We start from the raw sequence: 144,179 nt of genomic DNA, 5'->3' as shown, positions 1-144,179 counted from the left end.
GCTTATTTTTTATTTTTTTTAAACATTGGTAAGTTTTACTTCATCAAGAACTTTTGCTTATCAAAAGACACAATTAAGGGGCGCCTGGGTGGCTCAGTTGGTTAAGCGACTGCCTTCGGCTCAGGTCATGATCCTGGAGTCCCTGGATCGAGTCCCGCATTGGGCTCCCTACTCGGCAGGGAGTCTGCTTCTCCCTCTGACCCTCCCCCCTCTCATGTGCTCTCTCTCTCTCTCATTCTCTCTCTCAAATAAATAAATTTTAAAAATCTTTAAAAAAAAAAGACACAATTAAGAAAATGCATAGGTAGACCACATAATGGGAGAAAATATTTGCAAAATATATTTCAGACAAAGGACAGGTATCCAGAAGATATAAGAACTCAGAATATATGAAAATTTTCTGCAAGTCAATAATAAAAGGATAAACAGTCCAATTTAAAAACTGGCAAAAAGATATGAGCAGACAAAATAAGATCTACAAGTGGTCTTAATATGCACATAAAAAAGTATTATCAGTCATCCAGGTAATGAGAATTAAACTATAATGAGATTCCACTATATAACCACCAGAATGGTTGAAATGAATAGGCAGACAAACCCAGTGTTGGAAGGATATGGAACAACCAGAACTCTTACATTTTGGGTGGGAGTGCAAAATATTATTGTTACTTTGGGGAAGGTGTGACATGTTCTCATAGAAGTTTTTTTGTGGATATACTTTTTTATTTCTCTTGGGTAGATACTAAGGGGTAGAACTGCAGGGTGTATAATAAGCATTTCTACTCCTAGATATTTACTCAACAGAAAGAATGATTATATCCATGAAAAATGTTACACAAGAATGTTCTTGGATAGCAGCTTTATTCATAGAAGCCAAAACACAGGAACAGGCCAGGTGTTCATCAACAGAAAAATGAATAAACTGAAATATAAACTCCCACACAGTTATACAGTGGTACTCAGCAATAAAAGGAACAAACTACTGGATGAATTTCAGAAACATTATGCTGAGCGAAAGCTTGACACAACAGAATTCTCAGTTAATGCATTATAAAGTTCAATGGTGGAAAAAAAATGAGAACACTGGTTGCCTCTGTGGGAGTAGGGGAAGGTATTGATTAGAAAAGGTCATGAGAACTTTCTCTGGTCATAATAATGTTTTGTACCTTGATAGGGGTTGGGTCACACAGGTGTGTGCATTAGAACCCACTGGATGTTACACTTAAGATTTGTGCATTTTACTATATGTAAGTTTTCCTGCAAGAGTCAAAAGCAGTTTTAAAAGTTGTGATTTTGATGCAAATAATCTCAAAACCACACTTCGAGAACCATTGGATTTGACTAATTTCAGAAATAATTATTAGTTTCTTTTTTGTGTGTTTAATTAATTATTTATTTTTATTATTAACATAATGTATTATTTGTTTCAGGGGTACAGGTCTGTGATTCATCAGTCTTACACAATACACAGCGCTCACCACAACATATACTCTCCTCAGTGTCCATCACCCAGCTACCCCATCCCCCCCACCCCCCTCCACTCCAGCAACCCTCAGTTTGTTTCCTGAGATTAAGATCTCTTATGGTTTGTCTCCCTCTCTGGTTTCTTCTTGTTTCATTTTTTCCTCTCTTCCCCTATGATCCTCTGCCTTGTTTCTTAAATTCCACATATTAATGAGATATGATAATTGTCTTTCTCTGATTGACTTATTTCGCTTAGCATAATACCCTCCAGTTCCATCCACATCCTTGCAAATGGCAAGATTTCATTTTTTGATGGCTGCATAATAGTCCATTGTGTGTGTGTATATATATATATGTATATACCATGTCTTCTTTATCCATTCATCTGTCAATGGACATCTGAGCTCTTTCCAAAGTTTGGCTATTGTGGACATTGCTGCTATAATCATTGGGGTGCAGGTGCCCCTTCGGATTACTACATTTGTATCTTTGGGGTAAATACCCAGTAGACAAGCTTATTTTTTAATTAGAAGTAACTAAAACTAACATCTCCATGATTTCTACAACTGTGAAACCTATTATTAGTTTCAGTTCTCATGAAGATAAGAATATAGAGGGGCACCTGGCTGGCTCAGAGAGTAGAGCATCTGGCTCTTGATCTCAGGGTCCTGAGTTTGAGCCCCATGTTGGGTCATAGAGATTACTTAAAAATTTTTTTTAATAAGATAAAAATGTAGGATGCTTTTGTTAAGGTTAGTATTTTATTTATTGGTCATTCTCCCTTTAAATTACTATCATCTAGTTCAGTTCTTATAAAGTTGAATTAAGTATTTGTGCTTAGCATCTTTGTTTCTGACTTAGGTATTTGGAAGTCTGTGTTCAGGTCTCAATGGTACAATTTATTTTTTTTTAAGACTTTATTTATTTATTTGTCAGAGAGAGACAGAGAGCACGATCGGGGGGAGCAGCAGGCAGAGGGAGAAGCAGGCTCCCCGCGGAGCAGGGAGCCCAATGTGGGACTTGATCCCAGGACCCTGAGATCATGACCTGAGCCAAAGGCAGACGCTTAACTGATTGAGCCACCCAGGCGTCCCGGTACAATTTATTTATTTATTTATTTAAGATTTTATTTATTTATTTGACAGAGAGAGAGCGAGAGAGGAAACACAAGCAGGGGGAGTGGGAGAGGGTGAAGCAGGCTCCCCGCTGAGCAGAGAGCCAGATGTGGGGCTCGATCCCAGGACCCTGAGATCATGACCTGAGCCGAAGGCAGATGCTTAACAACTGAGTCACCCAGGCACCCCCGGTACAATTTATTTTAAGGACATTAATATGCCAAGGGTTTTGTGTTTCTTTAGTTGTTAAACAAGGTCACCACTAGTAGAAATCTATAAGGATATTAACCACAGTTTGTGGGCTGTTTCTGGGATTTCCAAACATTTAACAAGCATTGGAATATAGATGAAAAAGCACAGAGCTGGGGCGCCTGGGTGACTCAGTCATTAAGCGTCTGCCTTCGGCTCAGGTCATGATCCCAGGGTCCTGGGATCGAGCCCCATGTCAGGCTCCCTGCTTGGCAGGAAGCCTGCTTCTCCCTCTCCCGCGCCCCCCTGCTTGTGTTCCCTCTCTCGCTGTGCCTCTCTCTGTCAAATAAATAAATAAAATCTAAAAAAAAAAGAAAAAGAAAAAGCATAGAGCTTGACATTGATAGACATGGGTACAAATCCTAATTCTTTCAACTAGTTTCAGAAAAGCAAGCAAGTTAAACTGTCTTGGCTTCTATTTTCTTATTTTTAAAATGGGGATAGTAATATTAACTCGGAGGGGTCTGGGGATACCTGAATTAGAGTATGTCTGTGTAAAGAGACTGTTACATGAAAGGTGCTCAAATAAACACCTGTGTTCTCACTCCACTTACCAACGGAAGCCACATGTACCTGTAGGAAGGGTTCACAGGATAACCCAAATTTCATTTCTTTGACTTTGGTTGCAATGTATCAGTTCACTATGGGGCCATTTCTGTTAGAATTCTAGGGAAATTTCCAGTTTCTCAGTTACCACCTCATTACTGTCAAAAGTTGTACTTTTGGCTGTCAACATTTCCCCAAATCTGGGATCCAGTAACAAAACAGTATTAGGGTCCTTACTTAGAGGAAGGAAGTAGTCTGTTGAGAGATTTATAGTTTTTTCAAGTGAACACTAGATGGCAGCATTCAGGCAGGATTTTCTGTATCAGAGCCAATGGGCTTCTCCCCCTCCACCCCTCCACACCCATACTCTCTCACCCCCCAATAAAACAAAAGCCCAGTGATCTTACTGCTTATCTCAGTTTGAACAGTAATTGAGGGACAGTATTTGACAGTATTTCCCAGGGATTAAACTAAAAGAAGTACACTTGGGAGTGGAGGGGAGTAATAATAAAAGCTTATATAGTATTTACTTGTGCCAGGCACTATTCTGGTCACTTTTACATATGAGAAAATAAAAGGTAAATAAACTTAGAAATTTCTTTTTTTATAAAAATGATTTTATTAGGTGCCCTAAACTTAGAAATTTCTTAGAAATTAAATTTCTTAAAAGAGGTAGGGATGCCTGGCTGGCTCAATTGGTGGAGCATGCAACTCTTGATCTTGGAATTGTGAGTTTGAGAGTATGAGCCCCACATTGGGGGTAGAGTTTACTTTGAAAAAAATCATAATAGGGATGCCTGGGTGACTCAGACAGTTAAGTGTCTGCCTTCAGCTCAGGTCATGATCCTGGGGTCCTGGGATAGAGTGCCACATCAGGCTCCTTGCTCACCAGGGAGCCTGCTTCTCCTTCTGCTTGCCACTCCCCCTGCTTATGCTCTCTCTCTCCGACAAATAAATAAATAAAACCTTGAAAAAGAAAAAAATCATAATAAAAAAAAAACCAAAGTTATTTCATTTTTGTCATAGATTTTTTTTCCAACTTTTTCCTTCTTTCCCTTCCTTTATTATTCATGCTTTCAACAAAACAAGTATTTTTAAAGCACTCACTGTGTTTGAGATACTAAATGTGTCACTTTGGGCCCATGGATGGGAAGGTAAGATAATTCATACAAGGTTAAGCCTCTAACTCTCTTTAAACTGAAGAGGAAAGAGGACATGTAAGTTAATAATAGGACAAGGTGAAGTGTGCAAGGTGTGCATTGGGTTCTCACAAAAGAAGTTTTATTGAATGGTAAAGGAGGTATGAATTATAATGGGGTAAGCAGAACAATAGAGAAAGGGAATTACCATGTATTGAAAGTTTACTATATGCCAGGGTCCTCATAGGCACTTTACATACACCATTTCATGTATTTTCATTATTGAAAATTTATTTTCATTTATTTGGTTGGTAATACTCCCATTTTCAGGTGAGGAAATTGAACTTTAAGAAGGGTAAGTAACCTGCCCACAGGTACAAAGATAGGAAGGGGTAGAATAAGGTATCATGTATGAGTAACAATTGCTGCTCTTTGTTGCAACTTGAAAAGAGAATACAGATATATTTTCAGGATATAAAGCGATAGAGGTGCATTACAGAATGGTAGTTTTGATAGGACAGATGGAGGTAGAGGAGTGATCTGGGCACAGCATGGACAAAGACACAGAGACCAGACAAATGTATATAGTTTGATAGGAATGTGTGTGTGTAAAAAGTGCCCTTTTTAAAGTGGAAAAGAAGAGAGAGTTTAAAAATCTGCTCAGAGGTAGAAAATACCAGTGAAGCAGATCACTGAGGATGGGTCTCCATCTTGACCCAGCACTGCTCTGTAGTTCATTCCCTGTTTGTTTTCTCTTCTGCCTTCCACATTCCGATCTTATCCACAGAACTCAGACAGGTGAAGGACATCAAGTTCTGATCTCCCACATATGAATAGTTTTGACTTTTTCCCTTCAACACACACTTTTTGACCCACTGTATGCTAAGCAGTGGGCTGTAAGGTGAATGTGCATATGCCAATTATATTAGGTCCTGCCTTGGTCCTTCCCTCCAAATCCCTGTTAAATTGGCCATTACTAGAGGATAGTAGGGGACATGTGGGCCAGTCCCTTTATATTTTCTTACACATGCAGAGTGGTTAAAGCACAGATTTTAGAATCAGACCCACATATGATGAAATGGGGTAAGAGAAAAGTGAAAATCCCAGCAGTAGAACCCATATTCTAAAGAAGCTAGTGCTCAGGTTGACAGCAACTCTATGCTGGTGGCTTTCTCAGTCTCTGTGCTTTTGCATGTAGTTCCTTAAGTATGTTGAGCACAGCCTTTGGCTGCTGAAGTCCCTGAAAGCACATGGTCTCTGCCCCGGTGTCTGGGAAGTCTTCAGCCTTTGAGGGCTACCTGATGCCTCCTGACCTTGAGTTTCTCTGACCCTCAGTCAGCTTTCATACTGGGTTGATTAACCTAGAGGAGATAGGAGAGTTGATGGTTAAAAGGAAGACTGTATGCCCCAAATAAGGGAGTCATAAAGTAATTGGCAATGAAAATGTTAGAGGAGCAGGACCCCTCAGGGAGTGAATGAAATCAAGATGCACTGAACTGGAAATTTTAATTAAAAAGGGAAGATATGATCTATAGTGTGCAGGTTTCTCGTTGTCCTTGTCCTCAGGTCAGAGGCTAACATTCATGACATTTCTGTAGAGAGAAGACTTGGGGGAGGAGAGTCACCTTTGGGGTCATGAGTGAGTTCCTCTTTTTTTTTTTTTAAGTTTATTTATTCATTTAATTAAGTAATCTCTACATCCAACATGGGGTTTGAAATCACAACCCTGAGATTAAGAGTCACATGCTTTTCGACTGAGCCCCTCAGGCACCACATGAGTGAGTTCCTTTTAGGACCTGCTTATTGCTCCTCAGAGCTAAGGGAGAGAACCCAGGCCAGGCCCAGTACTCCTCCAACCCTACATCTGCCCTTCTGACCCATTGCCTAGACTGGAAGAGAATGCTAGCCCTGATGTAAGGTCAGAGATGATGGAACCCCAAGGATTCCCAACTGGATGTTGATGAGCCGGAATGCCACAGTGGCATGGGCCATTCTGATTGCGTGTAGGAACTTGTGGTTAATAAGAAATGTATTTGGTCTTTGTCCCTGGTTCCTGGCACAAAGCTCCCAAAACCCTTGGAATTTCCTAAGTGAGAGTAGGCGTTTTGTTGTTGTTGCTGTTTGCCTAAGTGAGAGTAGTTTTTAAAACTCTTTTAAAAGTTATTCAAGGCTGAACTGGACACATAGCTTTGGCAATGACTGACCTCATTCTGGCCCCAAATTCCTCCCCCATTATCCCCTGCTGCAGGCCTTCACCTACTCCAGAATCAGAGAGTAATCCATTAATCTAGTCTCTACACAGGGAAATACTTAGGAGCTTAGTTTTCCTATTTAGTCTAGGGTGAGGGTGGGTGGTGATCTACTTGTATCTTATTCCCTGGTTCCAATAAGTGGGGTTCTGCCTGGATTTTTAGTAATGGGCACTCTGTATCATTCAGTGACCCTGCCATGGAAATTATCTTAAATTCTAAGTGGATTTTCTGATCACCCAGTGTCTCTAGGGCCTCATGGATTCCTTACTGTATTACTGGAGTTTTATCTCATCAAATTCAAGGGGCTAGATCTTGCTTTGGAGTTATGCTTGTTAGAACCTCTGCCTACTACCGCTTTAAAAAAAAAAAAACAAACCCAGAAAACAGTTGCCTGAGGCCAAGTTCTGGCTGCTGATGGTAAAAGACTCCCTCCCCACTCCACCACAGCAGTGGCTATTGCTAACAGCTGAAGCCCCAGATTCCAACCTCCTGAAAGATCCCTACTCCCACTCTTATGCCACCCCCTCAACTATGACCTGGCCCCATGACCTTTCTTTCATCTTGCAGACTCTCCAAGCCCCTCCTGGGGAGGCACCACCCCACCACTACCAGCCAGTCTCTGCCTGACAAAGTTAGGAGTTTTCATCTTGTTTGTTATCTTCTCCACTATATTCAGCCTTCTTCCACTCCACTTTTTAATGAGAACTGTGTTTGTCTAGGCTCCAGCTTCTCCAAATATGTGGATGAGCTGTTCATCTTCTGATGCAGTATCTGTTTGGTGCACTTCCTTTCCAAAAGGGGTAGAGGTTCTATCTGCTATTCCAGAGGTCATTTATGTGTAGATAATGGGATTTGAAGAAAAACCACTCATGGTTTGTTTGCTCTTTTCACAAGCTGGCCACCGAGTGAACTTTGGAATTGACTCTATGATACCTGTTGGTGTAAAACTCTGACCAAAGAGTGCTGGGTTACACCACCTTGGCCAGCGCTAGCCAGGAAACCCCATGTGAATGTGTCACCTAGTGCCACAAGGGTCAGGGTCTGCCTGCTTTGAAAACTTGCTCTGTCGTTGTTCCCTTAAACCACTGTGGGATTTTCCTCCCTTCTTTCATCACCAGACATCTAAAGACTGAAATGTGTTGTATCCTTTCCCTCATCACTCTCAATTCCAGCTCTGCAGGGCCAGGCTCTAGACCTTGGGCAGTTGCTCTCTCAAAGGCCACAGGGGTCTCCTCAGTGCAAACTTCACTGAATCTTTTCCTGTTTCCCTTTCCCCTGACCTCTCTGAGGAATATGGGTACAATATCCCTACCCACCCAATCCTGACATTTCTCCTTTCTGGTCTCCAGGACTCTAGGCCATCCTGTGTCTCCTTTTTACTTCTCAAGACTTTTCCTTGCTTCCTTCAGAGGCTTTGCTCTCTCTCCTCAAATATGGATGATCCCCAAGGTTTGATCTTATCTGTTTGCTCACACCCCTTCCCAGAGACCTTACTTGGACACGATATACTAACTCCCCCCTTCCCCACTGGAAGTAGATGGCTCTTAGGCCCAGATCCCTAGACCTGACCTCTGACCTTAACCCCACATTCTGTTCTGTGCCTTCCCTTGAGGACCCTTCCCCCCTACTTCAAAGTCACATTTCTGGAAGCAAAGTCAACTTCCTACACCCTAAACTCACTCTCCTCCTGGATAGCCCTAATTCCATTATGTGTATGTGTGCCAATACCCTCCCATTTTCTAGACTCAGAATTTGGAAGTGACCTTTGATTATTCCTTTCCTCTTGTCTTTTACCTATATTATAGTAAGAGTGTTCATTATATCTTATAATATCAAGTACTACTTTTGTTTTTAAAAAAGTTTAAAAATATTTTCAGGAGTGTATTTCCCCACCATGATTACCCTTCACTAATAGTAGGCTTAATTATATACATTTAATTTATTACTGGGTCAGTGTCTCCTTTTTAAATTATTGAATTATTAACATTTAAATATAACCATATATATTTCTTATTCTGACTGGGAAGGTGTCCACCTGTCTTCTCCTTGGCTTGCTACAAATACAGAGGCTATTTTCCAGCATGTCGTAGTGGCTGTGAGACTAGGTCTGACCAATGAGTTACAAAAAGTCCACTGATCCATCTATGAGGTAAGGCTTTAAATATATGATGACTTGATTTCTTAATCCAATTCCTATATTTTCTTATTAAAGGAACAGAATAATTTCTTCCCAGGAGGTCTACAGTTTAACCATATTTTCAGAGTGATCTACACCATAGTTTCTCTGAGGTCAGAGAGACAATATTACAGCCTACACATCTCTGTGGATTTCTAGGGAGGAAGTGACCACGCATGGTCTCAGAAGCACAGAAAGCAGATTAGGGGTTACTAAGGTATAGGGGTAGGAGTAAGGAGAAATAACTGCTTAATGGGTATGGATTTTCCTTTTGGAGTGATGAAAAGATTTTGAAATTGGATGGTGGTAGGGTTTGCACATTGTGAATTTACTAAATGCCACTGATTGTTCACTTTTAAATGGTTAATTTTATGTTATATGAACTTCACCTCAATTTTTTTTCTTTTTTTTTAAAAGATTTTATTTATTTATTTGAGAGAGAGAATGAGAGACAGAGAGCACGACAGGGAAGAGAGTCAGAGGAAGAAGCAGACCCCCCGCTGAGCATGGAGCCCGATATGGGACTCGATCCCGGGACTCCAGGATCATAACCTGAGCTGAAGGCAGTCGCTTAACCAACTGAGCCACCCAGGCACCCGGAACTTCACCTCAAAAAAAAGTCCCACCAGCAGAAACATTATCCTGCCTCACTTGTTCTTCCCAGGAAGAGGGATGGAGAATGGTATGGTAGCAGGGGCATATATATACAGGAATCACAAACTGATGAAGACCAAGAATTCTCCACCCTCTTTCCTCCTCCTCTTCCATGTTTTACTGAGGAGTATTGATTGTGAAAGGGACTGGACTCATGTCAGACCCTAGAGAAAAGGAAAGAAGTCTGTAGTAACTTAAGAAAAGCATGTCGTAAAAATATTTTGGTTATTATGAAGGCAGACAAAATACATATGAATAAAGAGTTACTAGATACAAACAATAATTCATTGGTATATAGCTTTTTTTTTTAAGATTTTATTTATTTGTCAGAGAGAGAGAATACAAGCAGGGGGAGCTGCAGGCAGAGGGAGAAGCAGGCTCCCCGCTGAGCAAGGAGCCCAATGTGGGACTCTATCCCAGGACCCTGGGATCATGACCCAAGCCGAAGGCAGCCACTCAATGACCGAGCCACCCAGGGGTCCTGGTATATAGCTTTTTAAAAAAATTATTGCAGTACAATTGACATACAATGTTACATTAGTTTCAGGTGTACAACATAGTGATTGGACAACTCGATATGTTCTGCTCTGCTCACCACAAGTGTAGCTACCGTCTATCACCATACAACACTATTACAATACCATTGATTATATTCCCTATGCTGTACCTTTTATCCCTGTGACTTATTCTAGCTTTAAAATTATTATTAAAAATAAAGTTCCCAAATAATGTCCTAGCTTGTATAATTCTGAGAAAAGGAGATTCAGCAATTCACCCAGAAAAATCACGGCTGTGATTGCCTTCGTTGTTTGTTTGTTTTTTATTTTATTTTATTTTATTATGTTGTTAGTCACTATAAAATACATCATTAGTTTTTGATGTAGTGATCCACGATTCATTGCCTTCTTTGTATTCACACCATCAAGACTCTCTGAACCCTCACCTTGAATCACTGTAAAGACTCTCAACTGTTCCCCAGCCACCCAGCTCATTTCCTTTCACCAAGAGACTGCAAAATGTGTGTCCATGCTAAAAGGAAGGTCCTGACTGACCTTAAACTTTTGGGCCTCTTCTCCCTACAGCTGGGATCAGCCACCCTGTACCTCCAGGCTCAGCCTGGATTCTCAGTCGCTAGGACAATTTCAAACTTTGGGCAGGTGTCAGGGCTCGCCTGAGATGTGGTGGCACCCCATTTATGTTAATAATTTGGAGTTTCTTTTGATATTTTTTCAACATTTATTTCATAGGAGTTGCACTGGTGCTTTTAGGCAATGTTGGCTCTTCTTTTAATTTTCCCTCAAGGAGGTAGAACCAGTGGGTTTGGGCAGGCATGTAAGTGGCTCTTTATGGAAACCTGTGAGAAAGGGTACCTTGGTGCTGGCACATTCCTGATGCTTTATTCCCCCAGATTTGGTGCTCAGGTCAGAGCTGGAGTGGCCTGCCTTGATCTGGATCTTGCGTAAGAAATTCGGGGGAGCTTTACATCTTGTTCAATGTTTAAGTGACTTGGCATCAGATTAGCTCTGAGGCTCCCCATCCATGGTATTTAATAATGAAGATATGTATTAAGACTTGGGGTGGTGACTAAACTAGCCAAATATCCTACTGATGTCTTCCTGACATTTAGTATCCTGTACCTGACATTACTCTGAACTTATCATATTCTCAGGTTTTTTGAATGATATGGCTTTTGCCATTTGTAGACATGTCTGACAAGATTTTAGCCCAGTAAATGACCAAAAAGGTCTTGATCCTCTTGCATCATGTTGACTTAACTGAAGTTAGGAAATTGTAATGCAAGCAAAGAATAGAAATTTCTATAAATATTTGGAGTTGTGAACATGAATGCTTTGGCAGTACAAGAAGAGGAAGGGAAAGGAACATTTCATTTATTCATAACTCACAATGATTGCATTTTACTAATGAGGAATAGAGGTGGAGCAAGGTTAAGATCTGCTAAAACACACACTTCCAGTAAGTGGCAAGCCAGGACTCAGCCACAAGGATTGCGGTCACAGAGCTGAGTTTCTGCTCCCCCTCTCACAGCAAATGCTCATTTGATTGAGGTAGCTCCCTTAGAACACCAGTGTCTTCTGTGTGATATTTTTTCCTTTATAAAGCACATTGCATTTATTTATTTATTTATCTATCTATTTATTTATTTATTTATTATTTTTTAAAGATTTTATTTATTTATTTGACAGAGAGAGACCAGCGAGAGAGGGAACACAAGCAGGGGGAGAGGGAGAAGCAGGCTCCCTGCAGAGCAGGGAGCCCGATGCGGGGCTCGATCCCGGGACTCCGGGATCATGACCTGAGCCGAAGGCAGTCGCTTAACCAACTGAGCCACCCAGGCGCCCAATAAGTTTTGTTTTTTAAAAATTAACTTCAAGGAGAAGAGATAGAACTAGAAAAGTCTATTTCTACTGGATCTATAGGAAGAGCAGTACTTATTATTTATGCAATGAAATTTACAATTTGAGCAAGGATGTCAGAGTTAAAGCAGTTGTGTTGAGCTGGTGGCTAGCATTGGAATCCTGCTATGCATGAAGGAACAGTCCAGGTCTGGAAGCAACTGCTACTACCTCACATTGCCTGCCCTTAGCAGTGAATTAGTGGTCTTCTGGGCTTTGAATCAGTCTTTTGCTTTGTTGTCTTTCCTCACTGCTTTGTGCTGGTCAATGAAAAACACATGAAGGCTGACCCTCTTCCAGGACATTTTCTGTGCCACCCATTGCTACAGTCATCTTTCTGAATCTGCTTCCCTTATTTAATTGTAATAAATGGAGACATGTATTTACTTCATAAATTTGCTCTTTGGTAAATCCAGGGACTCTAGCTGGACACTTACAGGACCTCAGCTAAGAGCTGAGTGAATTGTCTGTTTAAAGGAATCCACGCTGCGTTGTTAATGAGGCTTGGCATAGCAGTAATTGCTTTTAAAGGAGAAACTGGTTAACACAAATGTATCTCTAATTGGTGTGTAGTGGGAAGGGATATTTTTGGACAAGGGCCACGGGTAATCCTTTGTTTCCTATCTTCCCTCACCCTCAGCCCCCCACCCTTAGTCAGCCAGGAAAGAAAATTCAGGAACTAAACTTGCATCTAAATCCCTCAATAATTCTGTTTCTTTCAGAAAACAAAGCATCACTTGGGAGCCATGCCCCCTTGTCTCTCTTTCAGGGAATTTAGAACCTGTGTAAGTCTTAACACTGTTTTAACTTAAAAAGCCCACGGCATTCACAGCCTAGCAGTAAACCCAGTACTATAACACTGGCATCACTTAGAATCTTCCTTGCTCCTGGTATCTGACCTTCAAAAAAGAGTAATGTGGCAGCCATTGTAGGGCTTGAGATCTAGAAGTTAAATCCTGGCTCCCTCCCTTCTTCCCTAGCTTTGTGACCTTGGGCAAGTCATTTTACTTCTCTGGGATTCATTAATGTGTATGAAAGTCCTGGGCACATAGTAGGTCCTCTATAAATGTTACTTTCTGCCTGTAATTGAGGTCTTCCAGGAAATGCATGTTTAATTCAGGGAAGGAACATTTGATGAATCTTTCCCTGTTGAATGCCCCATGTTCCCCTGTCCCCCTCACACCCTTCCTCCCATCTTTGCATTGTTGATGCACATGTTTACTGGCCAGAATGTTTCTGTGTGGAAGAGATCATTAATTGTCCATTTTAGTATATATTATCTGTCTCTTCATTTATAATGAAACCCAGATTTTTGCCTGAGCACATAGCCATCCCTATACATTTTCTAGCTTTCCTCCCTTGCAGCTGAGTGTGGCCACATGACTTATTTCTGGCCACCAAGATGCAATGGAAGTTGTGTGTACAACAATCCAGAAATGTCCCTAAATGAAGAGGCATTCCCTGTTTCTCTCATTCCTCCTTCCTGTGGATGTGATAGCTGGAACTTGGGCAGCTATCTTGGACCATGAGGTGGAAGGCACATATTGAGAATGGCAGAGCAAAAACAGAAAATTGATTGTCACCCTATCATATCTACCCTAGACTGTCAAATCTCTAGACCTCATTTAGATGAGAAGGAATAAGCCACTGTTATTTCAGGTTTCTTGTCACTTGTGACCAAACCTAATCCTAAATAATAAGGCCTGTATATTCCAAAGGGCAGGGATTTGGGGGTGGCGGTTCTTTAAAATAATACAATTAGTCTCTTCCAGTTTCCTTTGAAACAGATATTAGATGCTAAGTTGTGGTGTTATATAGTTCTGGTTGCAGAGCAAATCCTCAGCACGGATCCAAGCATATGTTTGCAGGTATAAGCATCCTTAGGACTTGAAGGATGTTTACTGAATGCTGATTATTTGCCCGACTCTGTGCTGGGCATGTCAAGGATGGTGTTTTGCATTACTTCTGCTTTGCAATTTCTGTGGCCTTAAGAACAAAAGCATAATGCAGAAGACAGGAAGGGAAGAAATAGGTCAAAGCATTTTCCCAAGTGCTTCCCTCTAAGCCCCTTAAACCCAAGCAGTGTACTCCTTTTCTATTTCTACACAGATGCTACCAAGTGACCACAGTCTGGGCCCCTACTCCTACTCCTCCCTGCTCAGACTGACAATGGCCTATTTTTGTGGGGCTCATACTTCTTTCAAGGTTTCTTCTCCCAATCACAAAGTGGCTATGGGCACAGAAGTGCTCAGAAGAAACAAGTTGCTCTTTGCCCCTAACTCTCCAGCCCTTTCCCTCTAGTTCAGTCATACAAAGCACTGCTAAATAAAATCATTTCTCAGAATATCTTACTCATTATAGAATTTAGTTTCATCAGCTGTTCTATCTACAATATCTCATTTACTTCTCACAGTAACTGTATGAGCTAGGTACTATTTTCATTTCTGCTTTATAGTTGAAAAATCTAGGGTTTAAATTCACCCAAAGTCACCAAGCTAGTAAGTAATAGAAGCAGGATTTGATTTTGAGCAACATGACACCAAAGCTTCTGTATTTGACCACTAAGCTATATTATCTTCCTGATGCTGAATTCCTGTTAATATATACCTTCATGTCTAAATCTTACTATATAATTTCATTTGGAAGAAACTAGAGGATCATGAAATACATGAGATTTGGGGTATGAAATACATTTGGTGAGAGATTGAGAGGGAAATTTCTAGTTCACAGTTTAAAGGTATCTTGTTTTTAGGTATGGCTGGGTCCAGGTTCTCAATTGATGTCATTAGAACTGGATATTTCTTTTTCTTTGTCCATTTTTGTCCCAGCATGGGGCATGAACTCACAATCCTGAGATCAAGACCTGAACTGAGATCAAGAGTCAGATGCTCAACCGACTGAGCCACCCAGGCCCCATTTCTGTGTGATTAAGCCACTCTGGGGGAGATTGTTACATGCATTGAATCCAATCCTATATGATATGCAACCCCAATTCTCTCAGGAGTTACAGTGAAAGTCTTGGGCTGGCCTGTGGCCTGGAGTGTGGTCAACCCATTCAGATACATGGCCTGATAATGTGGGAGAGATGCTTTCCCAAAGGAAATGATTGTGCTCTTAACAGAAGCAAGGAGAATGCTTCAGAGTAGGCGGGAGCTTCAGATATTCACAGCAATGCCCCTTGCTGTATGAAAGCTGTGGGTTAAGGTCTGAACTGGGCAGAGAGTAGCTGCCTAGCACCTGGATTGTTGCCTACCTGATCCCCCACATCAGTAAGTTACCCTGAATAAAACTCTGTTTAAACCCATACAGTATGGAGTGACCAGCTTCATTTTTCAGTCTCAAAGTGCCTTCTCAGTCTGGAGGATACTTTACTGCCCCTTCACCACCTTCTAACTATTGGCAAGTCAGCTGGGAAGCTGAAAACAAAACAAGCATGGTTAATGAGGCCATCCAGGAGAAAGCCTGTTGTCTGAGGGGGAAACCCCAGGTTGGCCAGCCACCTCCATCTGGGGAGATTTGGCCATGTTATTTGAGCATTTTGGACCAGTGCATGAGTACAGGGATGCCCCCCAAATGCCCCAGGGATTGTTAGATATCTTATCTGAAATGGTGGAGAAAAGGAAATGGAGAAGGGAAAGTGAACAAGTTATTGCAGTGGTAGCTTGGCCATTGATCTGTGCATTAAGAGATGCCATGGAAATGGAATTAAGGTAAGGAAAGAATTGGAAAAGACTAGAGAGTGTTAACACTGAAAAAGGATGTACAAGCTGCATGTCTCTCTAATGTGGACATTATATCCAAAAGAATCCAACAGCAGGAGGAATGCTTAGAAATTATGGTATGTGGGGCACCTGGCTGGCTCAGTTGGAAGAGCATATGACGTTTGATCTTCAGGTCGTGAGTTTGAGCCCCATGTTGGGTGTAGAGATTACTAAAAAAATAAATCTAAAAATTACTGCATGTATGATGGAAAGATGCATGGGTGCAGACTACCATGCACTAAAGGGAGAACTGTTATATCTCAAGAGAATTGGGACCCTTCAGCATGGCATCCCTGGGATAATGACTCCTCTGATGAGGTGGACATTATCAAAGAGGAGGAAAATGATTTATAGGCATGTCATTTGATTCAAATAAAAACCCAGGCCTGTCATGAGTCAAAAATAGCCTCAGTCATGATATAGAAGACAAAATGATGGAAAATAAAGAAGCTGAGAAAAAGACAGATAAACAATACTGGATCATGAGGGCAGAATTCGAGAGATAAGTGATACCATAAGACAAAACAATATTAGAATAATTGGGATCCCAGAAGAAGAAGAAAGAGAGACAGGGGCAGAAGGTATAGTGGAGCAAATTATAGCAGAGAACTTCCCGAATTTGGGGAAGGAAACAGGCATCAAAATCCAGGAGGCACAGAGAACCCCTCTCAAAATCAATAAAAATAGGTCAACACCCCAACATCTAATACTAAAACTTACGAGTCTCAGAGACAAAGAGAAAAGCCTGAAAGCAGCTTGGGACAAGAGATCTGTAACCTACAATGGTAGAAACATTAGATTGGCAACAGACCTATCCACAGAGACCTGGCAGGCCAGAAAGGACTGGCAGGATATATTCAGAGCACTACATGAGAAAAATATGCAGCCAAGAATACTCTATCCAGCTAGGCTGTCATTGAAAATAGAAGGAGAGATAAAAAGCTTCCAGGACAAACAAAAACTAAAGGAATTTGCAAACACGAAACCAGCCCTACAAGAAATCTTGAAAGGGGTCCTCTAAGCAACGAGAGAGCCTAAAAGTAACATAGACCAGAAAGGAACACAGACAATATACAGTAACAGTCACCTTATAGGCAATACAATGGCACTAAATTCCTATCTTTCAATAGTTACCCTGAATGCAAATGGGCTAAATGCCCCAATCAAAAGACACAGGCTATCAGATTGGATAAAAAAACAAGACCCATCAATATGCTGTCTGCAAGAGACTCATCTTAGACCAAAGACACCCCCAGATTTAAAGTGAGGGGTGGAAAACCATTTACCATGCTAATGGACACCAAAAGGCTGGGGTGGCAATCCTTATATCAGACAAATTAGATTTTATTTTTTTATTTTTTTTTAAGATTTTATTTATTTATTTGACAGAGAGATATACAGTGAGAGAGGGAACACAAGCAGGGGGAGTGGGAGAGGGAGAAAGAAGCAGGCTCCCCACAGAGCAGGGAGCCCAACGCGGGGCTCCATCCCAGGACCCCGGGACCATGACCTGAGCCGAAGGCAGACGCTTAATAACTGAGCCAGCCAGGCTCAGTCAAATTAGATTTTAAACCAAAGACTGTAATAAGAGATGAGGAAGGACACTATATCCTACTTAAAGGGTCTATCCAATGAGAAGATCTAACAATTGTAAATATCTATGCCCCTAACATGGGAGCAGCCAATTATATAAGGCAATTAATAACAAAAGCAAAGAAGCACATTGACAACAATACAATAATAGTGGAGGACTTTAACACCCCCCTCACTGAAATGGACAGATCATCTAAGCAAAAGATCAACAAGGAAATAAAGACTTTAAACGACACAGTGGACCAAATGGACTTCACAGATATATTCAGAACATTCCATCCCAAAGCAACATAATACACATTCTTCTCTAGTGCCCATGGAATATTCTCCAGAATAGATCACATCCTAGGTCACAAATCAGGTCTCAACCAGTACCAAAAGATTGGGATCATTCCCTGCCTATTTTCAGACCACAATGCTTTGAAACTAGAACTCAATCACAAGAGGAAAGTTGGAAAAAACTCAAAAACATGGAGGCTAAAGAGCATCCTACTAAAGTATGAATGGGTCAACCAGGAAATTAAAGAAGAATTTTAAAAATTCATGGAAACCAATGAAAATGAAAACACAACTGTTCAAAATCTTTGGGATGCAGCAAAGGCAGTCCTAAGAGGGAAGTATATAGCAATACAAGCCTTTCTCAAGAAACGAGAAAGATCTCAAATACACAACCTAACCCTACACCTAAAGGAGCTGGAGAAAGAACAGCAAATAAAGCCTAAACCTGCAGAAGAAGAGAAATAATAAAGATCAGAGCAGAAATCAATGAAATAGAAACCAAAAGAACAGTAGAACAGATCAATGAAACTAGGAGCTGGTTCTTTGAAAGAATTAACAAGATTGATAAACCCCTGGCCAGACTTCTCAAAAAGAAAAGAGAAATGACCCAAATCAACAAAATCATGAATGAAAGAGATCACAACCAACACCAAAGAAACACAAACAATTATAAGAACATATTATGAGCAACTCTATGCCAACAAATTAGATAATCTGGAAGAAGTAGAAGCATTCCTAGAGAGGTATAAACTACCAAAACTGAACCAGGAAGAAATAGAAAACCTGAACAGACCTATAACCACTAAGGAAATTGAAGCAGTAATCAAAAATCTCCCAATAAGGGACGCCTGGGTGGCTCAGTTGGTTAAGCGGCTGCCTTCAGCCCAGGTCATGATCCCAGGGTCCTGGGATTGAGTCTCACATCAGGCTCCTTGCTCAGCAGGGAGCCTGCTTCTCCCTCTCTCTCCCTCTGCTTGTGCTCCCTCTGTCAAATAAATAAAATCTTAAAAAAAAAAAAAAGTCTCCCAATAAACAAAAACCCAGGGCCAGATGGCTTCCCAGGGGAATTCTACCAAACATTTAAAGAAGAATTAATACCTATTCTTCTGAAACTATTCCCAAAAATAGAAATGGAAGGAAAACTTCCGAACTCATTCTATGAGGCCACCTTTACTTTGATCCCAAAACCAGACAAAGATCCCATCAAAAAGGAGAATTACATGGGGCGCCTGGATGGCTCAGTCGTTAAACATCTGCCTTCGGCTCCGGTCATGATCCTGGGGTCCTGGGATCCAGACCCGCATTAGGCTCCCTGCTCCGCGGGAAGCCTGCTTCTCCCTCTCCCCCTCCCCCTGCTTGTGTACCTTCTCTCGCTGTGTCTTGCTCTGTCAAATAAATAAAATCTAAAAAAAAAAAAAAAAAGCTGTATTGCAATATGAGAACTGCTTTAAAGAGAAAATCATCAGGTAACTTGGAGGGAGAGTAGTACATCATTGCTTACAGAATAAATAAAAATAAAATCTTACCGATTTGTGAAAGTAAACTTAAAAAAAAAAAAAGGAGAATTACAGACCAATATCCTTGATGAACATGGATGCAAAAATTCTCACCAAAATACTAGCCAATAGGATCCAATAGTACATTAAAAGGATTATTCACCACTACCAAGTGGGATTAGCCCTGTGCTGTAGGGTTGGTTCAACATCTGCAAATCAATGTGACACAAAAATTAATAAAAGAAAGAACAAGAACCATATGATCCTCTCAATAGATGCAGAAAAAGCATTTGACAAGTACAGCATCCTTTCTTGATCAAACACTCTTCAGAATATAGGGACAGAGGCTACATACCTCAATATCATAAAAGCCATCTATGAAAAACCCACAGCGAATATCATTCTCAATAGGGAAAAACTGAGAGCTTTCCCCCTAAGGTCAGGAACACGGCAGGGATGTCCACTCTCACCACTGCTATTCAACATAGTATTAGATGTCCTAGCCACAGCAATCAGACAACAAAAAGAAATAAAAGGCTTCTGAATCAGCAAAGAAGAAGTCCAACTCTCACTCTTTGCAGATGATATGATACTTTATGTGGAAAACCCAAAAGACTCCACCCCCAAAACTGCTAGAACTCATACAGGAATTCAGTAAAGTGGCAGGATATAAAATCAATGCACAGAAATCAGTGGCATTCTTATACACCAACAACAAGACAGAAGAAAGAGAAGTTAAGGAGTCGATCCCATTTACAACTGCACCCAAAACCATAAGATACCTAGGAATAAATCTAACCAAAGAGGCAAAGGATCTGTACTCAGAAAACTATAAAATACTCATGAAAGAAATTGAGGAAGACACAAAGAAATGGAAAAACGTTCCATGCTCATGGATTGGAAGAACAAATATTCTGAAGATGTCAATGCTACCTAGAGCAATCTACACATTCAGTGCAATCCCCATCCAAATACCATCCACTTTTTTCAAAGAAATGGAACAAATAATCCTAAAATTTGTATGGAACCAGAAAAGACCTCGAATAGCCAGAGGAATGTTGAAAAAGAAAAGCAAAGCTGGTGGCATCACAATTCCAGACTTTCAGCTCTATTACAAAGCTGTCATCATCAAGACAGTATAGTACTGGCACTAAAACAGATGCATAGATCAATGGAACAGAATAGAGAGCCCAGAAATGGACCCTCAACTCTATGGTCAACTAATCTCCGACAAAGCAGGAAATAATGTCCAATGGAAAAAAGACAGTCTCTCCAACAAATGGTGTTGGGAAAACAGGACAGCCACATGCAGAAGAATGAAACTGGACCATTTCCTTACACCACACACAAAAATAGACTCCAAATGGTTGAAAGACTTCAATGTGAGACAGGAGTCCATCAAAATCCTAAAGGAGAACACAGGCAGCAAACTCTTCAACCTCAGCCGCAGCAACTTCTTCCTAGAAACATCGCCAAAGCAAGGGAAGCAAGGGCAAAAATGAACTATTGGGACTTCATCAAGATAAAAAGCTTTTGCACAGCAAAAGACACAGTCAACAAAACCAAAAGACAACTGACAGAATGGGAGAAGATATTTGCAAATGACATATCAGATAAAGGGCTAGTATCCAAAATCTATAAAGAACTTATCAAACTCAACACCCAAAGAACAAATGATCCAATCAAGAAATGGGCAGAAGACATGAACAGACATTTTTCCAAAGAAGACATCCAAATGGCCAACAGACCCATGAAAAAGTGCTCAACATCACTCAGCATCAGGGAAATGCAAATTAAAACTGCAATAAGATATCACTTAACACCTGTCAGAATGGCTAAAATCAGAAACACAAGAAACAACAAGTGTTGGCAAGGATGTGAAGAAAAAGGAACACTCTTACAGTGGTGGTGGGAATGCATACTGATGCAGCCACTGTGAAAAACAGTATAGAGTTTCCTCAAAAAGTTATAAATAGAACTATCCTAACTTCTATGAATTACACTACTTGGTATCTACCACAAAAATACAAAAACACTAATTCAAAGGGATACATGTGCTCCTATGTTTATAGCAGCATTATTTACAGTCACCAAATTATGGAAGTAGCCCAAGAGTCCATCGAAGAAGAGGTGGTATGTATGTATACACACACACACACACACACACACAAACTGGAATGTTATTTAGCCATAAAAAAGAATGAAATCTTGCCATTTGCAATGACATGGGTGGAGCTAGAGAATATAACGATAAATGAAATAAGTCAGCCAGAGAAAGACAACTACCATATGGTTTCACTCATATGTGGAATTCATGAAACAAAACAAATGAGCAAAGGAAAAAAAGAGGGTGAGGGAGAGACAAACCAAGAAACAGATTCTTAACTAGAGTCTGATGATTACCAAAGGGAGGTGGGTGGGGGATGGATGAAATAGGTGATGGGGATTAAGGAGTGCCCTTGTGATGAACACTGGGTGAGGTATAGAATTGAATCACTATGTTGTACACCTGAAGCTAATATTACACTGTGTGCTAACTAACTAGAATTAAAAGAAAAGAAAAAAGGAAAAATGGAGAAAAACAGAGGATACTGTTAACAAAAAAGTGGCAGGAAGGGCATCAAAGTCTCTCATAAACAATTTTGGCAAGACCTAATATTATCTGGGACCCTGAGAGAGAAAATGTGGACAAACCCTGTTCAGTCTTGCTGAGCCTATGGAAGGCATTTTGAAGGGAGGGCAGTTTGCTCCCTGAAGGAAGGCTAAGAAGGGCTGGGTGTGTTGCTGAATGCCCATCCACTAGTAGAGGAATTTCAGGGGTGAATACCCCCTACCCCTAAAGAGTAGGGGTTGGGCCAAAATTGTCCTCTAGTGCATGCAGTGGGGGGCAACAAGAGGCTCGATGTTGAATTGACCATTGGTTGGTCTCTCACTAACAAACAGACTGTACTAGCTCTAATGGACACTGGAGCTGAGTGCACACTTGTTTATGGAGGCCCCTCAAAATTTCAGAAAGAAATAAAAGCTATTGGTGATTATGGGGGACAAATTATCAAGGTCATACAGACCCTTCTCTACCTAGATGGGCAAGCTTCCTTCCTACTCTTTTTTAGTGCATATTTCCCCCATTCCTGACTATATTTTGGGGCATAGATATTTTGCAAGATCTAGATCTAACCACAATGATAGACAAATTCAGTTTGCACATTTGAGTAGTGAAACCCATAGTCATTGATCATGCAAAATGGGAATCTGTACAACTACCATACCCAAAGAGTAATAAACATGAAACAATATAAGCTACTTGAGGGGCATAACAAGATTATGACCACAATAGAGAATTAGGAAAGGTGGAGATAATCAGGCCTGCCCAAAGCCCATTGAACAGTCTTGTTTGGCCTATAAAGAAACCTAATGGGACCTGGGAATGACAAGATTATAGGGAACTCAATAAAATTAATCTGCCCATCCTAATATGGCCTCATTGTTAGAAAAAAAAATTATGGCATCCTTTAAGACATCTCATTATGTACTGGACTTGTCTAACACTTTTCTTAGCATTCCATTAGGACTTGAATCCAAGACCAGTCCACCTTCACATGGAATGGGAGACAATGGACCTTTCAGGCATTGCCCCAAGAGTATCTCCATAGTCCCACAATTTGTCAAAGGACAGTAGCCAGAGATTTGGAAAAATAGATATTGTCAAAGGAGATGGTGCTTTCTCACTATCTAGATGATGATAACTTGTGATGATTTATCCTCCTTGTCTCAAGCAGCCATGTCATTACAGGCATACTTAAAGTCACAAGGATGGGAGGTAAACCAACAAGATCCAAGGGCTAGATCAATCAGTATAGTTCCTGGGCATCATCTGGTCGGGTAAGACAAAAGTGATGCTAGAGGCAGTCACTGATAAAACACAAACCTTCCTAATTCCTAAAATGGTAAAGGGATTATAGGCTTTTGTTGGTTTACTGGATTACTAGAAACCTTTTATTCCCCATCTAGTACAGATGCCCTGGTTAAGAGGAGGAGCCAATGGGATTGAGGTGCTAATGAACAAGAGGCTTTCTTTTTTTTTTTTTAAGATTTTATTTATTTGACAGAGAGAGAGACAGTGAGAGAGGGAACACAAGCAGGGGGAGTGGGAAAGGGAGAAGCAGGCCTCCAGCTGAGCAGGGAGCCTGATGCAGGGCTCGATCCCAGGACCCTGGGATCATGACCTGAGCCGAAGGCAGACGCTTAACCGACTGAGCCACCCAGGTGCCCCAAGAGGCTTTCTTAAAGGCAAAAATGGTAGTAAAACAAGTACAGGCCCTGGGGATATTAATGCCAGATGTGAGTTGTGAATTAGCTGTAAATTCATATCCAGAAGGGTTTGGCTGGGGCTTATGGCAATGACAGAATGGGAGGCAAATCCCATTAGGATTCTGGTCTCAATTATGGAAGGGAACAGAAACCAGGTATATAGTCTCATTGAGAAACAACTATTAGCTGTATATCTACAGTGAGAGAAGGACTGACTCCCTACCTGTCCATGTTGTTACAAACCTCTCTGCTGGTAGGATGGATTAAGGATATGTTAAACAAACCTAAGAGTACTTGTACCCAAGTAAGCACCTTATAGAAATGTCACACTATCTCATAAACTTCACTTGTTAGTAGGGCTGGTCACACACATTGACCCACCCAATTTCCAGAAGTCAAGGACATTATGCCTCCTGTCCCACAAGTAAAAGAAGGGGTAGGCTTGCCTCCAAAGGACACATGGTACACTGATGGCAGTTGTTAGGGAAACCAGCCTGTTTGGCATTCCACTGGCATCTGCCTGGATTCTGACATACTTTGGCCCAAAGAAGAAACCAAACAAAGTAGTGAATGGGCAGAATTGAGAGTGGTATGGATTGTGTTGATGCATGAGCCCATGCCCATCCATTTGGCCACTGACAGCTGGGCAGTGTGGAAAGTGTTAACAACACGGATATTGCAGCAGCACAAAGAAGACTGCATTTTATTAAATAGACCGCTGTGGGGAGCAGAACTATGGAAAGATATTTAGGAAGTATGCACTAAGCCTGATGCAGCCATCCAAGTATGCCCCATGTCTGCTCACTCCCCATTCACACTACCAGGCAATCATGAGGCAGGCATTCTAGCCCGGGCACAAGACCTTCTGCTAGAGAAAATGTTGACTACATCTGATGCAGCAGAATGGTTCCACTGTGAGTCAGAACACTGAAGTCCCAAAACCACTCAGGAAATAGTAAAAAGATTGCATTTGTCTTTAAAATATTCCAATTGAGAAGCTGCTGACAAGGACTGCCCCCAGTGCCACCTCAGGTGATGGCTGTTGTGCCATATGCTGGGCATATTGGGTGGCTACATGCCCTGTTTCTCACTGGGAAATAGACTATAGAGGCCCTTGGCCAGTATCAGAAGGGCACAAACATGCACTAACCTGTGTGGACATGTCCACAGGATTTATACAAGCCTTTGCCCATAAAAGAGCTAATCAGGCTGCAACTATAAAGGGATTAACAAAACTAGAGGGCATGTACAAACACCGACTCAGAGAGGTAGTGACCAAGTGACCTTACCAGCCATGAGGTCCAAGAATGGGCAGAGGCCTGGGATATATTATGGACTTTCTACCTGCCATCCAGTCCTACTGCTGCAGGCCTGATCGAAAGGGTGAATGGACTAATAAAAAACACATTAAGGACTTTGTCACCAGAAGGTTCCCCAAAAGATGATCTCTGAGACTAACACATATGCAAATAACAGCTTCTGAATCTCTGACACTTGGTACAGAGGTAGGGTTGTTAGTATGGGGGCCACCTGAGATGCCTATGTGCAATATGGACACACCCTCTATTAATACTAAGGGACAAAATATATGGTATCACCCCTCAGGGAAAATACCTAAGCCAGCAGTAGTATTGACTCACGGAGACCAAACCACTACCGTGTTGTTACTAAATGAAGATTTACCATATTACTGCTTGTAAAACATTTGTCTTATCACCACTAGCCTCCTATTGCTGATGTTTCTTTCTGTCACATCAGGAAACATTTTCCTATAGTGGACCACCACTTACATTGAAGTTCACAATCACTCCAACTGTTGGGTCTATGGAAAGGCCTCTTTACCAGGTTTCCAGAGAACTATAATTCTAAATATTTTCTTTGGTCTGATAGGTATATTAATATTGTTGCTGTGGCATAAGGATGCAAGTCACCTCCCAATATCTGGCTCTAGTGTCATCATGGAAGAATGGCATATAAAGATGTTGAGGGTGGAGTGTAGGAGCGCTGATAACACTGACTCCATCTTTGGCCTTCCATCTTGTTCATGCCCATGCAATGACCTCCCTCAGGGTTACATGTTCTGGGCCTTGTGGAAGTTAATGTATGCTGACCAAAACGTGGGAAAGCTTGTTCTGATCTTCCCTAAACTGGCACACAGAAGGCTCCACTCTCAGATGGTAGATAACTGGTGCCCAGAAAGTGCCACTTAGGTAACTAGTAGGGAAAACTGGTTCACATGTGGGATCACATTAGATAACTACCCTTTGACACCCCCCCCACACACACACCCCTCCCTTTGCACTCTATAAAAGCTGTGGGTTAAGGTCCAAACTAGGCAGAGAATAGCTTTTTAGTGCCTGGACCATTGCCTGCCAAATCTCCTATCCCTCCCCACTTTCCCCCTCTCCCATCCCAACTGTAAGTTATCCTGAATAAAACTGTGTAAGTGACATGGAGTGGCTTGGTTCATTTTTCAGTCTTAAAGTGCCTTCTCAGTCTGGAGGATACTTTACGGTCCCTCCTCCATCTTCTAACAAAATGGTTGTCTTTTAAATTTCTGTACCACTTTAAAATAAGTTGCAGACATCATAACCTCTCCCTGAATACTTCATACATTTCCTCTAAGTATAACAACATTGTTCTGGGGTTCCTGGGTGGCTCAGTTGGTTGGAGAACTCTTGATTTAGGCTCTGGTCATGATCTCAGGTTTGTGAGATCGAGCCCACCTCGGCTCCAGTCTGAGTGTGGAGCCTGTTTGAGATTCTCTCTCTCTCTCTCTCTGCCCCTCCCCCCATTCACACAATTTCTCTCTCTAAAAAAAAAAAAAAAGAAAGAAAGGAATAGTGTCCTAAGTATCATTATCACCCCAACATAATTAACAAAAATTCCTTAATGCCATATAATAGTTTTATCTTTTACAGCTAGTGTTTTGAGCCAGAACTGAGTCAGGATTCTTGTGTATATTACATTGTTATAACTTTTAAAGTTCTACCATCATCACTTTTTATGTTAAAAAAAAGTCCTAACAATTATTGTTTATTATTTCCAACTAAAATTTAGACATTTTGGGGTGCCTGGTGGCTTGGTCAGTTAAATGTCTGACTCTTGATTCCGGCTCAGGTCATGATCTCAGTGTTGTGAGATAGAGCCCTGCCTTGGGCTCCTTGCTCAGCTGGGAGTCTGTTTGAGAGTCTCTCTCCCTCTCCCTCTGCCCCTCCCCCTGCTCAAGTGCAGGTTCTCTCTCTCTAAAAATAAATAAATTTAAAAAATTTAGACATATTTGTTAAGTTCCAATTACTATTGGATTTTTACTAGACTTCAGTTAAACCTATACATTATTTTGTGCAAAAGTGATCATTTTTTTACTATATTTAGATTTTCCTTACAGAATCCTCTTTGTTTCAATATTAAAACATTGTCTCTTAGTGAAGCTTTGTTTTTTATAATATAAATTTTGAGTTTTTAGTGTTATTTCCAAGTGTTATATTATGTTGTTATTATGAATGCAATTTTTCTCATTCTAAGTAATGATGTAAAGGAAAAACTATTGAAACTCTTTTGTTAGTTCAAATTCATTTCAGTTGGTTATTTGTGAACAACTAATTATAAAAGTTAAAATAATGAAACTTGACTCCACCTATCCAATACTTAATGCAGTTTCAAGCTTTAATACAGGGCTATGAATTCCAAAATAATGTTAAATAAACATGTTAATTGTGGGCATCCTTGCTTGTTTCTAGATTTCTTTTATAATTATTTATGAAGTTATCTCTTAAATGATGTTGACTCTTAGTCACAAATTCTTATGCACTCCACTCCATTGAAGACACCTTTCTTGGTCAAAATACCCCTTTATTTAACTGATTAGCTTACAGCTATTTTTACATCCCAGTTACGAATAAAGACTTCACTGAACATATATATGTTTCATAGGAATCCTCAATATATATCATATTTACACATCATCTACAGCTGAACTCAAGGAAGCAACTACACAAAAGAGCACTAACTTGGATCAACTTTGAGATATTTTCTTCCAACCATAAGAATGTGACAATCTCTACTGAGGTGAGATAGTTGTAAATGAAAACTATATGCATATTCCTGAGAAACTCTTGTCACATAACTCTACAGTAAAGTTTGGTTACTTTCTTTCCTCCAGATTCCTAGACATGGAAGATCTCAACCTAAAGACTGTTAGGGGCTATTAGGGTTCAAACAGTTCATCTGTGTGGTTTGTTTGGGATTTTAAAAACCTATGCAGAAACTGTCAGCTAGGAGGAATTACTCCCTAAGTTACGGCTTTAATGAGCTTCAGATGTGCTGACTTGACATGAGAGAGTGCAATCCATCAGGGGTCAATCAGGAAAACAGAAATCACTCTGGGCATTTCAGGCAGAGGGTTCATATTAAGAACCAAGTGTTTACAACACTGAAGAAGAGAAAGTCAGAGGGAAGCTGCCACTGGCTTCCAGGTTTGTGTTGCTGTGGTCCTGAAAAGCAGTGAGTAGTGGCTGTCACACAGGAAATTACAGGAACTAGCCACCCATCATCATTGCTGTTTTGTTGCATAGAGACGAGTGACTAACAGTGGAATAAATACCTGTGGTCATTACAACACTTCCCATCTACCTCATTCCACATACCTGTCCACTGCTGCCAGAGGAAGAAAGAAATGACTTTTGCCTCTCTTCTGCCTAACAAGCATTGTATGAGTGTATTTGTGGCTGACTGTAAATTGCATCCAGGATCCTGGAGAAAATGGGGTCAGAGAAATATGTTCCAAGACTCTCCAGCATTTGTGATATAGAGAAGAGAATAGAGGGAGTGGGAATGCATTTTGGATGAAGACAAAAAAGCAATCTATTTCTTTGGCTACTCAGCAACCATACAGAGCTTTCTATCTATATTCAAGCTTACAAATAACAGCAACAAAAATAGCCTGCTTCCTCCTAATGCAATGCAACAATTTCTTATACAGAGGAAAGCAGACCCACCTTTTCCTCTGGAAGGGGACAGCCAAAGTCTCATCAATCATTATATTTATGAATGATATTTCTAGTTCAGTCATAATCTCCCTTTGATATTCTATACACAGTGGATAATTTATAATGTTAACTACCACCAACACAACTTACATAAAGTAATAAAAAGGGGAAAGGGAGAAAAGGTTGATAAAGTATATATATATAACAGAACATGGGAAAACATGTGCCTCTTTTTGAATGGCAAGGGGTTTAAGGTGCACAAAACTGTCTTTTACTTTGAAGTGGATAGCTCAACATGACTAAGACCACTGGAGCTTTAGGAACTTTACTGAGGTAGTGGATTCCTGAATCTTAATGAAGTTTATCTTCCACTCTGGTATGTGTCTTACTGAGGACAAATTTGCTGCATTCTGCTCACAAGGTCCTTCAAGCACTATGTCCTTCAGGAGAACAAGACAGTCCAAGGTCCTGGCAGATTAGAGCATGACAGAAAGTTAAAAAGTTGACACAGCCCTGTGGTAAGATAGCAGGTATACAGCTTCTGTTGACAGGTGAAATTAAGTGCTTCTGGTGGTCTTTACCAATTAGTATAGAGGAAAAATAGTTCTCCCAGATTAACAGCGACATACCAGTTGCAAGGGACTATGTTAATCTGTTCTAGTAATCAGTAGGAACAGCTCCAATTAGAATTACTACTTGCATAAATTTTCATAATCCATTATCAATCTAAAATTATGTCCTCTATACAGATCAAACAGGAGTGTTAAAAGAAATATGAACCAGACTTCTGCTTCTGGAAAAATGGAGTACTAATTATAACTAATTATGACTCAAATCCCTGGTTGAAATACGTAAGGCATCTATCACAAGAGTCTGAAAGGTGGAGAAAAGGAGGTGGCGTAGACACTTTAGGACTTGAAAAATGACCTAGCAATGAGATTCCTGAGGTTTTTATTTTGCCTCATGTGTATCCAGGCTTCAGTGCAAGAGAAATCTGCCCTCACTAGCCAAAAAAATGAGAAAAGAGTGACTCTACAGGATAAAACCTGTTTGACTGTTCCTGTCCTACTCCAGGTAGAAACCATGAAAAAAGCCACACCCATCCCCCTCAGAGCTGAGTCTGGCCAAGACTGTGGGATGGAGCCTTGCTGGCCATCCCTACCCTGCACTAACAGAGGCAGCAGTCCTCTAATCAAGCTCTGTAGAAACCATGGGATGGGACAGTTTTGACCATCACTGCATTAAGAATGCCAGTCCAGCTCAATGCTCTAGTTGAGAATTAGAAAAAGGAACTGGAAAATGGGATGCTTTAAATCTGTGTATGAAATCCTGAGCAGACCTTGGAGTGGACCAAGCATGAAACTGACCATAATCAACACAGCGCATGAAACTGTGTGGACTACTGCCCAGGTTTTAAATTGTTCTGGGAAGCACCCAAGTGGGGCAGACCAGAATAGCACTGCAAAGGCTTTGAAAACTAATTGACATTTGAAATACAGCCCACAAAAGTGGGCCAGGACATACATTCTAAACCTAAACAGTTTGACTGCCTTTTTATAAAATGGAAGATTTATTATTATTATTTTTTCAAATGGAAGATTTAAATAGGAACCATAGTCTCATAATATTCAAAATGTCCTGGATAAAATGCAAAATTACTCATCATATCAAGAATGAGGAAAATCCTTAACTTGATGAGAAATATAAAGAGGAATTGAATAGAAATTTTAGAACTGAAAAATAATAAATAAATAATTTAAAAAGTAAGTCGATGGCTGGACTTTACACAGGATGGAAAGACAGAGGAAAGAATCAGTGGACTTGAAGGTAGAGCAGTAAAGGTTACCCAATCTGAACAACAAAGAGTAAATAGGAGGAAGAAAATGAACAAAGCTTTAGAAACATATGAAAGTATAACAAAAAGTCTAGCATTCATGTTATTGAAGTCCCAGAAGGAGAGGAGAAAAAGAAAAAAAGGCTGAAGAAAAAAATAATGTCTGAAAATTTCCTAAATTTGGTAAAAAATACAAACCTACATCTTTAAGAGGCTGAGTGCTATGGACTGAATTGTGCTCCTCACCCCAAATTCATATATTGAAGCCCTAACCCTGATGTTATTGTATTTGGGGATAGGGGCATAAGGGTGGGGGAACTAATCCAATAGGATTGGTGGCCTTATAACAAGAGGAAGATTTCTTTCTTTTTCTGTCTTTCTTTCTCTCCCCCCCAGCCCCAGCACCTGCCTCTCTTTTCTTGTACACACACCAAGGAAAGGCCATGTGGGGACCTAGCAGGAAAGAATCCATCTGTAAGCAGGAAGAGAGCTCTCACTAGGAACTGAATTGGACTTTCTAGCCTCCAGAACTGTGAGACATAAATTTCTGTTGTTTCTACCCACTCTATGGGTATTTCATTATGGCAGCCCAAGTTAACTAAGACACTGAGAAAACCTCAAATAAGATAACCACTCTCCCCAAAAAAAGATAAACCCCCAAAAATTTATACCAAGACATATCATAGTCAAACTGCTAAATACTAAAGACAAAGATAAATGCTGAAAGAAGCAAAAGAGAAATGATACCTTATATATAGGAAAAAAGTCTTTGAATGATAACAGATTTATCAGAAACCATGGAGAACAGAAAGAGTGGCACATGTTTTTCAAGTGCCGCAAGAAGAGTTGACCCAGAATCCTTTGTCTTGTGAAAGATCTTTCATGAATGAAAGGGAAATCAAGTTATTCCCACAAAAGGAAAACTAAGAATAAGAAGCTAGCCTTTAAAAAAAAATAACTGAAGGACTTTCCCTAAACAAAAAGAAAATGATTTAACAAAACCCCCAAAACACTCTTGGAACATCAGGAGAAAAGAAAGAACAAAGGAAAGAACAAAAATATAGGTAATGTCTGCTAGCTATGAATTCTCTCAATTTTTGTTTGAGGAAATCTTCATTTCTTGTTCACTTTTTTTTTTAGTTTCAAGTTTTTATTTAAATTCCAGTTAGTTAACATACAGTGTAATATTAGTTTCAGATGTAGAATTTAGTGATTCATCACTTACAACACTGTATCTGTGATGTCATTTGCAAATATCTTCTCCCATTCCATGGGTTGCCTCTTAGTTTTGTTAACTGTTTCCTTTGCTGTACAGAAGCTTTTTATTTTGATGAAGTCCCAAAAGTTCATTTTTTCTTTTGTTTCTCTTGCCTTTAGAGATGTGTCTTGAAAGAGGTTACTGCCTATGTTCCCCTCTAGAATTTTGATGGATTCCTGTCTCACATTGAGGTCTTTTATCCATTTTGAGTCTATTTTTGTGTATGGTGTAAGGAAATGGGCCAGTTTCATTCTTCTGCATGTGGCTGTCCAATTTTCCCAGCACCACTTATTGAAGAGACTGTCTTTTTTCCATTGGACATTCTTTCCTGCTTTATTGAAGATTAGTTGAACATAGAGTTGAGGGTCCATTTCTGGGGACTCTATTCTGTTCCATTGGTTTATGTGTCTATTTTTGTGCCAATACCATACTGTCTTGATGATTACAGCTTTGTAATAGAGCTTGAAGTCAAGCATTGTGATGCCCCCAGCTTTGGTTTTCTTTTTCAACATTCCCCTGGTGATTTGGGGTCTTTTCTGGTTCCATACGAATCTTAGGATTGTTTGTTCCAGCTCTGTGAAAAATGTTGATGGCATTTTGATAGGGATTGCTCTGGGCAACATAGACATTTTAACAATGTTTATTCTTCCAACCCATGAGCATGAAATGTTTTTCCATCTCTTTGTGTCTTCCTAATTTCTTTCATAAGTGTTCTGTAGTTTCTAGAGTATAGATCCTTTACCTCTTTGGTTAGGTTTGTTCCTAGGTATCTTATGGTTTTTGGTGCTATTGTAAATGGAATCGATTCCTTAATTTTCTTTCTTCAATCACATTGTTAGTGTATAGAAATGCAACTGATTTCTGTGCACTGATTTTGTATTCTGTCATGTTGGTGAATTGCTATATGAGTTCTAGTAATTTGGGGGTGGAGTCTTTTGGGTTTTCCACATAAAGTATCATGTCATCTGCGAATAGAGAGTTTGACTTCTTGGCCAATTTCAATGCCTTTTATTTCTTTTTGTTGTCTGATTGCTAAAGCTAGGACTTCTAGTGCTATGTTTAACAACAGTGGTGAGAGTGGGCATCCCTGTCATGTTCCTGACCATAAGGGATTCCAGTTCTCAGTTTTTCCCCATTAAGAATGATATTCGTGGGGTGCCTGGGTGGCTCAGTCATTAAGTGCCTGCCTTCAGCTCAGGTCATAATCCCAGGGTCCTGGAATCGAATCCCACATCAGGCTCCCTGCTCCTCGAGAAGCCTGTTTCTCCCTCTCCCACTCCTGCTGCTTGTGTTCCCTTTCTCGCTGTGTCTCTCTCTGTCAAATAAATAAATAAAATCTTAAAAAAAATGATATTCGCTGTGGGCTTTTCATAGACGGCTTTTACGATATTGAGGTATGTTCCCTCTATCCCTATACTTTGAAGAGTTTTAATCAGAAAAAGATGCTGTATTTTGTCAAATGCTTTTACTGCATCAATTGAGAGGATCATATGCTTCTTGTCTCTTCTTTTGTTAATGTGATCTAACACATTGATTGATTTGCAAATGTTGAACCACCCTTGCATCCCAGGAATAAATCCCACCTGCTCAAGGTTAATAATCTTTTTAATGTACTGTTGGATCCTCTTGGCTAGGATCTTGGTGAGTATTTTGGCTTCCATGTTCATCAGGGATATTGGTCTGTAGTTCTCCTTTTTCTTTTCTGGTTTTGAGATCAGAATAATGCTGGTCTCATAGAACAAGTTTGGAAGTTTTCCTTCCATTTCTATTTTTTGAAACAGCTTCAGTAGAATAGGTATTATTTCTTCTTTAAATGTTTGGTAGAATTCCCCCTAGGAAGCCATCTGGCCCTGGGCTCTTGTTTTTTGGGAGGTTTTTGATTACTGCTTCAATTTCCTTGCTGGTTATTGGTCTGTTCAGATTGTCTATTTCTTCCTGTTTCAGGCTTGGTATTTTCCAGGAATGCATCCATTTCTTCCAGATTGCCTTATTTGTTGGCTTATAGCTGCTGGTAATAAGTTCTAACAATTGTCTCTCTTTCCTTGGTATTAGTCGTGATCTCTCCCCTTTCATTCATGATTTTATTAATTTGGGTCCTTTCTCTTTTCTTTGGATAAGTCTGGCCAGAGGTTTATCTATCTTTTTTTTTTTTTAAAGATTTTATTTATTTATTTGACAGAGAGAGACACAGCAAGAGAGGGAACACAAGCAGGGGGTGTGGGAGAGGGAAAAGTAGGCTCCCCGCTGAGCAGGGAGCCCCATGTGGGACTCAATCCCAGGATCATGACCTGAGCCGAAGGCAGACACTTAACAACTGAGCCACCCAGGTGCCCCAAGGTTTATCGATCTTATTAATTCTTTCAAAGGACCAGCTTCTAGTTTCATTGATCTGTTCTACTGTTCTTCTGGTTTCTATTTCATTGATTTCTGCTCTAATCTTTATTTCTTTTCTGCTTGGTTTAGGCTTTATTTGCTGTTCTTTCTCCAGGTCCTTTAGGTGTAAAGTTAGCTTGTGCATTGGGGATTTTTCTAATTTTTTGAAAGAGGCCTGGATGGCTATGTACTTGCCTCTTAGGACCGCCTTTGCAGTTTCCCATAGGTTTTGGACTGATGTGTGTGTGTGTGTGTGTGTGTGTTTAAGATTTTATTTATTTGTCAGAGAGAGAGAGAGAGCACAAGCAGGGGGAGCTGCAGGCATAGGGAGAAGCAGGTTCCCCACCGAGCAAGGAGGCCGATGTGGGACTCAATCCCAGGACCCTGGGATCATGACCCAAGCTGAAGGCAGACACTCAATGGACTGAGCCACCCAGGTGTCCCGATGTGTTTTCATTCTCATTGGTGTCCATGAATTGCTTAAGTTCTTCTTTAATTTCCTGGTTGACCCAGTCATTCTTTAGCTGGATTCTCTTTAACCTCCAAGTGTTTGTGTTCCTTCCAAATTTCTTCTTGTGATTGAGTTCCAGTTTCAAAGCATTGTTGTCTGAAAATATGCAGGGAATAATCTCAGTCTTTTGGTGTTGGTTGAGACCTGATTTGTGACCCAGTATGTCATCTATTCTGTAGAAAGTTCCATGTGCCCTTGAGAAGAATGAGTATTCTGTTGTTTTAGGTTGGAATGTTCTGTATATATCTATGAAGTCCATCTGGTCCAGTGTGTCATTCAAAGCTTTTGTTTCTTTGTTGATCTTCTGCTTGGATGATCTGTCCATTGCTGTGAGTGGAATGTTGAAGTCTCCTACTATTAATGTTTTATTGTTTAATGTTTAATGTTCTTTATTTTGGTTATTAATTGGTTTATATAATTGGCTGCTCCCATGTTGGGGGCATAGATTATTACAATTGTTAGATCTTCTTGTTGGATAGACTCTTTAAGTATGATATAGTGTCCCTCTACATCTCTTACTATGGTCTTTGGTTTGAAATCTAATTTGTCTGATATGAGGATTGTTACCCCAGCTTTCTTTTGAGGTCCATTGGCATGGTAAATGGTTCTCCAGCCCCTCACTTTCAATCTGGAGGTGTCTTAAGGTTCAAAATGAGTCTCTTGTAGAGAGCATATGGATGGGTCCTGCTTTTTTATCCAATATGAAACCCTCTGTCTTTTGATTGGAGCATTCAGCCCATTTACATTCAGAGTAACTATTGAGAGATATTAATTTAGTGCCATTGTATTGCCTGTAAAGTCCCTGTTTCTGTAGATTGTCTCTATTACTTTCTGGTCTATATTACTCTTGGGGTCTTTCTTTGCTTACAGAAGCCCCCTTATATTTCTTGCAGGGCTGGCTTGGTGGTCACATATTCTTTCAGTTTCTGCCTGTCCTGGAAGCTCTTTATCTCTCCATCCATTCTGAATGACAGCCTTGCTGGATAAAGTATTATTGGCTGCATGTTCTTCTCATTTAGTACCTTGAATATGTCTTGCCAGCCCTTTCTGGCTTGCCAGGTTTCTGTGGATACATCTGATGTTATTCTGAGGTTCCTCACTCCAAACATAAGGAATCTTCTCTCCCTAGCTGCTCTCAGGGTAGCTTCTTTGGCTCTAAGATTTGCAAGCTTCACTATTATATGTCAGGGTTTGATCTGTCTTTATTGACTTTGGGAGGGGTTCTCTCTGCCTCTTGGACATGAATTCTTGTTTCCTTCCCCAGATTAGGAAAATTCTCAGCTATGATTTGCTCAATAGACCTTCTAGCCCCCTCTCTCTCCACCCACTCAGGAGTCCCAATAATTCTGACATTGGAACATTTCATGGCATCATTAATCTCTCCAAGTTTTTTTTTCATGGGCTACTAGCTGCCTATCTCTGTCTTCTCAACTTCCTTCCTTTCTATCAGTTTAGTTTCTAGATCACTTATTCTCTCTTCTGCCTCATTGACCCTAGCTGTTAGAGTAACAAGTTTAGACTGCATCTCATTCACAGCATTTTTTATGTTCGGCCTGATTGGATCTCATTTCTGCCCTTAGAGATTCTATGTTGTCACTTATGCTTTTTTTCAAGCCTAGCTATTAACTTTATGATTGCTATCCTGGATTCTATCTGTGACATCTTATATCCATACCAGTTAGCTCTGTGGCAGAGAACACTGTCTCTGGTTCTTTTTTGTGTGACTTCTTCCTTCTTGTCATTCTGTCCAGAGAATGATGGTTGGGCAAATTAATGGAGTCCAAAATATTAACCACAACCCAAGCAAGATGCACCCTAGCAAAATCCAGAGTGGGCGGAAGCCACCACAGAAAAACAAAGCCAACATGAAACACAAGAATAAAATTTTTAAAAGTGGGGGTGGGGGGAGAATGACTATAATCTTACAGTGTGAACAAAGCAGGGTGTTGCTCTTGTTCCTGGGTGAATTTTGGTCTGTGTGTTAGAAGACACTACATCCCAATATTACAAGGAAAGTAAAATTTATATATAGATAGATAGATAAAATTGAATAGAGTGAAAAAAGGACTAAAATGAAGCATGTATCTATAAAAAAATGTAGATGTGAAAAATACATGTTAAAAAGTGACTATGAAATATAAGTTGGTATAATAAGCATCTAGTTGAAACGAGAAAAAGGTAAAAGGGAAAAAAAGAAAAAGCATAAGAAAAAGAAAAAAAAGAAAAGGAGAATTTTATCTGAAAAATAAATTAGTCATGAGGCAACACCTGGAGCTCAATATACTATTTTCCCCTGGCCTTGGAATTTCACAGTCTGTGGGATCCATAGGCTTGTTATCCACCTGTTCTTCCAGACTGTCTTCTGGGGAAGGTACCTGCTCTGCTGTTTTTCAGGTATTCCTGCTTGGGCGGAGTTGTCCCACCCCCTGTCAGGGGGATGGGCTCAGTGCAAACTGGTCCTCTGTGTGGCTTTTGTTCCCTGGAGGCTTTCCACACCTCTTCAGAGGATCAGAGCAAAAATGGCTTCAGCCAAACCTCTGGCCCAGAGCAGAAAGATCGCAGTCTGCCCTCTTTAATAAACCCTCCAGGACAAACATTCTTACATCTCAGGCCAATTTCATGGGTATTTCAAAATGGTTTGATAGATGGGTGCCTGGGTGGCTCAGTTGGTTAAGTGACTGCCTTTGGCTCAGGTCACGATCCTGGAGTTCCAGGATCCAGTCCCGCATTGGGCTCCCTGCTCAGCAGGGAGTCTCTTTCTCCCTCTGACCCTTCCCCCTCTCATGCTCTTTCTCTTTCATTCTCTCTCTCTCAAATAAATAAATAAATAAAATCTTAAAACAAAACAAAATGGTTTGATAGATATCCAGCTAAATTCAGGGGACCAGTTGAAAGGGGTCCCCTACTCCTCTACCATCTTGCCTCCCTCTCTCTCTGGCTTTTAAAAAGATTTTATCTTTTGGGGCACCAGGCTGGTTCAATGGGTAGAGCGTGTGACTCTTAATCTTGGGGTTGTAAGTCTGAGCCCCATGTTGGGGAATGATTACTTTTTTGTAAAAGATTTTATTTATTTATTTGTTTGTTTGTTTGTTTGTTTGTTTGTTTTGGATAGAGAGCACACATACAAGTGGGGGGAGGGGCAGAGGGAGAGGCAGAGAATCCAAAGCTGACTCCGGCCTAGAGTGCAGAGCTGGGTGTGAGGCTCAATCTCATGACCCTGAGATCATGACCTGAGCCAAAACCAAGAGTTAGTTGCTTAACCGACTGAGCCACCCAGATGCCCCAACAACAAAATCTTTAAAAACTATATTTCATTTTTTTCCTTGGTTTTCTGCAGTCTGAATATGATATACCTAAGTGTTGTATTTCTCTTGATTAGTGTGTTCTCTGATCCTCCTGGATCTGTGATTTGGTGTCTATTTTAATTTTTGAAAGTTTTCAGTTATTATTACTTCAAAAATCTCCTCTGCTTTCTCTTTTTCCTCCTTCTGGTATTCCAGTTATGCACCTTTTGAAATTGTCCCACAGTTCTTGGATGTTCTGATCTGTTTTTGTTTTTGTTTTTGCTTTTTCATTCTGTTTTCTTCTGCATTTCAGTTTGGGAAAGTTCTATTGACTTACGTTTGCATTCACTAATTCTTTCTTCAGCTGTGTCAGGTCTACTCATCATCACTTAGAAGGCATTCTTCATGTCTGTTATGGTGTTTTGATTTCTATCATTTCCTTTTGATAATTTCTTGGAGTTTCCATCTTTCTGCTTACATTGGCCATCTGTTCCTACAACTTGTCTACTTTTTATGTTAGAGTTTTTAACATGTTAATCATAATTATTTTAAATTCCTTGTCTGATGATTCCTACATCTGTATCATGTATGAGTTTGGTTCTGATGATTTATTTGTCTCTTCAAATTGCTTTTTTCTTGACTTTTTGCATGCCTTGTAATTTTTTATTGAAAGCTGAACATGATGTATTAGGTGATAAGAACTGAGGTAAATAGGGCTTTAGTGTGAGGATTTCTGGGCTTGACTACGGTTGTGTTGTGTTTAATGTTTGCTGTAGCTAACATTGACAGAGGCTTCAAATTCCTCTAGTGTCCTTGTTTATCTTTCCCCTGTTGCTTGTGGGATTCCCTAGTACTCTTCCTCAGAGACAACCTGTGTTTTACAGCAATTGTATTTGTTTTATTGGAGCCCTACTTATGTGGTGGTGTGTTGTGGTGGTGGAGAAGTGTTTTGTAATGTTCCAGTTAAATATAGCCCTATGTCTTGGGCTGTGAACCTCCAACTGTATCTCCAGTGATATAGCTCCCTCACCCCCACCCCACCTCATACTCCTTTCTTTGGCTGCAGGGTTCTCAATCTATTCCCTTGAAGCACTAAACCCTGTTGACTTTTCCCCCCACTATGTGACATAAGAAGACTGGAAGGGGCTGGAGTGGGAGAAATTCCCTTCCTTAGCTTGGATAAACTCTGGAAGTCCTTTTCTTTGGAGAGTAGGTCTTTGTTATGAAGAAGGCTCTGGACATATTTCACAGTGATTACTCTTTTCCTTTTTCTAGTGCTGAGGGCAGATATTTCTTGGATTTTTACCCTAACTGTGGTGGGGGTCCTGGAGGTAAAGCCTATGAAAGGGCGGGACCCCACTAAGACTAGTCCCCAGGAGTTTCTCCCTCTCAAGTTAGTCCACAGTCAGCATCCAGTGATTCATCATAATTACCATTACATATTCCTACTGGTTTCTAATTCTAGCAGCTTCTGCTCTACGCAAGCAGATCTTGGCTATGTCTCTTTGGATGAGCCTGTCTTATCAGATTTCAAGGTGTCATTTTGTCCTGCAATGTCAGTTTTCAGATGTGTCCAAAAGTCATTGATTTTTAGTTTATCCAGCTTTTTCTTGTTGTAAGGACAGAAGTGATGACTTTCATGCCCTTACATATTGGAACTGAAAGTAGAAGTCCCAAATCTCCATTTATAATCAAGCTTCCATAACATCCCACTGTAATTAGTGGACCAGAGTAGTTTGTTTCAGATCTGCAGAATTTAGCATTATCTTAGAACCAAGTTCCAGTAACTGCCCAAAGTCTGGGTATTTTCCTTTCCTTGGAGTATCAGTCAGTGTTCTTCAGAAACAGAATCAATAGTATATATATATATATCAAAAGAGATTTTAAGAAATTGGCTCATGTGATTATAGAGGCTGGCAAGTCCAAAAATCTGCACTAGCATGCTAGCAGGCTGGAGACCCAGAGAAGAGCTAATGCTATATAGTTCAAGTCTAAAGGTTATCAGGGAAGAGCCAATATTACAGTTCAAGTCCAAAGGCTGTCTGCTGCAGAATTTACCCTTGCTCAGGGGAGATTAGTTTTTTGTTCTATTCAGACCTTCAACTAATTGGATGAGGCCCACCTACTTTTGGAGGAGGTCAATCTGCTTTTCTCAGAGTCTACTGATTCAAATATTAATTTCAATCAAAAACATTTTCACAGAAACATTGAATAAGGTTTGACCACATATCTGGGCACTGTGGCCTAACCATCACACTTGGTAAATGGCCGCAGGTATCTTTCAGGGAGTTTAGGAAGAAGATTTATCGTGTATACATATAGCAGGGTCATAAGATCTTTTCTCAAGTGTTCTTTCTTTTTCTTTCTTTTTTAAAGATTTTATTTATTTATTTGACAGAGAGAGAGACAGCGAGAGAGGGAACACAGGTAGGGGGAGAGGGAGAGGGAGAAGCAGGCTTCCCACTGAGCAGGGAGCCTGATGTGGGGCTCCATCCCAGGACCCTGGGATCATGACCTGAGCCGAAGGCAGACGCTTAACGACTGAGCCACCCAGGCGCCCCTCAAGTGTTCTTTCTCAAGATTCCCTTCATTTGGGAGGCTCTGGGTCTACGAACCAGCTAAATTAAGAAAACTAATTGAGAGGCTGTGTCGCTTTATTTGGGTGACATATCAGGTTTTAGTTTGCCAGATTAAGATTTTCATAGGTTAATCATTAATTAGTGAGCACCAAAGATCCTTGTGGATCAAGCCCAATTAGTTACCACTCTGACTCTGCTGTCCTTTACAGCAACCTTGCCCCCTTTTCTTTGTTTTACTAGTGTTGCCGCTGGCCCCTACCACTCTGGGACTCTATTCTTGCCACTGAAAGCAAGGAGCCCATTTCAACAGTGGCATCTTCTACCATTATATGTGCAGACACAGAAAATACAGAGCTTTTCAAGAATATTACTGCTCCTCTTAGCAATGGATTTCTCAATGTTTAGGTGAAGTGATTGTCCTCTGGGCCTTCCTGAGGGATACAATGAAAGGGTTGAAGAGTACATTGCATATGATGAAACCATACCAACATTCCTATCTCATCAAGCCTTTGGATCCTTTCTTCTCCTCTATTATGCCTAGAAAGTTCTAGTATCTTAACCTAATTTAATGAAGGCCATTGTTGAGTCTGGTTCCAGTTAACCAACTCAGCAAACTCTTAGAGCCACTCCTGACTGATTGAGCTGATACACTGAATCCAGAATCTCTGGTGCTACTAGAATATCAGTAATTTCAATATTATTTTCCTTGGTCCAGAACCCACTCCTACACAGAAATCTTCTAGTGCTGATATACATTAGTGGTATCTTGCTATTGTTTCCCTGTGTAGGCTTCTCCTCTGGTGTCAGGAGTCTTACTCATCTTCCCACAGTATGCTGAGATCTGAGTCTTGTGGATCTAGAGGTAAAGAAGTATTGACATACCTTTGCAAGATTAATGCCTTAGTGAAGCCATTATAAGATCATCAAGCAAGGGATGGTCAGCATTTCAAAGAGGGGATGAGGAACAGCTTTAGCTGTCAGAGGGACTCAGTGAAAGCTGGGGGTTCAAGATAATCAAATTCAACCCAAATTACCAAAATGTCCCTGTTCAACCCAAACTACCAAAATGTCCCTAAAGACTTAGTTTTTAATGAATCCCAAACTTTCACATGTGAGACCTGATACAGCTGTGAATTCAACTTGTATGATAACTGGGCAATCCACAAGATCAAACATTGGGTCTGGTTTGTATATACTTTCTCCCTGCAGCAAAAGAAATTAAGAGATTTGGGCGCCTGGGTGGCTCAGTTGGTTAAGCGACTGCCTTCGGCTCAGGTCATGATCCTGGAGTCCCGGGATCGAGTCCTGCATCGGGCTCCCTGCTCAGCAGGGAGTCTGCTTCTCCCTCTGATCCTCCCCCATCTCATGCTCTCTCTCTCTGTCTCATTCTCTCTCTCAAATAAATAAATAAAATCTTAAAAAAAAAAAGAAATTAAGAGATTTTTTTAGAGTGGTGAAGCTCTTTGGTTCTCTGAACTATCATTTTATCCTGTTAATTCTCCAGGGCATTTGGAAACCACCGGGCCTCCCTATAGTCCTTGTAGATATCATTCCCACCACAGTGGTCTAACCCAGCAACTAGTTCGTCTAGCAAAGACCTCCCTTCAATAGGCACTTAATTCCCCACTGATAATTTAAGTAACTGTTTCCATTTCATGACAAGACTGTCATGATCTCATTTTCCACTAGTGACAGTGTTATCATTTACTTCAAACAGAACCAGGTCAGATAGCTAATCCCAGATTCCTATCTTTGGGGTCAGTTTCCTAAAGCTACTTTTGGCCTCAGATACAGGCTCTGTTAAAGTTTATTTAGAAAACATGGAGTATTTCAAGCAGAGGAGGATTAAAATGCCAGGAATGGGTGTATATAAAACCACTGGAAGGACTGGAAGAGCAAAAAAATAGAGTAGATAGACCACCACTATCTTCTGGTAAACCACTGAAGTTCAATGAGAAATTCCTGTTGCCTCCTATGTTGGAAAACCAAAGGACAGTTCCACTGAGGGACACAGCTGCCCGGCTGTACCAATGTGGGTGGCTGGTAAGGAAGCACTTTATGTCTGCTACCACTCATGCATCTGTCTGCTGCTGTCGGAGAAATAAGAAAATGATTTCTGCTTTATTCCATTTTCTAGTTCTCCCACAAGTTTATTTTGTTGATAGAAGATTAATAACATCCAGAACCCTGGAGCCATACGAATCTGGGAATTATAGTTCTCTGGCTTCTAGTCCCTGTGATACACAGAGTGTATAGACAGGAATAGGGATGGCATCCCACACTGAGGGTATCTCCCAACTTTTATGAAGGCTGTAATGAATGAAAGCCTGTTCAAAGACATTCAACCCAGCCCTTCTAGCTCACCACCTGCCCCTGCCTGCCATATGCACACATTTTGCATACTGTTTTGTTTTATACTTTCCTGCTTCTCTGCCTAGTCTATGTGCCTGACAGCTACAGAACCCAGAATGTGCAGAGGATGATTGAAGGAGAAAGCTTAGAGGAGAAAAAAACAGGTTCTATTTATCTATAGTCTAAGTAATGTTCTGATGACTTCTGTCCAGTCCTATCTTCCTCACAGTAGGACAATTGTAATTTTGAAAGTTCATTCTTTGTTTTTTTAAAATATTTTGATTTTATTTTTAAATATTTTATTTATTTATTTGACAGAGAGAGACACAGCAAGAGAGAGGGAACACAAGCAGGGGGAGTGGGAGAGGGAGAAGCAGGCTTCCCGCCGAGCAGGGACGTTGATGCGGGGCTGGATCCCAGGGCCCCGGGATCATGACCTGAGCCGCAGGCAGACGCTTAAGGACTGAGCCACCCAGGCACCCCTAAGATCTTATTTTTAAGTAGTCTCTACACCCAGTGCTGGCTAGAACTCACAACCCTAGAGTCACATGCAGTACAGACTGAGCCAGACAGGTGCCAGGAAGTTCGTTTTTTACATTTATTTGTCTTTTTTAGAGTGTGTGAGGCGGGGGGGGGGGGGGGGGGGACGGGCAGTGGGAGAGAGAAAGAAACTTTAGCAGACTCAGCGCTCAGCCAGCCGAGGTGGGGCTCCATCTCACCACCATGAGATCAGACTTATGCCGAAAGCAAGAGTTGGCCGCTTAACTGCGCCACCCGGGTGACCCTTGAAAGTTCATTCTTGATAAAAATCTCAAGAGATAGCTGAGAACGTAGATATACAAAATTTTCCAACTAAGATGATAGTACAAAATATATATCTCAATATCTTTTGCATCCCTCCCTCCCCACATCTATATGGGGAGAGACAGAGAGAGAGAAGTGACTCAAGCCTACTGTTGGGGCAATTCTTTCAATGTATAATCTCTTTAAATCCATCAAACTGTGTGAGATGAGAAAACTGAAACTCAGAGGTTGAGTAACTTGCCCACAATCATAACTATAAAAAAACTTTCATCTGCCCATATTGGTTTCCATGAAATATAACCGGGAACGATGCCCTAAAATTAATGAATGGAAACTAATTATTTGAGCCTGGCTTCTCTATCAGAATCATCCTTCATCTCAGCTGAGTTCCCCCAGGCACTTCGCCCGCAGCTGTGCAGCCGGATCCCGCGCCAGTGCGGTCCCAGACCTTGGCCCCGAGCTCATGGATCGCCCTGGTCCCCGCATCAGCCAGAGATGGAGTAGGAGTGACTGAGGATGGCAGGCTCCGGGTCAGGAGCAGGACTGCTGAGGGCCTGAGAAGGGAGTAGGAGAGGGGGCGGGGCGGTCTGTGCCCCGCCCCCGTCCCTCTGTCAACTCCCATTGGCCGAGGCTTTCCTGGCCCCATCCCACCGCCCGCCCGCAGGGCGACGCTTAAAGTGTGCCGAGCAGGTGCCTCGCGTGGAGCAACAACTTTGCGCGCGTGTTCAGGCTGAGCGCTACGCCCATTCATTGCCCACGAGCGCCCATCCTTTTTCCTGCAAATCGTCCAACGATAAGGGGCTCCAGGCAGAAGGCAGCCGCCACCTGGAGGACTGCGACCAGAAGAGGCCGAGAGCGCGGCTGACCCTCGCGGGCCGGGCAGGGGACTGTGGCCGCGACCATGCAGACGTGCGCCAGGGCCTGGGGGCTGCGTTTGGGCTGTGGAGTCGGGGGCGGCCGCCGCCTGGCTGGAGGCACGGGACCGCTTTGGGTACTGCGGGGCCGTGACAGCAGCAGCTGCGGCGGGGACAGCAGCAGGGCTGGGGACTCGCGTCTCCTCGAGCGCCTCCTGCCCAGACACGACGACTTCGCTCGGAGGCACATCGGCCCCGGGGACAAAGACCAGAGGGAGATGCTACAGGCCCTGGGGCTGGCGGTAAGGACCCCACCGGCCTTCTAGGGCCTCATCCCGCGCTGCCCGGTTTCTGCCGGCGCGGCCTCCCGGCCCCAGCCCGGAGCTCCGCTTTGCTCCGCGTGGGACCCGCTCCCGGGTCTGGGGCCCTGGCGTGGAAGCGAGCCCGCGAGTTCGGTTCCTGTGCCCTAGCTTTCTCTCACCCGTTTACTTTCTCCACCCGCTCTTCGCGCCTCAGAACCTTATGTTTTTCAACCCAACTCGCCCTCCTGATGAACCCTAACTTTGCAAAAGGAGGACCTCCTGGTTTATCCGATTATCTCCGGTTGCTGACTGAAATCAAACCTGGAGTGGTGGAATCACTAACCGAATTCATTTGCTTTCCTCCAAGTGATTTCTGGTTTGCTCAGAGTTGTTCTTTTCTTTTTAAAAAAGAAACCCTAATTAGGCGATTTTAAATGAGGTTACCACAAGCCTTTGTAGATGCAAAACACAGAGGTGACTCTTTTAACTCCCGAAGCACTTTCCTCTCCCTTCAGTGTTCACGGACTTATGTTTTAATTTTAGAGCATTGATGAACTGATTGAGAAGACAGTCCCCGCCAGCATCCGCTTGAAAAGACCCTTGAAAATGGAAGATCCTGTTTGTAAGTTGCGGGGAGGGCTCCCTTAGACTCCGCTTGCTCTGGCCTATTTGTCTTCTATGGTCTCTGAAAATCCAGCTCTGGGTTAGGATTGCCCAGGACTGGGAATATGTTTATTCAAATAAAATAGCGGTGGTACCTTAAGGGACGGGAGATGGTGGAATATTTAGTTCCCGGAGCAGTCAGTTCTGTACCCTAGGTTGGAGTCCACGCCTCGCCTTTCTAGGTTTTTATCTAGGCGCCAGCAAACTTCCCAGCGGAAGGCAGTGCACAAACGCGCGTGCAGGACTCCCCACTTCCCAGGCAACCGTCCCTCCCAGGCCTTGGTTCTCATATCCTTTGGGTTGAGAAGTGTCCTCACCTCTGTGCAAGTCAGGATACTCTGAAGGGAAAAAGGAATTGCCTATGATCATACAACTAGGGAAGTGGCAAAAATAGGAGATGCAGACATGTGTTCTCCTAACCCAATTTTCTTTATAGGACTAGAGCTTCACATTGTTTTCTTATCTCATGTCCAATTTCATTACTTACGCCTCGTGTAAGGCAGCAGTACTCTTCAAGTTCAAATGACTTTTATAAGAAAACATGCAAATAAGATTTGTGCTTGGTTAAAAAAGCTTAGTTTACTCATAGAATTAGAATTTTGTTATACATTTAAATATTTTTAATAGTCTGAAGACTGACTGACTTTCAAAGGTATTTTTATGTGAGCACTTGACTTCCATGGGCTTAGGCATGAATTCACACGTCAAAGGATTAGTTAGGCAGAGTTGAAGAGCACCCTCTCCCTCCCTAAACAGGAAAGAATTCTCTTGGAGGTTATCTGGTTTTGAGTCATGGAGATGCTGTCTCATATTTTTGGAGTCAGGTAAAGAGAAGGTACTTTGTTTTGTTTCAGGTTTTAGGACAGAAAGGATATATAGATGGTAAACTTTATTTTATTTTTTTAAGATTTTATTTATTTATTTAAGAGAGAGAGAGAGAGCACGCTCATGGGTTCAAGCCGGGAGAGGAGCAGAGGGAGAGGGACAACCAGACTGCTCTGAGTGCAGAGCCTGACTTGGGGGATCAAACCCACAACCCTGAGATCATGACCTGAGTGGAAATCAAGAGTCAGCCCCTTAACAGACTCAGCCACTCAGGTGCCCCAAACTTTATTTATTTATTTTTTTAAAAAAGATTTTATTTATTTATTTGAGAGAGAGAATGAAAGAGAGGGAGCACAAGAGCGGGGAGGGTCAGAGGGAGAAGCAGACTCCCCGCAGAGCAGGGAGCCCGATGCGGGACTCCATCCCTGGACTCCAGGATCATGACCTGAGCCAAAGGCAGTCGCTTAACCAACTGAGCCACCCAGGCGCCCTATTTTGTTTTAAAGTAGACAACTTGAGGGGCGCCTGGGTGGCTCAGTGGCTTAAGTGTCTGACTCTTGATTTCTGCTCAGGTCATGATCTCAGGGTCGTGAGATGGAGCTGGTGAGATCAAGCCCGGCCTCAGGCTCCCGAGCTGGGTGTGGACCCTGCTTAAGGTTCTCTCTCCTGCCCCTCCCCCCTCCAAAATAAAGTAGACAACTTGAGATATGAAGCCAGTGCAGATCCAGTGGGCTAATGTAACTCAAACTATGATGAGGACTGCTTCCCTGGTTGGTTTCAAATGTGAACCATTTCTCCTGATGGCAGGGACCTTGCCTTTAGAAGATAAAATAGCACATATAGTTCAATTGAACTGATTGAGACCTAAGGATAGCTGGAAGCCTTATCTATTTCAATTTTAGGAAATAATAATTCTGATTTACTGGATGTTTAAAAAGTGAAGAGTTGTATGTTTTTGTAAGGATTTATTCATTTATCTTAAGGGGGAAGGGGCAGAGGGAGAAAAAGAGAGAGAAACTCAAGGAGACTCCCCAATGCAGGGCTTGATCTCATGACCCTGAGGTCACCATCCTGAGATCAGGACCCTGAGCCGAAATCAAGAGTTGGTCGCTTAACAGACTGTACCACCCACGTGCCCCAAGAATTTATTTATATATAAAGTGAGCTGGGAGAGGGACAGAGGGAGAGAAACTCAAGCAGATTCCCTCACTGAGCAGGGAGCCCAACATGGGGCTCGATCCCACAACCCTGAGATCCTGACCTGAACTGAATCAAGAGCCAAATGCTTTAACCCACTGAACCACCCAGGCACCTCCTGAGTGGTATATTTTTATTTTTTTTTAAAAAGTTTTTATTTGACAGAGAGCACAAGCAGGGGGAGCAGCAGCAAAGGCAAAGGGAGAAGCAGGCTCCCTGCTGACCAGGGAGCCTGACCCGGGGCTCGAGCCCAGGATCCTGGTATCATGACCTGAGCCGAAGGCAGACGCTTAACAACTGAGCCACCCAGGTGCCCCAACTGAGTTGTATATTTTTATTTTTTTATTTTTTTTAAAGATTTTATTTATTTATTTGACAGAGAGAGTGCGAGAGCAGGAACACAAGCAGGGGGAGTGGGAGAGGGAGAAGCAGACTTCCTGCTGAGCAGGGAGTCCGATGTGGGGCTTGATCCCAGGACCCTGGGACCATGACTTGAGCCGAAGGCAGACGCTTAATGACTGAGCCACCCAGGCACGCCCGAGTTGTGTATTTTTAAAGCAAGCCTTAGGTAATGCCTTTCTGAGACTTTCAAAGTCAGAAAATGTTTAGGTCAGCCCTTTTTACAGTATACTCTAAAATAAGATGTTTTTTAAGAGCATTAGAGCCTAGGAAACACGTCAAAGTTGTCTATCTAAAAAAAAAGTTCACGGCGCCTGGGTAGCTCAGTCGTTAAGTGCCTGCCATCGGCTCAGGTCATGATCTCAGGGTCCTGGGATCGAGCCCCGCATCCGGCTCCCTGCTCCGTGGGAAGCCTGCTTCTCCTCCCACTCCCCCTGCTTGTGTTCCCTCTCTCGCTATGTCTCTCTCTGTCAAATAAATAAAATCTTTTTTTAAAAAAAAGTTCAGCTACTCATTTCCAGCTGAATAATGTGAACATTGGGGAATTCCGTTTCTCCTCCTTTCTCTCATTGGAATCAGGCTCCTGTTAGTAATTTGCAACTTACCTTTAAACTTTAAACTCAGTGGCTTCTGTGAGATTTGGGGCTGGTTCCATCTGGTTATTCTGAGGTGGCTCAGAAAATACTGCCCAGTCAGGAGGTCCCCCTGCCACCAACCCCGCTACTTTCTTGCCTGTAAGTGGACTGGCTCTCTAACAAAGCTTGCTTCTTGGAAGAGTAAGCTCTGCTTAGTACAGGCACAGAATGTGTCAGACAGGCATCAGTGTTTTGCGGTGTGCACACATCATGCTTAATGAATGTTTTCCACCTGGGGAGAGGAAATTGGTCCATGTAACTTCCAGTAGTAGCATTTCCATAGTGGAGCAGCATTATCCAAATGGTTTAATGTTGAATGCCCATGTTCTGTTGTAGTCAGAGAGGAATTCTAGACCCAATATTTGTTCACTGTATACATAGGAAACTAATAAGAGCTAGTTAGTTATATGAGTCTTAAATGCCTTCATTGCTGAGCAAAAAGAAGACAGAGCTATAAGTACCACAGAGATACTTGGGTTAGTTTTTACACATAATTTAATAATCTCAAACATTTATGTAGTACTTACCATGTGCTGGCCACTTTTAAAAGTGCTTTGCATGTGTTAGTTTAGTCCTTAGTACAACCCTGTGAGGTAAGCACCATTATCTGTTCTAAAGATAAAGACATCATGGCATACAGAGGATATGTCATAACGTGCAGTGGAGACAGAATTTGACTCAGGCGGCCCAGCTCCACTGTCCACCCTCTAACCACTAGTGTAAATCATTGTCTACACTGTTTACAGATATGCACAAACCCAGTCATACCAGATTCCCCCTGCCATTTGCCAACTGCTCTGTTGGAAATGCAGTGGCATGCTGAGAGCACAGATGTGGGAACACTCAGCCACTAGGAGGGAGAGGGAAGGGGTCACAGGTGCAGGACTAGGTTTGGGTATTGAAGGATGAATAGTGATGTTCTGCTGGACAAGGCTGGGGGAGGCTGCTGCAGGCAGAGGGACTATCATGTACAGGACAGAGTGGCCTGACAGAATCAAGAAAGTACAGATGATTCATCTGTTGTGAGGATGCTCCCCTCCCCTTGGACATTTAAGTGCTTTGAAAGAATACCTTGATTATCAGTTGGATTCTCAGTAAATCATGCTTCAAAGAAATAAGGAAAACTACGCAATTCAAAACCCTGTTGTCATCCTGTTCAAGTGAATCCACCCTCCTTCACCCACATACACACATAAAGAAAAAAAGTTGAAAGGATATATGTCAATGGGAGCATTCATTTCCCTGGATGGGCCATGATGGATGATTTTAGCTTTCTTTTTATTCCCTTGCTTTTTCTAGATTTTCTACAATAATTATATATTTTGTAATTACTACCAAATTTAAAAGTACTTTATGAACCAACCCAATCACTTTTAGCTACGGTGTGCCTTGCTGTGTAGTATTTTCAGTGAAGTCATCTCAAGCTAACCAGACTGAATTAGCTTATAACTTCACAGAAGCTGCAGGGTGTAAAGTTTACACAAAATTGCACATTGCTTATTGTGAGAATGCTTAGGAAGAGAGAGAAGAAACTAACCCCTCTAATGTTCAAATTATTCAACCAGAACCAAGCAGCTGAGCTGTCACAATGAGACTTTTGACGAACTTGTGGGAACTTAATGTTCTAAGCCACATCATTTAGAGTGGTGTTTAATAAATGGTTACTAGAGGGGATGTTGTGTAATGCAGCTGCAGGTGGTGACTGTGTCACCTGGGTGGGGTTGGGCACTCTTCTGCACTGACCTCTAGGGCACCTAAACAGAATAGCTGTTCCCCAGACTGTGGATGGCAGGTGTCTTTCAGCTGGATGACATACATCACTGGGTTTTGCCTATAGAGTTTGTGACAAGGCTCTCCCTTGCCCTATTCCTGACCAAGTTACCAGCTTATATGAATTATTTTATCCTTAGGATAATACCAATGGATTTTCCTTACATGTTTTCCTTATTTCCTGTGGAAATAAATGAAGACAAACCAAATGAGAAAAGCAAAGCCTATTTATTCTGAACTTGTAGCAAGGGAATCAGACTTTTGTTTTGGCAGATGAGTGGGAAAGCCTTATAGTGAAATAAAGGAAAGGCTTCAGGTATGCCCATGTTGGGGGCTATTGGCATGCAGAAGATGTAGGGGGGCAAGTAGAATCAGGGGATCCTGTGTGATTGGTTAAGGATGCATATTTGGCTTTGTATGGCTGGTCCTACATTGGAAGCCAAGACCAAACTTCAGGAAGCTGTCAATTATTAATCAAGTCCTGGCCAATAATTTTGGTCCAATTATTACATAAGTTATTGTACAGTTTGTTGAATTGTCACTGAAGATAGCAATTTGGCTTTCTGCAAGTCTAACTTACAGAAGACTGGCTTCTGTTGTTTGTTTTAGAAAGGGTGTTGGTTTCTTGAGCAGGTTGCTGCAGGCAGGTTGTGGGTGAAAGTTATGTGGTAGTATATGGTCTAGCCATTGTTTGTGTATATAGTCTCTCACAATATAATCTGTCTTGTCCTTATATTTTTGTCATTAATTCTTTTTAGGCAGACAGCAGCTGATCTGAGTGATAACCTTGGTCTATTGCCCAAATTGCTAAATTTCACTGGCCATCTAGTATGTGCAAAGCACTGTGAGGAAAAATCGGTGAATAAACATAATCACTATTCTCAAGAAGCTTACTCCTTACCTTCTTAATATAAATTATGTCAGAAAGTTAAAAAGTCCCAGGTGCCATGGGAACTATGGAAAAAATGCTATGAGTACTCAGAAATGTGAAGTTGAATAAAGAAGAGAAATAAGGGTTTTTGAAACAACGTAAATGAGTTAGAAGCAAAAGCAATTATCTTTACATTGACTGTTTTTTTGGTGTGTATATAAGGAAAAAATGCAAAGAAATAAAGGCAGTATCTTCACTGAGAAAAAGAAAAGGGAAATGCAACATGGCAAGCACAGTTAAGAAGTATTTTAGTATTGTTGGAATCTCATCATTGATGGAATCTTACCAGAATACTTATGCTGTCAGTCATTTGGGGATTCTGGGTATGTTCCAACACCACAAAGCAGTTCTTCAACTAGGTGTTCTACAAATTTAATTCAATTCTGACACTATCTACCTGGAGATAGCATCAGATCCTACAGGTTAAGGGCTTGGTTCCACGGAACTGTCCCCTCTTTAATTGCCAATCCCAAGTCCACCTGTGCTTCTGACCAACAAACTATATTGGAGGTTCCCACAACGCCCTGCTTGGATTTGATTAATTTGCGAGAGCAGCTCACAGAACTCAGAGAAACATTTCCATATGTTTACCAGTTAGTTTATTTTTTAAATTATTTATTTGAGAGAGAGAGCACGAGGGGTGGGAGGGTCAGAGGGAGAAGCAGACTCCCCACTGAGCAGGGAGCCTGATGTGGGACTCTATTCGGGACTCCAGGATCACGACCTGAGCCGAAGGCAGTCGCCCAACCAACTGAGCCACCAAGGCGCCCTACCGATTTATTTTAAAGAGAGCTACCATCTTGCGTCCCCGCATGTGTGCTCCTAATCTCAGCTGGTCCGCCCGAGACCCCCTGAGCACCAACCCTATTCCCCGGCGCGGTCCCATTTCCGCTCCAACAAGATGAAAGAAACTATCATGAACCAGGAGAAACTTGCCAAACTGCAAGCACAAGTGCGCATTGGTGGGAAAGGAACTGCTTGCCGAAAGAAGAAGGTGGTTCATAGAACGGCTACAGCAGATGATAAAAAACTTCAGTTCTCCTTAAAGAAGTTAGGGGTAAACAATATCTCTGGTATTGAAGAAGTGAATATGTTCACAAACCAAGGAACAGTGATCCACTTTAACAACCCCAAAGTTCAGGCATCACTGGCAGCGAACACTTTCACCATTACAGGCCATGCTGAGACAAAGCAGCTGCCAGAAATGTTACCCAGTATCTTAAACCAAGTTGGTGCAAACAGTCTGACTAGTTTAAGAAGACTGGCTGAAGCTCTGCCCAAACAATCTGTGGATGGAAAAGCACCACTTGCTACCGGAGAGGATGATGATGATGAAGTTCCAGATCGTGTGGAGAATTTTGATGAAGCTTCCAAGAATGAAGCAAACTGAATTGAGTCAACTTCTGAAGAACATAAAACTTGAAGAAGTTACTGGGAGCTGCTATTTTATATTATGACTGCTTTTTAAAATTTTGTTCGTGGATCTGATAAAATCTAGATCTCTAATATTTTTAAGCCCAAGCCCCTTGGACACTGCAGCTCTTTTCAGTTTTTGCTTATACAAAATTCATTCTTTGCAGCTAGTTAAGCTGAAGAAGCCTGGGAATAAAGTTTGAAACAAGGTTAATAAAGTTCTTTGCCTAGGAAAAAAAAAAAAAGAATGTTATAAAAGATACAGATGAACCACCAGATGAAGAGGTACATAGGGCAAGGTCCATAAGGGTTTTGAGCACAGGAGCTTCTTTTCCTGTGGGACTTGGGGTTCACCACCCTACCGGCATGTGGATGCATTAACCATCCCAGAAAATCATCAAAACTTGTTGTTCAAGAGTTTTTATAGAGCTTAATCTATATCCTCCCACCCCCAACCCTTCTCCTTCCCAGAGGTCTTTGGGTGAGGCCAAGAAAGTTCCAACCCTCTAATCAGTTGGTTTTTCTTGGTCTTTCTAGCCAGACCCATCCTGAGACTATGTAGGGCACCCCTCTCAATCACTTCATTAGCATGAACTCAGGTGTGATCAAAAGGGCTTATTTTTTTTAAAAAATTATTTATTTGAGAGAGAGCATGAGGTGGAGGAGGGGCAGAGAGAGGGGGAGAAGCAGACTCCCTGCTGAGTAGGGTGCCCAACCTGGGGCTAGAGCCCAAGACCCCAGGACCATGACCTGAGTGGAAGGCAGACAGACCTTTGACTGAGCCACCCAGGCACTGCTCAAAGGGCTTCTTATGAATAACAAAAGAATCCTATTACTCAAATTCCAGAGACCAAATATATTTTTTATTATACCAGTGGTATTTCAGTTAAATGGTGGAGGTATATCCTGATAGAAGTGGAGAAATAAAAATATTAATTTTAAAAGAGATGAATTCTAAAATTATCCAAAATTTCCCCCTCTTTTCAAAATTAGAATACAAATTTGATACCTGTATAAGTTATTTTTAGCATTAAAATGTTGTGGGGGTGCCTGGGTAGATCAGTTGTTTGTGTCCAACTCTTTTTTTAAAAAATTTTTTTGTTATGTTAATCACCATACATCATTAGTTTTTGATGTAGTGTTCCATGATTCATTGTTTGTGCATAACACCCAGTGCTCCATGCAGAACGTGCCCTCTTTAATACCCATCACCAGGCTAACCCATCCTTCCACCCAGTGTCCAACTCTTGATTTCGGCTGAGGTCATGTTCTCAGGGTTGTGAGATTGAGCCCACATCGGGCTCTGTGCTCAGTGTGGAGTCTACTTAAGATTTTCTCTCTCCCTCTCACTCTGCTCCTGCTCTCTCTCTTTAACTCTCTTTCTCTCTCTCAAATAAATCTTTAAGAAATAATAAAGTGTTTTGGACTTCCTTATTTTTAGACATATAAAGGATACAAACATGTAAACATATAGTGATGAGAGGCCAAATAAAATAGGTCCTGTGACTGGGACAAAGAACTTTTTAAAATGTAAAAACAACTTTTTTTCCTCTTCATCTTGCTAAAGGATCATGGAATTTATCCAGTATCATCAAATATATTTTATATAAATGAAATTAATTCTTTAATATTAATTTAAAAACTGACCTTTTTGGGGGAGGAAGCTATTACATCTGTTATCTCTTGTTGTATAGGAAATTAACTGCAAAATTCTGTGGCTTAAAACAACCATGAACATTTATTATCCTCACAGTTCCAGGAGCAGCTGGGCTGGATGGTTCTGGCTCAGGGTCTTTCACAATACTGAAGTCGCACTGCGGTTGCTCATCTGGGCCTGGAGGAGCCACCTGCAGGGTGGCTCACATGTGACAGCTGGCAAGTTGGGGCTGGCTGTGAGTGGGAGGTCATAGTGCCCCCACATGGGCCTCTCCACGGGCCGCCTACCTGTCCTCACATGGCAGCCGGATTCCCCCAGAGCCAGTAATTCAAGGAAAGCCAGGCAAAAGCTATCCATTTTTATGATCTACCCTTGGAATTCCGATAGCATCACTTAACACCATTTTCTGTTGATTAGAGTGACTCATTAAGTCTGACCTGAATTCAAGGGAAGAGGAATTAACTTTCACTTAAAAATTTTTTATATTTGAATATAGTTGACACACAATGTTACATTGGTTTCAGACGCACAACATGGTGATTTGACAAGTTTATACCTTCTCTATGCTGACCACAAGGACAGCTACCATCTGTCACCATAGAATGCTATTATATCATTGACCGTATTCCTTATGCTGTGCCTTTTATTCTCATGGCTTATTCATTCCATAGCTGGAAGCCTGTATTTCCCACTGCCCTTCACCCATTTCCCCACCCTCCTCTCTGGCAATGATCAAATTCTCTATTTTTATTTTTTTTAAGAGTTTATTTATTTGATAGAGAGAGACACAGTAAGAGGGAACACAAGTAGGGGAGTGGGAGAGGGAGAAGCAAGCTTCCTGCGGAGCAGGGAGCCCGATGTAGGGCTCCATCCCAGGACCCTGCGATCATGACCTGAGCCAAAGGCAGACGCTTAACGACTGAGCCACCCAGGCGCCCCCAATTTTCTGTATTTATAGTTCAGATTCTGTTTTTTGTTTATTGTGTTTTTTAGATTCCACTTACGAGTGGAATCATATGGTATTTGTCTTTCTCCGTCTGACTTTCACTTAGCATAATATATCCAAAATATATAAAGAACTTACAGAACTCAACACTAAAAAAACAATCTGATTAAAAGATGGGCAGAGGGGGCGCCTGGGTGGCTCAGTTGGTTAAGCGACTGCCTTCGGCTCAGGTCATGATCCCGGAGTCCCGGGATCGAGTCCTGCATCGGGCTCCCTGCTCGGCAGGGAGTCTGCTTCTCCCTCTGACCCTCCCCCCTCTCATGTGCTCTCTCTCATTCTCTCTCTCTCTCAAATAAATAAATAAATAAATCTTAAAAAAAATAAATAAAAGATGGGCAGAGGACCTGAATAGACATTTTTCCAAAGAAGGTATGCAAATGGCTAACAAACACATGAAAAGATGTTCAACATCACTAATCATCAGGGAAGTGCAAATCAAAATGAGATATCACCTTACATGCATCAGAATGGCTAAAATAAAAACATAGCAAATGTTGGCAAAGATGTTGTAGAAAAAGAAACATGTTCACTGTTGGTGGGAGTGTAAATTGGTACAGCCACTGTGGAAAACAGTATGGAGTTTCTAAAAAGTTAAAGAAATAAAGTACAATCCAATAATTCCACTACTGGGTATTTAACCAAAGAAAATGAAAACACTAATTCAAAATAAAGAAAACACTAATTCAAAAAGATATATGCACCCGTATGTTTATTGTAGCATTATTTACAATAGCTAAGATATGGAAGCAACCTGTATGCGCAGATAGAAAAATGAATAAGGATGATGTGGTATATATGTTTGTAAATGGTACGATCTCATCCTTCTTGTGGCTGTGTAATATTAATATGTAATATTACACAGCCACAAGAAGGAATTACACAGCCACAAGAAGGATGAGATCGTACCATTTACAACAATATGGATAGACCTAGAGGATATTATGCTAAGTCTCCACCCTTTGAAAGGGACTGTAAACAAATTTGCAGATGTATTTTTTTATTAGACTTTAATTTTTTAGATTAGTTTTAGGTTCACAGCAAAATTAAATGTAAGGTACAGAGTTCCCACATACGTCCTGCCCCCAGATAGCCTCCCCCATTATCAATAAACCCCCCAGAGCAATACATTTGTTACAACTGATGAATGTACATTGACACATCAACACCCAAAGTTCATAGTTTACATTAAGGTTCACTCTTAGTGTTGTACATTCTTTGGATTTGGAGGAATGTATAATGACATGTATCCACCTCTAAGTATCATACAGAATAGTTTCACTGCCCTAAAAACATCCTGCAGACATTTTTTTCCCTGCAGACATTTTTTTAAAAACTGCCACATTCATCCAAATTAGCACATACTTCCTATCTTAAATTTACAATGATTTTTATTTAACTTTTAAAAATATTCAATGCTATTGGGCGCCTGGGTGGCTCAGATGGTTAGGTGTCTGCCTTCGGCTCAGGTCATGATCTCAGGGTCCTGGGATCAAGTCCCGCATCGGGTTCCCTGCTCAGTGCAGAGCCTGCTTCTCCCTCTCCCTCTGCCATTCCCTCTGCTTGTGCTCTTCTGTTATCTCTCTGTCAAATAAATAAAATCTTTAAAAAAATAAAAAAAATAAAAAATAAAAATATTCAATGCCATCAATGAAATCAGTCATACTGTGTCATAAATAGAGTGTTACTGCTAAGGAGTATTAAGGTACACAGGACCATTTGCCTACACACTAAATGTGGCACCCCACTCACCTTTGTCACCAGTGGGTTATAAGCTACTATCATCAAATCTATTTCTATAACTTCCTCCATCTTCTTCCCTTTCTCATTTATTGAGAAGCTTCTATTGGAGATAACATACTGTTTCAGTCACTGAGGGTAAGAGTCAAGAGGTAAAAGATGATAAAGATATGATCCCTGACTATAGGTTATAACTAATAGGGAGATAGATATTGAGTAGCAGTAAGATCTGTAAATAGGATGAATGCTTTGGCTGATATTAAGGCATGAGCAGAGGCATGGTTATTTGAGGGATATGGTGAATGACCGTGTATGTAGAACATGTCTGCAGAAAGGCACTGAAAACAATATATAGAGGGCTCAGAGCCATGATAAGGAATTTGTTTTGTCTCTGTAATGAGAAGACATTAACAGTTATTACAGAGGGAAATGACATGATTGTGTTTTGCAGAGTGCCTCTGAGATCAGAGGCAAGGGGACCAGCTGGGAGATTGTTGGAAAGTTTAGAGGTGAAATGTGCATTAGTTCAGATCCACCAAAATGTACTCACCAGGATGACATTAGATATGCAAGAAATTTATTGGGAGTGGGAACAGGAGAAGGCAGGGGAGTCTTTGGACTGTGAGGTCTGACCCTGGTGGAAGGGGAGAGAGAAGGGGAGGAATGGCTAGGAAAATCTTAGGCTGCAAGCACAGATCTAAGAAAGTTTTGGTCAAATGGGAGTCCTTGAGCTAAAGTCACCCATGGGAAGGTTCCCATATCTTGCAAGAATGAGTCTGCATTAGTTCTCTTGCTGTTCTTAGTAATTGGCTGGGAGCAGCCTATGGGGATTACGGTTTTAGTATAAACATGGTGGTTGATCCAGAGGGGCAACAGGTGGGCTGTCAATTTCTAGGCTGAGTGTCTCGAGGTGATAGTAATGTCATTAACAAGAAACAGGGAGAAGCAGAGGGTTCTGGAGGAAGGAGAGATCATGAATGTTTGAGCAGAATTGTTTGAGGTGTTCATGGAACATGCATTTGGAAATGTTGAAACAATAGTTGGAAATAATGAGTTTAGAGCTCAAGAGAGAGAGATGAGAGATGGAGTTCCAGATTTAGTGAGTCTTCTAAATGAATTCATGGGAGTGAGATGTCCTAGGGATGGAATATGGGGAGAAAAGTGGAAGTCAGGATGCTGGGAAATAGAGCATGTAAAAGGAGGCAGAGCTGTCTGAAGTGAAGTAATTAAAGAAGCTGGAGGGTAAATTTTCAGGCAGGGGGTTGTGGACCCTACTCGCATATTCTGGGCCTTTCTTAGGCATAAGAGGGAGTAAAGTCCACCTGAGGATGTAAGGACACTCAGAAGTAAGAAGAGTTGAGGGGTTGCCTGTCTGGTGATGTGAGTGAGAGACAGGAAACATGAGACTGAACATTAGAGAAAAGTGGGTAAGGTTCAAAACAGCTATTGTGAGCATCCAAGTAGTGGATGCTTAACACCTCCCCCAAAAGTATTTTTATAAAAATGCAAACAGAATTTTAGTAAGGATTCTCAATGCCCACATCATCAACATACTGATTAAACAATGAGGAAATAAAATTTCTAAAACTCTGAAATTATTGTATTAATTAATGCACTGTGTTATTTCACAGAACTTAATAGCTGTGGGTTTTCCATTTATAAATGTTTCTCTGAAGCCCATACTTTTAAGGATGCATTTGAACTAAACATGAGAACAGTTTGTGCATTGCTTTGTCATCATGAGATTCTGTGATGGGTGATTATTGTGAATATTGAGCTAGATATTTAGGCGAGTTTTCATTGCAACACCTTTATTCACCTGTATTTTCTGAGCATTTACTATGTGCCTAACAACTTGCTATGCCCCTCCTCACAAAGAGATTATAATTTATTTTTTTTTAAAGATTTTATTTATTTATTTGACAGAGAGAGAGCAAGAGAGGGAACACAAGCAGGGGGAGTGGGAAAGGGAGAAGCAGGCTTCCTGCCGAGCAGGAAGCCCGAAGCGGGGCTCGATCCCAGGACCCTGGGATCATGACCCCAAACCGAAGGCAGACGCCCAATGACTAAAGCCACCAAGGCACCCCAAGAGATTATAATTTAGTGGGTGAGATTCTGGGTTAGACTATAACTTTCTCCCTATGCCTATTCCTTTCATCTATAAAAAACTATCTCTTTCCTGCAAGCATGTTAAATTGTTTGAGTTGGACTCCTAGAACATATCCTTCCCTTCTTGTTTTTGCTCTGCTGGCTGACAAATACTCCAGGACTTCCACCCTGATTCTCATTTAAAACTTACCATTTGGCCTGATTATATAGGTAAACTGGTATTCCAGATAAACGTGAATTGCAATGTTTCTCTGTACATTTCTTTAAAAAACGCACGTGTTGTGATGAGCACTGGGTGTTATACGCAACTAATGAATCATGGAACACTACATCAAAAACTAATGATGTACTGTATGGTGGCTAACTGAACATAATAAAAAAAAAAAGTGTTCATAGATTAAATGAAGAGAGGTGATAGAGGAGGCCTCCCGTAGAAAGTACTGTGACCCAAGACCAGGGGGAAAATAACAGACATCATACCTCTTGTCCCCACTTCCCCACTGTGGGATGTTGTTCTCATTTTCTTACAGCTAGTATTAAGATCTTGAACCTGTATTTCTTTTGGGTGAACAAGAAGGGCTGTAGGGACATGCCTCAGCTCCTTTTGGCTTTGGAGGTGCCCCTGGAGGTAATGAGGGGCTGGGTGCAATGGGATGTTAATTAACTGAGCAATAAGATGGGGAAGAACCTGGCAGGATTAGGGTCAGGTGGATCATAACCCCAGTCAGGCCTGCATTGTCCTGTCCCAACCACATCTTGTCACATAGGGCAGGTGCCCCTCTGAGTCTCAAAGAGTTTTCAATCTGAAGAGTTTCCATGTCCTTATTCTATACTACCCAGAGCTTACAGATTGGTTTACCTTCCTGGAATGAAGAAATTCTGTGATTCACAGACTTTGGTTGTGAAACTGTCCTTTGTTGGGGGAGGAAATTTGACAAATGAGAGGGAGTAGGGTTTATGGGCTAGGTAAGTGGGTTTAAGTCAGGCTGTTATGGGGGGAGGAGAGGGGTGTTGCAAATGATTAGGTGATGATACAGAAAGGCTATAAATTACAATGGAATTTGTATGCAAATTCCAGGTTCCACTGAGAAAATCAGAAAATGTCCTGACAAGTGCTGTCATTCATGGTCTGTTTATCTTGATTGAGACCCTTGACCCCACCCCATGGTTTTCTGAGTAGCTTTGAAGCCAAGGATCTGCAGGTTGGCAAGAAAAATATGCTAAGGCAGTCTCTGTCCTAACATTCTGGCCCCAGCTTTCCCCTTCAGCATCTGACAGAAAAAGGCCTTTCTGGGCAAATTCAAATATGATTGTGTTGGTTTTCAGTCCTGATGATTTCCTTGGAGACCTTTTCTGAGTATCTTGCCAAGTACACGAAGGGCAGGGAGTGGGAGGGAGACTCCGACGCTGGTTTGAGTGGCTGTTGTTCTGACTTCCGGAAAATTCTCTGTGGACTTTTGGCCACTGTGGGGACTGACAGCTGTCTGCACTCATATATTTCACAAGGAGGATTTTGTTCTGTGCATAACATTTTAATTGAATTTTTAATTTTTGAATAACAGGCATATTGTCCAAAATTAAAAAACAGAAAGATATGTCAGTTTTGAGAAAGCAAGACTCCTTCAGTCTCCTCCTATCAGTTTCTTGAGAATCATTCCATAGATATTCTGTTAATATATAGCATATGCATATGTATTTATTCCTTTTTTTTTTTTAAAGATTTTATTTATGTGTGAGAGAGGGAACGAGAGACAGAGAGCATGAGAGGGAGGAGGGTCAGAGGGAGAAGCAGACCCCCCGCCGAGCAGGGAGCCCGACGCGGGACTCGATCCCGGGACTCCAGGATCATGACCTGAGCCGAAGGCAGTCGCCCAACCAACTGAGCCACCCATGCGCCCCTATTTATTCCTTTTTTAATATAAACGGCAGAATCATATATACTTTCTCTGGAAACTTAGGCCTAATATTTTAAGATTGCCAAAAACCAAAAACAAAGCATGGATACATTTTTTTCATATAATTGACACAAAAAGTAACCATAGGGTTATATGTTAGGGATAAGGCTTAAGGGTGGGGAACAATGTGTGTATGCACTCAGTACAGCCTGCCTGTCTTTTCTAATGACATTTTTTCTATTCTTGTTAAAATTCACATACATGGAAAATTAAAACCTGGGCCTAGGAACACCTGGGTGACTCAGTTGGTTAAGCGGCTGCCTTCAGCTCAGGTCATGATCCCAGGGTCTTGGGATCGAGCCCCGCATCGGGCTCTCTGCTCAGCGGGAAGCCTGCTTCTCCCTCACCCACTCCCCCTGCTTGTGTTCCCTCTGCTTGTGCTCTCTCTGTCAAATAAATAAAATCTTGAAAAAAACAAAAACCTGGGCCTAGAGTGCATTGACTATTTAATAGCTAAATTGGTTTATTCCTGTTAGAAAGTACGTATTTGTTGTAGTGGTTGGTACAAAGTCCTGCTTGATATTTTAGGTGCTGGTGCCAAGGGAGCTGCTATTAGAAAGTCTCTTATGTGGAATTATGTAAGGAGAAATCATTCATTCTGAACTCTGTGAAGAGGAACAGCGTGAGATCCACCTGTGGATTCTTAGAGAGTGGTGCCGAGGTCACTGAACTCTGTTCTTGGTACATTAGAACCAGGGCATTATGCAATGCTCAGAGGCAGAGGAATAAACAAGGTCAAAAGCAGGCATTTATTCCGTAAGAAAAGAAATTATTGCTTGAATTCCTGAAGGACTACATGAGGACTTCTGTGGCTGGGGGTGCACAAGAATGCACAGTGACTGACTGTAGGCAAGCATTTGGAGAATGACACACTGTCCCTTTCTCTTTCTGTCTCATTTCCCCCCCTGGTTAGTTTCATGGCCATTCACATTAAGGAAGGCAGTTACTGGAATTGGGCCTGTTTACAGGAGGAAGCTGTTTTTGTCAGGTTGGAAGGAAGAGAAGAACGTGCACTGCTGTGGGATTTGCTCTGGAGTAAATGGGAAGCATTTCAGAAGCATAGCCAAGAACCCACCCTACTCTTGATGATTCAAGAGTGTCCATTAGTGTGTCCTTGGTGTACAGAGGACTGCTCATTTGTTTAACTCACTTTGTTCCCAAAAGAAGGTAAATACAAAAAAGTCAAGCTTGAGAAGCAAAACTTGATCCTATAGTGCTTCTGTCCTCAAATGGTGTTGTCCTCATATGTGTGGCTCTGTGTCCACATTTCCCTTTTCTTATAGGGCAGCAGTCATGAATTAGGACTGACCCTAATATAGCATATGTTCATCTTAACTTGATTACATCGTTAAAACCCTATTTCCGAATAAGATCACGTTCACAGGTACCAGGGGTTAGGACTTCAACATATCTTTTTAGAGGACACAGTTCAATTCACAACACTCCTTTTTCCATCTCCCTCCTGTACTAGCTTCTTACCATATCTCCCTGTTTCCAGGGTCTCCCCTCTGACCTAGCCACCATATCAATAATTATCTTTCTATAATGTAGGAAAGATCATATTATTCATTACTCTATTATTCCCAAAGGTTAAACTCTTGATTTGACAGATAAAGCCCTTCACAGACCATTCTCATTTGGGAGCTAGACCTTTTTTCCTCATGACATAATATGGAACAGGGATCCGTCTTGCACAAGATCTTAATTGGAGTTGGCCTTGTTGAATTGTGTGCCTACCAGAAACTGCTAGTCAATCCCAGCTGGTAATGGGTTCTCAATCAACCTCTCAGAAGGACGCTTTGGGAAGTGATTGGGTTTCTTGCACGATTGCTCCTAAGGATGCCGCACTTGCATATCTCCTCAGATACTGGTTTATTGAACTTTCACTTACATTTCCTAAACTTTCAATGGAAGAAGGTAAGATTGTCTGTCAAAAGGCAGTTGGATGACATTTACTCATGAAACTGATACTTACAAAACTGTCTTATCTTTCCTTAACCTAGTCTGGCAAAATGACACATCTCTTGTGAACTTATTTCTTGTGAAAGCATATGGAGTGGGAAGGTGGGATGGAGGGTAAAAGTGTTTTCTTTGAGGATAAAGAAGGATTAACGAGAGTAGTATTTACATAGAGTTCAGTAGGATTAAAACAAAGTGAAGCATCCTCTTAGCTAGTTTGCCATTTTAGAGACTGCTGTATATAGATTTTTCTCTGATATAGTAACAATAAAATCAGGCAATTCTAAGATTTAAGTGACTGAATCCCTGAGAAGATCGTAAAGGAGCCAGACATTTGACCAAGTAGTTAAATTTTTAGCAGAATGATGTATCTTTATGCAGAAGGGCAGAGAAAGAACCATGTAAGGTCATTTGATCTAGAAACTGTCTTTCAGTGTAAGTGCCATACCTGTAGTGGCCCAGCGGGGAAAGTGTAGGATCTGGAATTAGACAGACTGGGTTGTAACCATTCAATGTGAAGCCATGTAGCCTCAGGCAAGTGATCTGTGCATGCCTCAGATTCCTGAGCTGCATGAAAAGCATTTGGTACAATTCCTGGCCAAGAGTAATGCTCAGAAGTCAGAGTTTGTTGTTATTATATGAATGACCTCAAATAGGTCATTTGGTCACCTGCATCCAAGAACTTTTATTATTCCTTCTTAATTATCAAAGAATCCTAATGGGAATGCTGGTTAAAACTGCATCTTTTAGGGGCGCCTGGGTGGCTCAGTCGTTAAGCGTCTGCCTTCGGCTCAGGTCATGATCCCAGGGTCCTGGGGTCGAGCCCCGCATCGGGCTCCCCGCTCTGCGGGAAGCCTGCTTCTCCCTCTCCCACTACCCCTGCTTGTGTTCCCTCTCTCGCTGTATCTCTCTCTGTCAAATAAATAAAATCTTTAAAAAAAAAAAAGAAAACTGCATCTTTTATTACAACTGATACTTTATACTGTTGGGTGAAGGCCTTTTTGTAAGTAGTCTTTTAAGTGACACAAAGGAAAAAACATCAGAGTTAGTAGAGGAGTTTTAGAGAAAAATATAGGTCATGTATTAAGACTTATACCAATATTGGTATAAGGCAATTTAAAAGGGAAAACAATATTTTAATAAGAGAAAGCAGAATTTTAAAAAATATTTTATTTATTTATTTGAGGGGGGGCGGGGAAGGAGTAGAGGGAAAGGGACAAGCAGAAGCTGTGCTGAGCAAGAGTCCAACACTTAAACTGACTGAGCCACCAAGGCACACCAAGAAAGCAGAATTATTTGGTGTAAACACCACAGAAATGTAAAGGGAACAGAAGACTCTCAGAATGAGGCAAGTATTATAATTGGGCAATTCTAACAAAGCCAAAAAAAAATTACGAGGAACCAAACTGGAGGGTAATTGAGTGTTGCTTCGGGATTTTTGAGTTTTCTGCATACAGTACTTAGTATTGCTGGGGGATTGATTCTTATATTTTCATATAGCTGTTTTCATATATATAGTCAAAGAAAACAAAGGTCTTAAACTATAATTGGAACTCTCTTTTGAGATGTTTTCTGTCTGTAATATTTCTCTCTTTCTTATAATCAGGTGAAAATGAAATCCTTACAACTCTGCATGCCATTTCCAGCAAAAACCAGATCTGGAGATCGTATATGGGCATGGGCTATTATAACTGCTTCGTGCCACAGACGATTTTACGGAATTTACTGGAGAATGCAGGATGGTAATGTATTATTAGATTGAAAACAAGAGTACTATGTTTTGATTTGCATGATTCTCCCAGTTTCCCCACACCTCCTTACCCCTTGGAGTGTCAGAACTTATACACTGACATCTACACTCCTGTGTTGTCTCTAACCTCCAAGGACCTACTTGGTTTTCTCTGGCTTGGGAAATTTCCTTACTCAAATGTAGAGGAAATATAGAGTTTCTTTCCACTTTTATTCCCATAAAAAATTTTAGAGCTCTAAAATGTGGATGCTGGTAATCTCGTCCTCTCTAATTTAATGTCTGTTCTGTCTTTGTAAGCATATTGAGCAAGATGTCAACTTGTAGGTGGGCAGATTCAGGGCTTTATTCTTTGGAGACACTGGGATTTTAAGGCTATGTCTTTTTTTTTTTTTAAGATTATGTCTGAGCTTACTCAGTGAGTCAGAATCTTAGTCCATTATCTTCTCAGGATTTTAAGAGTATCCTTTATCACCACCCCCCCCCATATTCTGTACATGACCAATTGAAAAAGCAGATGTAGTAGCAGGTAAATGGAGATTAAAATATCCGGTTTATTACTTAGCACTTTGTAGAGAAAGAGAACATATGTATTCTGTGAACAGGCTCTTCTAGAAGCAGCAAAAGAAAGGGCTGAGCCGCACATCCTCAGGTGTGTGATCTGTTCTCATCCCACATCTCATATGTACAGTAGTTGGCTGTATGACAGAAAGAACAAAACAGAGGTTCACATCTCAACACCTTGGATATTTTTGTCAGGGAGAAGTCCTGGCTCCAAAGACCAGCCCATCTGCTTCTCTGGCCATTGGGAAATATTGTCTGACTGTAGAGGAGGAAAGATGGGGATTCCTGGGCCTTTCTTTTCCTTGTTTTTGGATCAGCATCACTGTATACACCAGCATCTTTAAATTGAAACTTTATTTCAATTGAGAACTTAGTCTCAAAAGGAATGTGTGCACTTATTTCTAGCATAGAAATGGAGTGGGGAGGCAATAATTCCTAGATGACTTTTTTCTTTCAGTTAGTTGGTGTAAGAAATAACCATTTTAACTATGCAAGCATGTATGACAAGTATGCAGAGTCCATTTATTTGGTCCATAAATACAGTATAGTAGTATTTGAGTTTTACAAAACATCAAGTATTATAAATAACCTGAAACTATAACAATTCGTAAAAATTAGCATCTTACACGGATATCCCAGGCGGTGTAAGCTGGAAAGTTGAGTAAATTAACATTGTTTTACATTAATATACACAGTGCCACTTAATATTTATTTATTTATTCAAGATTTTATTTATTTTAGAGATAGAAAGTGTGAATGGGGGAGGGGCAGAGGGAGAGAGAACCGCAAGCAGACTCCACACTGAGCACAGAGCCCGACATGGGCTTGATCCCAGGACCTGAGATCATTCCTTGACCCGAAATCTAGAGTCGGACGCTCACCCAGCTGAACCACCCAGACACCGCAGTGCAAGTTAACATTTAAAAAACAAGTTTCAATGCATAGCACTTGATATAAGGAGTAACTTTAATTTCTAGTACAACCAATATTATGTGAGGACAGAATAAGCAATTGCCTCTGTAATTCAAAGGTATTTAGAGTAAGATGTAAAGATTGTCTTTCAGGTTAGCATATATAAAAAAATCAACATAGTAAAGGGAAGGTAGGCTTCTCTATGGGAAATCATAAATTGCCCCCACATGAGCTTTTGAAATACCCAAGTACATCCTCCACTGCAATAAATCTTAAAAAATTGCTGAACACTTTGCATCTTTTGTAAAATATTTTATTTAATAAATTTTGTTAGATTTAACTTGAGTTCTCAGTGATCAGAATTCTTAGAAATAATTGCCTTATATAAGAGGCTCTCCACCTACCATCATAAGACAGACTATTGAGACATCCATTAGTCCATTTTTTTACCTTAAAAACAGAAAATAGGAAAGTACCTGTGCAAAAAACTCAAAGCTGCCAAAAAATTTTACTGTTTTGTTGTAGTCAACACCTAAAGATAGGGCCCTCTCAGCCTCTGTGCAGGGTGGGAGCCTAACTTCTATGAGCACCAGTTAGCAAACCCAGATGAATTTTTTTTTTAATTAATTGGTTTTTTTTTTTAAGATTTTATTTATTTATTTGAGAGAGAGAATGAGAGACAGAGAGCATGAGAGGGAGGAGCATCAGAGGGAGAAGCAGACTCCCTGCCGAGCAGAGAGCCTGATGCGGGACTCGATCCCGGGACTCCAGGATCATGACCTGAGCCGAAGGCAGTCGCTTAACCAACTGAGCCACCCAGGCGCCCCTAAACCCAGATGAATTTTACACTCCTTCCTGATTTTTGTAATTTTTCATTTCCCTGATTCCACTGAGCTCCTGCTTATGCCCTCCCTGCTCCCTCATTCTCTCCTTAAAACATCAAGCCATCTCTAATACACACACACACACACACACACACACTAATATGCAGACTCATCTAGGAATATGAACTTTTTGACAGTTTTGGCATTTTTTAAAAAGATTTTATTTATTTGAGAGAGAGAGAGTACAAGAGGGAGGGGAGGAGCAGAGGGAGAAGCAGACTCCCCGCTGAGCAAGGAGCCTGACGTGGGGCTCGATCCCAGGACCCTGAGATCATGACCTGAGCCGAAGGCAGACGCTTAACCGACTGAGCCACCCAGGCGCCCTCAGTTTTGGCATTTTGAAAAGTAAACCTGATACCCTATTTAATCTCAAACTTTGCACAAAGTGTTCTTAGTACAGGAATAAACCCACTGTGGCGACTATGACATGTGAACTTATATTCACTTACCATCATACCACCCACAAGCATAACTGGTTTCTGTGCATTTGAGTCTGTGAGGAGTTGATGTGTTTGGCCATCAGTTCAGACCGTCGTCATCTGCTGCCTCAAGTCCAGACCTGTAGTTCTGACGCACAAAGCATTTGTCTAAGGTAGGGCGGTGGTCAGCCTGGATGGATGGGAAGCAAAACAGTCCTGGTTGACCAGAGTGCCTTGTCCTGGATGAAGTTGCTCATGTCCCATCATTACAGGAGCCAGATCTGTTGGCCTGATCACTCCTGCCTTGCCATCCCTGGCCAGAGCTTTTAGTTTCAGTATGCTTCATTTCTTCATCAGTAAGAGAAAGGAAAGAACCATCAAAGAACTAGTTTTTTTGCTTTGGGTGTGTGTGCGAATATATTTGCATTGCTGAGGCTTCTTTCCCACTGTGGTACTGATAAAAGTTTGCATGGTTGAACTCCAAGTTTGATTTCAAAAGGGAATGGCCTTTCTCCTTACAAAATAAGCCTCAAAAGTACATGAATGAGCTGCAGCATTTTAGCTGTCGGAATATTGGCCTGTGGCCTTCACTCTTGGTGGCCATAGAGAATATTCACCGTATTGCTTCCTGGCTGTGAGTGGATGTGTTAATTTACTTTAGGAGCTGCCAGCATTTTGAGAGGAAGACAATGTTGTTTTTGCTTTTCAGTCCTGGTTTTTGGGAGCATTTTAAATATTGCTCCTTTCCATTCACTGAAAGTTGATTTGAACCAGAGGGTAATACTGTACCTCACCAGCACTGATAGGGAGGACTGTGCACATGAGGGTGAGGAGATTTCACAGTATCACCCTTCTGTTCTGAATGGTTTCCATAGAGATGGCACCAACAAATTCCGGTGACGTGAGGTGAAAATAAATGGACAACATAGCTTCAAAAGAATACAAACATTTGGGCTCTTACAAGAAAACTTGCATCAGGTCCAGAATTTTATTTTATGGGGCCCACTGTTAACAAAACTTTGACTGCTGATAGCATCAGTATTTAATATAAAAGGACTTAACATTTTCTTTGTGGCTATTTCTGTTTTGTGTAACTTTGGCACTGGGATTAAAATGAGAGAATCTTATGAATGTTTGTCCTACTGCAATACCTCATTCTTTCTCAATCTCACAAGAAAGTCACAGCCCAAAAGTCATAGAAAATACTGATTATTTTGGGATAAATGTTAATGCCATGTTGAAGATATCAAGCATCCTGTTTGAGCCTGACAAAATGCCTTCTTGGATGTACAGATGCTTTAAAAATATATTAAAATATATCTATAAATAGAAATGAGTTAAATAGTTGAAATATAGAAAATGTAGGGGTGCCTGGCTGGCTTAGTTGGTAGAGCATGTGACTCTTGGTCTTGGCACTGAGATTTTGAGCCCCATGTTGGATGTAGAGATTATTTAAAAATAAAATCTTTTTTTAAAAAAAGAAATACAGAAAATGTAGATCACAGAAACACTTTCTTAATCACCACATTTTGCCTAATTGAGTCAACTAAACCTTTGCATACATGACAGCAGGCCCTCTGTTAGCATTTTTCTCCTGAAATGAGGGTTTGTTAGTGTCCTTGGGCTTCAGACTCACTGGCTGGAGTTTTTTAATAGAGGCTTGTTAAGACCTTTAATACCTGATATTTTAGTGGTGTAGAAAATGGGTAGACTATAAGTAAAAGAAGTGGGATCATATGTTTATTTTTGCAAGAAAACAATTACAAAACTCTCTACCTTTAGAAAGGCTAATCAGCATCAGACTAACTTTGGGCTTATGAAAGTGTTGAGTAAGGTGAGAAAGGTTGGTGAGGGAAGGGAGTATTAAATCTCAAAGTCTGTTATCAAAGGAACAGTGCAGTCTCAGGTATGGAGGACTGTGCTTGGGAGGTTTGGGTTTTTTCCTGTAGGTAATGGGGAGCCATCTCCATTTAAGCAGGGAAGTCAAATACTACACACTTCTGCACCACAGATATTCAGTAAGTTCCTATTTTAAGCACAGCATTAGGGCAGTAAGGCAACAAAGATGAAGGGGTGGATATGGGACATTGGAAGGAAGACTAATGGGAATTGATCATGATTTGGGCTCAAAAGACCTGCAGTTTCTACTTTGAGAATTGGCACAGCATTGAAGGAATAAGAATTTTTAGGAAGAGAAACTAGTTTGTTTGGGGATCTAGTTGGAGGAAGAATAGGCAGTGTGAAGCTGACATGAGATGTGATAAATTTTCAGAAAAAAACCCTTTCCAAATACAAATATCTAATAATATCTGAACAGAACTACGAGTGAATCCTCTTAAAGATCAAAACAGAGGGGGAAAAAAACCTTTTTAAGACAACGAATATTTGGGCAGGATTTTACCGTTCCACATGCTTTGTATATATTAACCTCCTTTGAGTGCTAAGAACCTATGATATAGGTGATGTTATCTTCATTGATCACCAGGAGAAATTGGAAGAGAGAGATTTAGTTACTTGTCCCAATTCACAGGTAGTACATTAAAGAATTAAGGTTGAAACCCAGGGCTTCTTAGTACTAGTATCATGATAATGCAGGGAAATCTGTGAATCACTATACTACTTAAGAGAGTTACGTATAGGGTATGATATTTCTGGAGAGGAACATGGCAATATCTGAGAACCTTAAAATTAATTATCATATACAATTCAGAATTCCACTTCCAGGAATTTATCTGAAGGAAATAAGACAAAGAGAAGGCTGTTCACTGTTACACTAGTTCTGATATTTAAAACCAAAAGTAATATTTAATTTGAGGGGACTTAAATAAATTATGGTAAATAAGATGATTTAATGCCACATAACAATTAAAATTATGTTGTGGAACAGTATTAAAGTTATTAGAAATTGTCCATGGCATAATGTTAAGAAATAAAATCAGGGCAGAAGACTTTACATAGAGTATAATCTTATTTTAAATATAAATATGATTATGATATAGAAAAGAGTAAATTAATTACCTATTGTGGTAATCATCTAACAAAATATGTATATCAAATCATATCATTTATTTTATTTTATTTATCTTATTTTATTAAGTAGACTCCACACCCAATTGAACACACTACCCTAAAATTAAGTCGGATGCTCTACTGACGAGCCACCCAGGTGCCCTTGTACACTTTAAATATATATTGTTTTGTTGATTATCTCAATAAAGTTGGAGAAAAAAAGGATCTTAAAGAAAAGTCACAAATCAGCAAGTGGCAGACAGCACAACAGAAAGATGGGCAGGATAGTTGAGTGTGTCTTTCACAAAAGAAAAAAAAAAAACATTGAAAAGAAAGCATGTAAATGGTAACTGTTGTTATCTTGGAGTTTTGGGATAATAGGTGATTTTATTGTCTCCACAGCTACCTGAGTTTTCTAACTTTTTACAATAAACAGGTGTAAGATAATCAGAAAAAGGTTGTAAATAAGTTCCTGACGCAGAAAATGGTTAATAAATGGTAGCTGAGGTCTTTTACATTCAGAATACAATAAAAAGAAAGTAAAAATTACTTTTAATCTTACCACCCAGAGAAAAAACACTGTTTACACTTTGGTTCATTTGTTTTTACAAATTTACAAAAATGGGATCATGGTATTTGGCACTGTACATTTTAAATATATATCAGGAGCATCTCCATGTCAGAAATTATTCTTTTATACATCATTTTCAATAAATGTGTAGTATTATGTATGCATAGTGTCTATTTAATTGTTTTCTTTTCGATGGACACTTAGTTTTGTTGCTCTTCTATTGTTGTTACTAATTTTTCAATATTCCAGGCTGTGATGAATTCTCTGGAATATTGCTCTCTCTATTCCTATTGTATTTTCTGTGTCTATGGGTATACTGAATCTTTCCCATTTATTGGATGGACTAGCTAATATGTGTATGCTCGGGTGTGTGCATGAGCAAGTTTGTGTGTCTGTCTATATGTAAAATAATGACTCTGAGTAAAATGAAAGCTTCATGTTAGCCAGGCAATCTAAGCATGTCTTTGTGGTGTCAGGCTATGCTGTGTGTGAAAGTCTTATCTGATGTGAGGTCACAATTACTCCTTGTCTTTGCCTTTTGTATGACCCCAATTCTACTCGGATTCCTTTTCTACTTTGCCTACAACATGTATTGTGTGCCTCATTCATTCCAGTTCACCACCCACTTAGAATTTGGCAAACTGATTTACAGTTGCTAAGCCAGGCTGTTCAAGGAGTTAACTGAAGCAAAAATGTACTCTGCTGTACACACACACAACTATGCCAATAAAAGTTTCGGGAAGACTATTTCAAAGTCTTGACATTTTACTGCTTGGTAAGGCAAGTTTCCCCACCCACTCCCCCTCAAATATATGAAGTATTAATTTCAAAGCCTTCAAAAAGGAAAGAGAAAGGATAGAAATATCCTGCACATGATTACCAGAGCAAGACAGAAAGGGATAAGGCTTGAAAAAAAAAGCCTAAATTTTTTCCTAATACTTTTCTGGCTTAGAAGAACAAAAACAATAGAATTATGAAACCATGTCAATCACGTGTGGGAGCATGGACCCCAGTCTGACCCATTTTGGTAGAGTGAATGGATTCTTGGTGAAAAGATAGCAGCTGTGTCACAAGTCCTCTATTATACCACCTGATTTTATTTTCTTTAAAATATTTATCACTCTGAAATGATTTCATTTATTTATTGTCTCTTTTTCCCCATTACAGTATACTCTTGAGATCAGGGACTGTTATCCATTTGCTTATGATGTATCGTCAGCAGAACCTATCCTAGTTCTTGTCACTTACAGGCATGCAGTAATATTTGTAGGATGAGTGAATGAAGGAATGAAAAAAAAGTATGAAGGCACTAACTGTGTTAACTCAAATACCTAAAGAAATATTTGTGGCTAATAACTAGAGGATATAATATTAAAACTCATGTCTATACTGCCTTCTAACCATTTATATCCTTGAATTTTGAGTTAACTTTTGCAGACTCTTAATAACTGAATAGTCAGGATTCTTTTTTTTTTAAGATTTTATTTATTCATTTGACAGAGAGCACACAAATGGGGAGCATCAGGCAGAGGGAGAGGGAGAAGCAGGCTTCCCCCCGAGTGGGGAGCCCGATGCGGGGCTCAATCCCAGGACCCTGGGATCATACCTGAGCTGAAGGCTGACTCTTAACCGACTGAGCCACCCAGGTGCCCCTGAATAGTCAAGATTCTTAAATAGACCTCTGTTAATTTCCTAGGAGTACATAGAATTCCTCCTGCTTAGTATTAAACAAAGATCCCCATAAAACAACAGTTTGAGTATTAGATAGTAGATTCTTAGATGCTTTCCTGTTGTGGACTGTGATTGAGATAGGTTTTTAGCTAGCAGAAAGATAACAGGAAGTAAAATTTCTGTTTATATTACCATAGGTAAGCTCAAGTGGATTTTAAGAACCAGCTTACAATAAAACACATATGATAAGGTTATTAAAATAGAAATGTAAGATTAAGAAGTACCTTAAAGAGATAGAAAGAAACATAAGTACTGAATATGCCCAAACAAAAGATAATATTGTTACTGTGATTTAAGTCTGAGCTTCCTTACTGATATATAATTCTCAAGGGAAGCTGACTGATCCACAGTTCTCAAAGAACACAAAAACTTAAATTTCAATTACTGAATTCCAAAGTGAAGACATTTTGTACACTTTTCTGAATAGTGGAGTCACAGTTTGGACATGGCCTTTTGTGTCTTTCATAGGATCACCCAGTATACTCCATACCAGCCAGAAGTGTCTCAGGGGAGACTGGAGAGTTTACTAAACTACCAGACCATGGTGTGCGACATCACAGGCATGGACATGGCCAACGCGTCCCTGCTGGATGAGGCCACAGCGGCCGCAGAGGCGATGCAGCTGTGCCACAGGTGAGAGGCCCACAGGGCGAGGGACATCCTCCAGTATCTCCCGCTGTGCGGGCGGGACTAGCCCTTCAGTGCCCTGTAACTCACCTCTTCTCACACGCACACGCACACACGCGCGCGCGCACACAGTAGCATTATACCAGTCAGCTGAGAGAACAAAAAAATCTGAAAAAATAGTGGCTTTTAAAGCCACTGTTGTTTACCATTTAACATTACATAAGAAAAACATTTGGCTCTCCTCATCCATAGTGTTAAGTTCAGGGATGTTACAGGAGCTCTGAGATAGTATCAGGTTCCTCTCTTTCTGTGCCATCTTCAGTGTGAGGCCTTTGTCCTCATGGTCGCAAGATGACTGCTGGGGCTTTAACTATGACCTCTGCACCCATGAAGAAGGACAGGGGCAAGGGTGCTGCTAGCTAATTAAGTCCTCTTGAAAGAGTTTTTTGGCAACTTGCACTCAGCAACTTTATGCTTCATTGACCACCCATACCTACAAATGACCTGGGGAAATGCAGTTTTTATTAGATGGGCACACTGCTGTGCCCTACGTATTAGGGTTCTATTACTATTGGTAAAGGGGAGAATGGATATTGGGTAAGAACTGGCAGTCTGTACTGTAATACACAAATGCCATCTTTCATGAAGCATATTGTTTTAGGTTGTATTTAAATGTTTTAGACCTTGTTTTCTTGTATTTAACAATATATTGTGAGAAGATTTGCCTTAGTCAGCTTTCTAGGACATGGCTTTTATTGACTACCTGGTAGTACTCACTTGCACGAAAGTACCCCAATTTATGTAACTTCACCTCTATTGTTATACATTCACCTTGATACCATCTTTTCCTGTTACAGATGCTATTGTTTTACATCTTTAGAATCAATTTTGTCAAAAGTTCTGATGATTTCCTGAGGATGCATTTCTAGAAGTAGAATTGCTGGGTCATGGTATATAGTTAACAATTGCTCTCCAGTTCCCCATTTTCCTTTGTTCTTGGCCTTGTGAGTACTTTTGAGCTTACCTTCCTAGTAGGGTTCACATGTAGATGTCATCTGGTTGGGAAATCCGCCCATATTCACGGTGTGTCTGTGAGGTTTTGTGCCTCTGGCTCTGAATGCCCATGTAACTCTCTTTTTTGGCTTCCAGATACTTAGGGATGGTTAAATTGGTTCTGGTACCAAGTCCAATGTGTGCATCGAGGTTTTCCCCACACCAACAAATAATTCTTTAACAGCAGCAGGATGTCCAAGACTTCAACTCAATTCTGACACAATCTATCTGGAGATAGCATCAGATTCCAGGGGTTGAGGGTTCAGTCTTACGAGACTGCCCTGCCCCCCTGACTCACTTCACCACACCCCACTTCATATGTCAGTGGCGAGCCCACGTTATTTCCTTTGCTTCTGCATGCCTGGCTATAAACCAGATGTTTCCAGGACACCCTCCTCAAGTTCATTTAATTTGCTAGAGCAACTCACAGAACTCAGAAACATTACTTACTAGATCACTGGTTTATTATTAAAGGAAAAAACAAGAATAGCCAAATGGGAGTGATACATAAGGCAAGGTATGTGGGAAAGGCGTGGAGCATCCATGCTCTCTTAGCTACACCATTCGCCTCCAATCTCCACCCATTCATCGACCCGAAGTTCTCCAAATGCCGTCCATTATGGTTTTTTATGGAGGCTTCATTACATAGGCAAAATTGATTAAATCATTGGCAATTGGCTGTTGGTTTTTTTTTTTTAAATATTTATTTATTGACAGAAAGAGATAGCGAGAGAAGGAACACAAGCAGGGGGAGAGGGAGAGGGAGAAGCAGGCTTCCCGTGGAGCAGGGAGCCCGATGCGGGGCTCGATCCCAGGACCCTGGGATCATGACCTGAGCCAAAGGCAGACGCTTAACGACTGAGCCACCCAGGCGCCCATTGGCTGTTGGTTTGACCTCCAACCCCTCTTCCTTCTGAGGTTGGGAGGTGGGACTAAAAGTTCCAGCCCTCTAATCACAGGGTTGGCTCCTCTGGCAACCAAACCGCATTCATGGACATTCTCCAAAAGTCACCTAATTAACATAAAAAAAGACATCTTTACATTCTCCACAGTTAGGAAGTTTGGGGAGCTACGAGCCAAGAACTGTGGAGGAAGACTAAATATAAATGAAAATATGAAATATTTTGATATTGATATATTAAAAATTTGGTCATGACCAAATATATATTTCTTATAAATCACAACATTGCCGTAGTGAACCCCAAACCTCCTTAGCAGGTATGAAAACCTCTAAATTTCCAGCCACAGGTTATTCTGCTTCCCAAGCAGCCTTAGAGGTGGGCTTAGGCTCTTCCTCCTGATCCTGGGTAGACAGCCAGAAAGGAATGCTTCTCTATTCTCAGCTTTTCACATTTTCATCTTATCTCATCCTTATCCACCTTCTTGCTGCTTTCTCATCTCCCTCTGCCTCTCTTTCTTAAGAGCTTCCATTTCACACTTGGAGAAGCTGAGGCCTTTCTGGTTGATGGTTCGGGGATTTGGTCCTGAACTGATTTGAGTTAATGAGCTATAGCTCTGCAAATGCTTGATTTGCTCTGCAAATGCTAAATCTACTTCCTCTCTCTTAATTCTCATATCTTCAGGCCTGCATTTAATTTGAAAAGCAGCCTTGTGGTTTTTATCTTTGGAAAGATAAATAAAATAATAATAAAAATTAAAATAGCAGTGTTTTTGTTTCCATCTTAGGTCGTTTAGGCTCAGATGGCTCTTTTCTCCCAATTTATTTAGATTCACACTGTGAAGAGCATTGTGCTTTGGATAATTAATAGCTTTTTTTATCTATACAACTCTACCTAATCCTCTATTAAATTTATGTTTATTATAAAAATACCTGTTCAGAGTGGGAAAAATATGCAAACAGTAGAAAACATAATGAAGTGAACATACTGTTTCTCAGTCCTGTTCCATTGAGAAAGCTGTTGTTAATTGTGTATCTTTCTGGGAAATTAAATGCATAGCACAATGTACATGTGTTCCCCACCCTTTTTACCCAGATGTGCTCATGATACATGCACTGTTATGTATCCTGTTAAAAAACAAAATTCAACCAAGCATATTTGAAGATCTAATTGGCTTTATTATTAAATGATTCATAAATTGGGCAGCATTCTATCTAGCAGGTAGAAAGTCTCCCTGAGGAGTTGTACAAAATGAAAGGTTTTTTTATAGGAAGGAAGGTGGGGCAAGAATGTGATAAGCAAAAGAAAAGAAAGATTTGTTTCAGGCAAGATCACCTTCCCTTAGGGGGAATGACAGGGGGTCTTATTATACAGATGACCTCTTCTAGCCTTTGGTGGATGGAGAAAGCTCATGTGACAGATCACCTCCTTTGTGCTTATCGGAAAATTCCTGACTCACAGGTTAAGACTACATTTCTGGAGGAGGTTGAAACCGCAATTAGCTTAGGTATTAAGCCCTGGTTTGGTGACTGGGCACGGCCCAAGAAACACCATTTTGGGCCTATGGTTTTCTTTTTAACAATCTCCATCAGTTTCGTTTCCTGAAATCAGGAACTTTTAGAAAACTCCCAGCATTTAGGTCCTTCAGTAGCTGTGTGGTCCTGCCCATGTCACTTCTCTGAGTCCTTTTCATCCTCTGTCGAATGAGGACATTTGGCTTAGATAAGCTTCTTTGGCAGTAAAATTCTCAGATGTTTTTTATTTCAAGAGTTAGTTTTTAATTCTACTTGTACCCCATCACTATCCTGTTTTTATTTCTTTTAACTTAGCATATTTAAAATAAATTTAAGCCGGTTTAAGATTGATTTTGCTAAATGGGGTTGGAATGGTGTTTTTTTTTTTTTTAAAAAAAACACCCAAATTCAGCTGAGTAAATTTGAAGATCTAATTGGCTTTATTCAATGATTCATGAATCGGACAGCATCCCCTCTAGCAAATAAAGGAGCGACAAAGGGCTACAGAAAGGGAAAGGATTTTTTTTTAACATCTGATTTAATTTTATTTTTTTCAAGTTTCTATTTAAATTCCAGTTAGTTAAGATACAATGTAATATTAGTTTCAGGTGTGAAATTTAGTAATTCATCACTTACATACAATACCCAGTGCTCATCACAAGTGCCCTCCTTAATACCCATCATCTATTTAGCCCATTCTCCACCCACCGCTCCTCCAGCAACCCTCAGTTTGTTCTCTGTGGTTTGGAGTCTGTTTCTTGGTTTACTTCCCTTTTTTTTTTTCTCCTACGTTCATCTGTTTTGTTTCTTAAATTCCACATATGAGTGAAATCATATGGTATTTGTCTTTTGCTGAGTGACTTATTTGGCTTAGCATAATACTCCCTAGCTTTAGTCACATCATTGCAAATGGCAAGATTTCATTCTTTTTTTTTAAATTTAATTTAATTTAATTTTTTAAAGATTTTATTTATCAGAGAGAGAGAGAGAGAGAGAGAGCACAGTCGGGATCAGCAGACAGAGGGAGAGGGAGAAGCAGGCTCCTCACTGAGCAAGGAGCCCCATGTGGGACTCGATCCCAGGACCCTGGGATCATGACCTGAGCTGAAGGCAGACGCTTAACCGGCTGAACCACCCAGGCGTCCCAAGATTTCATTCTTTTTTATGGCTGAGTAATATTCCAGTGTGTGTGTGTGTGTGTGTGTGTGTGTGTGTGTGTGTGTATACAGATCACATCTTCTTTATCCATTCATCAGGCAATGGACAATTGAGCTGTTTCCAATTGTTTTCCAACAATTGGCTATTGTTGATAATGCTGCTGTAAACATTGGGGTGCGTGTACCCTTTGAACCAGTATTTTTGTATCCTTTGGGTAAATACCTAGTAATGCAATTGCTGGATTATAGGTTAGTTCTATTTTTAAATTTTTGAAGAACCTCCATGCTGTTTTCCAGAATGTCTGCACCAGTTCGCATTCCCACCAACAGTGCAAGAGCGTTCCTCTTTCTCCACATGCTTGCCAAGACCTGTTGTTTCCTGTGTTGTTGATTTTAGCCATTCTGACAGGTGTGAGATAATATCTTTTTACAGTTTTGATTTGTATTTCTCTGATGATGAGTGATGTTGAGCATCTTTTCATGTGTCTGTTGGCCACCTGGATGTCTTCTTTGGAAAAATGTCTATTCATGTCTTCTGCCCATTTTTTAACTGGAATATTTGCTTTTGGGGTGTTGAGTTTTATAAGTTCTTTATATATTTTGGATGCTAACCCTTTATCAGAGCATTTGCAAATGTCTTCTCCCATTCAGTAGATTGCCTTTTAGTTTTGTTGATTGTTTCCTTAGCTGTGCAGAGGCTTTTTATCTTGATGAAGTTCCAGTAGTTCATTTTTGCTTTTGTTTCCCTTGCCTCAGTTGACATATCTAGTAAGAAGTTGCTTTGGCCAATGTCAAAGAGGTTACTGCCTGTGTTCTTCTCTAGGATTTTTGTGGTTTCATGTCTCATATTTAGGCCTGTCATCCATTCCGAACTTATTTTTGTGTATGGTATAAGAAAGTGGTCCAGTTTCATTCTTTTACATGTTGCTGTCCAATGTGAAAGGGAAAGGTTTTTATTTTATTTTATTTTTTATTTTTTTAAGGATTTTATTTATTTGAGAGAGAGAGAGAATGAGAGAGAGAGAGAGCATGAGGGGGGGAGGGTCAGAGGGAGAAGAAGACTCCCCACTGAGCAGGGAGCCCAATGTGGGACTCGATCCCAGGACTCCAGGATCATGACCTGAGCCGAAGGCCGTTGCTTAACCAACTGAGCCACCCAGGCACCCTATTTTTTATTTTTTTAAGATTTTCTTTATTTGAGAGACAGAGGGAGAGAGCATGAGCAAGGTGAGGGACAGAGGGAGAAGGAGAAGTAGACTCCCCACTGAGCAGAGAGCCCAGCTGTGGGGCTTGATCCCAGGACTCTGGGATCATGACCTGAACCGAAGGCAGCCTCTGAAAGGGAAAGGTTTTTAAAGGGGGTGTCAAGGAAGTCATAAACAAACAAAAAAGGGATTATTTAGAGCAAGGTCACTTTCCTTTGGGGGACAAAAAGAGTCTTATTAGGTGAATTACCTCATTGGTGCTTACCAGGAAATTCTAGACTGACCAGTTAAGATTATATTACTGGGGAAGGTTGAAACTATAATCAGGTATGTATGAAGCCCCAGTTTGGTGACATGAACCTAGCACAAGTGACTCCATTTTGGGCCTATGGTTTTCTTTTCAAGAACGGAAATTGGATTTCAGTAGAATTCTGCTCAGTAGAATTAAGGACTCATTTTTTACATTGTGCTCAGAGTTTCCCTAAGTACCACCTTTGCTTTGCATTCTTAGAAGATACTTTGATTTCTTTAATGTTCATGTTTGAATGTGATTTTCCTTTTCAACAGGCACAACAAGAGGAAGAGATTTTTTGTTGACCCGCGTTGCCACCCACAGACAATAGCTGTCGTCCAGACTCGAGCCAAGTAATTAATTTCATTCATATTTTGAACTCAGGGATAATATATATCATGCTCATCACCGTTGCTTCTCTCTCTTACTTCCAAACTGGTTGGAGGTGAATCTGGTTTAAATTGAGGTTGTTCAGTTTCGCTTTCCTTCCCACTTTCTTCCTGAGATCTTGCCTAGTAAGTAAAATGTGTCAGAATTGAGAGAATACAGAAGTGGCCTTAGTTGCCTTTGCTTTATATTGAGTAACCATGTTGTTTGTTTGTTTGTTTGTTTTAATTAAAAATATTAAAATAATTTCAGCAATGTTTTGGAAGGCTTGAGAAGTAGAGGGAAAAATGGAATTCTCACACAGTTGTTAGAGTTTAGTGTGTGCAACTGCAAACATAGTTTATAAAGGATCCATATAAAGCCTAGGTGTGGTATGATATAGACGAAAGCAAGCGTACTGTATTTGTTTAGTGCTGTAATCAGATAAAAACAGCACAGCTATCACCTGCCAGTGTGTCTGTTTGCTCTCTTCTTGTAAGAACGGGGCAATATTCCCCAACCCCATACCACCATCCCTTCAGAAGGGGTATTCTCACATAGAATTGGAACTGGGTGGTTAAGAAAGGTCTTTCTCTTTGTCTTATTGATGGTTTTCCATTCACCTAAAACTGATCTCAGGTGAAAGTGGTGACTGCTCTGTAGTTGTAGGAATTGGTTCTTTAGTCCTAGGAAGCCATGTTCCTGACCCTCTCAGGAGCAGGTTCTGGCAAGAAAGGGGGGAATGGGTGTGATAAGCGTGGAAGAGAGAAACAGAAGCCAAGCTGTTGGAAGCACTCAAGATGGTGTGACGTTCTGTTACCAATGAAAGGTCAGGTGTGAGATGGGTGTGTGTGTGTATCAGGATGAGGTGGGGGTGGGGGGCAATGAGGAAGGACACTGAATATGGGCACGCTATCACTGAAAATAAATTGTAAGGGGTTTTATTTTCTCTTGAAAACCAAAAGCATGATTGCTCTTTGTCTTCTGTCTTTCCAGATACAATGGCGTTCTCATTGAGCTGAAATTACCCCATAAAATGGACTTCAGTGGAAACAATGTTAGTGGAGTGCTCTTCCAGTACCCAGACACCGAGGGGAAGGTGGAAGACTTCACAGAGCTTGTGGAGAGGGCCCATCAGACTGGGGTAGGCAAATCTCTCCTTGTGGGGGTCCATGGAGGTATGTCCCAACTTTGAATTACGATTTTTTGATGCATCTTAGTTTCCATAACTGTATCACCTAGAATGGTAAAGCACTCTCCTTCCTGCCTCCTTTTCTTGAGTTTATTTTGTTCATTAATTTCTGGCGCATAGTAAGCACTCAGTAATTTTTTAAAAAAAGATTTTAATTTATTTGAGAGAGAGAGAAAGAGCCTGAGCAGGGGGAGGGGCAGAAAGAGAGGGATTAAATAGGCCCCCTGCTGAGTGGGGAGCTTGATGTGGGGCTCGATCCCAGGGCCCTGAGATCATGACCTGAGCCACCCAGGTGCCCCTCAGTAAATATTTTTGAATGAATCAGTGAGTAAATGGAATTCACAGGGTATGAAACAACCCTGTCTGTCTGCTTATATTGCAGGTAATTTGCTATTCTCTCACTGCTCCCTGGGTGAAGGTGACAACTACCACCACTTTCTCTCTTGTGTCCTTTCTAGAGCCTGGCCTGCTGTGCTACCGACCTTTTAGCTCTGTGTATCTTGAGGCCTCCTGGAGAATTTGGGGTAGACATTGCCCTAGGCAGCTCACAGCGATTTGGAGTGCCACTGGGCTATGGCGGACCACATGCAGCCTTTTTTGCTGTTAGAGAAAGCTTGGTGAGGATGATGCCCGGGAGAATGGTGGGGGTAACAAGGTAATGAAGCTCATGTTTCTCCCCTTTGATTGTGTTATTATTTTCCCTGTTTCTTCTTCTGATTACAAAAGTTGTTGATTTCTCTCTGAATTTAACTGGGCCATGCACAATAATTTACAACATACTTGTATTCAAGTCACATAAGTGAATTTAATTAGGTTGACAAAAGCATTGAAAGACTGGACATTTTAGGTGGTTTTATATCTCACCACTTTCATTCTCAAATGCATTGTCATGCCACACAGGTAAAAGACAAGCACAGTGAGAGATTACCATGTACACATTGTAATCCACATTATTTCCTAGAGGCCTGCTACTTGTTTGTTCTAGTAATTTCTAAATGTACTTTCTCAAGTGCTTCTCATTGATACACCTCCTCAGATTAAGAATTTAGATGAATGTCATGATTATTACTGGGGAAATTTAGCATGCCCTTTTAGACCTTACAAAGAAGTTAGACTTACTAGCCCAAGTGAATAGTCTATATTAGTGAATAATTTGAATCTTTGAAATGCAACTTATCACATAATAGCAAGAGGCACCTCGCTTTTTAGTGTAAAAATAAGTTTCTTCAAGTATTCTTACATTTGTTTCTTTCAGTGATGTATCTTCACCAGGTAAGATGAGGCAGAAAGTTTTCTAATTAAAAAGAATTTAATATATTAATTATTGTCTGCTGATTTTTTAAAAAAGATTTTATTTATTTATTTGTCAGAGAGAGAGCACAAGTTGGGGAGAGGCAGGCTCCCTGCTCAGCAGGGAGCCTAATGTGGGGCTCCATCCCATGCATGACCTGAGTCAAAGGCAGATCCTTAACCGACTGATATACCCAGGTGCCCCTTTCTGCTGATTTTTATATTGAACTTCTTATCTTACTGAAAAAATGGACCCAGAGTTTGATGAAATAAAGGATAAGACTGTTGAATCTTTTCTTTTTTTAATTTTTAAATTTTTTAATTAATTTATTTTTAAGATTTATTTATTTATTTGTCAGAGAGAGTGAGTGAGCACAAGCAGGGGGAGTGGCAAGCAGAGGGAGAAGCAGGCTCTCCACTGAGCAAGGAGCCTGACTCGGGCCTCGATCCCAGGACTCTGGGATCATGACTGAGCCGAAGGCAGAGGCTTAACGACTGAGCCACCCAAGTGTCCCCAAATTCTTTTTTTGTTTTTTAAAGATTTATTTATTTGAGAGAGAGAGAGCACGAGTGGGAGGGACAGAAGGAGAGGGAGAGAGAATCTCAAGCAGACTCCCACTCTGAGTGAGGAGCCCTACTCAGGGCTTGATCCCACGACCCTAAGATCATGACCTGAGCTAAAACCAGGAGTCTGTTGCTTAACCCACTGCACCACCCAGGGCCCCCTATCCAAATTCTCAATTGTATTAGGAAAGAAGGAAAATTTTTCTTAGAGACAAGTGGTAAGATTATTAACATTCTTTTTTTAAGTTCTTAAATTCCAGTTAACATACAGTGCAATACTAATTTCAGGTGTACAATTTATTGATTCAACACATTCTTTTTCTTTGTAGCAGTACAGTTGCTTTAGATTCCAGGGCAGAAGTTGACTCCTTTGTCAGATATTTCCCTTTTTTCTGTGTCTGCCAAGATGCTCACAGTGAAATTTAATCTTCCCTAAGTTTAATTTTAAATTGAATCCTCATTCACCATCATTATATTAGTCTGGGTAATTCCAGGGAAGTTTCCTTTCAAGATTGCTGGTCTTTCTGTGTATATCTCAGTTCTTCCCTCAAAGTATATACTAAAAATTAGTAGTCCTATTTAGAACAGGATGGCTTAAGAATTGTTTCTTTATGGCCTTGCAGCCAAATATATTTCTGGGTTCCCTTCAATCTGGGAAGGAAAGAAACAGGTCCCTTTGTGACCACCCTTGGTGCTATGATCATATATGTTAACTAGATGTTTTATTCTTGGGCCAGAGATGCCACTGGGAAAGAAGTGTACCGTCTTGCTCTTCAAACCAGGGAACAGCACATCCGGAGAGACAAGGCTACTAGCAACATCTGTACAGCTCAGGTAGGTCACATGCCTGCTTTGCCCACTAAACCCTTTATAATCTACAGAAATGAGCTGCTCATGCATTCACTCGATTGTTAATTCATTCGTTCACCACCTACTGACCAGTGTGTACATCAGAAGTGGTGTCATCTTATTGATAGAGAAGCCCTGTGGTCTTGTCAGAACCAAAATACGATGCATTTTCCTGGAGCTCTGTGTATGGATATACTGCATACGTCAGTGTTTCTAGCATTCTTGGCCATCGGGCCAGGTCCATTATGGGTGGTGGGTGATTGGGCACCTTCTCTTAAGGTTGAAATGGAAGCCCTCTAGGAATGTGGTGAGGGAGGCAATGTGACTGTGCTTGAGGGGGTGACCAAGATTGACCCGTTGGTGGTGGTTGTGGGATACTCTTACTGGGGACTCAGGACAGGCATTCGTGAAAGGATGGACTAAAAGAGGAGGAGCTTCCTAAGTTCCTGACGATTCTGGAAGTTGCCCAGGGCTCAGGTCAGAGGAAGGAGTGTTTGAGACCAAGTTTCTAGGCTTAGGTGGAGGACTCTTCCTGAGCATCCAATCCATTCTAGGTCCATCTTCTCCATTCAGGGTAAGAGAAAGAGATCTTACCAACACCTCAGTGGGCAATATGGTGCTTTTTTTCTCTCAGGGCACTGGTTCAAAGCACCACCACCAGGTTTTAGACTCTCCAGGGGCAGTAGATGATAAGGTCTTCTTATATTTGGTTCTCTAGCCGGTGGTCTTTGGACTAGTTTCCTCACTAGGTTTTCTTGTCTTATTTGTTGCCTCAAAAAGGTGGCTGCTTCTTTTTAGCCAAGAGCTCTTTCTTTCATCACAGGAAGGAGCCAGCTGTCAAGAGCTTTTCCTCTGTTGACAGCAAATTGAACTTTACATGATGCTATTACTTTCCATAGTTTACCCTTCATTTGTTGAATTCCCTGCTTATATATTTCTCCTTCCTGTGCAGCTGATTGCTCCTGTCTTGCTCTTTCTGCTCATGTTCTTCCAAAAGGTGCCTGTCTGGTTATAAATGCATTAAGGAGTTTTCTGCTTCAATGTTTGAAATTAATTTTACAGGTGAATTTGGGCTGAACAAAGGCCTCTTTTTCAGCAATTATTAAAGTGATGCTTGCCTTGGAAATAGTGCAACTCTGTCTTTTGATTTTTTTTTTTTAAAGATTTATTTATTTATCTTAGAGAAAGAGTGAGGGAGGCGAAGGGGCAGAGGGAGACAAGAGAGAGAATCCCAAGCAGATTCCACGCTGGGTGTGAAACCCGATGTGGTGCTCAATCCCAGGAACCTGACATCATGATCTGAGCTGAAAGCAAGAGTCAGACGCTTAACCGACTGCGCCACCCAGGTGCCCCTGTCTTCTCTGATTTTTATCTTCTTATTCTGGAGAACTTCCAGCTATCCATTGTCTATTTCATTTCATGAGTTTCTTTTCATAATTGGTTGCATAAAGCAGTTGCTCATAATTCCAGGGTCATTGTCTATAAGCATACAATTAATCTTTTTTTTTGCAATTAATCTTTTTTGTTAGGAGATGACTGATATCTTTTGAGATGCTCCTTGAGCACTATATGCCTTTAACTCCAGCCTTCTGCTTCTTTAGCCACTGCTCTGTGTTCTCATGGCTGCCCCTTTTCTCTTGAGCATAATAGGCTCCACAATCGAGTTTTAGTTTTGCATTGTTGGTGGTACAAAGCTCTCTGAAAGTGTGTTATTGAATTCTTTTTTAAAATTCTTTCTATAAACTTGTGATATTTCACAGATATCTGAACTTGCATCACGTCCTGTTCTTTATGTTTTCTTATTTCTTGGGTTCTACCACCACAAGCAATTTTTTCATTAGCTTTCTCTGAAGTCAGTTGTGTTGAGGTGTAATCTGCATTTCATTAACTCTTCAGTGAGCTGTAACTCCCCATAAAATTTGCTCATTTAAAGTATACAGTTCAGTGGTTTTTAGTATTTTTGTGAAGTTGTGCAACCATCACTAGCATTTCATTTCTGAACATTCTCATCACCCCAAAAGGAAACCTGTTCCCATGAAGCAATCACTCCCCATCCTTCTCCCCTCCCTGCAGCCCCTGGGAGCCACTAATCTACTTTCTTCCTATATGTATTTGCCTATTCTGGACATTCATACAAATGGGATTTTACAATATGTGGCCTTTTGTGCCTGGCTTCTTTCACTTAGTATACTGATTTCAAGGTTTATCCATATTGTGGTATGAATCAGTACTTCCTTTTTTTTATGGCTGAGTATTATCCTATTGTATGGACATACCACATTTTGTTTATCCATTCATCAAGTGATGGATATTTGGGTTGTTTCCACTTTAAGTATTTTGAATAAAGCTGCTATGCACATTCATGTACAAGATTTTATGGGGTCATATGTTTTCAGTTCTCTTAGGTATATACCCAGAAGTAGAATTACTAGGCCATATTAGTAACCTAAATTGAACTTTCTGAAGAACTTCAGACTGTATTCCAAAGGGGCTTCATCATTTTGTATTCCCTCTACCAGCGTTTGAGGGTTGTAATTTCTCCACATTTTCACCAGTGCTTGTTATTGCCTGTCTTTTTAGTTATAGCCATCCTAGCGAGTATGAACTGATATCTCATTGTGGTTTTAGTATGCATTTCCCTTATAACTAATGATTTCGAGCAACTTTTAATCATGAGCTTTTGATTACTCTTATTTTTTATTACTTTATTTGTATACTAATTATATTAAGTTTGTCCAAGTTATCCAGGAAATTTGAATTTTCTTGGTCTTCATTTCTCTGAACTTCCTTTGGAGTTCTAATTCCTTTCTGAGATTTCTAAAAATGATTCTATACTTGTCATCAGTTTGTTGGCCAGTCACTTGATACAGTCTCCTCTTTGTAGAAAAGAATCATCTCTACATTAAAAAGGGATATGAACCAACTTATACAGGGTTGTTGTGATAAGAGGATTCCAGAGGATTCTGTGAATATCAGGCCTGAGTTTCTATTCCCCAGCAGTAGTCATAAGCATTTGGATACACAGTGTCATGTATTGTTTGACTTGCCCTCTCCATAGCTGGAATGTGTTGTAGTGCTTCTGTATATATTTCTAATTGTTATACAGAGTCCACAAAGCTTCTATACTCTCTTGGGGAATTTTGGTCCAAGAAAGTCTACTTCTGTGTTCTTAGATATCTTCTTCTGCTTCTTCTTTTTTTAGAGAGGGAAAGAGAGGAGAGGGAGAAAAGGAATCTTAAGCAGGCTCTGTGCTCAGTGCGTAGCCTGACTCGGGGCTTGATCTCAAAATCCTGAGATCATGACCTGAGCCAAAATCAAGAGTCAGATGCTTAACTGACTGAGCCACCCAGGTGCCCCAGATTTCTTCCTTTCCTCTGCATTTTCTTTGACTGTTGGCTTCACTTTCTGGCATCTTTTTTTTTTTTTTTTTTGTCAGAGAGAGAGTGAGAGAGAGCACAAATAGAGGGAGCAGCAAGGCAGAGGGAGAAGCAGGCTCCCTGCTGAGCAAGGACCCCAATGTGGGATTCAATCCCAGGACCCTGGGAACATGACCTGAGCTGAAGGCAGATGCTTAACTGACTGAGCCACCCAGGCATCCCTTTCTGGCATCTTTTGAGAACTGTTTCTTGTTTTGCAGTGGTCCCATGGCTGAGAAGATGTGTACCGAACAAAATAGATCCAATATTGAATATCAGCCAACTTAAAAGCATTGTGTTTCTCAGGTGCCTTTCCCACTCTGTGGTGATTGGCTGTGAAGATGACCACATTAGGAGAAAATTCACACTAGTGGGACTGAAAACTTCAGAGTTTATGGTGCTGGACCAGTAAAATGGGAGTGGCAGTGGGAGAACAGAATAGGCTGGGCAGGGTAGGAATCTGAGACCTGAGTTGGGACCAGTTTCCTGGGAAGTAGGGATGATATTGCATGGTTAGAAGATTGCTTATTGGCAGGATCTAGGGTGATAAAGCAAATGAGGGATGGGACCAAGAGGAAGAGAAGCATGAGGTGGGCCTCCATCATTTTTTGCCACATTGTCACTCGTTTTAGTATCTTATCCTAGCTATCTTCTTTTATCTTCTTCCTTGACTCAACATGCCATCACAGTGGGTTCTTTTCTTGTTCCCCATGCAGGACTTCCTCACTGAAGCATTGCTGTCTGTGCCCCTTATCTCTGAGAGATTCCAGTGCCATTCCTTTCTATTTTCTGTCACACAAAACACACGCTTCCCTGTAAATGTTCTTGTGAAACCTCAATCCCGAAACCTCAAGGGAGATATCTTTACCTGAGAAAGTGACCTTGCTGTGAACAGGGAATAGCCAATAGGTGCTGATATTCTCTAATACATGTCCTGCCAATTCATTTTGGTTTTATCGCCCTGTGTCCTGCATTTTCATTTTTGGTAGTCCTTTCCCACACAATATTCATTCATCCATTGGCTGGCTGAAATTCAGCTTCTAGGGCTTTATTTAAGTTCTCAGTATAATTGTGTTCCCTGAGTTCTTGTATATTTGTAAATTGTTTGTTGCTTTTATCCTTGAATTGTTTGATTGATATAAAATTCTTGGATCTCACTTCTTTTCCCCTGACACCTTTATTACTCCGCTGTCTTCCTACATGAAATACTGCTCCTCGATGTTTAATGACATCCCCATCTTCCCTCTTATGGGTGATATGATTATATTACATGGATGAAAGTCCTCCTTTATAGTGGTCAAATCTGAAAGTTTAGTATCGTGACTCCAGGGTGTCTTGGATACTGTGTTTGCCCCTGAGATAGGCAGGTTATAAATCATCCCCCACTATCATAGAGAAAGCAGGAAATCTGATCACTTTTTTTGTCCCTGTTTTCAGTTGTGGCATTTCAAGTCAAAATAATACTCCTTCCCACTAACTGTCTTCATCGCATTGTTGAACATGATTCCTTAAATGTTCTTTGTTGTTTTAGGCTCTCTTGGCAAACATGGCTGCCATGTTTGCAATCTACCATGGTTCCCATGGGCTGGAGCATATCGCTAGGAGGGTACATAATGCCACTTTGATTTTGTCTGAAGGTGAGTCACTTCATAACAAGACTGATAAACCTGAGTAAGTAAAATAGAAAACTCAGTGTATGTCCAATACTGTATACAAAATTGAAAGTCAAATAAGAAAATATTTCGCCATTTCTGATAGACTGAGTGTTAAAATTTTTAATATGGAGATCTCTTACTTGCTCCCCAACTCCATAAACAAGAGGGATGATCACTCAGAGAAAAATGGGCAAAAGACATTAAGTGTAATTTTATTTTTTTATTTTTTTAAGATTTATTTATTTTATTTTAGAGAGAGAGAACCAGGGGGAGGGGCAGATGGAGAGGGAGAGAGAGTCTTAAAGCACAGAGCCTGACACAGAGCTCAATCTCACAACCCTGAGATCACAACCTGAGCTGAAACAGAGTCAGAAGCTTAACCGACTACATCCCCCAGGTGCCTGAGTGTAATTTTAAAAGAAGTAAATATACAAATAAATGGCCAGTAAACATAAAATTTTAACCTTACTATTAAGGAAATGTAAATTGAAACAATAGTGTTTTTCCCATTACATTGGTAAAGATTAAAAAGAATGCTGATGTTGGTATAAATTTTTTTTAAAGATTTTTTTCTATTTATTAGAAAGAAAGAGGGAGAACACAGGCGGAGAGTAAGAGGGAGAAGCAGACTCCCTGCTGAGCAGATAGCCAGATGTGGGACTCGATCCCAGGACCCTAAGATCATGCCCTGAGCTGAAGGTAGACACTCAACTGACCGAGCCACCCAGGCGCTCATGTTGGTATAACTTTCATGAGGGCATGTAAGCAGTACATATCAAAAGCTTTTAAAATGCGCCGACAGTTTGAATAAAAAATTCTACTTCTAGAAATGTATCTAAAGGAAATAATCACCTAAGGATGTAAAGGGTATCCATTGAAACATTGTTTATAATACCACAATCTTAGAAACAGCCTAAATGTTCAGTAATAAGTGATTAAATTATTTTACATGCATATATTTGAATATTATACCACCATTAAAAATAATGACATGGATATCGATCTGTAGAAAAGCAAAATGTTCTTTATGTATTACAAATTTTTTAAAGTGTAAAGAAATATGTGATATCTCTCTCTTTCTCTCTCTCACACACACACACCCCAATTCTAGAGTAATATACACTAAATTGTAACCAGTGATTATTTCTGTATGGTGATTATGGTGATTTTTCTTTTTTTATATGTATTTATTTCATAATATTCTATAGCATAGTGACAAACTTTTAATTTCTTTTAAAAAAAAAAAGCAGCTATCAAAACACTGGCTAAAATCAGGAACAGACTATAGTTAAAATTCACCTCTTGGGGCCCCTGGATGGCTCAGTCAGTTAAGCATCCTACTCTTGATTTCAGCTCAGGTCATGATCTCAGGATCCTGCAATTGAGCCCTGTGTTGGGCTCTGCGCTCAGCGCAGTCTGCTGGTCCCTCCCTCTACCCCCGCTCTTGTGTTCTTCCTAAAATAAGTAAGTAAATAAATAAAATCTTAAAAAAAAAAGAAAAAGAGTTTACCTCTTTACTTCTCTGTGAAAGGTCAGGGGCCGCAGAGCAGATTTCTGTGTTAGGGACTTGTGGCTTTCCTATCTTGTCTAGGTCTCAAGCGAGCAGGGCATCAACTCCAGCATGACTTGTTCTTTGACACTTTGAAGATTCAGTGTGGCTGCTCAGTGAAGGAGGTCTTGGACAGGGCCACTCAGCGGCAAATCAATTTTCGGCTCTTTGAGGATGGCACAGTTAAGTAAAACTTTTCCACTTTTTAAACTACTTTAAAGTTTCCTGACTTTTCTTAGTAAAAATTTTCTTCTTAAAAAAATCAGTATTGGAATTTGGGGCACAATCTATGTTTTTTAAACAATTTTCATTTCCCGCTTGGAACATTGTGACTTTCAAATAAAGGATAACTCATTCTTAGCTTTACTTAAGACTTTGTGTTTTCATGCATGGGACTCTTAGGCACATATTTTGCTCATAATACCCTTCACAATATGACTGTTGAAGGTAAAGACTATGATAAGTGATATAATAAATTAAGGTTAAGTATATCTGGTGACCTACCAGACCCACCAGACTGTTGGAGTCCAGAAGTGGCTCCTAGAACTCTAAACTTTGTAAAGTCTCAGACTCATCTAGTCCATGGGCCAACTCGGATACAAGGGCACCCAGATATCTTAGCATAACTGGGGGTCTTATCCAGCACCTTCCTCCCTTTGACTTCTCTTGGGGTTTCTCCACTGGTCTTGATGTTGGGCTGATGTTTTCCCTTTCATTTTCATTTCTGTAGCTTGGGATTTCTCTTGATGAAACAGTCAATGAAAAAGATCTGGATGACTTGTTGTGGATCTTTGGCTGTGAATCATCTGCAGTAAGTAAACTGAGAAGATGCATTTCTCATAATGACTGTTTGAGGTGTTGTCAAAGATGACTTTCCCTCTTGTGGCTCCGAGGGTGACACTGGGTGGCCTGCTGTTAAAATTATGCCACTGACCATCCCTGATAGCTGGTGGTCACTGCTGGGGGCCCCAGCTAGGACCTTACAGCCAGGCTATGTGGGAGGATTGTTAATGGTGTTTAATTAAAACTATCACTAACATGGAGAACCGTGACATTGGTGTCTTGGTTATGTCAGTTCTGGGAAAATACTTATTTATTGAACACCTAATATGTGGCAGGTACTATGTTAGGCCCTGAAGATGGTGGTGAATTAGACATGATTCCTGCCCCGACAGAGCTTATAGTCTAATGGGGACTCAGACATGCACAAGATTAAAATCCAGGTGATATCTTATGCTGGGTGTTGTCTGAAGATGCTCTGTGAGCACAGAAGAGGAGCTTCTCACCAAGACTTAGAGAAATTGTCCTAAGCTGAGTTCTGAATGATGAGTAGGAATTATCCAATCTAAGATGGCACAATTGAAGAACTAGGAAAATGGGGCCAGAGGTGTTCCAGACACTGGGAAAAGCAACAATAAAGGCTTAGAGGAGAAAGATTACAATGTGAACTTGGGGCAGTTCAGTGTGACTGAGTTGGTTTCTAAAGCAACGAATTAGCAGGGCCATGTGAGAGGAAAGGTTATAGTTCTGTGGAATGAAGATGACAGAGAAGCAGTCAGTAGCTACCTAAACCTGTGGCAAGATGTTAATCACAACACTCTATAGGGCCTGGTACACAGGAAGCACTCAGTAAATACTGTTGAATGAATCAATGGAAAGAAATGTTTCCCATACAGGTAGAAATAGGTTCCAGAGTGCTGACCGTGTGCTGAACGGTGCCATCCTGGTCGTCTATGTACTCTTTAAGAAGAGGACTTCAGTACCAGATAACAGTTGTAAATCATCAAAGAGATACCACACTGTTCTTTTTTAAGCCTTAATAAATAGGAGTGAATAAGCCATCTTCTCTCTAGAACTCTGCATTAAATTTAACCACAGGTTCCATGCATTTAAGGAATATTTATGGAGCACCCACTGAGGGCTCTAGATGGCTGTACTATCATGAGGAACAAGCCATGCATTTATATATTCTGGATATTAAACCCTTATCAGATATGATATGCAACATTTTTCCCATTCTGTGGGTTGTCTCAATGCTTGATAGTGTCCTTTGATATGCAAAAGTTTTTTAATTTTAATTGAAGTCCACTTTATTTACTTTTTCTTTTGTTACTCATGCTTTTGGTGTCATATTTGAGAAACAAAATCCAAATCCAAGATCATGCAGATTTGTGTCTGTTTTCTTCTAAGAGTTTTATACTTTTGGCTTTTAAATTTAGGTCCTTAGTTCACTTTGAGTTAGTTTTTGTATATGGTATAAGGTAAGGGTTTGACTTCATTCTTTTACATCTGGATATCCACTTTTCTCAGCAATTGTTTGTTGAAGGGATTATCCTTTTGCCCACTGAATGGTCTTGGCACATGTATTTTATTAGAATTGTTCTCACAGATAAAAGCACTGTCAAGTAAGAATACTTACTTGAGTGTTGTCATCATAACTGGTTTTTTAAAATATTTATTTATTCAAGAGAGAGAGAGCAATCACATGCATGGAGTTGGGAGTCAGAGGAGAGGGAAAGAGAGAATCTCAAGCAGACTCCCCGCTGAGTGTGGAGCCAGAAGCAGGGCTCAATCCCATGGCCCTGAGATCATGACCTGAGCCAAAATCAAGAGTTGGATGCTTAACTGACTGAGCCACCCAGGCGCCCCCATCATAACTTTTTTGATAGCCCTTTAAAATAACTTAATGTAGGGCGCCTGGGTGGCTCAGTTGGTTAAGCGACTGCCTTCGGCTCAGGTCATGATCCTGGAGTCCCAGGATCGAGTCCCGCATCGGGCTCCCTGCTCGGCAGGGAGCCTGCTTCTCCCTCTGACCCCCCCCCTCATGTGCTCTCTGTCTCTCTCATTCTCTCTGTCTCAAATAAATAAATAAAATCTTTAAAAAAAAATAAAATAACTTAATGTAACTTGCTTCATTACTCAAGGAACATGCAGGAGAAGTCTTGCCAGGGAGGGGGTGGCAATAAAAATTGTCATTTTTCCTCTTTTCCTCTGGCAAAGGTCAGTAGAACTTAGAAATGGTGCTCCGCCCAATTCATGACTCCTGATACCTGTTACCTCACCATGCCAGATGCCAGGGGGTTGGGCGGTGGTAATAGATCTCTAGTGCTTTGTCGGGGTACATGCCAACCAGAAGCCTGGATCTCCACATGTAGTTCCAGGCATGCTTTCCACTCTTTAGTCTGTGGTCTCTCCACACAGGAGCTGGTTGCTGAAAGCATGGGCGAGGAGCGGAGAGGTATTCCAGGGACTGCTTTCAAGAGAACTAGCTCTTTCCTCACACATCAAGTGTTCAACAGGTTTGTGTGGTTGTGTGCATTATGTGCTGTGGCTTGGGAGTACAATAGAGAGTGGCTGCTTTTTAAAAAATTTTAAAGATTTATTTATTTGAGAGAGAGAGCAAGTGATAGTGTGCAAGTTGGGGGAGGGGCAGAGGGAGAGAATCTCAAGCAGACTTCCTACTAAGCATGGAGCCCAACATGGGGCTTAATCTCATGACGCATCATGAGATCATGACCTGAGCCAAAACCAAGAGTGGGAGGCTCAACCGACTTAGCCATCCAGGTACCCATAGAGAGTGGCTTCTGGATCCAACTATGATATGGCTTGGGTTATTGTGGTTCAGCCATGGCTCACTAATAAACCAACGCCATAAGGATTCCATTCCTGATTGGCATACACGTTGGCAGTGTAACCCCTAAGCCCACTTGTCAGGAAGAGAGGTTTGGATGCATGGTTTATAGGCTGAAGTTCATACCCAGGAACTCAACATAGTCCTCTTCCCAACCTCCTCTCCTGCCCACAGAAGCTTCTTGTCCTACTGCATCCCCTGAGGTTCGTGGGGGTTCCATGCCCTTCCCTCTGATGCTTTGTTGGCATGTTGCCCGTGGCTCAATTTGATCTGTATTTTGAAGGTAGATCTGTGTGTCTTATATTTCAGGAGGATGTATATGGACTCTTATCCCATTATAATGCCCCAAATCATGTGTTTTGTGTTCACAGCTATCACTCAGAAACAAATATTGTGCGATATATGAAGAAATTGGAAAACAAAGACATTTCCCTTGTTCACAGCATGATTCCGCTGGTAATTGTTGTCTTTGTTCTTACCTCTAACCCCAACCCTGGTCTCACCTCTTTGGCTTGCAGCTACATGCTGCAAGAGGGATGGAGGGGTGGCCATTTGGGGAGATCAGAGGGTCAAGAGGAAATCACTAATGTGATACATTTTGGATATGCTTCTTAAAGGGGTCCTGTACCATGAAGCTCAACAGCTCATCTGAACTCGCAGTAAGTAGGACACTTCTCTTAAGAGGGAACTTAGTGGGAGCAGTGTTCTAGCTTGTACATAATTAGATAACTAGAGAAAGCTACTGGGACTGATTTAATAACTACCTGAATAATTATTTACCTTGCTATTCTTTTTTTTTTAAGATTTTATTTATTTATTTGAGTGAAATAGAGAGCTTGAGTGGGCAGGGAAGGGCAGAGGGAAAGGGAGATGCAGGCTCCCCACTGAGCAGGGAGCCTGATGCTGGGCTCAATCCCAGGACCCTGAGATCATGACCTGAACTGAAGGCAGATGCTTAACCAGCTGAGCTACCCAGGCACCCCCATCTTTATGTTGCTATTCAACAATCTTAGGAGAAACCCCAATTTTATCGCAACTTGATCATTTAAGTTTGAGTAAAATTATCTGAAACTAATATTATATGTTAATTAATTGAATTTAAATTAAAATAATTAAATATATAATATTCATGCCTTCCTATTCCCTATTTATAGATTCATGCCTTCCTATCCCCTATTTATAGATTCATGCCTTCCTATCCCCTATTTATTTGTTTTAGTATAGATTTTATTTTTAAGTAATCTTAAAAATCTTGAACTCACAACCCTGAGACCAAGAGTCAAATGTCTACTGACTAAGCCAGCCACATGCCACTCCTATTCCCCCCTTTAAACCTGCAATGCTTTTATCAACTTGTAGTTGTTAAGCTCAGTAGAATTCAGAACCTTAAGCCTTCTTTCTAGAAATCCATTCACAGTGCGAGAAGGGTAGAGACTGGAGGTTTTCATTTATGTCTTGTGTCAACAGAAGATTTGTGTAACCTGCTCTTGTGGTTGGTAAGTATCTCTCCTAGGCTAGGATCCATTTTAGCAAAACTATCTTCTTCCTTTTTTTCCATAGGATTATTCTGATATGACAAATCACATCAGACAAAGGAAATCACTTTATATTGTGATTGGAAGCATTTTCCCCATTTCCTTTTGTTTTTGTCTTGTTCTGAGAATAAATACGTGTGCTGTATAAGAGTCCAAGTAAATCATACGTGAAACAACTCACTGGGTTTCATGGATATAAATCTATTTTAGGGACTTTTTGTTCCTGAAAAGATAGAAAAAGTTTATATTTTTGTGTAAATTCCCTTTCTAGGCCTTTCTGACCCACTTATAAAATGAAGGCAGTAATAGTACTTACCTGGTAAGATTGTGGTGAGATTTAATGAATTAATGTATTTAAAGTGCTTAAAACAGTGCCTGGCACATAGTAAATACTCTTTGTGCTAGCTAGTGCTATACTCATCATCATCATTATTAAAGTTTACTATTGTTATTACTATTACAATTGTACATATGCATGTGTTTTCTCCCCTGTTGCTCTTCAGCCTATCACATGGAAAGAATTTGCAAACATCCACCCATTTGTGCCTCTGGACCAAGCTCAAGGGTATCAGCAACTTTTCCAAGAGCTTGAGAAAGACTTATGTGAACTCACGGGCTATGACCGAATCTCCTTCCAGCCTAACAGGTAAGAGATTTCTTCTCCTGTCTTTTAGCTATCTCTTGTGGTATAATACCCACCCCCAAAATTTTGAGGCTTGAAATGACAATTTCGTATCATTCTGAGAGTTGAGTAGACAGTTCAACTCCACTGACTGGGGTGGATGGCTAGAATATCCAATAAGTAGCGACATTCACATAGATGGCAAGTTAATGATGGAGCCCAGTTGAGGATGTTGACCTGGGCCGTGGTTCTTATTCATGTAGCCCTCTCCATGTGGTTGCTTGAGCTTCATTCGTCCTGGAATGATGTCTAGGTTTAAAGTGGAGTGTTCCATGATGGAAGAATGTGGAAGCTACAAAACCCCTTAAGGCTCAGACTCTGAAGTTTCACAGCATGACTTCCAGAGCATTCTATCTGTTAAAGCAAGTGACAGGGCCAGCCCAGTTTGAATGCAGGAGGGGACAATACATGGGTGTGAATGTCCAGAGTTGTGTTTCATTGTGGGCCATCTTTGGAAACTAGTTACTATATCCATCAATGACATAGCATTAGAATTAGAATCAAGTACACATGTTAACTCCTAACAAGCAGCAACATCTCAATCCAGTAGGGTCAGGAGAACCTAGAGCCTGGTTTGTGCTGTCACTAACTTTGAAAGTTCCCTGCTCCTCTTCTGGCCTCTGTTTCTTTATCTGTAAAGTAAAAACTCTGAAGAACAGTTGACTTTAAAAAAAATTTTTTTTTTAATTTATTTTTTGACAGAGAGAGGGAACATAAGCAGGGGGAGTGGGAGAGGGAGAAGCAGGCTTCCCTAAGAGCATGGAGCCCGATGTGGGGCTCGATCCCAGAACCCTGGGATTATGACCTGAGCTGAAGGCAGACGTGCAACCCACTGAGCCACCCAGGCGCCCCAAACAGTGACTTTTTTTTAAAAGCAGAGGGCTCTAGCAACATTTCTTGGGTGCTTGTTAAAAATACAAATGTCTGTGTCCCACTCTAGGCCTACTGATCATAATCTCCAGGGTTTAGGACTAAGAAACCATATTTTTAAGAAGCAAACAAATAAATGATTCTGATATACAGCCAGTTTGGAATCCACTGGGTTTTCGATCTGTCTTCATGGGAATAGAGAGATAGGTGGATAGACAAACACTTTCATCAGCATGAATTCACATTTAACTATCTTCAGAAGAGTTGCGTTTCTGCCAAGGGATTCTCCACAAGAAGTGTAATTCTCCACCAGCAGCCTCAGCATTGACATCACCCAGGAGCTTGTTAGAAATGTAGACTTCAAGATACAAAAATCAAATGATTTTTTTAAAAGATTTATTTATTTGAGGGTGGGGAGTGGCAGAGGGAAAATCTTCAAGCAGACTCCCCGCCAAGCGAGAAGCCCGACTGGGGGCTCGATCTCACAACCTTGAGATCATGACCTGAGCCAAAATCAAGAGTTGGAGGCTTAACCAACTGTACCACCGAGGCGCCCCAAAAATCAAATGATTTTAAAACTGGGACATTTATCATCTCACTCTCTGAAACAGAAAGTAATCAGATCTTAGCTACAATCAAGCCCTACCTCCTGTTTGGTAACATAAGCTATACAGCAAAGTCATGCACTTTGTGAAAACAGTATATCCTATAAAATACAAACCCTTTAAGATGGGGGCATATGGCAAATGAAAGGACACAGAGCTCTTTTAATAGTAGCCTCTCAAATGCTGATTTTATAAATAGGAAGGAATGACATTCATGAAAGTCTGGCTTCATACCTTCATTAAAACATCATCAAGCCCCTCCCCCTTTTTAAAGGAAGAGAGGAACCTGAGTGAATTATTAATCTGAGGCAATAAACCTTAATTAAATGTTGAAAATGAAGAAACTTCGCCCTCTAGTGATGGAATATGATTACATCGTCTGTGTCATATAGGAGAGTAATTGTTAAGGACTATTTTAACTCTTAAGTCATTAGCTTTTGCAGCTCATTGAGGGCCCAGCCAGGGTCCTGAAAGACTGACCTAAGGATGAGGAAGCTTGCCTTCCCTTAAAGCAATGGTTCCCAACCCTGGCTGGAAATTGGAGTCATGTGGTGAGTTTATAAAAAGGTTCTGGTGTCCATATCACAATCCCAGATTGAATTATAATCTTGATAGGGAAAGACTGGGGTGAGGGAAGGGACACAGGCTTGAGTATGTCTTTAAAGCTTCTCAGGTGATTCCAGTTTGAAGGCGAGGGTAAGAACCACTGTCAAAGAAGTTTCTCTGTTGTTTTTCTTACTATACATAATGCTCTTTCTCTGTCCTGCTCTCCTCACTCATGTGATTGGCAGTGAGATTCAGTACTCCATCTCAGTTTTGTAGGAGGGAAGGAGATGGTTATTAGGATGTCATTTCTGTCAGTGATGCCTTCTCCACCTTCACAGATTCCCAGATATGACACTCATTGTCAAGACCGATTTGAAAGTGACAGGAGCTGTGCCCAAAGTTGAGGCTTATTGAGGGATATTTCTGGTTCTTAGCAGAGGCTGCTGTGACAGATGAGGAAATGCCCTACTCTTTTGTTGGGAAGATAGACGATGCTTCCAGAGATTATTAAAGTTTGGGGAAAAGAGGAAGGGATGCACCATATATTGTCTGTGTAAGGATTTTGTTTTTTGTTTTTGTTTTTTTTTTTGTTTTTTTTTAAAGATTTTATTTATTTATTTGACAGAGAGAGACACAGCGAGAGAGGGAACACAAGCAGGGGGAGTGGGAGAGGGAGAAGCAGGCTCCCCGCAGAGCAGGGAGCCCGATGTGGGACTCGATCCCAGGACCCTGGGATCATGACCTGAGCCGAAGGCAGTCGTTCAACCAACTGAGCCACCCAGGCGCCCAGGATTTTGTTTTTATCTTGTTAAAACCCTCTTGGTTTATTTGTGCTAATCTCTCCACACGTGAATTATATATCCAGGTCTCATAATCTATATTCTAAGTATTATAATTAATTACCACAGGACTAACTGTTTAGTGGTTAGTTCATCATGATTTACTGCTGGCTAGTGACCACTCCAATCCAAGGTATTGTTGTAGGCTTCATATTTATTGTAAGAAGAAATACAAGTTTTCTTGAATATTCTGTACAGAGGGAGATTTACTGTATCATCTCAGCCACTGAAATTTAGAATTACTTCTAAAATATGGGGTGCAGTCGCAATTATCATCAAGGTACTATTTCCTGGTGTTTTCATTTATACCTAATTGGAGTTGGTCAGTATGTCTATAGAGTTCTAGAGGCTAGTCACCAAAAAGTTTTGCATCTAAAATTTCTTTTCCTTTTTTGTTATATGATATTTAAAAGATAAATATGGCAAAATTTTTAGGAAGTAGCATTAGTAATATTTTGCAACTCTAAAATTTTTTATTGTGGTAAAATACACATAACATGAAAATTTACCATTTTAACCATTTTTAAGAGTATAGTTCAATAGCATGAATTCACATTGTTTTGTAAGCTTCAGCACCATCCATCTCCAGAACTTTTTTATCTTCCCAGATCAAAGCTCTGTATCAGTTAAACAACAACTCCTCATTTCTCTCTTACCCCAGTCTCTGGCAACCATGATTTTATTTTCTGCTGCTACTAAATCAACTACTAGTTATGTCATGTAGGTGGAACTATATAATATTTGTCTTTTTGTATCTGGTGTATTTCACTTAGCATAATGTCTTTTTTTTTTTTTAAAGATTTTATTTATTTATTTGAGACAGAGAGAATGAGAGAGAGAGAGCACATGAGGGGGGGGAGGGTCAGAGGGAGAAGCAGACCCCCTGCCGAGCAGGGAGCCTGATGCGGGACTCGATCCAGGGACTCCAGGATCATGACCTGAGCTGAAGGCAGTCGCTTAACCAACTGAGCCACCCAGGCGCCCTAGCATAATGTCTTTATCCATGTTGTAGCATGCATCAACATTTCCTTTTATAGGCTGAATAATGTTCCCTTGTATGTGTGGACCACATTTTGCTTATCTCTGCCCATTGATGGACACTTGGGTTGTTTCCACCTTTTAGCTGTTGTGAATAATGTTGCTGTGAACATTGGTATACAAATACCTGAGTCCCTGGTTTTAATTCTTTTGGGTATATACTCAGATGTGACATTGCTGGATGTATGGTAACTCTGTTTAATTTTTTGAGGAATGGCCATACTGATTTATGTATCAATGCAGAGATATAGGTGGGAAAAGTTATCTGAAAAGAAGGACAGTTATCTCAAGGTGGTAGAACTTCAATACTTTTTGTCTTTAGGCCTTTTTAATTTTTTAATTTTAATTTTTCCCCTTCTTGTCCTTACACTTTTTTAGATTACTAAAAACTTTAACCATGATACATGTTAGTATGTAATATAAAAATAAGTTAATTTTATTGTGGGGAACATGCATATTATGAAACAATAACACAATGTAAGGATGCTTGCAAATTCATCTCTACGGTGGGTCTCCTGATCTCAGAGGATTTCTGCATCCCCTAATGGCATGATGAAGCTGGCTTCGACACTTGCCTGGGTTTGGAGGCAAACCATGTACTACCTCAGTCTTAGCAGTGACACAGTACTCAAACATAAAGTGAGAACGTCTTGTACCGTGGGCAAAGGAACCAAGCTCTGCAGAATAGAATGATATTTAACACCGAGTGCACTCATAACACAACTCTCTGGTTCTAAAATGCCTGTGTAGGAGAACAGTTTTCAGGCACGAACCTGAGTGTTCTGCATGTGGCCCTGACGGCTCCACCTCATCTTTGCTGCTGGACCCTTCCATACTATCTTCCGGTCCAGCAGAGATCTACATGATGCTCACAAAAGGCTATTGGTCTTTCTCTAATAGTTCCTACCTAGATATACACTGCCACAGAACCTTTCTCTTCAGTGGATTCTTTTTCTGAAAGGGAAGTCAGCAGCTCAAAGGAAAGGTTAGCATCCAGAATATGTGAGACCTCCAAACGGCTTCTTAGTCATGATGTAGGTTTCTCTCTCACACAGCAAGAAAGCAAACGCTGTTACTGATCTGACTGAGGTTTGATTGAGGAATGACTGATAATTATGGTTGATAAAGGATTTTATTATGATCAATTGTGGCATGAAATCTTTCATTCATGTAGCTAAACTTTTACTTGGTCTATTTCCTGGGACCGTTAGATTCCAAAAAGGTGTCTAAAAGACTTGAAACAAAAATGTCAAGAAACTTGTCCCCATTTCTCATATTTATTTGCTGCATCTACAAACCTGGAGAGCATTTCCAGTTTGCTGAAGAAAATACCCAAATATTTCATTACCTTTCCATTTTCTACTATGCCTAGCATGGCTTGCTTTGACTTGTTCCCCCATAATAGTGTGACACTCTTAAAATCATTCAACAGCTCATAAATACACTCCAGGAATTGCTGGGTTAGAATTATGATGTAATGTTTAAGGGAGACAGAAACAGTAATTAACACCTTCCACAGATATTTAAAGTGAAAGACAAGCCGGGATTATTATTAGCTCCCTTGGCTTATAAGAGTAAGGAAGTTGTTTTCGTCTTTAAAAACAGCAAACTACGAAAATGAATGTAGATAGAGCTGTCAGTTGCTTTCCCAGAATCTCCACCTGGAAGGCTCTTAAACAAAGGTGTAAACAGGGCATAATCTATGGATCTCAAACTTTATTGTACTGCAGAATCACCTGGGGGGCTTGTTAAATTGCTAAACTTCACTACCAGAGTTCCTGATTCAGTAAGGCTGGGTTGGGGCCTGAGTATTTGCATTTCTAACAAATTTCTGGATGATGTTAATATGCTGGTTTGGCCACTATACTGTGAAAAACACTGGGGTTGCAGGCATTCACAGTCCTGACTGCTTATTAGAATTAGTTGGGGAGCCTCTGAAGAATACTGATGCTCTCCCTACTCCACAAACTAGTTGCATCAGAATCTCCTGAGGGGGAAGGTTGGAGTTCAGGAATCACGGTTTTTAATACCCTCCCCAGGTGATTCTAATGTGCATCACTGGGTTGCAGAGTGTGTTGCCCTAAACAAACACCAAAGAGGAAAGTTTAGTTAGATGACTAATATCTTCCAGTGGACTGAACTTTGAAAGTGCCCTTTGAAGACTAAGTCACGACCATCATGTGCCTATCAGGAGATGCAGAAAGGAGAATCAAACACCTGATAGTTGCTCCTCCCGTTCCACCTTTCTTGAGCTCACGATTGATGGCACTGATTAGCTCTAACATGACTCCTATCATTGGTAACCTCTGATAATGCTTTCCTATGGAGCCTGATGCAGCTCCACAATCCACCTCTCAGAGAACGCTGGGACGCCAGACAGTAGAGACCCTCCTCTGGTTAGAGACTGATTTCCCAAAGAAGCACTCAGAATGCCAGGAAGAAGAGAAAGAAGGGTGAAGGATGAAGAGAGCCATCTTTGGGGACATTGAATGCAGTGAGGAGAAGACCTCCCCTTCCCCAATTTTCTTAACTCTCAAAAGTATGTTTTGATTTTTGCAGTTTGTAAGGCTTGGAGCAGTGGTTCTCACACTTGGTCACACCCACAAGTTGTTTTTTTTTTTTTTTTTTAAGATTTTATTTGTCTGAGGGAGAAAAGAGCACAAGCAGGGGGAGCGGCAGGCAGAGGGAGAAGCAGGCTTCCCACTGAGCAAGGAGCCCGATACCAGGCTCAATCCCAGGACCCTGGGATCATGACCTGAGCCGAAGGCAGATGCTTAACCGACTGAGCCACCCAGGCGTTCCCCCACAGGATTTTCTGATTCAGTACTTGAGAACTTGTATTTCTATCAGGTTTCCAGGTGACGCTAATGCTTTGTTTGGGAACTTCAGTTTGAGAACTGCTGCTTTAAGGTACTCTTCGGATATCAGAATGGTTAGAACTGGATCTATTCAGATATTTTTGACCAGAAATTGAAGGTTAAGTATAGAATTCGGTTTATGTCAAATTAAATACAGATTGGTAAGAACATTCCAGAATATGTTGAGAGGTTTTTATTATATGCTCATTGGAAGGAGATCCAGGCAGTTTTTGGGTACTTGAGGTAAGCAACAGCATTAGACTGATTAAAATCCTATTGCTTCCAAGGTATGTGTATTGGAAAAATGTCAGTTAGTCCTGTTTTATTCCATTCATAAGATAGGAATCAGTGCCTTTTTTTTTTTACCTTATTTCCCTGGGAGTGTCTTACTACGTTGCCATGGATTGAAGTGGGTCATTTTGACACAGTAGCTGTTTTGACCATCTTACTGGGATCGGTTTTACCATGTCCGTTTCTTAGCTAATATTTCACCTGGATCACTTGGTCACTTCCTGAGCACTTGATGGTGGTATTTTTAAAATAAAGAAGTTCTTGGATCAGGGAAGTTTGACATCAAAATGCCCAACATCAAAACATAGATAGCAAGAAATCATTAATCGGTTTCCTTCTGGAGAGTGAGACTGGGAAGAATAGGAGGGGGTTGCTTGTTTTACTGATATAAATTCTTAAATCACATGAATGCATTATTTTATAATATATAATATAATATAATATAATATAATATAATATAATATAATATAATAATATAATATAAACTTAAATCCACCTATGAATTAGGTGGCAAGACCCAAGGGAGGCTGGCAGCAGAGAATAAATCAGGGTTACTCCAGGGGAAGAGTCACCACTACCACTGGAAAATCTGTGGCTGTCCCATTCCTTGGGTCACTCTCTCCAGGTTGATGAAGTCCCAGGCTACTGGAGTATCCTGTGGACTGGGAGTGGGTCACGTGTCCAACACTTTGTTAATGAGTAGTGATTGGGAATGTCTGGTCCCTTCCTGCTTCTATAGGGGGTTTAGGACCCTGCCTTTTCCCCAGACTCACACAAAATGGGAAATTCCCCTAACTAGTAAGAGGACTAAAAGGCTGTGGGTTCCCACATACACATGAAAACAGCAACAATGAATACCCAGCAAATCTCCAGCATCCTATTGGAAGACTTCCTTAGTATTTTTTTAAGATTTATTTATCTATTTGTCAGACAGAGGGGGGAGGGTAGTGCACAAGCAGGGGGAGTGGCAGGCAGAGAGAGTGGGAGAAGCAGGCTTCCCATGGGGCAAGGAACCCGATGTGGGACTTGATCTCAGGACCCTGGAATCATGACCTGAGCCAAAGGCAGGCGCTTAACCGACTGAGCCACCCAGGCGACCCTTCCTTAGTATTTCTAAGCACATTCATGCGTTGGATCATCACAGCACCATTTTCTACTTGGGCTGTCTTTGATGTCTTTACTGTTTATTTGATATGTAGTTTGCAGATATTTTCTCCCACTCTGTAGCTTGTCTTTTTGTCCTTTTAGCGGGTCTTTCGTAGAGCAAAAGTAATTATGGTGAAGTGTAATTTATCAATTTTCCTTTTATGAATTGTGCTTTTGGTTTCAAGTCTGAGAACTCTTTGCTTAGTCCTAGATTCTAAAGACTTTTTTCTGTTTATTCCTAAAAGTTTTCTAGCTCTATATTTTACATTTAAATCCATAATCCATTTTGAGATAATTTTTGTATAAAGGTAGAAGGCTTGGGTCGTCACAACCAACACCAAAGAAATAGAAACAATTATAAGAACATATTATGAGCAACTCTATGCCAGCAAATTAGATAACCTGGAAGAGATGGATGCTTTCCTAGAGATGTATCAACTACCAAAACTGAACCAGGAAGAAATAGAAAACCTGAACAGACCTATAACCACTAAGGAAATTGAAGCAGTCATCAAAAATCTCCCAAAAAAACAAAAGCCCAGGGCCAGATGGCTTCCCAGGGGAATTCTACCAAACATTTCAAGAAGAATTAATACCTATTCTTCTGAAACTGTTCCAAAAAATAGAAACGGAAGGAAAACTTCCAAACTCATTTTATGAGGCCAGCATTACCTTGATCCCCAAACCAGACAAAGACCCCATCAAAAAGGAGAATTACAGACCAATATCCCTGATGAACATGGATGCAAAAATTCTCACCAAAATACTAGCCAATAGGATCCAACAGTACATTAAAAGGATTATTCACCATGACCAAGTGGGATTTATCCCTGGGCTGCAAGGTTGGTTCAACATCCGCAAATCAATCAATGTGATACAATACATTAACAAAAGAAAGAACAAGAATCATATGATCCTCTCCATAGATGCAGAAAAAGCATTTGACAAAGTACAGTGTCCTTTCTTGATCAAAACTCTTCAGAGTATAGGGATCGAGGGTACATACCTCAATATCATAAAAGCCATCTATGAAAAACCTACAGCGAATATCATTCTCAATGGGGAAAAACTGAGAGCTCTCCCCCTAAGGTCAGGAACGCGGCAGGGATGTCCACTATCACCACTGCTATTCAACATAGTATTGGAAGTCCTAGCCACAGCAATCAGACAACAAAAAGAAATCAAAGGCATCCAAATTGGCAAAGAAGAAGTCAAACTCTCACTCTTTGCAGATGATATGATACTTTATGTGGAAAACCCAAAAGATTCCACCCCAAAACTGCTAGAACTCATACAGGAATTCAGTAAAGTGGCAGGATATAAAATCAATGCACAGAAGTCAGTGGCATTCCTATACACCAACAACAAGACAGAAGAAAGAGAAATTAAGGAGTCGATCCCATTTACAATTGCACCCAAAACCATAAGATACCTAGGAATAAATCTAACCAAAGAGACAAAGGATCTGTACTCAGAAAACTATAAAATACTCATGAAAGAAATTGAGGAAGACACAAAGAAATGGAAAAACATTCCATGCTCATGGATTGGAAGAACAAATATTCTGAAGATGTCAATGCTACCTAGAGCAATCTACACATTCAATGCAATCCCCATCAAAATACCATCCACTTTTTTCAAAGAAATGGAACAAATAATCCTAAAATTTGTATGGAACCAGAAAAGACCCCGCATAGCCAGAGGAATGTTGAAAAAGAAAAGCAAAGCTGGCGGCATCACAATTCTGGACTTCAAGCTCTTTTACAAAGCTGTCATCATCAAGACAGCATGGTACTGGCACAAAAACAGACACATAGATCAATGGAACAGAATAGAGAACCCAGAAATGGACCCTCAACTCTATGGTCAACTAATCTTCGACAAAGCAGGAAAGAATGTCCAATGGAACAAAGACAGTCTCTTCAACAAATGGTGTTGGGAAAATTGGATAGCCACATGCAGAAGAATGAAACGACCATTTCCTTACACCACACACAAAAATAGACTCCAAATGGTTGAAAGACCTCAATGTGAGACAGGAGTCCATCCAAATCCTAAAGGCGAACACAGGCAGCAACCTCTTTGACCTCAGCCAAAGCAACTTCTTCCTAGAAACATCGCCAAAGGCAAGGGAAGCAAGGGCAAAAATGAACTACTGGGACTTTATCAAGATAAAAAGCTTTTGCAAAGCAAAGGAAACAGTCAACAAAACCAAAAGACAACCGACAGAATGGGAGAAGATATTTGCAAATGACATATCAGATAAAGGGCTAGTATCCAAAATCTATAAAGAACTTATCAAACTCAACACCCAAAGAACAAAGAACCCAATCAAGAAATGGGCAGAAGACATGAACAGACATTTTTCCAAAGAAGACATCCAAATGGCCAACAGACACATGAAAAAGTGCTCAATATCGCTCAGCATCAGGGAAATCCAAATCAAAACCTCAATGAGATACCACCTCACACCAGTCAGAATGGCTAAAATTAACCAGTCAGGAAACGACAGATGTTGGCGGGGATGCGGAGAAAGGGGAACCCTCCTACACTGTTGGTGGGAATGCAAGCTGGTGCAGCCACTCTGGAAAACAGTATGGAGGTTCCTCAAAAAGTTGAAAATAGAGCTACCATATGATCCAGGAATTGCACTACTGGGTATTTACCCCAAAGATACAAAAGTAGGGATCCGAAGGGGTACGTGCACCCCGATGTTTATAGCAGCAATGTCCACAATAGCCAAAGTGTGGAAAGAGCCAAGATGTCCATCGACAGATGAGTGGATAAAGAAGATGTGGTATATATATACAATGGAATATTATGCAGCCATCAAAAGGAATGAGATCTTGCCATTTGCAATGACGTGGATGGAACTGGAGGGTATTATGTTGAGTGAAATAAGTCAAACAGAGAAAGACATGTATCATATGATCTCACTGATATGAGGAATTCTTAATCGCAGGAAACAAACTGAGTGTTGTTGGAGTGGGGGGTGGGGTGGGAGGGATGGGGTGACTGGGTGATAGTCACTGGGGAGGGTATGTGCTCTGGTAAGTGCTGTGAATTGTGCAAGACTGTTGAATCTCAGATCTGTACCTCTGAAACAAATAATGCAATATATGTTAAAAAAAAAAGAAGAAGAAGGTAGCGGGAGGGGAAGAATGAAGTGGGGGAAATCGGAGGGGTAGAGGAACCATGAGAGACGATGGACTCTGAAAAACAAACAGGGTTCTGGAGGGGAGGGGGGTGGGAGGATGGGTTAGCCTGGTGGTGGGTATTAAAGAGGGCACGTTCTGCATGGAGCACTGGGTGTTGTGCACAAACAATGAATCATGGAACACTTCATCTAAAACTAATGATGTAATGTATGGGGATTAACATAAGAATTAAAAAAAAATTGGAAAATTAAAAAAAAAAAGAAAGAAGAAGGCTTGGGTCGACCTATGCGTGTCTGACTGCTCCAGCACTATTTGTTGAAAAGGCTGTTGTTCCTCCACCTCTTTGCTTTTGCAACTTTGTAAAGAATCAGTTTGGCTTATTTACATGAATTGATTTCTGGTTTCTATAGTCTAACCCATTGATCTACATGTCTGTCCCTCCCCCAGTAACACACAATCTTGATTCCTGTAGGTATATAATAAGTCTTGGCATCAGATAGACTGATGCCTCCCACTTTCTTCTTTTTCAAAGTGTAGCTATTCTAGTTACTTTGCCTTGCATATAAATTTTCTTTTCTTTTTTTTTAAGATTTTATTTATTTATTTGAGAGAGAATGAGATAGAGAGAGAGCATGAGAGGGGGGAGGGTCAGAGGGAGAAGCAGACTCCCTGCCAAGCAGGGAGCCCGATGCGGGACTCGATCCCGGGACTCCAGGATCATGACCTGAGCCGAAGGCAGTCGCTTAACCGACTGAGCCACCCAGGCGCCCTTGCATATAAATTTTCAAATAAACTTGTTTATATCTACAGAAATCTTGGTTTTATTGGATAATGATATATATATTTTAGCTTCCATATGTTGCAATGTATACAATGGGCTAGATGCTAGTTGTTAGATAGTATAAGATGGTTAAAGGGAAACAATTCATTTCATATTTAAATGTACAATTTATTCATAAAAGAATGATTTCTCATGAAGAATGTCTTTTTAAATGTAATAATTTAAAAAATACCAAAAGTAACTTCTCAGGAAATTCAACTATTATTAAAAATAAAATAGGCCCCAGGTGCCCGGGTGGCAGAGATGGTCAAGCCTCCAACTTTTGGTTTTGGCTCAGGTCATGATCTCAGGGTCATGAGATTGAGCCCTGTGTCGGGCTCTGTGCTCAGCGGGATATCGGCTTGAGATTCTCTCCCTCTTCCCCTCTCCCACTTTCTCTCTCTCTTGCAAATAAATCTTTCTTTTTTCTTTTTTTAAAGTTTCATTTATTTATTTGAGAGAGAGAGAGAGAAACAGAGCACAAGCAGAGGGAACTGAAGGCAGGGGGAAAAAGCAGGCTCCCCGCTGAGCAAGTAGCCTGATGTGGGGCTCTGGATCATGACCTGAGCTGACGGCAGATGCTTAACTGACCGAGCCACCCAGGTGTCCCAATAAATAAATCTTTAAAAAGAAATAGAATAGGCCCACTGACTTATAAACAGCATAAAAGAGAACTTCTCTTAAGTCACACACTAAATGTGGCCATCAGTGTGCAAAATATAGTAATGAGGTTAAAAATATAAAATTATTTCCATAAGAATATCTAGAGGAAAATTAAAACAATAGATCTGGTAAATCTAGATACTTGATAATTAAAAAAATGTATAAATCTTAAATTACTGGCACCAAAATTTTAAAATGGTAGGATCCATAACATGATCATTTTCTTGAGGGCACATTTTTAGCTGCTTTTGATTTGTATAAATACAGTATCCTAGTAGAGAACACAAATACTGTTTTCTTAGTACAATTGCAGTATAATTCAGCAGGACTTTTGGTGACCGCTGGAGGTCACCTTAAATCGTAAATTATAACATTCTGCAGTCTTGTAAAATGTGTTCTATGTATAAGTATAAAAACCATGAAGAAATATTTCTTTTAAAAAGAGCAGCTATGATAATCTGTCTCTAAATATTCCAAAGCAGCCAACTTCTGAGGAATTTCTATGGTGTCTGTGAAGTCAGTCACCATATTCTTTCAGCAGATTGAAGAGTTTTTTTCATGACTGGTCAAAGATTACTTCTGTGATCAGTGATAAATGTACACAGTAACTGACCAAAATGCCTTCTTTACAGGATGCAATTCATTCATAATCTTAATCCATCTTTAGTTTTATGCTTAGGAAGTGCTTTCCACCTGTGACCACTGGCCATGCATGTTCTTTACAGTCCTAAGTCCTCTTCATCACAGACAGATCATCTACTATCATATTTGTAACATACAGCAGAAGTCTCTAACTGTCCCTTGGGATTGATCTTGTGTAATGGTACAATAAAAATTTGTTCCAAAGATGTAAAAATGTAACCCTTCCAGGTAGAACTAAGTTGTAGTATTTCTAAATCCCAACCTTTTTGCCCAGGGTTCTTAGCAGAGGTAAAGTGATAAACATCTTTGACGTTTATTGTGTCCTTAAACTCTTGTTTTGTCTTGGCAAAAGAGCTGAACTATCACCCTGGCCCTGTTACGTCATCTTCAAATAAATTCACATTGAGTAGCTCCCTGAAATTGTACTTAGGATGCTACACTGATACTAATAGAGTCTACGTTAAGTCATTACAAAACTGTGGAACCCCATCAACTCCATCTTATTTTCACCTTGTGGCACATTGCTCTTATTCTAGCTTCTTCTAGTCCATAGAATGAGTCTGGGTTTTGGAGGAAGTCATCGCTGGAGTTCACTCATTCTGTGTTAAGCAGTATAATGTGTAGCAGTTCTTCCAGCAGCCTGAATAAATGCCAAGACTGGAGGACTTTGTTTTTCTAAGACAGTTGAAGCCTATGCTCACTTGGCACTTCTGTGGGGCTGAAGCTCCCCGCCCACTGGTGTCCTTCTTTCTGTGGCCAGCTCTGTAGGTCCAGGCCACCAATGACTTCAATTTAAATAGATGTCAGAAAACCACTATCCTTGCTGATACTCCACGTGAGTAGTTCGTTCTCTGATAGACTCTCAATCGGGGTTATGGAGCCAAGCCTTTATTTTTCATAATAATTTTCCACCAACAGGTGGCGCTCATAATTCCCTTTCTTTTAATAGAACCCCAGTAATAGGCTTATGTGGCCTTTAGAACATACCTTTTGCGCTTTTCAAGGTGCCGCATCCAGCATTTTTTATCAAATCTTTAGCATATTTCCTTTCTCTTGGATTACGGGCTCATAGTTCCAGACTCTTTCGTTCCTGGTCTGAGCACTTTGTTTGGCTTTCCAACAAAACAAGATGAGCAGAAGTTGTGAGAAAAACACCGGGCCATTAGTTGAGGCTCCTTTCCATGGAGGAAAGGATGACAATGTTGACTGCCTGGGCTGGAGATGGTAACTCAATTTTGAACAAATTTACTCAGCAGTTATTGCAGATCTACTCCATGCAGAGTACTGTTCTATGCTTTCTGAGACCTAGGACCTACTCTCAGAGTTTACACTCTGAGACAAGACAGGCACACAAAGTAAATATGAGTTCTATAATCCTTTTCCATGTACAGCACATGTATAGGATTGTATTAACTGAAGAGTGAGCAAAATGCTATGAGTGCATATGGGTGCAATTTATTATCCCTATTTTAGAGATGAGAATGTAGAGGCATAGAGAGGCTAAGTAGCTAGTGATGTGGGTGGTTTGCTGAAGCATATTCATTTTTCTGCTCCCAAAATAAAAATATCATGTGAACTACAACTATTTTTTCAAAACCTGGAAAATGGGATACTGGCGTCTGCCTCACTCCCTAGAAGAGAGCAGAGGCAGAGCTCACTCAGTGTAAGCGATAAGGGACTGCGTGCCCCAGGTCTTACAGGGACAGGTATTCTTTAATGTGAAGCTAAACCTCCTCGTTCTCTCAGTCAGACAAGGGTTCTGTGAAGGAAAACCACAGCTCTGACTCTTTTGGGGAGCACAGCATGCTCAGAGGAGCGGCATGGCTTACATGGGAAGCATGAGCCTCCTTGAGAGGCCAACTTTTACTGAAGTCTAAAATCTGCCACTGTTGGCCATTTGGGCATGTAATACTCAGACCTCAGTTTCTTTTCGTGCAAAATGGGGGCAATGGTACCTACCTCATGGGCGTATTGGGAGAATTAAATAGGATGATGAAAAATGCTTGGTGGTGACCACCACAACAAGGGCTACTGTTTCCCTGTGCTTATTCTGTGCAGCGTGCCTGGTAAATAGGAAGTGCTTAATTAATGGAGCAGTTTATACTTATTACTGTTACTTCGCTCATCTACCCTATCTCATTGCTCTGCAAATCACCGTTTTCCTTCTCTTTCTCCAGCCACACTCCACACCCTTCACCCTCAGATGCTACCCTGTTCTCTGTCCTCTCCTAAGTCCTCATTTCTGCTATCTCCTGACACCAGATATCAGTGTCCCCACAACAGTTTGCAAACATTTCAAATCCAACTGTTCGATCCTAGTGTTCTCTCGAAAAAAATTCCAGTGCTCAAAATTTTAGCTTTTGGTTTAGAAATAGAAGTTTATCTAGTTTGTTGTTAAACCGTGTGCTTTTAGAGTATGATCTCAATATTATGGGGGTGATTAGAAAGGATGAATGCCAAAACCACTGGGCCTTTTCCAGAGTTAAAGAATGGTGTAATTTTGTGAAATAGAGGAAATACGCATTTTGAATGGGATTTAGAAACCTATTACTCACTTCCCTTTCCTTCCTGCAGAGATTACTGAGAACGTTAAGTAACAGTTTATGAATTGACTCAGCATCACTCACTGGACTGTTAGTCATTAAGTGTGCTCTAAAAGTGGTGCCTTCAAGGACTGCTTAGTTGGGTATGGCCAGCCTCTAGCAGCCACGTGCATGTGGGGCCTGGGAAAGCTCACCCAAGAGACTAATGGGAATGTTGCCACATTCAAAGTGCATAGTTCCTTTGGGGGTAATCTGATCACTGACTAAAAATGTGGTGGTATTGAGAAATTGTGGTTTTAGGTGTAATAATCGTAGTTACATATATATATTTTAAAAAGATTTTATTTATTTTATTTTTATTTTTTTAATTTAAATTCAATTAATTAATGTATAATGTATTATTAGTTTCAGAGGTAGAGGTCAGTGATTCATCAGTCTGCCCTCCTTTATTTTATTTTAATCTTTAAAGATTTTATTTATTTATTTGACAGAGAGAGAGCGAGAGCAGGAACACAAGCAGGGGGAGTGGGAGAGGGAGAAGCAGGCTTCCCGCAGAGCAGGGAGCCCGATGCGGGGCTCTATCCCAGGACTCTGGGATCATGACCTGAGCCAAAGGCAGACACTTAACAACTGAGCCACCCAGGCGCCCCTGCCCTCCTTTATTTTAGAGAGAAAAAGTGAGAGAGTGTGTGCACACATGCATGTGGAGGGGAGGGGCAGAGGGAGAGGGAGGGAGAGGGAGAGAGAAACCCAAGCAGACTCCATGCTGAGCATGAAGCCCAATGTGGGGCTTGATCTCACAACCCTGAGATGAGACCTGAGCCAAAACCAAGAGTTGGATGCCCAACTGACTGCCCAACACAGATGCCCCTGTAGCTGTATTTTAAAAAATAATTGTTATCTTTGAAAGATACACACTGAAGTTTGAATTGATAAAATGATAATGATGCTTGAGTTTTACCTCAAAATAACATAGTTCAGGGGGCCTGGCTGGCTTAGTCCGAAGAGCATGCAACTCTTGATCTCAGGGTTGTGAGTTCAAGCCCAAGGTTGGTCATGGAGCCTACTTAAATAATAATCTAGTTCAGAGTGAGGGGGCTAGTGAGGGATATAGTTGGAAAAAGATTGACTGTATCTGAGAATTGTTAAAGCTGGGTGATAGGTACATGGCAGCTCCTTATATTCTTCTGTTTTTGTATAATTTTGAAATTTTCTGTAATAGAAATGAATTCTTAGGTGCATCGTCCTGAGCAAGACTTGAAAGGCTCATCTCTGAGTAGCAGTGGGTGAGTTTTAGTACCAAGACCAAGTGCCATTCTGTGGTTGTTCAAGAACTTATAGGCTGGTGCAGCGATCCTTGGTGAGCTTTCCATGGTGTCAGGTAGTGTGTTTGGGTCACATGTTGGTGAACATGCTGCCCATGCCCAAAGAATATTGAATGAGTAAATGAAAGTAAAGAGGCCCAAAGCCCTGATGCTCTTCTTATCTTTGCAGCGGAGCCCAGGGGGAATATGCTGGGCTGGCCACCATCCGAGCTTACTTCGACGGGAAAGGAGAGGGACACAGGACAGTGAGTATGGACAGGTGGTGGGTGCTCACCACCGGGTGGCAGTGGGTCCAACTCTCTCCCTCTAAGCCTTCTTGTAAGCAGCTAGGGAACATATAATCAAGAGACAGATTTCTTTGAACTGGCCATTACGGTCCTTGTCCCCAAGACATTTCACTGGACCATTTTAAGAGAAAACATTTGCTCAAACCCAGTGTGTAAAAGTCAGCCGGTTTTTAGATTCTTCATTATAAAATACAGGCAACTAGCCATAAATAATCTTGTAGTTTTAATAAAACCAGAAATGGACTGAGATTGGGCCACCACCTACTGTACCCCACTTACTTGGGCAGCCAGAACAAACCTGGAACCCTTTTCTCTAACTCTCCTGGGAGCAAAGGAAGGAAAGGACAGGAATGTTACAATTCCAGGTCTTAGGCCTGGACAAAGGGCAGAGACCAACCTTTAACTGTTTTGTAACTCCTATACTGTGACTAGGCACAGTTCTCGTTTCTGTATGCTCAAAAAATTTTTATTGAGGGGTGCCTGGCTGGCTCAGTTGGTGGAGCACGTGACTCTTTTTTTTTTTTTTTAATATTTTATTTATTTATTTGACAGAGAGACAGAGAGGGAACACAAGCAGGGGGAGTGGGAGAGGGAGAAGCAGGCTCCCCGCTGAGCAGGGAGCCCTATGCATGACATGAGCAGAAGGCAGATGCTTAACCAGCCACCCAGGCATCCCGGACCATGTGACTCTTAATCTCAGGGTCATGAGTTCGAGCCCCACGTTGGGTGTAGACATTACTTTAAAAAAGTAGAGGGGGAGGGAGAGAGAGAATCCTGAGCAGGTTCCATGCCCAGCGCGGAACCGGACGTGGGGCTCAATCCCACGAACCCAAGATCACGACCCGAGCTGAAACTTAACTGACTGAGCCACCCAGGCACCCCATAAATAAATGTTTAATAAAATATTTACTAAATAAGTAAATTCCCTATTGAGAATTGTCATCTCTAAGCAGCAAAAGAAGACATGGAACAGAGTTCATGGTTCTGCTTCAGTTTTTGCTTTGGGTATGAGAGTCTAGTCTCCAGGGTCCAAACTGCACTTGGGGCCTCTGTAGGGACCAGCAGAGGTGCTAATGGTCTTGACTGGACTCCACTAATCCCCAGAGGCAGTGCTTCTAGCAGTTATCTGACCTAGGCTTCCAAGTGTGGTAAAAGAGACTATGTTTCTGAGGTCTTCATTTTGGTGATGAGCAACAGTAAGCTAGAACTTCCACTGAGCTGTAGACATGGAGTTCTTCTTCTTTTTTTTTTTTAATGGCTGTATTCTAGTAAACCTTTATTTATGGAGACCGAAATTTGAATGTCCCATAATTTTCATATGTCAGGAAATAATGTGGATTTTTTTCAACCTTTTAAATTAACTCACAAGTCATATAAAAACAGTAGTGGATTGATACAGTGTTGGCTTGTAGGTTGCAGTTTTCTGACCCCTGCTCTAGCAGAGGAAAGCACACTTGACGGCAAACTGTGCATAAGTATAGAGAAACAAAAAGGACTGCTTTGACGTTCAAGAAACGTTCTTGCAGGCATTCCACGGATTCCGTGATGTTCGAGAAATGTTCTAGCAGGCATTCCACAGATTCCGTGATATCTGAGGGTCATTCCCCATTTATGGAGAAGTAACAAAGCGCAGCGAGACTCATTCACACCAGGTGGTAAGCACCTGCCCTCGCTGCCTGTGCCCACATGGTTTGTTCCTCAGACAAGACCCCCCCACACACACACTTTCACTTTCTCTAATTTCACCATTTCCAAACGGAAGTCAGGCCAAAAATCAGAGCGCAGGTTCTAAGTATATGCCAAATTCTTAATATCAGGAGGTAGCTGTTCTTTTGTTATATTAGAAGGGAAAAAAAGACATATATTCATATACACAGAGCCTTGTGTAAGCACGCTTACAAATTCCTGCTGAGGTCTCAGAAGCTGAACTGTGGAAAGGAGGTCAAATTGGATAACGCAAGCACCCAAATAAAATGGCTTTCCTTGCCCATTCTCATGGCCCTCCACAGGCAGGCTTGGCAGTGAACAGGCCAGTACAGAGAGGACAGTGGGTAGGGGTTGGGAGCAGGACAAAAGTGACTGCCCATCCCAGGAGAGTTAGAGAAAAGGGTGCCAGGCTCGTTCTGGCTGCCCAAGTAAGTGGGGTACAGTAGATGGTGGCCCAGTCTCAGTCCATTTCTGGTGTTATTAAACTAGATTATTTATGGGTAGTTGCCTATATTTTGCAATGAAGAATCTAAAAACTGTTTTACTTCCCTTTCAAAAAGAAGGAGGGGAAAAAAAAGAACATTTTCTTCCTCCTTCTCCTGTTTATTTATCCTGATTCCACAAGTGTGTTTTCCCAGGCCTTTAACTTAGTTGGGCAGTCGAACTGATTTTCAAAGAATTTTGAAAAAGAGGACATTCATTAATTGAGTAATTATTCAATACTGGTCATATACAAGGTACTATGTGGGGTGCCTGGGTGACTCAGTTGGTTAAGCGACTGTCTTCAGCTCAGGTCATGATCCTGGAGTCCCAGGATCGAGTCCCGCGTTGGGCTCCTTGCTCAGCGGGGAGCCTGCTTCTCCCTCTGACCCTCCCCTGTCTCATGTGCCATCTCTCTCTCATTCTCTATCTCTCAAATAAATAAAATCTTTAAAAAAAAAAAAAAGGTACTATGTGTGCCAGTCCAGAGTTAAATCAAGTCATAACTAAGATAGACACAGTCCCTGACACACCAACTTGGTTTTTTTCACTTGGGTTTTCTAGTAGTTTTGAATTCTTTCATTTTCTTTCTTTCTTTTTTTTTTTTTAAATGATTTTATTTATTTATTTGACAGAGAGACAGAGAGGGAACACATGCAGAGGGAGTGGGAGATGGAGAAGCAGGCTCCCTGCAGAGCAGGGAGCCCAACATGGGACTTGATCCCAGGACCCTGGGATTATGACCTGAGCCGAAGGCAGATGCTTAACCTTAAGCCTGAGCCACCCCGACACCCTGAAATTTTTAATTTTCTAAGGAAGGGTTAGTTTAGAACTAGAATTTTTCTTTAGCATCAGAAAGGAAACACTGAAGCTCCCGTTGCCCAGGGAAAGGACACCAGGTGACTGACAGTAAAAGTCTCCTTTCTGTTTTTCCTCTCTGGCTTCCTCATGCTGAGGTAGCCACTGGAATGCCTCCTTGTTATCCTCTTTAACCACAAGGTGTCTGGGAAGACTGGGAAGGGATCCGTTCATCCTATGTGACCACGTTACCTCCTTTGCCTCAACCCCTCTCCTGCCCAGAGGCTTTGTAGAGAGACCTCGAGATCTACAATGTGGTGCTTATGGAAGGCTGGAGATGAGCTAATAACAAAGGGCCAGCTAACACCCAGGTTCCGTCTACTCCGTGATGCTTCCCATCCCTCATTGTTTCCTAGTTCACCAGTGTGACACCAGGAAATATCTGTGAATGTCCAGGAGTTGGGGACCAAACTGGAAAGGTCAAGGAGAAGGAATGAAAGAACTTTTGACTGCACCTGGGCAGAGTTCTTCACTAACTCCCAGACCCTTTCTTGCCCATTTTCCCTCTCTGTGTTTTTCAGTCCTCCCTTCTCTGTCTGTCCCCCTGTGTGTGATGTTTCTTCTCTCACCGTTGTCCACACTGCTATCACCGCGTGTCCTTGTTCTATTCTGAAGGACGGAGAACTCGATGCAGCAGTTTTGGGAGGGAGAGGCAGCGAAGGCTGCCCAGTCCCCGAGCTTGTAGAAATACAGAATTCTTAAGTTTGGAAATGTTGGCATCCTTTCTAGATTAAAGATGTTATTTAAAGCAGTGTTTTCAGTTGGAGAAGAAGAAAATGACTTATTGCTCAAATAATCAGGGAGGATTTTTCCACATCAGAGAAGTCCAAGGCAGCTGCTGCTGCACAATAGACTCTAATGGAATCCAGTAAAATATATCCTTCTTTTTTGAAAAGGAGTGTGGGGAAATCATGTGCTTCAGAACCTCCCGGGTTCCTGATAGTTCTTATTTCAAGCTGTTTTGGGCAGTTATTTTCACGTCTGCTCTTAGGTTAAATTTCAGAGGTTCCTAAAATGCAACAGCCAAGTTCCTGATTTACCAGTTTAATTTCGGAGAATATAAATTTATTTAACAAATACTTACCAGGCACTATCTGAAACCCTTTATAATTAATAATTCAATTTGCTAGTCAAATATTAACTCAGATTTGCTGATCAGAGATGAGATTCTTATACAAAGGGGAAACATTAACCCTTAGAAAACACCAAAAACCACCACCGCACCCCCTGCCGAACGTGTATGGAAGTATTTTTCTCTTCTCAACTGTCTGAGATGATGTAGTAGCCTTTGGTTGTTAGATTTTATTAGTGGTAAGAAATTTATTTCCCTTGCAAAGGAACACTGCTCCTTAATCCCTCATTCATTCAGCAAGTGTTGGAGGATGAGGTATGGGTTGGGTCTACACCAGGTACATTGCAGAGTTGGAAAAACAGAGCATCCATCTAAATGGGCATAAATGCACCAAAGAGGATTGTTTTAGATAAACTAAAGCACCAAATCTGGGTCCTGTTATTTCCATGTCCCTTGTGACCCCACAATTTTAAAGTGAGGAAAAATTACCATTAAAAATTCCCCAAAAAATTATTAAATAAAATTTCCTATTTCCGCATAGAAAACCAGAAATGTATAACAGCAACCTATAAATGAGTCATTGACAAAACCACTGAGACGTTTTTCTTTCTGATGCCTTACGTCAGGGTATGTATTACTTTCCTGTGGCTGCCGTAACAAATTCTCACAAACTTAGTGGCTTGACAAAACAAAAAATTATTTTCTCAGTTATGGAGTCCAGGAGTCTAAAATTGGATTTCTCTCGGCTACAGTCAAGGTGTTGGCAAGGCTACCTCCTTCTGGAGGATCCAGGAGAGAATCTGTTTCTCTGCCTCTCTGGAGGCCTTCTGCATTCCTTGGCTGGGGCCCTTCCTGCCATCACTCCATCCTCTTGTTCATTCATGAAATTTTCTACTTCCTTTGTAGTCAAACCTCCTTCTGCCTCCCTCTGCTCAGAATACTGGGGAATATATTTAGGGCCCAACTGATAATCCAGATTCCAAGATCCATAATTTCTTATCTGAAGAGCCTGATTTAATCACAAAGTCTGTTTTGCCATAAGGTAACATCCATAGATTCTGGGGATCAGGGTTGGGCATTTTGAGGGGCCCATTATTCAGTGTACCAAGGGATGGTTGACATTTTTACCTTGAATGTTTTTATTTCAGCAGAACTTCCCTGGTACAAATTCTTAATTTAGGCCTTTAACCAATATTTTATATTCATTCAAAATTTTTTAATTTGGGTATAGTTGACTATATACAATTTTAATATTTGCCTTTTCCTTCTTGATCAATGTTCTGCCCAGAAGGGCTCCTTTTATCCAAAGATCCTGTGGTAGAATAATAATAATTTATGGGAAAGGACAAGTGACTTTGGTTCTGAGAAATTAAAGAGTCAATACAATAGGGAAGCATTTAACCTAGAAAAAGGATTTGAGGACACACTGCATAACCAGCATGAGACCAATAACCATTCAAAAGAGGCATAAACTTTCTGTCAACAGAAGAGTGAGTTTGCCTTTGTGTACACGTGTGTTTTTCTTCAGTAGACAACTTTGCTGTTTTTGAGGAAACAGCTGTAAGCCAAGTTTCCCCTTCATAAATCCACTACTATAATGCCCATCCATTTCTCTTCAAGGGGTTGCAGTATTGGTCCTGGTATTTAAAAAAAGGAGGATTATTTTCAGAGGATTATTTTCATTGCTTCTCTTTGTTGCTTTCCATTGGGAAAAACTCTGTGATGCACTTTCCTGTAGCACAGCATCATCACATCTACCCCAGCATGTGTGTTTGCTTGTTCACATGATTTGTAGGAGGAAATGAAAATGATTTAAATCTGGGCATTCTAAAATTGTACCCACCATCCACCTTCTGTAAGAATTCAACTCATCTTTAAAGGCTAGCTTAGGCTCTAGCTCTGGAAATCCTTTCCCTTTACCTCTTCCACTTGAAGTGACATCCCTTACTCTGAGTTCCTGTGGCATCTGTTTATACATTTGCCAGCATTGTCCGTGAATACACGACATGCTTCCATGCTCACCTTATGATTCTTGTGGCAACTAACAGTTCAGTGCACAGAAGAAGCATCCAGTAAATGGTGACTGATGTATTAGCACTGGAAGGCCTTGGAATTATGTCTACCATTATCATCTCTTCCTGAATCTCAGCAAAGCAGAGAAGAGCACTGAAACTGTGATTTGGGCACTTGGGTTCTAGAGTTTAACTTCCAACTTCATGTTCTTATAAGATGCTTTCTACATATTATAACTGTGACAAGGTCACAGTAAGCCTGGGTCTGGTTTTTGGTATGCTGAGATAAGGGAGGAGAGTACTAATTAATATTTCAGGAGTCTTTAAAGAGCAATATTTGTGGATTCAGATGCAAACTCCTCTTTTGGACATTGTTTTACACTGTAGTAATATTGAAATTGTAGCAGATTTTAAGGCATTAGTGATCAGTTTAAATAAAGCATGTGGTGCCTATTTAATCTGTGTTCCAAGCATTTGTAGGACTTTTCTGCTGTGAATAGTCTGGTGATGATTTTTCCTCCTTCCTTTCATTCCATTCCTAAGGTTTGCCTCATTCCAAAATCAGCACATGGGACCAATCCCGCAAGTGCTCACATGGCAGGCATGAAGATTCAGCCTGTGGAGGTGGATAAATACGGGAATATTGACACAGCTCACCTCGAGGCCATGGTACCCATCTTCCACTAAACAGATGGGGGAAGTCTGGGTTGGGAAGAGGTGGTGGGGAGAAGGGACTAGATGGTTTATATCAACCTTATCTTTCTTTGCATTCTAATTAAAAGACTGCAGTTCCTCCTCTGAATGGGTCTGGGGAAAATGGAGTAATATCAGAAAACCTAACCGTCTCTATCAGAAAAATAGAAAGCAACAGTCACATTTTTGGTCCATAATAAAACCGAACATAGTCTGCTTCTTTCACTAACCGGGAGAAGGTCCTTTAAACTGAAATCCCATCCTCTTAATGCATATGTAAGAAACTGAATGAATTATTCATGGTCATAGTAAGGATACTCCTTGCAGGGCCTGCCTGCCTTCTCCTTCCTGCCCAACCTTCCTTCCCTTCCCCCATTAATAATCAAACTAGCAGTCACAGTTATTCTCAATCTTTGTGTTGGGAATTAAAACATAAATGTAGATTTTTGCAAATGTGTGTGACTGTCCCAGCCGTTACCTGCTGAATTTCGGGCAGCATTCCACCTCCTTCCTACAACACCAACCCCCACTCCCAACCTCCCAACCTCCAGGAAGAGGTTGCCTAGCAACTGTATCTGCTTTCCACTGGTGGACTGGAGGCTGCATCTTAAGAGGGAAGGAAATCAGTTGAATAGCAATGTGATTTTGTCAGGATTACTAGGCATGGAGACTGAGAACTTCATGCAACTGCCTTCAAAGGAAGCTGAAAACACACAGCACTGCTCATGTCTCCCATCCATGCCCACCCTTCCAGAGCCGCACAAAGTTTTTACCAACAGATATTCTGGGGCAGTAGTTGTAATTACTGAGTTTCCCCAATATAGGATATGACCTTTAAAAGATATTTTTTTTCATTTCCACATGAGCGTGCTCTGACTCACTGGCCAAAACAACAGGAATGTGCCTTTTATATATGTTTGCTTTCTGTGAAAAGGAAACATGAGGGAGATTTCTTTTTATCAGAGCAGAACACTCCTTATGGGAATTCTAATTTCAACAGAATGAGAGGGAAATGGAATAGGGGTGGATATGGCAAGATGAGCAGAGAGAGATTAGCTGTGAGAACAGACATGTCTGCAACCAAAAAGATCTGAAATAATTATTCAGATGACTAAAACCAAAGGAAAACTTTGGGGAGTTGAGCCTAAAATACCCAAAAATCTTCCTAATAGTCTTTTAGGTCTTTATCATGGAGACCTAGCCTGAAGGCATTTTGTTATTTCTTTGGAATTACTTAAGAGTAATGGCTGTGAATTGTTAGTGCCATCATACTTTGAGGGAATTCCAGACATGAAAAGTCCAAGACTTAATCTTTCCTAATCCTGTAAAGTAAAAAGAAAGGATCTGGCCAATAAACATTTCCTCCTTTGTCTACCTCTGCTCTTTTCTATCCCACAGGTGGATAAACATAAGGAGAACCTAGCAGCAATCATGATTACATACCCATCCACCAATGGAGTGTTTGAAGAGAACATTGGTGATGTGTGTGACCTGATCCACCAACACGGAGGACAGGTCTATCTAGACGGGGCAAATATGAATGCACAGGTAGGCAACACAAGAGGGACTCCCTGGGAAAATGGTTAAGTCAGAAGATGATTTTTTCCTCTGACTTCTGGACAGTTGTTTTACAACATATTAACTGAATTCAGAACTGTGGTTGGCTTTCTTTATTACCACTTTCAAGCAAAGTACTGCACTTTGACTGAGATTAGATTTGAAGGGGGCGATAGTGGAGGTTGGGGAAGAGGTAAAGAGATTGACAAAATGCAGGGAATGAACTGAATGTCCTTAGTTCGTCAGAGGTTGTGATCTCTCTTGGGGTGCTACCAGTAAGAAGGTCACTTGACTCCCTTTCTAAGGGAGTTCAGACCCAAATTCTGGCCACTGTGGATGTTCATGTCCCACAACATCCCATGACAATGAACAAGCCATTAATCTGGCTTCAACTTTTTCAGTGTAAAGTGACTGAATAATTCTGTTCCTGAAGGGCCAATCCGGATTCCTGATTACTTGTGTGTGTGTGTGTGTGTGTGTGTGTGTGTGAGAGAGAGAGAGAAAGAGAGAGAGAGAGGGAGGGAGGGAGGGAGGGAGGAGGGAGAGGGTTGTGTAATGTGCACCCCTGAACAAATACTGTAGGGGACATGAGCAGAGGATGTCATCATCTTTCAGTTTTCTTAACTTCTTGGTCATTGTTTGTTGATGTGGTTGTGGTTGTGGGTTGGTTTTGTTTTTTGTGTTTGTTTTTGGTTTTGGTTTGTTTTACTTTACCATTTCAAATTCTTTGTTTTTCTTTACTTCTGTCTGATTCCCTCTGTCAGTGTGGTCCAGGGATTTTCTATCGCTTCAATAGCATTAATGCACTCTTCATCTTTGGCCACATTGAAAATTAGCCCTAATGCCAAAGTGGCAGGAAGGCCTGTTGAATGTTGTAGCTGGTAATACGGTGGTCTCAGGAAAACCATCAGCCTCCCTTCCTTTCCTTTGGCTCAGCATCCTCTCAGGTGGCCTTCCATCCCCTTCCACTGCTGTACCTAAAGTACATGATACTCAAAGCCAACCATGCAGGGGGAGCTAATATTGCTAGGGTGAAAGTAATCTCTTTCTGCAGCAAGGAGGTAATTCCCTTTCTTTTGCTCAGGGTGCTTCCTCTCCCTCTTGTGGTGGAAAATTAGGAATTGACTGTATATTCCCATCTGTATTTTAAAATCTAAATTAGGCTAAACGGTCAGTGGCTGTTTCCATAGAAACCATAAGCCAGGCTGCCTATGGGATGTGAGGTTTTGACTGCAGAACTTGGCCATTATTGAGAACATTCTGTGAACAGCTCTGCCTACCTTTCCTCTAAAGGGAGAGGCCACAGTCAGGAGCACAGCCACCTTTCCAGACCACCCTTTCAACTCTTGACTTTTGATTTTGGCTCTTTCCCTGTGTGGTAGGTGGGAATCTGTCGTCCTGGAGATTTTGGGTCTGATGTCTCACACCTAAATCTTCACAAGACCTTCTGCATTCCCCACGGAGGAGGCGGCCCTGGCATGGGGCCCATCGGCGTGTGAGTTCTGGGCTGCTTGTTTCAGGAAGGTTTTAGAGATTAAGAATGAAAGAATGGCCCCCAATTCACTGTTCCTCTCATCAGGGTCTTCAAGTGTCATGGACACCTTCATATCTAGTGTGACTGGAGGGACTGGGAGAGAAGCAGTGAGAAGGATGACTTAGGGAATGTCCAAAGAGGAGCATAAGTAGATTTTATTAACCACAGTGCTCGATTGGCCACACTAAGCTCCCAGTCATACATAGACAGGGCAGGCTTGTGAGCAGAGCAATGAATAGGGAGTTTACTGGGGCATTATGGATCTGAACTGAAATATTAGCACCTGCAAGTGTCTCTTAGACTTTAATTTAGATTTCCAAGAAGGTTTTCTTTATTCATTTTTTTAAAAAAGAAATCCGCTGATGGTTACATTGAACATGAATTATCTATCAACAATGAAAGGAACTCAGAGGAGAAAAGTGCTTGCCAGGGGCTGGGGAGCAGGGGGGTGGGTAGGGAGAGGTTGGTAAAGGGCACAAACTTTATAAGATGTGTAACCTGTACAACACGGTGATTATGGACAACACTATACTGTATATTTGAAATTTGCTAAGAGAGTAGAACTTAAGTGTTCTCAACAAAGAAAGAAAAAGAAAGAAGTGAATTGCATGTAAAGTGTTAAACACTTTGCAGCCTGGATTCTTATTACATCTGAGATAAGTAAGGAGGAAACAGACCTTATTACTAGAAATAATTAGATGAAGTCAGAATAACACTAAAGGAATGTCTCCTAGCTGTTGATAACTTTTTATACTGTGAAGTTGAATCACCTTGTGAAAATGATGCTGAGCAGCCATTTTCTGAGTTTCTTCAGTTTTCCAAAAATGGACCAAGGGGCCCAGTCTTCAGCTTGCTGGGAACCTGGCCTCTTGCTTTTTCATGTTTTTTCTTTTTGATTATTATTTATAACAAGTGGGGGCACCTCAGTACCTCCACTGTAGGGGAGGTGGGGGAGTGATGTTCATGTGCTGGCCCTCTGATGTGTAGACCCATGGGGCTCCCTCTCAGCAGCACCCTCTATCCCTTAGATTCCTCAGGAAAGAATGTGGGGCGTGGGGCGTGGGGCTGGGAGGTCCCCACATCCTGGTGAATCCGTGGCTTACAAGCTCTTTCATGGCTGTCTAATTCTGCCAAATCCCCTGCTGTAGTTCTTGGGTGAACCACTGGGACACTGATGGCTGGTGAAGAGGAGGAAGGAAGGAATCCTTCCTGAACATCTGTTTCTTAGCAGGTGTTAGGTCCTTTCCACTCTGAGTTTCTCTACTAGAAATAGCGCTTTCTGAGAGGGCTCAGCTCTTGCCTGTTTTGCCTGTTTGGTTGGTCTGGATTTTTTTTATATCTGCTGAATTTGTGTTTAAAAATAACAGGAAGAAGCATCTTGCCCCTTTCCTGCCCAGTCATCCCATCATCTCAGTAAAGCCAAGTGAGGATGACCAACCTGTGGGTACTGTTAGCGCAGCCCCATGGGGCTCCAGTTCCATCTTGCCCATTTCGTGGGCCTATATTAAGGTGAGGCCTATGACTGTGTTAGGCGGGCGGGGGATGTGATATGTGGGTGGGAAACTATGACTGCAGACTTTCTCCTTGACTTAAAAATGAAGAAATCCAGGGGCACCTGGATGGCTCAGTTGGTTAAGCGTCTGACTCTTGGTTTCAGCTCAGGTCATGATCTTGCGGTCATGAGATTGAGCCCCGCATGGGGCTCTGTGCTCAGCTCAGAGTCGGCTACAGATTCTCTCTCCCTCTGCCCCTCCCCCGCCTCAAATAAATAAAATCTTAAAAAAAAAAAAAGAAATCTGTGATCTGAGATGTGATTCAGTGAAGATTGCTGACTTGGGTGGAAGAAACCTTCTTAAAGAGATCAGATAAATTTTATTTAATCTCTTCTTCATGGTGCTATTTCCTTTGGGTTCTCATAGTGGGTTTAACATCACAGAAACTGACATGCTAGATATATTTTTCCAGACCAAGTTAAGTTCCATGAGTCATGTGGATGTTCTGGCTATGTCATTTTAGTTTCCTGTAGGATTTGTATAGCCACTTGCAAGTGAAGAACAGTGCATATACTAATTACACTTGGTTGAAATCCTGGGATAAATTTTTAGGAATAAATCTCACATTGCTTTATATTTCTTAGGAACCTGGAAGATAAGATAAAAAATAGCAGAAATTTGCTTATGTGGTAGTTTCCCAAAGCTCTGCCCTTTACTGTAGAACTGTAATTCTCTGGGGTAATTAGACTTTGTTAGAGAACAGCTTTCCTTTCTTTGTGTTTATCCAAAAAACTCTAGAGCCAGAGTTTATTTTATACAGCTCTTGTTCAAATGGGCCTGCCCACCTCCTGGGTTGACAAGACTGTGCATTGGATAGGAACACTTGTTCAGCAGCTAATTAGGGCATCTTCCCAAACTGGCTTCCCTCCTTAAAGGAAGGGTGGCTTCTGGTGAAACAAGACTCCAAAACTCAGCTATGCAAGTCATGCTGGATGGCTCTCTGGGGCTGGCTGTTATTCTTAAACAGGGTGGCATTTATGCTTCTTAATGAAAATTTTCTGGGTAGCTGGAACAACAGTTCTGTACCTCAGAGACTAAAACCTCCTTTTAAAAATGATAGTTGCGTTGTTTTACAAATAGTAACAACAAAACAATCATAATAAAGGTCTGCTTCTTTGCAAACAGAATCTTATTCCCAGGTTCCTTTTGGTCCCTAGATCCTGTAAACCTGGATTATTTGTTATGGATATATTTGGGTTAGAGATTATTTCCCACATACAGAAAATAAATGCTCCAAAGCTGGTTTGGCCATATGCCAGGAATACCAGACAGAACCTCAGTAATAAATGAAATAAATAAAATAGGTTTTAAACTACCTTGACCCCTCTCTTTATTTCAGGCTGTTGTTACTTGCCACTTGCTCTAGAACTACCTTCTTTCCCTGCTTCAGTCCATCTTGGACACTCTCTATAGTATTGCAGGATTCCCTCTAAGACCCCAAATTATCTTCTGGTTTCCTTTTGCCTTTACTGCTCAGTCTTTCTAGCCTACACAGAATCCTTAGGGGATTCTTCCCAAAACGCACATGCCTAGGCCCCATCCCAGAGAGAATCAAATTCAGCATATGAGAGGTAGGGATTGGGCCATCAGACTTTCCAAGTGAGTCCGATGCATGAGTTGAGAGCCATTGGCTGCCTGAACCAAATCCAAGTTCTTCATAGCAAAGGTCTGAGGCTTATAAGAGGTCGTCACAGCTCACCAGCCTCTACAGTAACCCCCAACTGCAACCCTGTGCCTTCACTTCTACACCTTGGTTTTTTTTATTCTTATCACCTGGAGCTCCTTCCCCTTTCTTTTTGCCTCTCCAAATTCTACCCATTTTTAGATTTCCATTCAAGTTCTAGCTCTTACTCTGGTAATCCTTCTTTGTCCAGCTTGGCAAGATGTGTCCTCTCCTTTCTTTGGACGTTGGTGTCCCTGTTTTATTTGATGCTTTCTCATTTGATTTATATTAGTTATGTATTTGATATATACCAAGCCTCCATCATACATGAAGTATTCTGGGAGGAATGTCAACAATAAAATTGGTGCAATCTTGATTTTAAGCTCTTTGCTGGTGATAATGTTCACCCTGTATAACCACAGGGATTTAGAAAATACCAGAAAGGGATAATATCAACCCTGGCCGTTGTTAAACATATAAATGACCCTGACTATGGACAACTGTAAGACAAACCATACAAAATTGATTCAGTGGGGATTTTGGTCAAGATTGCACGAGATTTCTGGCAATTATCAAGACATCTCAGATTCACAGTAAACAAACAAAAGCTCTCCCAAATCCGTGTAATCCAAGATTCTTTTTCCTCTTTATTTTTTCTTTTTTTTAATTTAAATTCAGTTAACATATAATATATTATTTGTTTCAGGGTACAGATCTGTGATTCATCAGTCTTATATAATACCCAGTGCTCATTGCAGCACATACCCTCCCTAGTGTCCATCACCCAGTTACCCCATCCCCCTCCCCTCCAGCAACCTTCAGTTTATTTCATGTGATTAAGAGTCTCTTATTCTTTTTCCTCTTTAGGTAACACAATTATCAGCAGTCAATTTTGTCCTGTTGCAAGCTTTGTTATTTTGTTCCTTGTTACTTTTATGTTACTACTTTGTTATTTTTATAAGAAATATTAAAGTTATGTTCCAAGGAGAAAACCAAAATTTATTTGAGGCTTAGAGAAGACTGGCAGACCTCCTTGTTGGGATTTTATACCCATCTGTAATCCAGAATGATAGTGGGTTGACTCTCTTTGTAGGTGGGATTTATTTGGGGGTGTCTTTGGTTAGTGTCCATTGGGTTTACCTATTCTGTGGCTGATGACTCTTTTTCTCTCTGTTGCAGATGATGGGAGGCAAGGGCCTTAAACAGGCCACAGAAATTGCTATATTAAATGCCAACTACATGGCCAAGCGATTAGAAAAACACTACAGAGTCCTTTTCCGGGGTGCAAGAGGCAAGTATCAACCTTAGTTTACCATCATCTTGGTTTTTTCTTGACCAAGTTTGACCTAGTAGATGTGGTTTTCTGCAGTGGGTAGGAAACTTCTGTTTCTTAGCATATACCAGAGAAAAGCATAGATTTTTTTGGAAATAACTTCTATTTAGTGAACAGTTTAGGAGTATCACTATTTGGAAGGCTGTGTGATGCAGTTAGTGTACACAGCCCAGGTCAACAAGGAGCCACACCACTGAGAGATGTATACATAAATATCGTGAGCTCATTACCTCCCAAAGTGCTATGGGAATGCCTCTAGAAGAGGAGTAATTCAGACTGGGCAGAATAATTGGGAGAGCCTTCTGGGAGGAGCCCTTTGAGATGAGCCTGGAAGGGAGAGGAGCAACCTCAGTAAACAGAGACTGCAGCAAGCCAGAATTGTCTAGGTGGTGGGAGGCTTTGGGGGGTTGATGGATGGGATAGGAGGAAGGGGAGCAGATAAGAATGAAGTTGGAGAGGCAGCTTGGAGCCTTGAAGGTCTCAGAAGGCTCTCATCTTTACTCTTGAGCCAGATGACAGCCATGGAAGGTTTTTTGAGCAGGGGAATGACAGGATTAAGAGAATGGTAAAGTCATTAAGAAAATGGCAGGGGATGAACATCCTATTAGAAGTAGAATCAATAGGACTTAGTTACTGATTATTTGAGTGTGAAGAGCGATTCTAGGTAAGCCTCTTATGCTGATAATAGAGGTGCAATTGTGGGAATAATAGAAGGGGGGACAAAGTCACCCTGGAAGTGATGGGAGGGGACGGAGCCAGACAGATTTGCAGAAATTTGGCTTTGGGCACAGAATCTAGGAGCAGTCTCTTCGAAATGGTGAAACCCAAGAAAAGAGTTTTGAGAAACTAGAGCAAAACCCCTCAAGCAGATGGCTACATTAACAGGGATGAGCAGAAAAGGGGTACCTGATGAGGGCGGGCTCCATGTCTGAGGCAGCTTTAGAGCCTCTGCAGCATTTGTCACAGTGCCTCTCCGGAGAAAAGCCCCTGCTTGCCCTGTCTGTCTCTGTTCTGGCCTCATCTGATCCCTGTACCCTACTTTCCCTGGCACAGAGAACTACTCCTTCCTTTGCTCCCTCCACTACTGAGGATTTCTCCCACTCGGTTTCTTGTCTGGCTCTGTCCGTCAGACCTTGAGCAGCGTAAAGACTGTGCCTGCTTCCATGCTCCAGCACCCATACCTGTCAATCACTCCTGGCCCACCATAAATGTACACGGTGTTGCACAACCGGGAGAGACAGACTGGTCTTAACGACGGGAGTCTTAAACAAAACAACAAAACAAAACAAAACAAAACCTGCCTTTAACAATTAGGAACACTTTGGTCACCTTTGAAAGAATTAGGGCAAAAATGATAGGGGAGATGCCAAATGGAAATGAGCTGAGAAGTGGACTGAGGGTGGGGAAAAGAAGGGAGAGGCATTCATGGTTTGGGCGCGTTTCGTAGTGAAGGCAGTGGGACAGGTGGGGGCTGCTCCAATAGGATGCCGTTTTGTTTTGAAATAAGAAAAGAACATGATACTCACCTGCCAGAGAAAAGGAGTTGAAGAGGGGAGAGTGAAGCTACAATAGAGGGAGTAATAGGTCGCGAACAAAGTCATCCTGGAGGTGATGGGAGGAGACACGCAGCAAGTTGGCTGTGGGCACGGAGTCACAGACAGGGACAGATGGGGACTTGGAGCTTGGAGCAGAGAGTTAGCAGTCAGTAAGCAGCATGGGCCGAAAGAATGAGGTCTCTCTTGGGCTCTTTGTTTCTCCAGCTCAGGCGGAGTATATATCTACATCTGTGATCTTTAATTTAAAGGCTGGTCTTGCCTTAAAAATAGGTATCCAAAGGATTAGTTCTGTAGTTTGAAAATAGAAAAGAGCTAAATAACTAGTAGGTCTGGTTAGGAATGCTCCCCAGAGATTAGGAAAGAAACTTGTGGGCAATATGTCTCTAAGCAGCACAATAAAATGCTTCTGAGGTGGGTATTAAAGAATCTACAAGAGCTACTAATTAATTCATTCAAATATAGCTCCTGCCCTGTGAAATGCATTCTGCTTATGTATCGGCCTTTAGGATTAGTTTAAATACTTGTTTTGTCTGATTATGTAAGTAATTTTTATATGCCCAACATGGAAAATTTGGAAAATAAAAACCATGAGGAAGGAAACATAAATGATCCATGGTTTCATCAAGCAGACATAATCACTATTAATATTTTGCTGTATTTCTTCTTATCTTACATTTAGACCATGATATCATAATACAAATACAGTTTGTGTCCTGTTTTTTAACTTTATCTTATATTGTGATCATTTCCCCTTGTCATTAAATGTTATTTGAAAGTAGCTACATTGATTCTATTATATGGATATACCAGGATTTAGGTAATTGTGTTTTCCTCCTAGTTGTTTGCTTTGCATTTGCTACAACGAATATCTTTTTTATTTAGATTTTTAAAAAACATTTCTGATTATTTCCTGAGGTTAGAGCTGTAGAAGAGAAATTATTATTTCAGAGTATGAATGCATTTAGGCTCTTGGTATGTGTGGCCTGGTTGTCCCCACAGAGACTTTGTAACAGTTTATTTCATGCTAATAGCGTATGAAGTGACCATCACACCAGGGCCTAGTGAACACCAAGTGTCAGGCTGAAAAAACAACACCAACCAAAAACAAAGTATCTTTGCCATTCTGTGGTTGAAAAATGATTTTTTTGCTTTAATTGACGAGGTTTAGGGTTTTTTTCTGTTTATTTTTTTAAGGTATTTGAAATTTACTTATGATTAACTTTATTTGAAAACATTGAGACAGAATTCACATACCATACAAATGACCTACTTTAAATGTACAATTCACTGATTTTTAGTGTGTTCACACAGTTGTGCAATCTGAAGTTTAGTTTTTAAAGCAAGAATGTGTGTGATCGGGACTGCATGTGGGGTATGGTGGCGGTCTAGCAGAGAGGAAACTGAACAAGCAAGCCTACTCAGGTGCGTACCATGTGCTTAGCATTTGAGTGACTGCTTTAAGCAGAGACTGTCTCACACTCCTAGGGGATTTGCAGCACAGAATGATAGATGCAATTTCCATTTGTTTTGACATTTTATCCCAGAATCAAATAATAAATTGTATTTCTCATCCCACGCAGAGATATACTGGTGATTACAGACTTTATTACCCAATCCCAAAGTTCATGAAATTAAAAAACTGTCTCATGTTTGGTCTGGTAAACACATTCATTATATAATTTGAAGCTGAGTATTCTAGGGCCTAAAAAAGAATTATCACTGTACCTCCTGAGGGCCCAAAATAGAAATGTTCTTAATAAACGCATTGTAGTCCAAGATGTCTAATGGCAATATTAAAAGACCATTATTCATCTTAATCATATTTACTAGTTCTATATAAGACTTTGGAATTACAGATGACTACGAGGCAATAATTTTAATGAACTCCAGGCTTCCCTTTATGAACCATTTCTTCTGAGAGATTTGAAAATAACAGCTAAACCACTGAGGCTTATGGTTTTGTGAAGCAAGGAAGTGACAGGCAAGAATTGGGATGGGGGAAAAGCAGTAGTATTTCAGATGAGGAAAGAAAGGAATTACCTCAGGTAAAATGGCACCTTTTGTTTGTTTGTTTTAATTATAAATTCTTATTTATTGAAAGACATCCAGTTGAGAATTTTTTTTTAAGATGGTACCTTTTTTAAAGGAGGAATTAAAAAAAATTCACAGATGTCTACTCTTGGCAGGCTAAGCTCACTGTTTGATCTAAATGGAGTTTCTGTCAGCGGAGTAGGCAACTTTATTAGTATCCCAATGTTTTATTTATGTTTTAATTTCTTAAATGCCTATTCCTTTTTGACCTTAGACAAACCTAATGCTGCCTGGAAATTCCTATTCCTGAATTGGTTTCCCAGTTGCCTTTATGGGTAGACATGGGCCTCAGGGGATGGGCCATCACATCCCAGGCCAGGAAGTGACCCTCCTGAGGCCAGAGACCCCACCCACCTGACCTCATTTCCAGGGAAACCTTCAGTTTTGATTCTATTAGTAATGGTCCCTGGATTGCAACTGAAAAGCTTGACCAAACCCTGATTGCTCACCTAAGCATTATAGAGTAATTAGCCAGTGAGTTCCGTTTATCTCTAGGCAATCACTCTGAGGATGCGGAGCGGGAGGGAAGATGTTCCAAGCTTAGAGCCAAGCCACTTTTATTTTGCTTTTCCATCATGCCACCATCCCCTCCTTGTTCCTTTGACTTGGTATCTTTTCAGACTCTCCGCTATAGTCATGGTTAGGCCCAGCAGGAACGTCTACTCAGAGGAAATTAAAACTTGTGCTGATCAGTTTATATAATTTCTACTTCAAATTTTCCTGACTCACCATATGCCATAGAAGGTTTTCTATCTTTTCTCCTTAAAAAGTGTAAACAAAGACGAACATCTTGGCATCTGGCCTCTAACAGCCACCAAGTTTCCATTTCACCCCTTTCAGGGCTCAAGTACAGAAAGAATATGTTGAAATTCCACCGTTTCCATTTGAACACGTTAGGATATGGATTTAGAAAATAACATCTGAACCTCATTTTGAAAATGGAGCTCTTCCCAAACCGCCTGGCTGTGGTGGGGGCCCTGCAGACGCAGGCTTTGTGTTAGCAGTGCTGGGCTGGGCTCTGCGTGACTGAACTTCTCCTTGGAAGACTGCCCTCTGTCTGCCAGCAAGAGTGACTCCTTTCCTCCATCATGTGTCCCTCCTCCCCTCCTGCCCACTGAGCATCCTTCAGAGCAGTGAGCTTCATTAGCCTTCTTTCTTCTGTCACCGTCACGGTGCTGGGGTGGCAGCCAGAGGCTCAGAGAAGAAAGGTCAAAGGTTGAGGCTGGGCTACTAAAATGGGGTAGGGACAATTGTGTATTTAGGATTCCTAGACTTAAATGGTCTCACCATTCCTCCTTCCCCCCCTCCCCCCCCCCCCCGCCCAATATTCCAACTTGTCATTCCTTTTAGGTACCTTTCCCCCTGACTACCTAGCTATGAATACAACTTTCTCCTTTTGAATCCCACTTCTTACAAATTTAATCCCCATCACTGTTAGAAAGAATATTTAAAAAATATTCAGTGACAGTATATTTAAAGCTTCAGGTTCTCATACTTTCATTTTCTAACAAAACCAGTCCTTTCTTATCTATTCATTACATAAGAAGCAGAGCAGTTCCGGACAATCTCAGGGGCTATTAATGACTGGAGCTATTCTTCTTAGGCTTGAGGAATTATGTCTGCTCCACGTATCTGTAAGTAGAGTCATTGTTAGCTGAGAGTCAGGAAAGTAGGTTAAGAAGAAGGAGTACATTATTATCTCATGAGCAGATACTTTCTTGGAAGGAAACTCATCAGTTGTGTGGGCCATGGAATTTGGAAGCCCCCAGAAATGTTCTATTTATGAAAATGCTGACTGAGTTGATGGTTTGTTCCTGCTGATGGGTGGGGGATCAAACAGCTCATGCTGGGGAGCTAGATAGCAGCCTGGGCCGGGGGAGGCTGTCAGTTTACAAACTAGAGCAAAGAGAACGGACTCCCAGGGCCTTTGGCTTCTTCAGCTTCTTGCCATTTGTGGTGTGGTGTTTGACAGCTCCGATTTCTAATTCTCAGCTTGAAGCCTGAAACCAAAACCTCAAGAGCCCCTTTGAAGAATCACATACAATTATGTATGAGCCTTACAGGTCTAGGTTTACTATATATTTACACACACACAGGAGGAAGTTATTTGATCCTGGGGGCGGAGTTGCTGAAAACAGTATCAGTGGATCTTTAGCTCTAGAAATATTTTGTAATAAAAGGGTCAGGCCTGTGATGACATGTTTAACTGTTGGAAGATTTTATAACCTCAGAGTAGAAAAAACCTCATCCCCAGGAAATCTCCAGGCAAATAGTTCAGCAGTGCATTGGCACCAAAGTCCCACCTCCCATCAGCCTCTTGGCTCCGGGGTGTGTTGTGACATATTGGCCTGACGTGTTAAAAACATTTTTAATTTTACAATTATCTTTATAGTTATACTTATTAATAAAGTAGACGAGGTCTTTGTTGCCAGCTATAAACTTACCAAGTGATCATGGCTTCTTGGTACTCGTTGATATGTGATTTAAGCTGATTTATTTGTTCATTTGTTTGGGTAAAACAAGCTGATGCTAATCTTGAGCTGAAAAAATTTTCCAGGTTATGTGGCTCATGAATTTATTTTGGATACAAGACCCTTCAAAAAGTCTGCAAATATTGAGGCTGTGGATGTGGCCAAGAGGCTTCAGGATTATGGTGAGTGACCTTGTGGGAGAACTGCTTTTAGGGCAACTTAGGTTTTTGACATTCATGCAGCTTTCCATGCTGGCTATGGGCCACTTCCTCAAGGCACAAACCAAATGTGCAGGCACCATAGTAAACTGATCCATAGGCTAAACGGTGAGCCCAGGGTTCTAGGCAAGCTTCAAAATGATAGAGAAAACGCTTGCCCTATGAGTGCATTGGTAATACCCTTCTAAAGATATTAAATCATATATCTTGAATCCATTGGCATCCTAGAAGTCTTTGTAGTTAATAGAATTAAAAACCCCAAAGAAAATGGTTGCTGTTTCCTGTGTTTCTTCATTTATTTTTTATATTTTTAATTAAGTTTTTAATTTTAATTCCATTTACAGTTAACACAAAGTATTTGTTAGTTTCAGGTGTGCAATATAGTGATTCAACACTTCATACATCACCCAGTGCTCATCATGATAAGTGTACTCTGTGATTCCCAGCACCTATTTCATGCATCCCCCCACCCACTTCCCCTCTGGTCACCATCAGTTTGTTCTCTGTAGTTAAGAGTCTGTTTCTTGGTTTGCCTCTCTCTCTGTTTTCCCCCTTTGTTCATTTGTTTTGTTTCTTAAATTCCACATACGGGAAAATCATATATTTGTCTTTCTCTGACTAATTTATTTTGCATAGCATTATACTCTCTAGCTCCATCTGTGTTGTTGCAAATCTCAAGATTTTATTCTTTTTTATGGCAGAATAATATGTCATATACAACATCTTCTTTATCCATTCATCAGTTGGTGGACATTTGGGCTCTTGCCATAATTTGGTTATTGTAGATAATGTTGCTCTAAACACTGGGGTGCAGGTATCCCTCTGAATCTGTATTTTTGTATCCTTTGGGTAAATACCTAGTAGTGCAATTGCTGGGCCGTAGGGTAGCTCTATTTTCAACTTTTTGAGGAACCTCCATACTTTGTCCAGAGTGGCTGCACCAGCTTGCATTCCCACCAACAGTGTAGGAGGGTTCCCCTTTCTCCACATCCCCGCCAACATCTGTCATTTCCTGACTTGTTAATTTTAGCCATTCTGACTGGTGTGAGGTGGTATCTCATTGAGGTTTTGATTTGGATTTCCCTGATGCCAAGCGATATTGAGCACTTTTTCATGTGTCTATTGACCATTTGGATGTCTTCTTTGGAGAAATGTCTGTTCATGTCTTCTGCCCACTTTTAATTGGATTATTTGGGTTTTGTGGTTTTTTGTTTGTTTTTTGGTGTTGTCTTGTCTATGTTTCTGATAAATTCTTACTACTGTTCCACTCTTGGTAAACAAAGGAGTCCATGAAGAGATCAATTGGTGTAATGGTGAAGGAAGTAGAGCAGGTAACCTGTAGAAGTGTTCAAGACCAATGGCATTTGAGTTTTATAAGCACCTCAGTCATGGCATAGCTATTTCAGCTGCTTCTATAGATGAAGGAATAGGCTTCCTTCACCTCAGGAAGAATTTCCTCCACCACAGGAATATGGTTTCATAAAGACAGTGCAGTTTTCCTGGAAGAATTTTGAAAGACACAGGCCCTTATGAATTAGTGGATGTTCATTCAGCACAGTCCTTATTGAAATACATGCTTTAATGACATTATCAATAATATCAAAGACGCTTCAATTCTCAGAAAGGCTAAGGTGGGGAGAACTTTGCCTTTCAGTGGGTGTGGAGTCCTATCTGAATTTTAATAATTTGAATAACTTCTCTTAATAAGGAAAGTGAAAGCTTCAGTAATTTAATGACTGCATCATAATGGGAGTCCCACATGTGTGGCTCATTCCTCTCCTGGATGCATGATCTTATTAGGCAGAGTTATACTAAATGGGAAAGCCAGAGAAAGTTTTCATTAATGAAATTAGCAGTTACTCCCTCCAAATCTCTTGGTTGCTCCCGTGACCTGACTCGGCCTCCTGGCTAATGGCTGAGTGATGGAGATTCAGGTGGGCTCTAGCTTCGCTTCTGAGATGTGTTGTCCGCATCACATGTGTGGCGGCGGCAGCATTTGCAGGGAGGGAGAGGACGGGCTAGGAGGGAGTTGTAGTGCAAGTCACGACCCAGTATTTCCAAGTTTTGGTCTGTCTCCAAACTTGACATTATTTTGGTGTTTGATAGGGTGATTGCCACACTTGCCCCAAGTCTAGAATTGTACAGGTGCCTAGCACTTAGTAAGCACCTCAGAACTTACATGTTTAGTAAATGAGAGAATGGGGTGCCTGGCTGCCTGGCTGCGGAGCACGCGACTCTTGACCTCAGGGTCGTGAGTTCGAGCTCCACACTGGGTGTAGAGATTACTTAAATAAATACACTTGAAAAAAATGTGAGAGAATGAATGAATGAATGGCTAAGTAAAAACACACACACAAAAACAAAACAAAAACCACCCCCAAAAACCCCCAAAATAGCAATTGAGAATGACAACACAGATTCTTAATCACACCTACTGAATCAAAGTTTCCAGGGGAGAAGCCTCCTAACCTGTATATTTAACAAGCATCCCGCAGATGAGTCCTAACAGCCTGATGTGGGGCACACTGCCTTAGGGCAGAGGTTTCCAAACTTAGTGAGTGATAAGAGTCACAGGGAGAGTTTTTAAGACTCATAGCTTTCTGAGCCTTACTTTGGACTTCTGAATCAGGGTGAAGATCCAAGAATCTGTGTTCCTAAGACAACTGATGGTTTTAAGATATGGGAACCACTACAGCAGAATATGTTGGGCTGAATTTGCTCACACATGGAATTGAGGTTGGACTTAATGGGTAATGAGATTAGCTTGTTTTTTGTTTTTTTTTTTTAATATTCTTTTCTGGTTTGAGTGACATAGTTCTATGTATTTGTCAAAACTGTGCATTTTGCTCTATGTAAATTTTATCACAAATACATGTGAAGAGATATTGAATTCTAGTTAATAATATGCATGCTGAACTATTTAAGGGAGAAGTGTACTGATGACTGAAGCATACTTTGAAATGCATCAAAAATAAGATGGAAGGATGAATAGATATGTGATTAAGCAAACAGAGCATCATTGTAGAATCTAGGTGAACAGTGTATGGGTCTTCACTCTATAGTCTTTTCAATATACTGTTTGAAAATGTTTATAACATGTTGAGGAGACAATCCCTTAAAGCACACAGGCACGACCCTAAAGCACGCCATGTGATTTATGCAGATCAGAATTTGGGACCCATTTAAACTTAACTGACAGATATATCAATTTTGGGGCTGTTCGTCATCATTTCACAGTTTCATAGAAAAAGGGTAAGAAGTGGGAAAAGGTTGTTTTTGGCTTTTGTCCAGGAAATCTCTCTCAAGCATGTGTCATTTTACATATGAAAACTTTTGGAAACAGAAATACCTTCAGCCTGTATTCAGTGTAAAGACAAAAGGCTTTCCATGGTCAAGGCTCAGTTTCCTCCTCTATAAAATGGGGACAGTAACACTCACTTCAGGCTTATGGTTGCTATCTTGTTATTTAACTTGTGATAGGCTATGATATTTCAATTTCTCTTAATTGCAAGTAAAACACAAGCATTATAGATTCTAAAACAAAATCAAAGTGAAATAAAATCTTAGTCTCATACTTTGGTGATAACCCCTGTTAAAATTTTAGTATTTATTCTTCAAAGTGTCTTCCTTCATAAGATATATATACATAAACACTTTGTCACATTTTTTTAAATAAAAATGGAATATCATTATTATGTAGCTTGCTTTTTTGATTTAATATTTTTTAATGTTTACCCAATTTAGCAAATATAAATTTACATACATTTGAAGTGTCTGTAAAACTTGCTTAACTGATCCTCTGTTGTTGGATGTTAGTTTATTTCCTAAGTTTTTCTTTTTTCTTGCATAAACAGTGCTGAGATGAATCCATATATATATGCAAATTATATACTAGGCACATTCATCCAGTGATTTCCTTGACACAACGGGGAGGGTCTCTTCTAAATTGGGGAGGTCAAGGTTAGTGACACAAGACCCCCTATCTGCTTTGCAGGTTTTCATGCCCCTACCATGTCCTGGCCGGTGGCAGGGACTCTCATGGTTGAGCCCACTGAGTCAGAAGACAAGGCAGAGCTGGATAGATTCTGTGATGCCATGATCAGCATTCGGCAGGAAATTGCTGACATCGAGGAGGGCCGCATTGACCCCAGGGTCAATCCACTGAAGGTGTGTAGGCGCTGGTACTCTATCCGAAATGTCCCATAGAGAAGACTGGGTATGGACAGGGTGCCAGCAACCCCTGAACTCCCATCAGAAGGTGAGATTATTCTTGCCTAGATTAAGACCATTCTTCTGAACAAATTCATTGCTTGCAAATTTAGATCTTCTTGAACAACATAGTAGCAGTTACTCAAGTATAAAGTGGATGTTTTGAGATATGTTTTAATTTTGTTTATGTAATTGTTTTGTCATTGTGGGAGGTATACCTCCCACGTGCACCCGACTGGTTGCCAAAGGAGGGAGCAGAGGCTAAGAGCTATCTATTTGGGGAGTCTTATTCTTATTCTATGTCTCTGTTTGATGCACTCTAGTGAGATTATTTACCTCACAAACTCTGGATAAAGACAAGTTCTTATATTGGAGTAGTTATCTCTTAGAACAACTAACTGGTACTTGGCCTTTTATAATGTTATGGCCTATTTTTGGAGAAAATCTGAAACATGTTTATTGTGAGCTCTAAGTCTCTCATTAGGTCCAGGCATTATTAAGCTGGGGGGGGGGGGGTCATGAATTGAAAATACTGTGAAGACTGTGGTTGCACTATTATGGCCCCAAGCCAGAGAACAAGTCTGAGATGCTTGGGGAAGCTCAGGCAAGTTCCAAGGTGCCCAGCTGAAGGTGGAGTACCCAGGCCAGTGACTGGCAGGAGAAGGCATCTTGCTTATTATTATTTCTCTTTTCTGTGGATACTGCTGATTCTTTAAGGATTTAGGCCATTTTTAAAAATGGCAATAGACATCTAAAGAACATAATACTAAGTTACAAAAACAAGTGGAGAATAATACAGGATGATAAGATTTTAAAATGTGCCCAACTATGCTATATGCTGTTTATGCATATATGCAGTAATAGTATAAAAACAATCAGCATGGTGAACACCAAATTCATGATAGTGGTTATCACCAGGGAGTAGGGTAAGAGATGAGATGGAGGGGATATATAGGCAGCTTCAGATGTATCTGCAACATTGTTTTATTCATTTTATTTGACACAGAGAAAGAGCCCAAGCAGGGAGAGGGGGCGGGCAGAGGGAAAAGCAGGCTCCCCTTGGAGCAACCCAGGACCCCAGGATCATGACCTGAGCCAAAGGCAGATGCTCATCCGACTGAGCCACCCAGGCACCCCTGTTTTATTTATTTATTTATTTTTAAGACTTCTTTATTTTGAGAGAGACAGTGAGCACAAGTTGGGGTGGGGAGGGGCAGAGGGAGAGGGAGAATCTCAAGCCGACTCCTGGCTAAGCATGGAGCCTGGCACAGGGCTCAGTCCCAGGACCCTGAGATCATGACCTGAGCCAAAACCATGAGTCGGACACTTAACTAATGGAGCCACCCAGGTGCCCCTCTGCGATGTTTATTTTAAAAGATTAAGCAAATATGACAAAATGTTGATTTATGTTGGTTGGGTGGTAGATGTTCTAATATATTACCATAACTTTCTGATATTTGAAATATTTCACAATAAAGTTTCCTATCAACATTTTCTCCCCCTTAAGTTGAAATTAAACAAAACAACCACGCTGTGTCCCTGGGCTTCCATCAGCTCACTGGCTGAACAAAGCACAGGAGGAGAAGGCAGTATTCTCTCTGATCCCTTTCCCATCTGTGTGTTTCAGATGTCTCCACATTCCCTGACCTGTGTCACATCCTCCCACTGGGATCGGCCTTATTCCAGAGAGGTGGCAGCTTTCCCACTTGTAAGTTCTCCTCTGAAGCTGCCTGTGCCGGGTAGTAGAGTGTTCATGTGCATATGAGGGGCCATCACCCATCTGATGGGGCTCCCGTCCTTGCAGCCTCATTATAGTAACTCTATGTGGGACGCTTTTTTTTTTTTTTAAAGATTTTATTTATTTATTTGACAGAGACACAGCGAGAGAGGGAACACAAGCAGGGGGAGTGGGAGAGGGAGAAGCAGGCTTCCTGCTGAGCAGAGCGCCAATGTGGGGCTCGATCCCAGGACCCTGGGATCATGACCTGAGCCGAAGGCAGATGCTCCACCACTGAGCCACCCAGGCGCCCCGGGACACTTTTTTTTAAAATATAGATTTTATTTATTTATTTACTGGAGTGAGTGAGAAAGAGAGAGCTTTTGTGGGGGGTGGGGGGAGGAGCAGAGGGAGAGGTACAAGCAGCATGGAGTTCAATCTCATGACCCTGAAATCATGACCTGAGCTGAAATCAAGAGTTGGATGCTTAACCCATTGAGCCACCTAGGCACCCCTATGTGGGACACTTTCCTAAATAGGTCATGACAAGTGATGCAGAGCACAGGCTTTGGCTTTCAGGGCTCTGAGGTCAGAGTGTCAGCCATAGGCTTGGGAATCCACTGGGTACACAGTGGAGGAAGACCAAATAGGAGTCCCTGTCAAATTTCTACTGTTGCCCCAAATGCACCAAATACAGTCTTTGTTTCCTTTCTGAGTCTTACATGAAAAAGGTACTCCATAGTCTGGCAGGGTGGAGACAAGAGTCAAAAGTTGGATTTGGGGGGACAATAATGAAGGGGTGGCTTATAACTTTTTTTTGTATTGGAATATAGTTGACACATAATGTTACATTAGTTTCAGGTATACCACATAGTGATTTGACAACTTGATACATTATGCTATGCTCACCACAAGTGTAGCTACCATCTGTCACCATAACAAATGCTATCACAATACATTGACTCTATTTCCTATGTGGTACCTTTTATCCCCCTGACTTACCCCTTCCATACTTGGAAGCCTGTATTTCCCATTCCCCTTTACCCATTTTGCCCATCCCCCACACTCTCCCCTCTGGCAACTATCAGTTCTCTGTATTTATGGGTCTGTTTCTTTTTTCTGTGTTTTTAGATCCATGTAAGTGAAATCATATGGTATTTGTCTTTCTCTGTTTGATGTATTTCACTTAGCATAATACTCTCTAGGTCCACCCATGTTGTCGTAAATGGCAAGATCTCATTCTTTTTCATGGCTGAATGATAGTCCAGTGTATATGTGTGCACACACATGTGTGTATACATACATATACATACACATCTTTATCATCTGTTGGACACGGGTTACTTCCATATTTTGGCTACCATAAATAAAGCTGCAATAAAAAATAGGAGTGTCGGTTTTACCTTCTTCTACTTTAGGGCACTTATTGGGGTTAGGCTGTGGGATATCACTGCAGTCTCCTCTTTCCCCAAGAGAAATGTTTCAGAATACCCCAGAACATTTCCATCTTTTGTCCCTTGCAGCCCTTTGTGAAACCAGAGAACAAATTCTGGCCAACCATTGCCCGGATTGATGACATCTATGGAGACCAGCACCTGGTTTGTACCTGCCCACCCATGGACGTTTATGAGTCCCCATTTTCTGAACAGAAGAGGGCCTCTTCTTAGTCCTGTCTCCCTAAGTTCAAGCGACTGACTTGATGTCTTTCTCTGGAGCATTTGATGAGCAAGAACTATATAATTTCCCATCCCAGACTCAACTTGGGGTTTTATATACCGTGTATATTTTTGTAATCTCTGTCAAGGTAAATGTAAATACTATTAGCATAGTGAGTGGAAACTCGTTGGAAGACCAACATGCCTCAGTGCCTGCTTCCACATGTAGCAGTTGATGTTCCAGTTGCCTGGATTAGGAACCATTTAGTTTTTTTTCATAGAAAATTTTGGGTGTGCTAGGAACTTTAACTTTCAATGTAGGAAGTTCAGAGACATTATAGAGGTTATATTGTAGACTCCGGTAGATTCTTGGTCCAAATAAGTCCTTGTGGACTGTGCTATCTGTGAGGAATCCCAGGGCAAATGTTTACATTTTCTATACATTGAAGAAAATTTTTCTCTAATTTGCCTAATCTGTAATAGCATTTCTGAGTGTTTTCCCTTTCCCATGTGTGTGGTTTCCTTTTATCTGCAATTATTAGTATTCTAATAAAAGCATTTCAATTTGAAGAATGCCTTCTTGGTCCATTTTTCATGCTTATTTCCACATAGCCTAAGTTCAGAGAGATTTGAAGGGCAATGAGAATACCCAACCCAATAGCCATTTTTACATTAATCAGTTTTGTCTAGCAGTTTTTCTCATTAGACACTAAGTCCAGAGATAATAAGCCAAGGTCTAGTGTTCCTCAGTCTTTCTGTTGTGCCTTCCTTTGTATGTAATCTTCATCCTCATAGTCTTAAGATGGCTCCTGCATATTGACATCACATAACCATTCTAGATAGGAAAAAGGGAGAAAAAACAAAGAAAAAAGGCAAATTCCATCCACATTGACTTCTTTTGAAATGCTTCCCAGAGACTCCACCCAGTAACTTCTGCTTGCTTTTGGCCAGAATTGTTTCACATTGCCACTTCTACCTGGGTATGTTAGTGCCCCAGAGGAAGTCAGGAGTTTGTTAGATAAATAAAAGGGGGGATATGGGTTTCAGGTAGGCAACTAGCCTGGCTGCCACAAAATAACTTTCCCCTAGATACAGCAAATGCTTCAGATTTTCTTCCCTGATTGTGAGCACTTGTTCGATTACTTGGTTCTTTGCATGGCAGCTTACTCAATCAGCCATTATTCAAGCTATTATGATAGTCAACTGAAGAAAGGTCTTAGTACTCTATTGAATGCTCTGCAAGCGGTTCACTTATTCTCACACTTCAAATGTTTGTAGAACAATTTATTTCAGCCTAACTAAGCAGTAGAGAAATGATGGGATCCATGTTTGTTTGTTTTTACATTATAATTAAATGGTTAATATTTATTGAGTTCTTCTCTGGGGTTAGGTACTATTCGAAGTGTTTAAAATGTACTATCATTGGAACCTCACAACAGTCCACTTTTACACAAGAGGGTATGGCGAGATGCCCAAGGTCACACAGCTGATTCAAGGGAGAACCTGAATTTGAACCCAGGCTGCAGAACTCCAGTGGCAGCTGGTCAAAACAGGTTACCACACTGCCACGGTTACTATATCCCTGGAGATCTGCCTCCCTGAGCTGGAAACCAGGCTCTCAACACAGACTAGCCCTCAGGGTATGGAATAGTCCCTTCGGAGGAAGGACAGCATATGGAAACAAATCATCAAAGGTGAACAGCAGCTCTTTTCTTTTCACTGTAAAGTATATCAGGGGCAAATGCAGGTGATTAAATATTCAAATTGTCCTTCACTATTAAGTTGCTCGTATGTTCACCTGATGCTTGTGCACATCTTTCCTACCTCTGGGTCTTTGCCTGAGTGGTGTCCTCCACCTGGAGCACTCTCCCCTGCTCCCTTTGCTTTACTGGCTCCTGTTTGTTCATTTTAGCATTTCCTCAAGAAGGTCTTCCACAGTCCCCCACCCCCCACCCCCAGAGTAGCTATGAGCAAGCGGAACCAGGTTTCATACGTGTGGCAGGCCAAACCGG

General features: G+C 41.0%; 2 protein-coding genes across 3 annotated transcripts; both read left to right on the top strand.

Moving 5' to 3' along the window:
* The first annotated feature begins 43,573 nt into the window (after positions 1-43,573).
* On the top strand, positions 43,574-142,737 carry GLDC (glycine decarboxylase). Of its 2 annotated transcripts, XM_045882399.3 has the most exons (25): positions 43,575-44,588; positions 45,132-45,210; positions 64,451-64,586; positions 73,150-73,314; positions 79,704-79,781; positions 80,791-80,938; positions 81,445-81,641; positions 83,578-83,674; positions 88,637-88,742; positions 90,352-90,491; positions 91,040-91,120; positions 93,511-93,608; positions 94,312-94,396; positions 94,558-94,599; positions 95,979-96,121; positions 113,671-113,746; positions 120,461-120,586; positions 122,009-122,158; positions 123,550-123,662; positions 125,069-125,210; positions 128,097-128,208; positions 134,455-134,550; positions 138,581-138,753; positions 140,423-140,503; positions 142,036-142,737. In XM_045882399.3, exons 1-25 carry the CDS (start codon positions 44,334-44,336, stop codon positions 142,177-142,179), a joined length of 3,063 nt encoding a protein of 1,020 aa, XP_045738355.1. In that variant the 5' UTR covers positions 43,575-44,333; the 3' UTR covers positions 142,180-142,737. The 2 variants fall into 2 exon arrangements, with proteins under 2 accessions (XP_064435018.1, XP_045738355.1); XM_064578948.1 differs by lacking the exon at positions 140,423-140,503 and having other exon boundaries at positions 43,574-44,588.
* Positions 51,784-52,677, top strand: LOC135362667 (transcription factor BTF3-like). The gene has a single exon (XM_064579171.1). The coding sequence runs from the start codon at positions 51,910-51,912 to the stop codon at positions 52,396-52,398; it is 489 nt and encodes a 162-aa protein (XP_064435241.1). The 5' UTR covers positions 51,784-51,909; the 3' UTR covers positions 52,399-52,677.
* Positions 142,738-144,179: the final 1,442 nt, after the last annotated feature.

The sequence above is a fragment of the Mirounga angustirostris genome, unplaced genomic scaffold (genome assembly GCF_029215605.1).
Source record: "Mirounga angustirostris isolate CCGP_5_RB_7025 unplaced genomic scaffold, mMirAng1.0.hap1 SCAF_15, whole genome shotgun sequence".
NCBI classification, from domain to species: Eukaryota; Metazoa; Chordata; class Mammalia; order Carnivora; family Phocidae; genus Mirounga; species Mirounga angustirostris.
Note: the sequence above shows the minus strand (reverse complement) of the source record. Positions and strands in the feature narration are given on the sequence as shown.

What these genes read in the sequence shown, in the direction of transcription:
- GLDC (XM_045882399.3), top strand. Translation starts at nt 44,334, where the DNA reads ATGCAGACGTGCGCCAGGGCCTGGGGGCTGCGTTTGGGCTGTGGAGTC. An exon ending in GCGATGCAGCTGTGCCACAG is followed by an intron (nt 73,315 to 79,703) that starts GTGAGAGGCCCA and finishes CCTTTTCAACAG; the next exon opens with GCACAACAAGAGGAAGAGAT. An exon ending in ACAGCTCATCTGAACTCGCA is followed by an intron (nt 94,600 to 95,978) that starts GTAAGTAGGACA and finishes GTTGCTCTTCAG; the next exon opens with CCTATCACATGGAAAGAATT.
- LOC135362667 (XM_064579171.1), top strand. Translation starts at nt 51,910, where the DNA reads ATGAAAGAAACTATCATGAACCAGGAGAAACTTGCCAAACTGCAAGCA.